The sequence below is a fragment of the Camellia sinensis genome, chromosome 3 (genome assembly GCF_055761805.1).
Source record: "Camellia sinensis isolate YWXY chromosome 3, ASM5576180v1, whole genome shotgun sequence".
Taxonomy (NCBI): Eukaryota; Viridiplantae; Streptophyta; class Magnoliopsida; order Ericales; family Theaceae; genus Camellia; species Camellia sinensis.
The window spans coordinates 211,323,728-211,467,906 of NC_138963.1; the positions used below are offsets into that span (position 1 = coordinate 211,323,728).

The 144,179-nt window shown below is 36.3% G+C and overlaps 5 protein-coding genes, 1 long non-coding RNA gene and 1 pseudogene across 11 annotated transcripts; 3 read left to right on the top strand and 4 right to left on the bottom strand.

Annotated features, from left to right (window-relative positions):
* Positions 1 to 8,343: 8,343 nt before the first annotated feature.
* On the bottom strand, positions 8,344 to 17,300 carry LOC114294646 (DNA-directed RNA polymerase subunit beta (DUF616)). Its single transcript, XM_028238777.2, has 6 exons — positions 16,748 to 17,300; positions 10,955 to 11,172; positions 10,520 to 10,696; positions 10,279 to 10,434; positions 9,499 to 9,775; positions 8,344 to 8,866 (listed from the first exon to the last, which is right to left on the bottom strand). The coding sequence occupies exons 1-6, from the start codon at positions 17,097 to 17,099 to the stop codon at positions 8,634 to 8,636; spliced, it is 1,413 nt and encodes a 470-aa protein (XP_028094578.2). The 5' UTR covers positions 17,100 to 17,300; the 3' UTR covers positions 8,344 to 8,633.
* Positions 17,301 to 35,757: 18,457 nt separating this feature from the next.
* On the top strand, positions 35,758 to 36,501 carry LOC145822204 (glucan endo-1,3-beta-glucosidase pseudogene; annotated as a pseudogene).
* A 1,866-nt stretch (positions 36,502 to 38,367) lies between these two features.
* Positions 38,368 to 43,056, bottom strand: LOC114292614 (putative E3 ubiquitin-protein ligase ARI2). Its single transcript, XM_028236610.2, has 7 exons — positions 42,660 to 43,056; positions 42,091 to 42,123; positions 41,701 to 41,977; positions 40,362 to 40,842; positions 39,356 to 39,898; positions 38,853 to 38,975; positions 38,368 to 38,768 (listed from the first exon to the last, which is right to left on the bottom strand). Exons 1-6 carry the CDS (start codon positions 42,789 to 42,791, stop codon positions 38,870 to 38,872), a joined length of 1,572 nt encoding a protein of 523 aa, XP_028092411.2. The 5' UTR covers positions 42,792 to 43,056; the 3' UTR covers positions 38,368 to 38,768; positions 38,853 to 38,869.
* A 7,567-nt stretch (positions 43,057 to 50,623) lies between these two features.
* On the top strand, positions 50,624 to 51,167 carry LOC145821266 (uncharacterized). Its single transcript, XR_014363291.1, has 3 exons — positions 50,624 to 50,685; positions 50,725 to 50,943; positions 51,047 to 51,167. It is a non-coding gene; the product is annotated as an uncharacterized LOC145821266 (long non-coding RNA).
* A 1,352-nt stretch (positions 51,168 to 52,519) lies between these two features.
* Positions 52,520 to 57,153, bottom strand: LOC114292109 (uncharacterized). The gene is made up of 3 exons (XM_082922135.1): positions 56,663 to 57,153; positions 53,736 to 55,662; positions 52,520 to 53,374 (listed from the first exon to the last, which is right to left on the bottom strand). Exons 2-3 carry the CDS (start codon positions 53,987 to 53,989, stop codon positions 52,732 to 52,734), a joined length of 897 nt encoding a protein of 298 aa, XP_082778261.1. The 5' UTR covers positions 53,990 to 55,662; positions 56,663 to 57,153; the 3' UTR covers positions 52,520 to 52,731.
* A 2,943-nt stretch (positions 57,154 to 60,096) lies between these two features.
* On the bottom strand, positions 60,097 to 66,542 carry LOC114292615 (MATE efflux family protein). The gene is made up of 9 exons (XM_028236611.2): positions 66,160 to 66,542; positions 64,420 to 64,615; positions 62,179 to 62,524; positions 61,956 to 62,042; positions 61,435 to 61,491; positions 61,110 to 61,348; positions 60,842 to 60,960; positions 60,664 to 60,750; positions 60,097 to 60,541 (listed from the first exon to the last, which is right to left on the bottom strand). The coding sequence occupies exons 1-9, from the start codon at positions 66,418 to 66,420 to the stop codon at positions 60,485 to 60,487; spliced, it is 1,449 nt and encodes a 482-aa protein (XP_028092412.2). The 5' UTR covers positions 66,421 to 66,542; the 3' UTR covers positions 60,097 to 60,484.
* A 48,004-nt stretch (positions 66,543 to 114,546) lies between these two features.
* On the top strand, positions 114,547 to 117,537 carry 5PTASE11 (inositol polyphosphate 5-phosphatase 11). Of its 6 annotated transcripts, none has more exons than XM_028264789.2 (8): positions 114,547 to 114,834; positions 114,977 to 115,133; positions 115,558 to 115,688; positions 116,146 to 116,222; positions 116,301 to 116,426; positions 116,538 to 116,725; positions 116,916 to 117,053; positions 117,145 to 117,537. In XM_028264789.2, exons 1-8 carry the CDS (start codon positions 114,794 to 114,796, stop codon positions 117,298 to 117,300), a joined length of 1,014 nt encoding a protein of 337 aa, XP_028120590.2. In that variant the 5' UTR covers positions 114,547 to 114,793; the 3' UTR covers positions 117,301 to 117,537. The 6 variants fall into 6 exon arrangements, with proteins under 6 accessions (XP_028120590.2, XP_028120592.2, XP_028120593.2 ...); XM_028264791.2 differs by having other exon boundaries at positions 114,588 to 114,834; positions 116,916 to 117,045; XM_028264792.2 differs by having other exon boundaries at positions 114,588 to 114,834; positions 116,916 to 117,033.
* The last annotated feature ends 26,642 nt before the right edge of the window (positions 117,538 to 144,179 follow it).

A 144,179-nucleotide genomic window follows, 5' to 3' on the forward strand; every position in this document is an offset into this window, starting at 1 on the left:
TAGCGCGCAGAGCAAAAAATTATTCCCACAGACGGCGCCAACTGATGATACAGCGTATTCCAGATGGAACGGGTCGGACTGATCCACGCTTCCTAAACTGGAAACTGAGGTACCAAGCCCACGGAGAGACCTGCACAAAAGTTCAACGGGGAACTGGGAGTCCCCCAGCGAACCCTCCGACGAACAAGTTAGAAAGAGAGATAGAGTGTAGAGATAGATTAATGATAGAAAGCTTTACCTTCTTCTTGTCTTCGACGTCTACTTATATCCTCTGGTAATCATTTCGTTGTCCCTTTCGACCTGTTATTTTGGCCGAAAGTCTATGCTCTAGCTTGCCTTATTCATGGTGAGGCCGTTCTGTCTCGACGGGGAGGCGTTATCGCAATAAATGCTGTAAGGGACTTCATTAATGGCTGATGTGCAGTGCAATAACTTTGCAGGATCTTTGTCTGCTTATGTGGCTTGTCTTTTTCTTGCCATGTGTTTAGATGTCATTGGCCCTTAATGCCATGTTGGGCTCCAGCACGTTGAGCTTTAGTATTTGAATTATGTATTGGGACCTAAGTGGGGGGGTTATATCCTTTGTGGGCTTACCCGTGTCAATTTTTAATATTATTTAAATAAAAAATATTATTTATATTATTTAATATATAAATAATATATTTATACTATTATTTATATATATTTATATATTTATTTATTATATAAATAATATATTTATTATATAATTTAAATAAAGATAAACGAGCTGAGCTTAAAGAGCCAAACTTATTTGAACTTGAGATCGGTTTATTTACTAAACAAGCTTAATATTTGAGTTTAAACTCGACTCGTTTACTAAATGAACCGAGCCGAGCTAAACCACACTTTATACTTGTAAACGGCTCAATTTTTTTTGTAGCCTTAATTACAATCTATACTATATATTAAGCAAAAGGGGGTTTTTAACCCCCAGAGCCTGTGGGAACTTCAATATCCCAATCTGAATTTTCTAAATTTTTTATTTAAAAAAAAAAACTCAGCATTTATTGATTTGGTCAAAATCCCCTTGTTAACATTTATTAACTTTTTTCAATCCACATGTCTTTCCACATGTCTGCATATTGATTTGGTCAAAATCTCTGATCAATATTTAAAATCCTCTCATACAAATAATTATAGATACAATCCGTGTATAATTACTGCAGTACCATTTTCAATTTCTCCTATACACTATCTTGTTAACATTTATTAACTTTTTTCAATCCACATGTCTTTCCACATGCTTGCATATTGATTTGGTTAAAATCTCTGATCAATATTTAAAATCCTCTCATACAAATAATTATAGATACAATCCGTGTATAATTACTGCAGTACCATTTTTAATTTTTCCTATACACTATGGTTAGTGATAAGATTGTTAAATTATTTTTATAAAAAATATTAAAAAACATAATTTATATATTAAAAAATATAAAATAAATATAAATATTTATAATTATTACGTGCATAACACGAGTGATAGACTAGTTAATTATTTGGCCAATATCCCCACAAACCGCCGCTGAGCACGTTATGTTATTATCACGGCAATGACCCAACAGAATCGCCACTAAACACATTGTGTTAATGTCAATATTCGAAACTTTTCACATATTGATTTCTTTGCACAGTTTCAATTCTAGCCCAAGCCATTCACTATATTAGTAGTTGTATTTTTTTCTCTATTATTTATATATTCTATCAACTCGATATTATTTTGATATGCCATTTTTGCTCAGTACATCATATATCCTGACTACTATATTTATTTATTTTATTAATCCATTGTTTTTTTTGTTATCGTCTATTATTATTTTTTATATATTCCCATATTTTTATATATTAATTGATATTTTTTTTCTCATTTAAAATGATATTTTATTTTCTACTTCCACGATACACGAATCTAAATGATTTGTCAAGAATGACCAAACTTAGTTTGATTAAGACTCAAACGGATGGAGTAAGCTTAAATATGAAAATTATTCCTAATGAATGAGTCATAACGAGAGAACAGTGGCAAAAAGAGAGACACACCTTGGGATAATTCTCTACAAATTAAAAAAGACAAATGTCGTATTTACATTACATAATACATAACTAAAATAAATGTAGATTTATCAAATGCAACAGAGCTTCTTGCTTGTTTGATTAGAGAGAAAGTGCGCAAAAATATAAGAGAAATAAGAAGAATAAAGGAAAATCAAAGGAAGATTGGGAGAAAGGATAATTCAATGCGTATAATGAGGTTGAAGATTGGGAGAGAGGTTAATTCAATGTGTTTAATCGTTTGTTTTTGTTTTTTTATTTTGTTTTGTTTTATTTTATTTTGGGGGGGATTATAAAAGATGAAAAGGGATTCAAAATAGATAAATTTTTGGTGGGGGAAACCTTGATATCATATATTAAATTGACAATCAAGTATTTTCTAAATGTTTAAAATGGAACGAAACATGTTATGGTTAGGAAAATAAGTTTAGAAATGGGATTTTTATTGATAAGTCTAATTTAGAAGTGTTTTAACCCAAGAAGTCCATGAAGGAATTTTTTAACCCATTTAGTCCCATGTATCTATAGTTTTATTCCATAAAGTCCATTTTCTTGATTTACATTATTTTCTTGGACACTTATGCCCTTATATTCAATTTTGATATCTTTATAAATATTTTTTGAACGATTAGCAATTTAATGATGTGAACATTCATATTTTAAAATTCACATTAGTAGGAATGTAAAATTGGCCCGTGGGCGGCCCGAAACCCGCCTGCAAGCCGGGGCGGGCTCGGTCCGTTGACAATGTGAATATTCACATTGACATATTAACATTCACATTAATAGGAGTGTAAAATTGGCCCGCATCTCGTGGCGGCGCGAAACCCGCTCGCGGCCCATGGGCGGCTCGGGGCGGGCCCGATCCGGCCCATTGACAATATAAATATTCACATTGACATGTTAACATTTACATTGATAAGAGTATAAAATTGGCCCGCAGCCCATGGGCGGCCAAAAGCCCGCCCGTGGCCCGGGAAGGGTCCGGCCCGGCCCGTTGACAATGTGAATATTCACATTGACATGTTAACATTCACATTGATAGGAGTGTAAAATTAGCCCGCGCCTCGTGGCTGCCCGAAACCCGCCCACGGCCCGTGGGCGGCCCGGGACGGGCTCGGCCTGGCCTGTTGGCAATGTGAATATTCAGATTGACATGTTAACATTCACATTGATAAGAGTATAAAATTAGCCAGCAGCCCAGGGAGGGCCCGACCCGGCCTCGCCCGTTGACAATGTGAATATTCACATTGACATGTTAACATTCACATTAATAGGAGTGTAAATTGGCCCCCGCCCCGTGGCGGGACGAAACCTGCCCGCGGCCCATGGACGGCCCGGGGCGGACCCGGTCCGGCTCGTTGACAATGTGAATATTCACATTGACATGTTAACATTCACATTGATAAGAGTATAAAATTGGCCTGCGGCCCATGGGCGGCCAAAAGCCCACCCGCGGCCGGGGACAGGCCAGGCCCGGCCCGGCCCGTTGACAATATGAATATTCACATTGACATGTTAACATTCACATTGATAAAAGTATAAAATTGGCCCGAAGCCCGAGGCGGGCTTGGCCCGACCCGTGACAATGTGAATATTCACATTGACATGTTAAAATTCACATTGATAGGAGTGTAAAATTAGCCTGCGCCCCATGGCTGTCCGAAACCCACCTACGGCTTGTGGGCGGCTTGGGACGGGCCAGGCTGTCACGACCCAAACCCGGCCCTATGGGTTTAGCACCGTAACCGGCCAGTAATCCGAGATTACCGAAGGCCTGCAGAACAGTAGAATAATAAAACAGAGTACAGGGCCTGGCGGAAGCCAATACAGTAAATAAATAATGTCCATTGAGCTGTGACAGTCTGCATACCAAAAAGATTTTTCATGCATTCATACATACAAACAGTACAGTCTATACAATAATTTACAGTCACACAGTACAGGGACCTAATCCCTTGATAACAGTACAGTAAACATTCAGTCTATACAGAACAGTAGACGGTACAGAAGGGGGAATTGTAAAACACCCCTAAGCCTTAACACGATAGGCTCGGAACCTCGCAGTGAGGCACATAGGCTGGCTTGACAAAACTGGAGTTTAACCCACGCTCCTAGCTCCGATCTGGTGGCTGAGCACCTACATATATATATAAACAGTGAGCTAAAGCCCAGTGAATAACATAATGCGTAAAGGGATTATGAATGAATGTCCTTACAGTAATGAAAACAATCCATTAAATTAGTATTTCAGTCAGTACAGTCATATGTGGTACATCCATTAGCATAACAGTACAGTAAACAGTAGGTCTTAAAAGACCGAACAGTAAATGATGACCATCAGTCAGTAACAGTAGTGGTTCCAACGAGGGAACCGACAGAGATCTCTGTAACAGTAACAGTCAGTAAACAGTAGGTGCTAGGGATGCCACAATACAGTTTAGAATATAGGACATACATTCATTCAGTTAACAGTAATCAATTCAGAAAACAGTACAGTTCAGTTGTTCAGAAGATATTCATTTTGAACATATCTTTACACAGTTGTTACTCACAAAGTTTGGGTTACAGTATGCTAGAGTGTGCCTCCCCAGTCGCCAACCCTACACAGTTAACAGATTGAACACACTAAGCTACACAGCTGGGAAAGATCATAATTTAATACCTAATGCCTCGGTGTGCTCTACATCTATATCCTCAACAAGATACCCTAAACTAGGTCTAAGAATGCCTAGAATGGGATGAGGGTGCAAAGATGTGATCAGAAAACAGTTTCAGAATTTTCAGAAAAACAGAGTCCCGCTCGAGCGCAGGTTTCCCCGCTCGAGCGGTCATGCAACAAAGGTACACGCTCGAGCGTAAACTTTCCCGCTCGAGCGTACTGTAAAAGTACTAGATGGGTGAAATCTCCGCTCGACGCCCGCTCGAGCTTGAGACACATGACTCCGCTCGAGCGCCCAATCCTCTGCTCGAGCGGACTGTAAAACAGTGCAGAGATACTGGATGCTGGGATTCCACGCTCGAGCGGCACTTCCCCCGCTCGAGCGGAAGTGCAGAATCTGGGAATTCCAGATTGCACCTCCAAGCTCAAACTCACATTCAAATACATCAAAACCAATCCTCTTGGGCCCATTTTCTAGAAAACATTTATAAACACATAGAATAACATGGTTCAAAGCTCAATTTGAGAAATCAAAGCCCAAGGGTGTTTAATTCACACTTAATTTCAACCATTTTTCAAGCACAAGACGAACATGCAAACATGCACGAATTCAAACCATTTTGAAGCTCCAATTTGATGCTCTAAGGGGCCAATTGATCCAAAAACAAGTTGAAAACATGGACCATTACAAAATTATGGACATGCATGCACCATTTTGCCATGAACTCAACTCCAAATTCAACCAAGAACACATGCAAGCATAAATTATGCTCTATATCAACATGTATGAACTAAAACATGACTTAGCTCTACAATTTAACATGGACCATGCAAGAATTAGTTCAAACACAAGAATGAGAAGGTGAAATTCATACCTAAGTTCCTTGAATGCAAGTCTAGGGGTTCAATTTAGCAATCCACACTTCAATTAGCAAGCAATACACCAAGCAATTCAAGCCAATTCAAAAAAATGAACTCCATTCTCTCCTCAAGTCTCTCTCTAGTCGGCAAGGCAAGGAAGAAGGCTGAGGTAAACGTTTTTTGGCTCAAGTGTAATGAACTCAAAAGTGTATAGGTAATGGCCCACTCAAGGGCAAGGTTGTAATTAAGGCCAACTCTGATTTTATTAATATTTAATCTAATTTAATCATACCTAATCAGTTTTCAAATAATTATACCATAAAATCACATTAATTGTGACGATCATAGGACACCAATCAATTCCCGATTCGGCCGCCGATAAGGCCTTCAATTAGCAGTTAAACACAAAACGCAAACAGATCAAATAATCAATCAACAGATAAAATGCAATTCAAATAGATGTACTCATTCAATCCAGTTCCAGTTTTCAGTCAGTCAGTTCAGTACTTTAATCAGTTCAATTATCAGTCACAATCAGTTCAGTTTAACGGTAATCAATGTTTAACGGTAAGCAGTGGTGAGGGTTATTACACAGGCCCGGCGTGTTGACAATGTGAATATTCACATTGACATGTTAACATTCATATTGATAGGAGTGTAAAATTGGCCCGCAGCCCGTGGGCGGCCCGAAGCCAGATCACAGCCCGAGGCGGGCTTGGCTCGACCCGTGACAATGTGAATATTTACATTGACATGTTAACATTAACATTGACAGGAGTGTAAAATTTGTCCGCTGCCCGAAGCTCGCCCGCGGCCCGGGGTAAGCCTGGGTCGCCTATGGGACGCGAGTCAATTTTACACTCTTATCAATGTGAATGTTAACATGTCAATGTGAATATTCACATTGTCAACAGGCCGGGCCGGGCCCGCCTCGGGCCGCCCATAGGCCGTGGGCGGGTTTCGGGCAGCCACGGGACACGGGTTAATGTTACACTCTTATCAATGTGAATGTTAACATGTCAATGTGAATATTCACGTTGTCAACGGGCCGGGCCGGGCCCGCCCCGGCCGGAGGCCGGGCTTCAGGCTGCCCACGGGTCACGGGCCAATTTTACACTATTATCAATGTTAATGTTAATATGTCAATGTGAATATTCACATTGTCAATAGGCCAGGCCGGGCCCGCCCTGGGCAGCGAGCGGGCTTCGGGTCGCCCACTGGCCAATTTTACACTCCTATCAATGTGAATGTTAATATATCAATGTGAATATTCACATTGTCAACGGGCCGGGCTCGCCCCGGGCCACCCACGGGCTTTGGGCCGCCCATGGGACGCGAGTCAATTTTACACTCTTATCAATGTGAATGTTAACATGTCAATGTGAATATTCACATTGTCAACAAGTCGAGCCGTGCCTGCCCCGGGCCGCCCACGGGCCGTGGGCTAGTTTCGGGCAGTCACGGGACACGGACTAATTTTATACTCTTATCAATGTGAATGTTAACATGTTAATGTGAATATTCACATTATCAACGGGTCGGGCCGGGCCCGCCCAGGGTAGCCCACGAGCCGCGGGCGGGTTTCGGGCCGGTCACAGGCCGCGAGCTAATTTTACACTCCTATCAATGTGAATGTTAACATGTCAATGTGAATATTCACATTGTCAACAGCCCGGGCCCGGGCTCGGGCTTCGGGCTGCCCATGGGTCACGGGCTAATTTTACACTTTTATCAATGTTAATGTTAATATGTCAATGTGAATATTTACATTATGAACGGGCCGGCCCGGGCCGGCCCCGGGCGGCGGGCTGGCTGGCTTCGGACCGCCCACGGGCCACGGGCCAATTTTACACTCCTATCAATGTGAATGTTAACTTGTCAATGTGAATATTTACATTATCAACGGGCCGGGCCGGGCCTATTTTTTTGGCCTGTGGGTCAGCTCGGCCCGACTCGAATTTTTCCGGGCACCCACGAGGATCGACATGGGGCGGGCCCCTACACATTGACGATCTGAACATTCACATTGACAGTGTGAACATTTATATTAGAGGTGTTTTAGTAATTATGTCACTCATAGGACTTATTGAAATATAAGAAAATAATGTGAACTAAATAGAACATAAGTAGATGAAAAAGGTATTTTGGTCTTCTTATCTCAAATTGGACCTAATGGAATAGTCAAAAAGAATATGGGTTGGATGGAATAAAACTCTTAGAAAATAGATTTATCAAAAAAGTTCCCTTTAGAAATGGTTGGAATGGATAATGGCCCTGTTTGGTACAGCTTAATTTCAGCTTGTTTCAACTTTCAGCTTAATTTCAGCTATTTTGATGTGTTTGGTTTAGCTTAACAATACAGCTTATAACTTTTTGTAAGTCAAAAATCAATTTATTCTTTGAGTGAGGCAGGAGAAACTTAATTTATAAGTCAGAAATCAACTTATGTTCATAATTATAAGCTATAAGCTGTTAAGGTATAAGGTATAAGCACTTTCCCACAGCTCTACCAAACAGGGCTAATATTAAAATTGCCTAAAACTCGACCCACAGCTCTTTCAACCTAGATTTGGCACTGGTCATTGGCTAGCCAATAGTTTTCAAGGTTAGAATATTAGCTCTAGCTATGGTGACATTTTGAAAATGCACGTTATCCATGATAATTAAACTATCCTGGTATCTATTTTACTCATGATTTCTCGAAATTTTTTTCAAGTGATTAGGCATGAAACATGAAAAGCAAAATATTTGCAAATATGTTCATATTACCAAGATTTTATATGGCTTGAATTAGGAGACAAGTTTGCGTTTCGTTTTGAATTGAAAATTACTTTACAAATTAACAAATCTTACAAACTACTGTGTCATGTAATAATAAAATTTTGAGAACTGAAACAATTCTCCCTTCAATAGTAAATGACACGAGGAAGGAAGTTCACAGCACTTCCAAATAAATTGAGGAACGATTGCAGTCTCTTTCACCTCTAAGACACATTTTTCACACTCACAGAAGTAGACAGCAATCGAACACCTAGAGTCAGCTTGTTAGAGGCTTAGCTTTGCGTATATGGCCCATGCTATTAACAAGATCCTTGCGGGTGCAAACAGGGAACATGTTGATGTTCTTCAACACTCCCAATCGCCAGAGAACGTACGGAAAGCTCAGCTGATCCCGAGAAGTGAAACGAACCACTTCATTGAACCAAAGGCACATGAACAAATTGGTCAATGGTGTATGCTCCCTCACGATTACAGAAGCTTCAGATAGAGCTGCAAAGAACAATTCATATAAAAAAATAAAAAAAAACGAGCATACAAACAAAAATTCGTTTAACTAAGCTGCTAGAGCTGCACAGGCCAATATATCAAGGATAACCCTCCCATGGATTAAATCACCGTGTTTCTAAACACAGTTCAAATATGCCTAATCTCAACAGTTGTGGCTTTCTCCCCCACATCCAAACCTGTTACCAACTAAATGAATGTTTAAACAGATAAATGGAGGTACACCACAGTGTAGGGAGGCAAGGCAAGGCAATCAATAATAGCAAACAATAACAAGGCAGAAAAAAATTAATTAGTAACTTGTCTTCTGGGATTATTAGTGAATTAGAAGACAATTTCACTCCACCTAAGTGTATTTGTTCCACCTTAGTGTTTGAACATTGTATTTAAACATAATTGCAAAGCATGATTTAAATTTATGACCTTGAGGTTATGGTTTCAAGTCTCAGGGCAGCCACTTTGTGCACTATGCCAAAGGTTAGGTGTGTACCCAATCTTTCCCCTCCCAAACACACATTAATGTGTACTATTTGGGCGTTGTTGTTGTTGTTGTTGTATTAACTACTGTTCGTTATCATTTTATGCTCCTAGAGAACAAGTGGTGTGTAAAAGCTTACCTTTCTTTCCATTGAACCTTTTGTCCTCAGGAAGGCCATCATGGCGATACTGACTCAACTGCACCTCAACTTCTTCTGGGGTGGCTTTGTTTTTTTTGACAACAGCCTTTGCCTCATCATACACACTACTCCTAGCTCCATGTTCCGAAATTGCAAGTACAGAATTTGAACGCCAAAGAAGGGTTTCTAAAACACCCAAAGGGTCCCTTCTGAATTGGGACTTTGAGTCTACCCAAATAGAATATCTCCCATGAGGAAACAGGCGATGACTCAGCATCTGACAACAGCAAAAATGAACAAATTATTGCTATATGACCTAACCTATTCAGTTTAAAATGATTATCATCAAGTTTACACCAATTGTCAAACAAGAAAGAAAGGCACCAGACACCACAGTACTGTCGCCGAAATTGAGGTCTGGGGAGCATCACCTTTCAATTTGCTCTGAGGTACTCCCATAATACCAGTCCTATAAATTTCTAGGTGAAAAGTCTCCACAGGTTGTGTGAGTACATTGTAGCAAGCTTTTCAGTCCAAATCTTGTGCAAAGAGATTAATAGTAAGAATGATCTTCATCAAGAAATAACAAACAAGAGCTTGGATTTCTCAAATAAATGAAGCTGTTGTTTGTTATTTCTTGATAAAGGTCATTCTATTGTTATTAATCTCTTGGCACAGTTACACGAAACATTACTTAATTTACGTCTAATAAATTTGAGAAAATTGGAGAGATAAAAGACATGAAGGACATCACACTGATTGGATGTATAACTTTGCTACCTTAGGAATTTTACCATTCAACCTTTGGTCTCTGAAAGGGAGATTCTTAACAATAACAATGCGCCATTTCCCAATATATTGGTTCTCACCAATTCTATGTCCCTCTGCCTCTTGTGCAGCTAGAGTGATTTCATCCCAAAATGCCACGTAGCAAACCTGCATCCATTCAGTATTCTAAGCATAAAAAATAGCAGTGAAACCTAAAAAGGCAATAAACAAGAATTCTTCCTAGGAAAAAAACCTTTCTAAGTGATGCCTCTGACATTCCAATTGGTTGATACAAATCGTCACCACCACCAAATGCACAAGTAGAGACTGCAACTTTACAAGTTTGCAGGTAATTTTTGTCCTCATCAGAAATTTTGAACCCTCCATTCTCACTGTAGAAACCACAGTGTACAATAGCTGTTTCATCCACCTGCAACATTCATTTATATATAGCGACCAATGTCAAACGAAAAATGGATAAGCAACAACAGCCAGGGAAGACCAATCCCTAAAAAGTAAAAGAGGCAATAGACTAAAGGCAACTTAGGCAAGAAAGATGCAAATATCTAAAGTTCATGAATAGTATACTCTAGTTACAGCAAATTGAAAGTAATTGATCTTATGCTGTATTTGAACACGGACTAGATAGTGTAAACCATGTTAAAGATCTCAAGATGCAGCTTATAACCTTATAACTTTTCTCTCTTTGCTCTAGAGTTTGGTTTCCTGTAAATAAATTAAATCTTGTAGCTTCCGTATGCTGTTGAAAAAGGATAATGTTCCCTTCTACATAAGGTGTATCATTCGCTGATATGTATACCACTTTTTTAATAGGATTAACAGGTTGTTTATCCATGGGAATATCCAAGTGCTCAAGTTCTTCGGGAGGTAGGAGCTTCAAGCAACCTGATACGATCCACAAAAGCTTGTCATGAATTGAACTGCCTTTAAACATCCGTAAGATGTGAGATGAAGGAAATGCAGAAATGAAGACAATATTAGCAATGAATCATATTTCAATTTCAACAAAAATTCAGTAGTTTAGAACTTGCAAATCCCAACATATGATGAAATACTTTATAACATCAAATCGCTGCAAACAAATGAAAAACACTTAATTAGGTTCGTCTGCCACTGATATTAATGGCATGTATATCAACCGTTCATTCCTGATCTTTGTAACTTCATCTCCCCCAGGCCTTCAATTCCAGAAGTTGACTCTTGTAATTGAGACTCCCATCTATGACTCACTACTCTATTTTTACCAAACTCTTATTTGTAAATAAACACATGCATATATCTCACTTTACCTTCCACACTTTATTCATACATTTCATTCACGTCACTAAGCAGATTATGGAGTCAACTCGAAAACACAAAATGATAATGCAACAATTTTTGTTCAATTCTGTCCAAACCCTTTTGTCCCAAAGCACCAAGATTCTACCCGCAGTGCCCACAGCACCTAAAGCCACCTAATCAACAAACATGTTATACCACATACTTCTAACCAAACCAAACCAAACCAAGCCTTAAGTCCCATCAAAAGGGGTCGGCTACATGAATCCTTCTTCTCCACGCGGCTCTATCAAAGGCCATTTCATTAGTCAAATTAAGTAGATTCATATCTCTATTTATAACGCTAGTCAACGTTAATCTAGGTCTACCCCGTCCCCTAACACTTCCATCTACCGTTACAGCATCGCATCTCTTCATTACTGCCTATATTGGTCTCCGTTGAATATGACCAAACTATCTCAAACGATTCTCTCTCAACTTATCTTCTATCGATGCTACTTCTACCCATTCCTGAATACACTCATCCCTAATCCTGTCTTGTCTAGTCTTACCACACATCCACCTTAGCATCCTCATCTCAGCCACACTCATCTTATCTACATGTTGTTTCTTGGTTGCCCAACACTCCGTCCCATACAACATAGCTGATCTAATAGCCGTTCTATAAAACTTACCTTTTAGTCTAGTGGGTATTCGTTTATCGCACAATACCCCAGACACACTTCTCCACTTACACCATCCCGCCTTAATCCTATGGGCCACATCTGCATCAATCTTTCCCGCTGTTGTGATAATCGACCCTAAATAACGAAAATATTCACTCTTAGGCAGTTCTTGGTTCTCAATCTTCATTTCTCCTTTGCTTTCTTTGTTATTGTTACTGTTACTAAATTTACACTCCATGTACTCTGTCTTAGTTTTGCTTATCCGGAATCCTTTAAATTCAAGAGCTTTTCTCCAAATCTCCAACTTTGTGTTAACTCCTTCTCTAGTCTCATCCACTAACACAATATCGTCTGCAAAAAGCATATACCATGGCACGTCATCCTGAATATTTATCGTCAACTCGTCCATAACTAAAGCAAAAAGATAAGGACTTAAGGTAGATCCTTCGCGTAACCCTACAGTGATAGAAAATTCATTTGTCTCTTCAGCTGGCGATTTAATAGTGGTCACCACCCCTTCATACATGTCCCTAATCACGTCAATGTAGCCTTTTGTCACTCCTTTCTTCTCTAACACCCACCATATTATATCTCGGGGCACTCTGTCATATGCTTTCTCAAGGTCGATAAACACTATATGAATGTCTCTTTTATTTTCTTTATACTTTTCTATTACTCTCCTCAAAAGATAGATCGCTTCCATTGTTGACTTACCAGGCATAAACCCAAATTGATTCTTTGACACCTCTGTTATGTCTCGCAATCGGCGTTTCATCACCCTCTCCCACACTTTCATTATATGACACATTAGCTTGATTCCACTATAGTTGTTACAATTCTAGACATCACCTTTATTCTTATAGATTGGCACTAAAATACTCTTCCTCCACTCATCTGGCATGTTCCTAGTCAACAAAATTTTGCTAAACAACCTAGTCAACCAAGCAACTCCCTTTTTATCCAAACACTTCCAAGCTTCAATAGGGATATCATCGGGTCCTAAAGCCTTATTTGATTTCATCTTCTTAAGTGCAATCTCCACTTTAAAGTTCCTAATCCTAGGATAGAACCTATAGTCTTGGTTTATCGTATTACTGGCTATTTCTTCCCCTATTGTCGTACTTCCATGTTCCTCATTTAACAGTTTCTCAAAATAATTCTTCCATCTTTCCTTAATCTCATCATCCTTCACCAATACCTTAGAATCCTCACTCTTAATGCACTTTACTTGATTAAAATCTCTTATTTTCTTCTCCCATATCTTAGCAAATTTATATACCCTCTTCTCTTCCTCCTTACTATCTAGTCTAGTATATAGGTCATCATAAGCTTTCAACTTAGTCTCTCTCACTACTTTCTTGACCTCCTTATTAGCCAATCTATAGCTCTTAAGGTTTTCCTCAGTTCTATCCTTCTGCCACTTTTTAAAGCACTCTTTTTTTGCCTTAACTACCGCTTGAACCTCTTCCCTCCACCACCAAGTTTCCCTAGAGTTGGGTCCCGTTCCTTTCGACTCTCCAAGCACTTCCCTTGAGATTCTCCTCATACAATTGGCCATCGAATTCCACATAGTGTTAGCATCACCTTCTAAGTCCCAAGTACCTTCCTTATCCATTCGATTCTTAAATATTTCTAGTTTATCTCCTTTTAGGTCCCACCATCTCGTCCTACGACGCCCACCATCCTTCCTAGCTTGGGATTGCCCTCTAAAACATAAATCTAGTACTAAAATCCTATGTTGAGAGACCAGACTTTCTCCAGGAATCACCTTACAATCATTGCATTTTAGGCAGTCCACTTTTTTCACTAAGAAGTAATCTATTTGGCTCTTAACTAATCTACTCTTAAAAGTTATCAAATGCTCCTCCCTCTTCTTATACATAGTATTGGCCACCACCAGGTCAGAAGCCAACGCAAAATCTAAGATTCTCTCTCCAGCTTCATTTCTGTCACCACATACTTCTAACTAGATTTTTTTTTTTTGATAAATCACATACTTCTAACTACTTCATTGGTCATCTGTTCAAATTGCTTTATTTTATTTTATTTTATTGAAGTAGACACACCAAATCAACCCTCCAATCCATAAACAGAGTTTTAATGATCTTCCTGTGGTCTGGTTTTTTAAGCAATCACAAACCCATAACACCTTTTGCTCCGGTAAAAGCAAGGAACACCTAATACCTCTCTTACTTCCAACAAGTATGAATTGGAGCCCTAGATCAGACTTGTCAACACAGAAATCAAAAGTTTTCCAGCCTTACTGGACAATTTTCCAGAAAGGACCAGTCATCAGCAGTGACTTGTCATCGCCGAGATTCAGTGAGAACTCTGGTTTCCTAACTACATAATTCATATATGATTAGCATTAAGGAATCAAACGCATACTAAAATTTATCAGCACTGTATACTGGCAATGAATGCCAAATGGATTATTCACCACTTGACTTAGCATTTTGGCAGTAGGTTACATCTGCATTAGAACATAAATTGAAAAGGCTATAGGGGAGATCTCTTAGGTGTTGAAGATGTAAATAATAATGTCAACCCACTCTCTAACTGTTTAAGCATTTAGTTTAGATGAATTGGTGGTCAACAACACAACATGTCTCAGAGTAGGCAGGCAATAGATCTTGTGTTTAAACCTCACCACCTATCCGATAATTAAAATGGATCCCATGTTCAAACCTCACCTTCTCCCTGACAATTAAAATACCTCACTATGGAGGACTGACCACATGCGAGGGAGCGTGTTGAGGATATAAATAATAATTGGCCCGTTTGGCATAGCTTCTAACAAACTAAAGCTAATAATAAAAAAACTAAAACCACCTCTGTCCTACTTTTTTTATTTTAGGGGAATTTACTGATAAGTCCCATATACCAAGTTCAAAACTCAGCTAATCCCAAAACAAAATACTTGCACCAATTAGTCCAATACATTTTTAATTGTTACCAAAAAATTCTTTTTTTTTTTTTAATTTACAGACACTGTTCACAATTTACTACCGTAGGACTTCCGTCAAACGGTCGCCGGAAACTCGTCGGAATGTTCAACATCGCCGGGAAGTCGCCGGAGTTTCGCCGGAAGTTCGCCAGAGTGTTAAGAACGTTAATGGAAGTCGCCAGAATGTTCAGAACGTTCACTGGACGTTAAGAATATCACTGGAGACTCACCGGAATGTCTACAATATTGCCGGAAAAAAAAAGAATAAATGGATAAATTATAGCAAAAAAAACATAGCAAAATGTGCTAAATATTGATAAACTAAAAGGAAAAAAAATGAAACGACAAAAAACAGCAACAATGGGGAAAACATATGTTATTTTTCAATTTTTGTAAGGTTCAAGCAAATAATTTCTAAATAGTGATCAAACTGAAAAGTAAGTTTTGAAACTGTAAAATGTTACAGTTTCAAAACAAAAATCTATTAAGCATTTATCCTTATTAATCAAATTGAAAAACATGTTATGAAACTGTAAAATTTTATAGTTTTATACCATGATTCATTCCAACACCAAAAAAATTTGAAACTGTAAAATTTTACAGTTTTCACCGCCTGTAACTAAAACTCGAAAACTACTTGTTCAGAATTCGAAAATTTTCTCCATTAGAACAGAAAAACAGAAGTGTATAGCAGAGAAAAAAAAAAAAAGAGATCGAAGGAGAAAGGCGCATGTAGAGAGAGGATCAGATCTAAGTACATCCACTCATCTTCTTCGTTGGAAATATATCATTTTCTTTGTCGGAAATATATTATTTTCGTTGTCGGTGAGAGTGAAGTCACGAGTTGATTTCGATGGTTGGCGGTTATCAGTGAACCCCGATCAATGGAGAAAGACATGATCACCGGTTGTCGTCCATGACAAAGATGATGAGAGAAAAATGTAGAAAAAAAAAAACGAGAGAGGAAGGGAAGCAAAAAAGAGAGAGAGAGGAAAGGACTTTTGGGTGTACTCAAAAAGTTATGGGATTAAATGGTGGCCACATGTTCCACATGGGACCTGTGGGTAATTTCCCCTTTATTTTATTATTAGCACTGGGTGTCCAAATCAAAGCCCAACTAATCCCCGCAGATGCACAGGCCCTGGGCAATGAGTTTCTCGCAGGTCCACCACCGTTTAAAAAAGAAAAAGATGTAAGTAGCTCAATAAGGTGCACTAAACAACCATAATGTTCTGATAAGCCTTAAAAACCAGTTACCTTTATTTTGTTCAATTGGTGTCCCATTAATTTTGCTAACATAATAAGTAATTATTAGGTCACAAAAAAATTATAATACATATACTACAACAGAGACAATCACTGCCAAATCAACTGAGCACATGAGTCAATACAAACGAAATTCTAGAAGTTTTGTTTCTACATACCAATCAAGCACTTAGCAACTGAAACTAAGAATCAAACCAGTCATTTCAAAGCCATTGCTCAAGTGCATAACTTAAATCATGCTCTTTGCTGATAAACAAACAAGTAGATTAATACACAAATTTTCAAGATTCTGAGAGGAACTTACGTTGTCTGACGCCACCGATCACCCGAGTAGTCGGATCGAGGCGATTCAAGTTGGCTTCCGATTTCTTTTCCACAACAGGTTTTGGTTCCTTCTGAGAAGCGAGTTTCGAGACGAGCACTGGACTCGGTTTTCGGCCAATTCTGGAGGCCTCGAACATGAGGAGTCCAGCGGCGGGAAGGAAGAGCAAGACGGGCCACCATCTCAATAGCTTCCTGAGTAATCGCTGAGCCAACTCGTTCTTGCCTCGGAAGACCGATTTCTTGCGCTTTCTACGGACTCGGACTCTCATCTTTCCGGCGAGATCGTCGGAATCTTCATCGGAGACCGAAATCGATATACTGTTGTTGAACATTGATGGACGGCTGTGATGTCGCCGATCGAACACAGAGACGGAGAGAGAGACGAGCGAAATGGCACTTTCACAGTGACGCCCTCATGTGGGTGAGTACCCTGAAATTACTCGTTTTGAAGAAAAAAACGACGACGTTGCTTCCTCATATCCACCACGCCTTTCTCAATAATTTGGAGATGATGTTGCACTGTTGTGCGGTAAAATAGGTCATTTCGGAATTCATTTCATAATTTAAATCGTTTATATTTTAAAATATATTAATTAAAATATATTTATAAAAAATTAATTTAATTAGATATTATTTATTCATTCATTCATTTATATTTGTATTTATTTTAATATTTTAAATCACAATTATTATATATTTTTATAAATATAAATTTGAGTAGATGAATGGGCAAACGATATCCAATTAACTTAATTTTTTTCAATTCTACTTGATATATTCTATAATGTGAACGGTATAAATTATCAAAATAAATCCTGAAATGAACCATTTTACCGCACAATAGATGCTGTTGCGCAGCAGCATCCCAATTCCCTTTCTCAACTAGTGAATTGAAAAAGATTTCAGAAAACCATTTTCAAAAAAATTTATTTTTTTATTTTTTTTGTATTTCAATGTTTTCAATAATTTTTTTAATATTTTAAATAATTTTTAAATTTTTTTAAACTCACTTAACATAAATGCATTTAAAAAATATAGTATTAGTAAAAAAAATATACTAAATACCAAAAAATAGAAGAAAAAAATACGAAAATTCAATACATTTTTTTTAAATATATTTTTGTGTATTTATTAATTATTATTTAAATACATCTAAATAAGTTGTATCTAAAAAAGTAAAAAAATTACTTAATTTTTTTTTAAAAAAACACTAAAAATAAAAAACTCAATTTTTTAGAAAACTAAAACCAAACAAACTTCTTTTTATAAATATAAATTAAATTAAAATAATTGTCATATAAAATCAAAATATTATATTAAAATTATGAATAAATTACTAAAAAGTCCAAACTAAGGAGGTATTGGGTACAGTAAATATTTTTTTATTGGTGAATAGATATTTTTTTATTGGTGAGAGATTCACCCATTGTGAAATAGGGTCATGTTGTAGTGTGCACCCCTAAAGGGTTGCACACCGTGTGCACCTTCATTATTGGTCATTGGATTACACAAATACATTCGGACCATTGAATTCTTTAATTTTGAAAAATTAGACCACCGGAGAGCAACCGGTTGACCATCTCTCTACTTCTTCCAACAGGGTATTCTCTCTCTCTACTTTCACTCTTTCGTTTCTCTCCCTCCCTCTCCCTCTACTACTCCCTCCTTCGAGTGATCTCTTCCCCTGCTCCTCTCTCTCTTCTCTCTCTACTGTGCTTATTCGTCTGTCTTTCTCTAGTTCGACTGACTGCAGATTCTAAGTGGCTGTTCGGTTTAAAACTCTAATCTAACCCAGTGAGCTTCTATTTGGTTTGTAAGAAAACGAAGGAATTTTTTTTGAAGAGCAATCAACAAGGTATGCCTCCCTCTGATTATTTCTGAAACCCTAAACCCTCTTTTAAAACTCTCTTCTTCCCCATTTTTTACTCTCTGTGTATATTTCTGAAATCCTCCCTCTTCTAAAACTATAATCTCTGATTTTTACCCTATTTTCTGTCTATAGTGCTATCTGAATTTCTATTCCAGTCTTTCTTGGCTCACACTGATTCGAAATTTGCAGTGAAGCAAGGCTTGGTAATGATTTTGTTCTATTTTGCTGTTTATATATCTCGGTTGACATTCTTAATGAAATAATCCATTTTTACATTAATTAATATAGTATTTTGTAACCATATTGTTGGTTCCATGACTTGTTCTTGAGTTGTTGCAAAATATTTCGTAAGAAATTTTGGCATTAAAATTATAGGTCTAATTTTGTTATTTGAATTTTGATTGCATTTAAGATGTTTGTAAAAATGCCTAGTTTGTTAGCAATTTAAACAAATGTATTTTGGAACTATATTTTCATTGCATTTAGATGTTGAAAACTTGTGATTGACTTTAACATGTTCTCCGAAGATTTATCCCAAAATATATTGAGTGATATTCACATGAAGCAACTATAACTTGTGGTTGGGACCTCCCAATTTGTAAGTGTTTTTGGTAATGTTTAGTACTTGTTGTTCTAGTTGAATTAAATAGCCATCTCAAGTAAATCATTTGTTTAATTGGTTTTTAAAAACATACATACACACACATATATATATATATATATATAAGCGAACGTAGTTCACATAGAATAGAAATACTTCTAAAAATGCTAATCAAATAGTGCTTGAACTTCACTTGTATCCTTGTTTAAGCATGAGCAGTTGACAAGATAATGGGAAAAAGACTCCAACCAACAAAAAAGTGTGAAAAGCTAAAAAGAATTGAAGTATATTATTTTAATCTTAGCTAAAATGCAGTCAACATGCTTATGTTTAATAAAATGAATTTCCTCTATTATACTATTTTAATTTTAATTTTTAATCCACATGAAGCTTATGTTTAATAAAATAAATTTCCTCCGCATACTTTTTTCAAAGTGTATTGATGCTAAGATAATCCATGAATTACTATCTTCCCTCTAAGCGTGGAGGCTTTCCTAACAACCATGAAAGATTAGTGTCGAACTTTAGGTTTGAAGTAGTGGAAAGTGTGAAAAAGGGAAAATTTTGAATTTTTTTTTTCCCTTGTTGTTTAGCATGATAAAAGTCCTTAACGGGTCGTGTTGTAGTGTGCAACCCTTTAAGGGTTGCACACCATATGCACCTTTATTATTGGCCATCGGATTACATAAGTTGATCCTGACCATTGAATTATTTAATTTTGAAAAATTGGACACTGGAGCAACCGGTTGACCATCTATATTCTCTCTTCTTCCATAGTGTATTCTCTCTACTTTCACTTTCATCTCTCTCTCTGTCGCCCCCCATCTTTCTCTCTCTGCTACACCTTCCTTCCATCTCTTCCCCTGCTCCTCTCGCTCTCTTCTCTCTCTGCTGCGCTCATTCCTCTTTCTTTCTCTGGCTCGACTGAATGCAGGCCGAAATGGTTGTTCGGTTTAAAACCCTAATCTAACCCGGTGAGCCTTTGTTTGGTTTCTAAGAAAATAAAGAATTTTTTTTGGAAGAGCAATCAACAAGGTATGCCTCCCTCTGATTATTTCTAAAACCCTTCCTCTTCTAAAACTCTCTTCTTCTCCATTTTTTACGTTGTTTTCTCTCTCTGAATTTGTATTCCAGTCTCCCCTGGCTCACATTGATTCGAAATTTGTACTAATGAAGCAAGGCTTTGTGAGGATTTTATTCTATTTTGCTATTTATATATCTCGGTTGACATTTATAATGAAATAATCCTTTTTTACATTAATTGATATAGTGTTTTGTAGCTGTTTTGTTGCTTCCATGACTTGTTCTTGATTTGTTGCAAAATATTTCATCTTATTTTGGCATTAAAATTATAGCGCTAATTATGTTATTTGAATGTTGATTGCATTTAAGATGTTTGTAAAAATGCCTAGTTTGTTAGCAATTTAAACAAAAGTATTTTGGAACTATATTTTCATTACATTTAGATGTTGAAAACTTGTGATTGATTTAACATGTTCTCCGAAGATTTATCCCAAAACATATTTAGTGATATTCACATGAAGCAGCTATAACTTATGGTTGGGAGCTCCCAATTTGTAAGTTAAGGCAAATAGTTATTCCAAGTGCTTTTGGTAATGTGTAGTACTTATTGTTCTACTTGAATTAAATAGCCATTTGAATTAAATCTTTTGTTTGATTGGTTTTTATATATATATATATATATGTATTGAAAAGCAAACGTAGTTCACATACAATAGAATAGAAAATACTTCCAAAAATGCTAATCAAAATAGTGTTTGAACTTCACTTGTATCCTTCTTTAAGCATGAGCAGTTGACAAGATAATGAGAAAGTGACTCTAACTAACAAAACAACTTTGAAAAGCTAAAAAGAATTGAAGTATATGATTTTAAATTTTGGCTAAAAGGTAGTCGACGTGAAGCTTATGCTCAATAAAATGAATTTCCACATCATTTTTCGAAAGTATATTGATGCTAAGAGAATCCTTGACTTATTATTTTCCCTCTAAGCGTGGAGGCTTTCCTAGCAACCATGAAAGATTAGTGCGAAACTTTAGAATTGAAGTAGTGGGTAGTGTGAGAAAGGGAAAATTTTGAATTTTTCTTCCCATGTTTGTTTGCATGATAAATTTATCATGATAATGTTAGAAAATGTAAGATTGTCAAATTTTGTATACAATCCATAGCAACATGGTAAGTTGCTTTTCAATTTATTGTAAAATATACATAAATATTTCTTGTAAAAAACAAAGAATGTTTTTTTCACTATTTTGTCACTTTTGATTTCCTATCTAAGCATGTAGCTTTTTACACTTGGTTAATTTTGACCTAACGAATTGTGCTTTGTTTTTTGAGTAAGGTTCTTATGATAAGGGATGTGCATAGTAGCATTTCTTTTATATATGTATATTATATACTTGTAAAATTTATCTTATAAATGCAATATTTTTTGGGACAAGTATCTTAGATGATTGATTTTAGTTGGATTGTTTATATACATATGCCTAAGAGGAGGGACGAATATCATCAGGATAGTGTAATTTAGTAATTTCAATTTGGGGAACTACATCCCAAGGACATTAGGGCTACAATTAATAAATCAATGAGAAATTTTTTTATAATTACAACTAAAATGAGAAGATGAATGAGAAGATGAAAAGTAAATATAAAGAGGTGGCAATCGCCTATTTGATTTACCAAAATATCTTTCTCTTCTTCCTTTTTCCTTTCCTTTGCTTTGGAAATTTGGTCACTGAGTCCCATACAACCAATTTCCTCCCTATTTGACCAACCCCAACACCTTGCCTGCCACCACCAACCCCTCACCCACCTGTCCCTTCCTTCCTCCACCACTTGAAACCCCTCCCCACCCATTTCCATCACTTCCTCACGCTACTCTTGTCTACCTCTACTACACAAGCCCCTTCCAACCCCACCCAACCTAACACCCTAATCAACCCAAACCCAAGCCATCAGAACCCCCCAAACTCCTCTAGTCCCTCCTTAATATTTTGGCCTGATAATTACATGATATGTATGGAGTGGGAGAATTATATGTACCTACGAAATTAGTTCGAGCAAGGCCTGCCACTTTAGTGACCAAAAACAAAAAAAAAAAAACAAAAAAAAAGAAGGAAAAATCATGAAGGAATATGTATCAAACTTTTAAAAACAAAGAATAAAAGAGAGAATATTTGTGTTATGTATTTCTATAAATTATTAAATGGTTGAACCAACAAGTAAAACGATAAAGAATGTGAGCTTTGTCAAGATTGATTATTTGGTATCTAAATGTTTTGACTTGTGCATAAAAATCCATACCAAAATTGCTTGAGACTTAGAGCTTATGTGCCCCACTTTGACGTAAGTTTCCACACTAATGGCTAGACTCAAGAGTTATATCCATTCACGTTTTGAAAAATCCATGAGAAAAAAGAATCCGTTTCAATATGCTACTGTAACAACCCTTATACTGTTTACGATTAAGGACTGATTGATTACCGATAATCACCGATTACTGCTAAACGGAACTGATAACTGACTGATAATCGAACTGAATGAAATACTGAACTGACTGACTGAAATTGAAACTGAATTGACTGAGTATATGTTAGTTTAATTGCATTTTATCTGTTGACAGTATGATTATCTGTTCATGTTCATATGTTTAAACTGCTAATTGAAGGCCTTATCGGCGGCCGAATTAGAAACCGATTGATGTTCCGTGACCCTCATAATCAATGTGATTTTATGGTATATTTATCTGAAAATTGATTAGGTATGATTAAATTAGATTAAATTAAGCTAATTAAAGAGTTTGCCATATTTACCATTTTGCCACATGAGTGGCCCACTCAATACACATACTTGAGCCTTGTATGTACACACTTGAAGAACATTCCCAACAGCCCTATCTCTTGTTCTAGCCGACCTTGAGGAAGAGAGAGTGAGAGTTTGTGTAGTTCTTGGGATTTGGCTTAAACAACTTGGAGAATTGAAGGTTGATTGTTGCTTTGTGATCCTACACTAGTAATTGAGGCTCTAGGTAAGAGAACTCAACCTTTATTGATGTGTTTGAGCTAGTTCTTGCATGATTCATGTTAATTTGTAGAGCTAAGCCATGATTTGGTTCATTAATGATGGATTGAAGATCATTTCTTGCATGCATGTTGGTATTGTTGCATTTTGAGGTTGATTATATGGACATTAGTGCATGCATGCTCATATTGTTGTTATAGACCATGTTTCCAACTGGTTTGAAAAGAAATGAGCTCATTTGAGCAAGCTTTGGAGCTTTAATTTGGTTTAAAACTCATGCATGACATGTTTGAATGTTGTTCTTGAAAATGGGTTTGAATGTGGTTTTAATTGACTCACCTTTGGGGCTTGAATTCATAAATTGAGCTTTGAAACTTGTTATACATTGAATTTAATGATGTTTTCCAGAATTTGGGCCCAAGAGGTCGAGTTTGGAGTGGTTGAATGCTTGGTTTGAGCTTGGGAGGCAGATCTGGAAATTCCAGATTTGGCTTCCTCGCTCAAGCGAGGGATTCCCCGCTCGAGCGAGCACCTTTGTCCAGGGCTCCGTTCGAGCGACCATCGAGCGACGATCGCGCGTAAAATTTCAGCATCCAGTACTTTTACTGTTTTGCATACCGCTCGAGCGAAGGATTCCTCGCTCGAGCGAAGCCTTTGATTTTGGACTTACGCTCGAGCGTAGAAAGTCTCGCTCGAGCGAAGCCCCTATTTCCAGCAAAGTTTGCAAAATGTTTTCTAAGTGTATTTTTGCATCCTCATTCCATCCTAGGCATTCTTAGGCCTAGTTTAAGGCATCTTGATGAGGATATCATTGTAGAACACACCAAGGCAAATTAGGGATTAAGTTATGAGATTTCCCAACTGTGTAGCTTAGTGTGTTCAACCTGTGAACTGTGTAGGGTTGGCAACTGGGGGAGACACGCTCTAGCATACTGTAGCCCAGAACTCTGTGAGTAACAATTGTGTAAAGATATGTTCAACTGATTATCTTTTGAATACTGAACTGAACTGTTTACTGAACTGGTATTATTTACTGAATGAATGTATGTCCTTTATTTCTGAACTGTACTGTGGCATCCTTAGTACCTACGGTTTACTGTTACTGTTACTGTTACAGAGATCTCTGTCGGTTCCCTCGTGGAACCACTACTGTTTACTGACTGATGGCCATCATTACTGTTCGGTCTTTTAAGACCTACTGTTACTGTTATGCTAATGGATGTACCACATATGACTGTTTACTGTACTGAACAACTGAATGACTGATTGAAATGAACTGTTTTCATACTGTAAGGACATTCATTCTTAACCCCTTTACGCTTTATGTTATTCACTGGGCTTTAGCTCACTGCTCATATATATATGTAGGTGTACAGGTACCAGACCGCAGCTAGAGGCGTCAGGGTTACTCCAGTTTTGTCAAGCCAGCCTTTGTGCCTCACTGTGAGGTTCCGAGTTGCCATGCTATGGCTTGGGGGTGTTTTGTCTGTTTTTCCCCCTTCTGTACTGTTTTACTGTTTTGTATAGACCGTACTGTTTTGTACAGACGGAATGTTTTCTGTACTGTTCTGTAGGGTTGAGTCCCTAGTTTGAATGGATGTGAATATTGTACATACTGTTCTGTACTGTTTATGTGAGAATGTATGAAAAGCCTTTTTGCATACAGACTGTCACAGCTCAATGGACACTATTTATTTACTGTATTGGCTTCCGCCAGGCCCTGTACTCTGTTTTACTGTATTACTGTTCTGCAGGCCTTCGGTAATCTCGGATTACTGGTCGGTTACGGTACTAAACCCATAGGGCCGGGTTTGGGTCGTGACAGCTACCCTTTAAAGGTTGCATATAATATTCTCCCTACCTATTGGCTCTTTTTATTTATTTATTTTAATTGCTCGAAGGGTTGGTTTTGGTACGTTACTCTAAGTCTTTACGTGATGGTTATTGATAATTCAAACAAATGTATTAAAAGTTTCATCTCTTGTATTGCTTATGTGGTTTGTTAATGTGAAAGCATATATGCAAAATGATATTTGTTTGCTTGTAAATGATAGCATGGCACTAGCGGGTGTGCTAATTTTTTTATTTCCTTTTAATTGACAACAGGATATTGGCAGATGTGCTAATTTATTTGTTTTCTTTTAGTTGATAATAGGGCATTACCAGGTGTGATACTTTTTTGTTTGCAATTGATGATAGTTAAGGATTGGAGATGCTCTAAAGTGTACTATTATTGTCAGTCATACTCTATTGAGGTGTGAATTTATTGGGTTTTATGCCATGCTTGGGACTTTTACACCATGTTGTGAGTCCCAAACATGGTGTAAAATTCTATAAAATTAAATCTCACATAACTAGAATTACCATATCAAAAAATATATATTTAGAATTAAATTACAAAAAAATTACTTTTGTGAAAATAATAAGGATATGGAGTGAATAAGGATATGAAGTGAATGAGGATATCGCAAGTATACTCTATTGTCTTGATGTGCATATTTTTATATAATTGAAGGTGTGGTCATAATGTGGTTTAAAGTGTAGTCTTGCATGTGTGTTTTTTAGTTATTTGAATGAAGTGTGTTCTTTGATCTAGTTTATACCCATTGGAAAAAAAAATAAAATAAAAAAATTCTAGCGTTGCCATTAATTATACATTGTTTTGAAATGTGAAACACATGGGTGGCAATTACACTCTATTTTCAAGTGTGTCTGGTTATTAGGCATTACATTTTTAGTTTGAGTTTTGAAATATTAATAGTTTCATTCATATGCAATTTGTAATATCCTTAGTAGTTAGTTGCCATTTGTAGGAAGCTGCATTGGTTGCATTGTCATTGATTACCGTGATCCAAGGAGGACATGATAATGTTCGTACAGGTGTCAATCATAGTAAAATTGAAAATATCTGTTTGGATTTGGTTCTTGTGGCTGCGTTGTCATTGCTTGAACAAACGCCAATGTGGAAACTTTGGAGACTTTGACTCTAAATAATGGAAACTTTGACTCTAAATAAAAAAAAAAATTGAGTTGCTTTTGCAATGTTTGATTGAGTGCAACATATTCTCAAGAAAATATAAGCAACAAAATAGTAAGTAGATTTTGATGATCAACATTATGAAAGAAACCTGCACTGCGTACGTAGATGGTTCTTAAAAAATAATAATTTAGATTCTAAGAAGCATTCTGTAATTGTGACATATACTATGAACATAACCTTAAATTAGCAGCCACTTGCCAGTTTTAAACCAAAACAAAACACCAATTATGTGACTCATGTGAAAACCAAATTTGAAGAATTTGCAGTTAGGCACATGTATGTGAAGCTGTGTTTTGTCCCTTTGTTTTGTATAGTCGCCTTTTTTTATTAAAGGTACTAGCATGGCCTTTCTCCCGGAGCACTCTTCAAATAATAGGCATGATGACTCTTGTCAAATAGTTTTGATTTATGCGAAATGGTTTTGAAATGGATTTCTATGAAATGAAATGGGTCTCTTTCTATTAAATGATTCTATGAATTTTTTTTTCTAACTATATAGATGGGTTTTTATGAAATGGGTTTGATGGGTTTCCAATAAAATGAAGAGGTATGAATGAGGGATGTCTATTACAAATAAATTTTGTAAGGAAGTAGTGGTTCTTGAATGATAGGTTCACGTCTATTTCAGAGTCAAGGTTTTGGGAATTGATTCGTTAAGATCATAACTTTCAATTAAGGTTGGGACTCACCTTTTGCATCAAAATTCAAATTTAGCAAAAGGTAGAACGTTGGAGGTTTTAGAGTACTTGATTATCTTACTAATTTTATCAAGCATAATTAAGAGATGTATTTATGGGAATAGACTCATGCACTTGTGGTAAGTGTTTTAAAAATGGTAGACTTAGCAGGAAAACATGGCAATTTTTTCGGAGTTTTCCGTCCCGTTTGAGTCTTCTTATAGGTTTTGTTATTCCCTTTGTATTATGTCAGATAGTGGCTAGATTGGTTTATGAGGGTGCTTCATGGATTAAAGGGAAAACAATTAAATATTGTGCCATTGCACACTTACACGCCAAAAAAAAAAAAGAAGAAGATGTTTTTGGTTAGGCACTCTAGTTCTCTGGATTATCTCAGAATTTTGAACAACAGTTAGTCAAACTCCGAATTAGTTTTTGGTCAAGCACTATAGGGTTTTTGCCAAAATATGTAAAAACTTTATACTATTTTTGTCGATAGGGTTAACATTAATTAATTAATGTAGTATCTAGGAACCATAATTTTTCTTTTAGGGTTTTTGCTAAACTGGTAACAATTTTATATGTAGTTTCATTCATATACAATTTGTAATGTCCTTAGTTGTTAGTTGCCATTTGTAGGAAGCTGCATTGGTTGCATTGTCATTGATTATTGTGATACAGGGAGGACATGATAATGTTCATATAGGTGTCAATCATAGTACAATTGAAAAATGCTACTCTCCAAAAAACTGTTTGGTCCTTAGTTGTTAGTTGCCATTTGTAGGAAGCTGCATTGGTTGCATTGTCATTGATTATTGTGATACAGGGAGGACATGATAATGTTCATATAGGTGTCAATCATAGTACAATTGAAAAATGCTACTCTCCAAAAAACTGTTTGGTCCTTGTGGTTTGCACTGTCATTGCTTCAACTAACACCTATGTGGTCCTTGTGGTTTGCATTGTCATTGCTTCAACTAACACCAGTGTGGTTTGAACTCCATATTTTGCAAGCCTACCATCCTCTTAGTTTGTTTTTGTTTGTATTTTTATTTTTTTATTTTTTTGTTTATATGTTTCAACTGAAACGTTCGGTCTTACTTCAGAAAATGTTGTAAAAGGGGTTCCACGCTTTAGAACATTGTGAGGCATCTTGCTTTATCATTTTTCGTTATCAAGAATATAGCATAGCATTATAGAAGATTTGATTAAGAACAATAGGTTATTGGACTGGGCCGAGTAACTTCTCAGTTAGCTTGTTCAGAAGGGCTTTAATGAAATGTAATAATTCTTTGGTTGAATTAATTGTTTAACTGTTGAAACTAGTCTATGTTTTTTTTCCTTTAATTTGATTGATTAATGGAATGTTAAAATTGTTCTTTCACTACTAAAAAATAGACCTTTTGCAACGGTCTCGAACGTCGCAAAAGGTCCACATATCGACGCAAAAGACTTTTCGCAAAAGGTCCACATATCGTTCCACATCTTTTTCCTGTTGCAGTAAATGCTCCTCTGCGTTCTGTTACGAGTAATATAATTTCTTTCTTGTGTCAACATTCTGTGTATGTGGAGTGAGTGAAAATGTACAAGCAAGTTAAAACTGTTGATCTCATGAAACACCCCCTTGTAGGTGTTGTTATAGACGATTGTCGAGAATGACATGTATTATCTGTGTTTATTGCAAGTTTCTTTTTTCTAGTTACGTTTGTGTTTATTGCAAGTTCCTTTTTTCTAGTTACATCATTCACCGTTTCATATCCAGGTGAGGGATGTTCGTCTAATCATGGATCGGAATTGAAGACATTCGAAAGGAGTTGGGTAAGTGTGTTTCTGCTAAAAAGTATCTCATTTATATGCAGTGTCGTCGGAAAGTAACTGTTGATTCTTTTTAAAAATTAAACATAACTTTATTCTTAAATTCACTGGCATTGCGATAATGAATCCATGATGAAGGATGGTGGGATTACCTTGCACTCATGTTTAAACAATTCATGTTGCGTTCTCAAGCTTGATGAAATAAACCTAAGTTTCTCCTTTCTTTTCTGTTCTTTTCTTTTCTTTTCCCACTGTATACCATTACTGTTTTCATCCAATGACAAAACCAAACAATATTTGTGTTCTCCTTGTTCGATTCCTGCAATTTATAGTTGTTCTAACTCTGCACTGGAATTTCACATTAGATCCAGTTGAGTTTATTTGGTGGCATGGCAGTCATTCTTTAAGAATAAATATGGCACAATTCTTGTGAGTGTCTTGGTCATTGATCTGTCTTTGTTCTGGCATCAATATTGCTTGTGGGAGTTGGAAGATATATAGAGCTGTCAATTGGTGGTTTGCCCTGAGGTGTTTTCTCCACAATTCACTATTAAGTTTGTTGTTTCTTTATGTTAGAAGCCCATATCATGTTTACCTAGGCATATTATGTTGATTGATATAATCCTTTCCTGGTTGGAGAAAAAACTCCCTAGGAATTTATCTAGTTTAGTTGATTTAAGGTGATTTTACCTTTTTGGTTGATTGATAAAGAAGTTGGTTGAACTCTTTAATCTGCCTATGTGGTTAGAAGGTAGTACTTGGTCTTTTGCATGCTTCTATATCCCAACTCTGGAGGTCATGTCGTTAAATTCTTCCAGACCATTATGAAGGAAATTTGTACGAAAATGTTTACTGCTATCATGCTTTGCGGACTTATTAATCTGGCCCGACAAAGTTACCTTATTTTATTGACCTAATGTGATTTTTTTGGGTAGTTGTAACCCTTGGTTTTTGTCCTTCTATTCTGTCCGAGTCTCTTAATTTTTAATTTTTTTTTTGTGAATCACTGACATGTTTGATTATCTCAGTTTGTATTTTATCATGATTAGCTGACATGTTGTGTTTTGTGAGGTTTAGATACGAGAGAAGAAATTCAGCTCGGCATATATGCACTTTAAAGAGTTTTTGATTTCCTTCCTTCTATAGATACATGCTTTGTAAGTTATAATTGTATTTTTGTCTCATATGTTCTTGCAAACTTATTGTGAGTCCTTGGGTGATACTACAGGTATATTGAATTTTATGATGCAATGTCCATGCCAATGGCTATAGCTCTCTCTGGCCACCTACTTTTCGGACAACCTGTAATGGTTAAACCATTAGAAGCTGAAAAGAACCTTGTTCAAACTAATGCTTCTGGTGGTGGTTCAGTCGTGGGATCCTATGGTGCAGTTGATAGAAAACTGTATGTGGGAAATTTACACTTCGGCATTACAGTATTTCAGCTTAAATAGGTAATATGACTTCCACTACTGAATGTTTTCCATTTTAGCTTGTTTAAATATTACCATTGCTGTTAAGGAGGAAGAAGGTGTAAGATTTGATGGAAAATGCCATGTGTGGTGGATGGGAAATTAAATAAATAAACCTCAAAAATGAAAGAAAAAAATGAGCTCTTAGGAGCATCACTAATGGTGAGTGCTTATTAACAGAAGATGTAAAAATATAGTAATGTGCTGTATTTCCGCAGTAAGACAGAGTATCTTCAAAGACCAGGGGAATACCATCTATGTTCTCGAAGACAACAATAGTCAAGCAAGCTACTTTATAAAGATAACACAGGTTGAGTTGTGATGGTTGTACTAGATGATGTGTGATGTCTCACAGGGAGTTGTAGATAGGTCAGTGTTCTAGACATTCTGGTGGCCTGTAATGGACAGCAGATGCATCATTTGCCAAAGCCTTGTCAGTAATATTAGGGAAATATTTGGAAGTGGCCATTTATTGAGAAAGAGAGGTAGAGTTTGCTTAAGAATCCAGAGATGTAGGTGGAGGTGGTTGGCTTGTGGTGGGGGAAATGCTCAAGGAGTTCAGTGGGGAGGTTAGAAGCTGAAGGATGGGCTGCCAAAAATCTTTTTAGGAGGGTGAAGAAAGGGCAGCAGAGGACAGAATATGAGTGAAGGTAGATGAGGGATCTTGTAGGTGTACAATGTCTTTCATATGGAATGGTCAAGTGGGTAGGTTTGGCAGAATGGGTTTGTCGTTGCTGAAGAAGGTAGAGCTTTAAAAATGGGTAAACAATGTATGGAGGGCACCATAAGGAGCTAGGGCAATGATGCTTAGTGCTGCATGCTTTTTTTTTTTTTTAGTTACCATCACTGTTAGCTAAGAAGCATGAGCATGAACATGGACATGGGCCATATTATAATATTTAATGAGTTTTTTGGTTTGGGTTGACACTGCCCCTACCAGCCCCTTTGTCGGTCCATCTCTGCCCATCACCAAGGTGAGAGGTCTTTTGTCCTCTATGATGCTTGCTTGGTACTATTTGGCCTCCAATTTCCCTAGCCATAGAAGGCAAGTTTCCATGCCTCATAATTTTATGCAGACTTGACACATAGAACGATTGAACAAAACTATTCTCGAAGGTAAATTGAGCTTGTCATGCTGAGGGTGATAGGAGTACTTGCCAAGTGCTGGTAATAAATCAATGGCGTTGGTGGTTGGGGAGAGAAGTGCCATCTGTCTATGATGTGCATGAGATACTGCAAGATTGGTAGGAAACCGTTGTCGGAGTTAATGAAACATGCTATGAAGTGGGAGACCTAAGAGTAAATGGGATAGGTCTGGGAAAAGAGGAAGGCATGCACAGGGTTTTGATTCAGAACAATAAAAGGGGCAGTAACAGTGTTACAGGGTGTGGGCCTTCCGTGGGCTTTATGAAGAGCATAAGCAATTCGGATCTGCACAGGCCCAACATTAATTTAAATGTGATGTTGGACCAAACCAACTTCAAGGGATTAATTAGAGGTCTGAACCACATAAGAAGTGAATGGAAACAGGATGAAGCCCAAATCACAAAATATCAATGACCAGCCCAGCTATCCATTGAGGAGATTGTAGGCCCAATGGGATCAAATAAGCAACTGAGTCCATGGTTCAGGAAACTTGCAGTTTCTTGAACCATTACTAGTAATATTACTATTATTACTGTCAGTAACCACCAATGTGAAAAACAACAACCTAAGTGCCCAAATTGACAACCTAGACTCCATGGTTAAGGTTGCCTTAGCAGCTTAAAGACTTTACTATTATTTTTGGGGGGCACTTTCTTGTACTGAGAAAGTGGCACAATATGATGAAATTATCTAAGGAGAGGCTTGATAGAATTCTGTTTTGGATTAAGTTGTTTAACATTCCTTTAGAATATTGGAATAATGATGGGCTTAGTAGGATTGCTAGTGCTGGAATTTCATTTGCTAAAATATGAGTGGAAATAGGATTGGATTCTTCTCTTCCTACTGATTTTCTAATCAAATGTGAAGATCAGAGTGTTGAGATTGGGGTTCAATACCTGTGGACTCCATCCAAGTCCTCAAAATGTAAAGTCTTTGGGCATATGGAAGATAAATGCATCAAAAGAAGCATACTAGAGATGTTGAAACATACTAGTCTTTGGTCTAGTATGCTTTTTATGTTGGAGTCCAGCTCAAGATCAATCATATATATATATGTAGAAACACACATGCAAGGAATGAGAATTTTAAGGTGGTAGATCCACAAATTAAGGTTTGTTTGTGGGTACTTGGTTACCAAAAAGTAGGAATTTATAGAAGTTTTCCATGACATAAGAAGCATACTAGAGATGTTGAAATTAAGATTTCATTATATTTTTAGTTATCAAAGTATGAATTTTGTCATTTTGGTATTGGAGGTTTCAAAGTTATCAAAGTTATTTCATTATATTTTTAGTTATCAAAGTTATCAAATTAAGATTTCATTATATTGTTATTCATTCAGCAGATTCAACAGGTTCATATTCCAACCTTCACATATTAGGGTTTTGCATTCAAAAATTAGGCAATGATGTTTTAGAAAATGATGGTAAACTCTTAACACTAAATGATGTATTATATTTAGAAAATGAGGTTTTATTGTTTGCCTTATACATGGCCAGTGTGCATCTCTGACTCGACCTCATATCCATTAAACTTGTTCCCGTATTTCATATGTAGTTTCTACTGATGTGAAAATATTTATGCTAGGCATCCTTTTCTCTTTTGAGTGGCCAAAGCAAATATGCTTTAGATACATTAGAGCAACTATTTGCACAAAATAAAAGTAGCTTGGATGTCCAATCCTTATGGTAAACTCTTAACTTTTTGACAAAATAGCTTCATCAAGAAGGACATAATTATTTTGGGGATCCTTCTGCTTCGGCTGGTTACTTGGCAGTGGAGTTGCTTGGTATTTTTGGGATCCTATCCTCTGTTTTTCTATTTCAGTGCAGGTGTTGGTTTTGTTCTTTTGTTGTAGGCTGGGTTGAGGTGGGGGAGTTTGCTTGCTTTGTTTGTTTTCTTTGATGTTGGTTCCTCACCAACCATTGCTTTATTGATGTATGTGTTTGAGAGAAGACTTCTTCACTCCTCCGGTGGCCGGCGCCGACTTCCTGCCGGCCTTGGTGGTGGCAAATTTCTTCCTCGGACCTAGCCTCCGATGGACTTGCGTGCTATTTGCTTTGACGTCAGAGACCGATCACAATCCAACATGACCGAACCAGAACAACCCGACGTCCGAACAGGTAGAGCAGGCTCCGGTGGCCGTGACTTCTGGAACTTCGGCAGTGGTGGTGGTAAGGAAGGAGAAGAGAGAACTTTGGAAACCCTAGAGAGAGAGGAAATGAGGGGAGAGAGAGAGACAGAGAGAGAGACAGAGAAGTGTTTGGTCATTTTACATAAAAGTTGTCCTTGTGACTTAATATTTTAACGCCTAGACATTCAGATAAAGAAAATTTAAAGGGGTTGTTTGGGGCGTCTATTTTTTGACTTTTTAGATTAACAAGTTGAGAAAAAAAAATATTATTATTTGAAATAATTTTTTGACTTTTTATAAAAAAATATGTATTAAAAAATTGTGTAAATTAGTGCATAAAAGAAGATTGCGAGGAATAGGCGGTACGGTGAGATAATTGAGGATGGTGTGGGGGAGTGTACCTGAAATATGATTCTCTACTTTTTGGGCATTAAATTAGAGGTGCTGTTTGGTATGTGGGGGCCATCACGGGTCCCGTTTTGCTGATTAAAACCTTTCAATGTGTAGAACTCGTTGACTACTATATGCTTGTAAAAAATCACTTTGATCGGATATCGATAGCTATCTGATCAAATTAGTTTTTTTTTCAACCGTTAATTATAACACCATCTATTTTATAAATTTTAACTGATTTGATCATATATTTATCGATATTCAATCAACGTGATTTTTTACAAATATATAGTACTCGACGAGTTATACACATTGAACGGTTCAGATTATTAAAACGGGAGCCGTGATGGCCCATATGGGCTGAACATCATTGCGTTATTTGTACACCTAAAATTGTGCAATTTTTCTCAAAAGTCACCTCCCCTGTTAGACCCTAGAACTGTTTGAAATGTAATTTTGTGTTAAATTACTTTTTTAATAATTCTTTTTTGGTGAATAGTGATAATTTTTTAACTTTTGGAATATTTTTTTAATTTTTTATCTTTTTGAATACATGCCAAACTTGGCCTTAGTTTTATGACTCCAGCGCCAAAATTATTCACATTTTATAACTTAGGCCTCTTTTGGGAACATAGTTTTTAGTCACTTTTTTGAGTTTGTAGCAAAAATTAAAAGTTAACTTTTTATATTTAAAGACATTTGAGAAGTTTGTTTTTAGCCATTGGTGAAATTACAATTCTACCCCTCATGGGTCAAAACATGTTACATGAATAAAGTTGTAAATATTGTAAATTGAATGGGAGTAGTTTGGTTATTTCATTGTGATTTGATATCATAAACAAATATTAATTAAAAAAATCAAAAGTAACTTTTTACCGACTTTCCAAATCATTTGTCTAAAAAAATCAAAAATTTAGTTAAAAATCAAAAAGTCACTTTTTTTTTTTTTTTTTTTTTCAAAGCACTCCTTAATATTTTACAATTTGGACATTTAGATAAAAAAAAAATCTAAATTTGATTTTATCACTCGAGCGCCATAAAATTATTCACATTTTATGTGGTTTTGTAAATTTATTTATTTAGATAGAGAGAATTTCTTTCATAACTATATGTATGTATAAAATGAGATAAAATGTTAAAATAAATTTGATAACAAATAAATTTTTCTTAAATTAAAGGAAGTGTTATTCATATACTCCATTTTTTTTTAATAATTGAACTCTTTATTCATTTAGTAAGTAGTATTTCTGTTGTGCGATGTGTAAATTTCGACGTGGACAACAAAATGGGGAGTGCAATCTATCATCACCACAACAACAACCAAAAAAGAAAAAAAGAAAAGAAAAGTGGAGTGCAACTATAGATTTATCCAAATAAAATTATGTATTTGTGAGCCTATAAAATAAGGGACACAGACATTGATAATTTGGTGATGGATGAATCTCACAGTATCACCTAAGCATCTCTAACTCTTCATTATTTTTTTGTTTAATTAATTTTAAATTTGAATAAAAAATTTTATTTGATATTAACTATTTCAATTTTTTCATCAAAATCTTTTTAAAATTGGGAGATTTACCAATAAATCCCAAATTTTGAACTTATGAACCAGTTGGTCCCATTTTTATTCTACTAAACCGTTTAGTCCCATTCAATTGTGAGGGACGTAATTACCCTCATTTAACCGTTATTGATAAGGCTGGTAGGGAAAAATTGGGTGTGGTGCATGTGTGTCTCACGTGCATAATTAGTGAATGGATGTGTGGTGTGTTGCATGTGATACATTGTGAGGGTGTCACAGAATGGCAAAGCGCTGTAAGGGGTTTTTGTTTTGGGCTGGGTTGGTGTGTTTGGGGTTCACACAGGCAGACACACACACATTCACAACACACACTCAAGACCAAAAAACCATCGTCAGAGTCAAGATCTTCGATGCCAACCCCAACATCCTCCGCGCCTTCGCCAACTCCGACATCTCCGTCACCGTCACCGTCGCCAACTCCGACATCCCTGCCATCTCCAAGCTCTCCGCCGCCGTGTCCTGGGTGGCTAACAACATCCTCCACTTCTACCCCACCGCCAAAATCCCCCGCATCGCCGTCGGGAACGAAGTCATCGCCACCGCCGACAAAACCCTCATCGCCCACCTCCTCTTCGCCATGAAATCTCTTCACGCCGCCCTCAATCTCGCCGAAATATCCAGCATTCAGGTCTCCACACCTCTTTCACTAGGTATATTATCAATCTCGGACCGGGTCATATTTGCCCCAATCCTTGAATTTCATCACCAAACAAACACGCCCCTCATGGCCTGCCCATACCCGTTTTTCGGGTTCACATCGAATACTCTGGACTACGCTCTATTCAAGCCAAACGGCGGCGATTTTGACCACGCTACAGGGATGAACTACACGAACATGTTTGATGCACAGTTGGATGCGATTTACTCGGTAATGAAAAGGCTAGGGTACGATGACGTGGACGGCGGCGGCGGTGGTCACACACACACAGCACACACCAAACCCAGCTCTCTCTTCTCTCGCTAAGAGACACCCAGCGCATAACACACACTGTTACACGCACACACACAGTGCTGGCTTCAACACACCCACACACACACACACACAATGATACACACACACACAGCACACAGTACACACGGAATGAGCAACGTTCACAAAAAAGGAACTGATCCAGCAAACACAGTCCCACATTAAACCAAGGGCACTCTCGTCCGCACAGTTAAACAAAAATGGAAAAAAAAAAACAAAAAAGACCAAATCAACTCACCAACAGGACTGTTTGGTATAATAGAATAAATGTGTGACTATTTGGTATAACAGTTTGTAAAGTAAGATTTATTGGTAAATAATCCTTTAAAATTTATCTCTTATCCTAAATTTTATTTTATTTATTTTTATCAAATTTGATGAAACAAAATTATTTTCAATGCTTCATCTTTTTAAATTTTTATCAATTTAAAATTTGATAAAGACTTTGACGAGTTCTCAATTTGATGAAAAGCATGACTCTTTGATTTGATGAATATTTGATAAAAGGATTGAAAATATTTTTTGCACTTTTTCATCAAATTTAAAGGTAAAAAAATTGAAATGCTCTAACCAAGGTTTATCAACATAATGAATAAAGAGAGAAAAATACAATTTTTAATTGGTGTTCTAACTAAGGTTTTGGCCCAACGGTTGTGTAGCATCACGTGGTGTAAAGTTTGAGGTGAAAAAAAACAAAGATAGATATATCAACCAAACTACTGTTTTTTTTCTTTTGGCCTTACTCAACGTACCATTCTTTCTGGAATTGTTTTTTTCTCACTGAAATTCAACACAATTCGGGCTCTGGAAGTTAGCAACGATAATTCAAAATTGCATCTTTAAAACAACAACTAGTTGCACAGAGCAAAATGATGAACGGCTCCGTGTGGGTGTGGATCAGTAGATATGCTGGAGGCAATTTTCAGCCCTGTAAACACAGATAAATACACATTGAGATATTCCAATCGAGCTATTCAAAGATTATTGTTCAAAAAATGAATCAACAAAAATAAGGGATCTATTTGAAGAATCTAGGAAAGCTATGGTTTTGATGAAGGTGGTTTGGAACATTCTTGCAAAAGGAGATCATTTTCAACAAATATCATCTGTGAAGCCTACAGAGAGCAATTCAATTATCTGAAAAATAACACAAGCCTCAAAAAACAGAATAAAAATAGGGTTTCAGAGAGTATACCATTTTAGTGAAGATAGCAGAAGCAAGGTCAACAAATTGGTAATTGCATCCACAGCTGGGAAGAACTAGATGTTTGAGAATGTGATGCACCACCGATCCATCATGCTTCCCCCCTCCCAAAGCCGGTAATTATTTGTCCCAGAAAATCTATGCTTTCTTGGACAGATCATCTAGCCCAAGCTGTGTAAATGAACCTGCACATCTGGTTTTGAATATATCTCCCCCAATTTTCAGAAATTACATTCATTCATTCCACTAAGAAATAATCAACTACATAAAATTCAGTCAAACAGCAAAAACACGTGAAGCAAATACTTCTCACCAAACTGGACTACATATTCTTTTGAGCTAACAAATTGATTTGATTCCTCATCCTGATCACTTCTTTTCGAATTCAAAATAAATTATGGAACCTTAAGATATTCGGTATGAGCTTCAATTCAAGGCCAAGAACAGAACCAACTGACAACACAGTAAATAAAACAACTGCCTCACAAAAGGGAAAAAAAAATAAAAAATGGCCACGTCCAGTTCTTCAAAAGAGAGAAACAAACTTCCCCATAATTCATGTGTCTAATTCAATTTAACTAGAAGTTTCTACACTTTTCTGCAATATGCTCATGAGAGATCCATGTACACCATAAAATCTCAAAAAAATTAAAATATAACGGTAAAATCATAGAGTTAACTTATTCAGAAAGAAAAATTAAAAGCAAAGTAGGTTTGTGCTAAACAGCCAGTGAATCCTTCGCAACAATTACTCGACTGACTGGATAAAAAACAAAAGAACTGCCATTAAGTTTATTATGTACATTTACGCGAAATGAGGTTAAGACCCTAATAAATAACCTATTAACAATCAAAATACACTGGCAAGTTGAGAACAATAAGCCTGTCAGCAATACTTCCTATCCTAGCGTGTTAGCTGGAAATGCATCCGCCCTTGTATGAATGCTTGAATTCAAAGGTTAGCAAGTTATGTTAACCCTCTTCCCATGTACGCACGTGACAGTCGCTTTGAAAGATGCATCGCTCTTGCTTATCTTCAAATTCACTTGCAGATGAACTGTCAATTGATGTAGAAATGTAAGGGGGGAATATGGCATATTAGATTCGCAAGGTCAGCTCAAAGGAGTGTCAGTATCCATACCATTGTCAGCAGTCCTTTTAAGGAAGTTCTGATGCTTTCTCCACACCCATTGAGATATAAGGGGCTATAATGTGGATTGTCTGCTGGAGAGGACCCAATAAATCAATTTCAATGCATTCGTACCTGCAAATAGTCATTATCTGTAAGTGAACTTAACAAACTTACAGGTATGCCTGGAACACATGGAATAATTAAATTAAATTTTATTTCATTTTTTGAATTCAGTTTCTCACTGCATTTAATTTTAGTTCCTCCAAAAATTAATTTTAGTAACTCATTTCAAAATTTTAGAAATGCCCCAATCTCTGTGCTTTGACGTGATCAATTTGGTGATTTTGGCAGTAAAACCATTCACATGAAGGCATCATAAATCCAAATATCATGTTTCCACCTGGTTGGGGGGGGGGGGGGGGGGGGGTGGCATTGATCCAAGTCAAACTATTATTGCAAATCCATGGAGTTTGCAACTGCCCCATGAGAAAAGTAGGGATACTAAGACTCACAGTTTTCTGCAGAGGTTATCGATGACTTTAGATAGAGCAATGATCTTCATTCTTGTTTCCATAACTTGGTCTTCATCATACTCATCAAATGGATCTTCCAAAAACATAGAGAGTTTCTCCACATTTGCCTCAAGCTGTTGCTGTTGGTCCTCGAACAAGTTCTGTTTTATTTCCCTTTCCTTCTCTGTCAATTCATTTTTGAAGAGATCATCGCCAAACATGTAATACGCAAATGGGTAGGAATATGAGAGAACCCGCCTTGATCTGAAGAGTCTGTAAAGCCCATTTGTTACCCAGCTGAAATCGTTGGGTTCCCTTTCTTCCAATTTTGATATTTTCAACTGTATTTTTTCCTTCAGCTGAACTTCAGCTTTCAAAGAATCTGTATGAGCTTTGTACCGATTGTGATAGTGAAGATACCGCCACAAATACTTTTTCGGGCGGTCTACGTTTTCCTCTTGGTCTTCTGTATATCGCCCACAACTGTGACCAGCAATGCTGTCCCACGTGTGTGATGCACCTGTAGGTCGAGCACACAGCCAACTGAAAAAAGAGAAGAGAAACAAGAAAATCAAACAAGCAGCCATATGTAACAATAACTGCCTAGCAACTACACTAGTATTTTTTTTATATACAAAAATGAATATAAATTAATATTGCAGATATTAGGAGAATGGTTTCTTAGGCCATAATAAACTAAAGTAGAATATAGCAATGCAGTTGCTCTAGAAATACGTCTACCAAAAGAAGGGGAAGAAGAAACAATGAATAAAATCATGAACAAAAAATGAAATCAATTGTAAGCCATTTATATGAGTAATTTGAATGTACTTCAACCCCCAGATAATAATGCAGAACCAAAACATCACAAGAAGCAGCACAATAACAAATCAACCAGGTCAAAATTTGATATTTTGCTAAGGATTGGCAAGCAATAGACTTCTATGACACATACTGTACGAGAAATGCATGAAAAGAGAGAGAAGGAAAATACTCAAATTCTCACCAAAAATATTGCCCACAGATACAAGTTACTAGGTTGCATCCTCCATTCTTCTCCACCAGTTTGTGACAATAAGGGCAGGGTTTTGTGTGGACTGTAATCCAATTAACTGTCTCAGATTCATTCTGGCACTTGCAAATCCAAAGCTCCCACATCAGACATGAACAAGGTGAGTGCGCTTCTGATGAACAACTAAAACAGAATTGCATCCCGCAGGCACATTCAACCTCACAATATTTGTCGTGCTCAACACGGATTGCATTTCCACAATGGGGAACACTAGGGCACCATTTTACCCTACTATTATCATCGATGTAAGATTCTAGGAGAAAACGATCAAATTTCTCTGCCAGGTCAGGATGCCTTGCACAGACTAGATTTCTAATCTTTCCTTCATCACAGATTGCATTGCACTTGTGAGCCATGCACGTAATCCGTTTACTCTGACCTTCATTTATCTTGACAATAAAGTGCTCCGTCCAACCTTAAAAAAGAGAAGCAGTGAACCACTTAGATCCGGTTTTGAAATAAGTGAGGTAACATAATACCCCTAAAAATAAGAAAGGACAAAACTTGAGAAGGATGACGTCACGTTCAGTATAAACCTACTTACTGCAGTGTATGATTGATGCCTTAAAAAGGGCCTGTACACTACAAACTTCAAAAGGCTCAAAAGAAAGAGTATTGACCCACAACTTTAAGCCATCACTCTCTCCATGAGGCAGAGTTAGCAACCATGTCAGAATTACAGCTAGAAACCTAAGAGTGGTTTGGGATGACCTAAATAAGTGTAATTTTTGATTTTTTATGAAATATGGGTTGAGTATGGGTTGGGTATGAAGTGATGTGGTAGAGAGGTGATATGACTTAAATAAGATGATGTGACTTAAATATGATAGCGACTTTTTGACTTTTTTAAGAGATGACAAACAAGGCCTTAACCCTGCCCATCACTTCCATCCTTGGTCATTTGCTTAAGGACAATCTAGGTTCTCTTATACAATTTTTATTTATTTATTTATTTATTTTTTAATTCACAAGCAATATTTTTCTCACTTGATTAGATAATTTAGATTTACGAGTAGTATTTTAAGAGGTTGGGTTGTCCTTTTTATAATTTAAAAAAGAAGAGTATATTGAGCAACTGTAAATTGGCCAAATTAGTAATGAAACGCCATAAAACAGACAAAGGACAGAAGACTCATTCCTCTAAGTACATCTTAAGTCAAATAGTATAGCTTGTAGAATTATAGTTTTTATTAAAGATCGACTGTGATAGTTATGTCTACCAATAAGATTTATGCAATAAGAAGAGAAGAGAAACAAGTAGCAAAGTGCTCACAATCATTGCAAAAAAAATGGCCACAATCCATTGTTGTCGTCTCATTGACAGGTAGTTCGTCCATGCAAACGTCACACGTTAATTCAGATGAAGAATGCAGTAAGCTATTATCCTCACTCCTCACTATTACACCCGCTTCTGTACACAATTGATCTTTCCCCTTCTCTACAAACACCGCAAAAACCTTGTCAACGTCCCAACGATAATGAATAAGTAAGGTCCGCGCATGCTGTTCCTTCAGAGACAATAAGTCCATTACATTTTGCAAATCATCCCTCTGCATAAAAGAATACGAAAAATTTACATCCATGATACAAATACATAAGGATTAGGATACATTTAATTTGTTACAACATTTAAGCAATAAAATTTTTGAACAGAATGTCTCACCTGTGCAGCCAAAAGAGAATCTTTTGTGATTACCTGCAGAATTTGAAAGGTCACAAAACTATAATCCCTCTCTATGGCAGAACAATCAAAATAATTCATAAATCTCGTTAACTCTTCGATCAAAAAAATTTAACAAAAAAACAAAAAAACAAACTTGGGAACTAGATTACACGCATTGTTAAAACTCTAAATTTAGAACGACATTAATATATATATATATATATGTTAGACCCTGTTTGGGGATAGGTTATCTTTACTTTTCGTCTTCTTCTTTTTTTTTTTTTTTTTTTTGTGTAAAAAGCCAGAAAAAACAACTGAAATATAGACAAATCTCAAACCGCTCCTAAAATCAACAAAGAGAGCCCAAGGCCCATTATGAACAAAGAAATTGATGAAAATTTTAATCATAGTCAACCTTCATATTTGACCACAAAAAAGAAAGGAAAAAAATTCTCCATGATAAATCACCTACTACACTACACCCCCAAAATATCTGTTTGGTTTCCAAGAAAAGATCGACTTTTCCCAACATTACCAAACAGAGAGTATAGAAATCGAAATTCCATTACCTTGGAGGACGGACCTTTCTCGTCCGGACAAGGAAACTCAGTCTCAGGGTCTTCGAATCCAACCAAAGAGCCACCTTCATCGTCGTAATCGCCACAATAGTAATCATCGTCGGTGCTCGCATAATCCTCCATTAAATAAAATTTATACGTATATATGAATTATGTACAATACGATCAAAAGCTTCCGGCGGTGGAGATAAGAGGCGGCGCTGGATTTTCCGGCGAGATCGCGTCAAAAATGTAATCAGAGACAGAGAACTTGGCGAGGAAGCAAAAACCCAGAGAGAGAGAGAGAGAGAGGGCCAAAGGGATTGAAACTGATGAAGAGAGAGAGATACGAGGGTTTTGTTACGTAAATTAAAACTTTCAATGCTTGGGTTTATATATATACTATTTTAATTAACGTTAAATTAAAATGTGAGATTTAAATTTAGATATAATATTTTATTTTATTTATTTTTTTAATAAAAAAACAAAAAGTAATAGGGGTAAGCAGCGGATATACCGATTAGCCAAAACCGACCGAACCTAACTGATCCGTCGCATTTTGGACGGATGCGTGATGACGAGCGGACGGTTGCGGATTGATTTTCTCTAATCCGCCAATTTGGCGGACGGATGATGGAGTTGAGGTTCGTTTGGCCGCAACCAAACTGCCAAACCGCGAGCACCCTTAGTAATTTATAAGACTTTATATTTTTAATTTGTTTAAATATTTTGTTTGTGTTTTCAATTGAAAAAAAATTTAAATATTCTGTTGAAAAAAAGTTTTCAACTTGAATATATTTTTTGAATTGAAAAAAATAAACGTATTATTTATCTATATTTTTTGGTTTTTAAATCTAACTCTAAAAATAATAAATAGAAAATATTATATATGTTTGTTGATTTTTTGTTTTCAAAAACATATATAAATGTAACAATACAGAGACATACAATCTCTACTATTACTCTATTAATGGTTTTGGTCGTTTGAATTATTTTTATATTTTAAGAACCACATATTGTAATATTTTATGTGGATGAGGTATGTTGTAATTGTAATATGTGGATGAGGCATGCAATGATTCTGATATTCTAAAATTTCAAACTTTCTTTTTTTGGATGAGACATGAGGTAATTGTAATGTTTTTTTAAGTTATTGACTGTAATATATATATATATATATATATTTTTTGAGAAAGTGCACAAGTTGAACTATGTTGAAAATTTATAAAATTTCAAACCGTCAAACTGATTCGCATCCATCCGCTAAACTGCCAATCTGCTCAATCCACATCTGCCGAATTGATAGACAAATGAGGATTAATTTTTTTCAATCTGCCAATCTAACAGACGAATAACGAATTGAAAGTTTCGTGACCCAACCAACCCGCGCGTCACCCCTATAAGTACTATATTCCAAACAGGGCTAATGTATTACGGCGAGCCATTTGCATGCTTTTTCCTGTCGTCTTTAACGCGTTATCATTCTTCTATTAAAAATATAATAATTAAATAGTTAAATTATAAATATACCTCTTAAAATTTATTTAAAATACAAATTATTTTTTATAATTTAAAAAATTACAAATATCTTATTATTAGAATTTTTTATTTAACACAAAAAATTAAAAAGTGAAATTTCTAACTATTCACTTATATAATAATAAAATTATATGAATTATTATTAATTGAAATAAAGTTTTAATATTATTAAAAACTGTTAATTAACTTAATGATTTATTAATAAGGAGATATAATATAATTTTTAAAATTACAGGAGGTAATTTATAATTTAAGTAAATCTCAGGGGATGTATTTATAATTTATCCTAATTACATCTAACATGAGACATAATGAAAATTTAAATTATTAGGAGTTGGTTTTCCTTCTATCCGTGATTAGATTCGAGGATTTTGTTAAGCTCATGAGGGTTCACTATGAGTTCCATTATGATAATTTAAATCGTTAAATGTATAGAACTCATCGAGTACTATATGTCTGTAAAATATCACATTGATCGAATATCGATAGTTACGTGATCAAATCAGTTTTGTATAAAAAAATAGACAGTAAAAAAATAACGGTTGACAGAAATCTGATCCGATGAGATAGTTATCGATATCTGATCAACGTGACCTTGCGTAAGCCTATAGTACTCGACAAGTTCTACATATTGAACGGTTCGAATTATCGAAACGGGACCCATGGTAGGTTTTCACGGGTCTAACAATACCCTCTAATCCGATCACGGACTGATAGAAAGCCTAGCCCAAATTATATTTTGCCATCTATCTATGTTATAAAATTAATAAACTATTTTTTATGTGATAATAATTTTTACATAATTTTGTAGATTTAATTCTAACTGAAGCGCAATTTTATCTCCAAACTAGTAACCACCGAATTAGTAATCTCATTCTAATCAGAAAAACAAACATGGTCTTATAGTTGCCCCATTGTTTATCAATTTAAAAAATTAATTAACAATGCTTCTTTAAAAATCGACCTGAAATCAAAGGGTAAAATTATGAGAGCTTTTTTAGTAAATCCATTATCTAAGAGTGTTGTTCCAGGAAACCCATACTGTTTTATAATATTCCATTAGGTCCATTTTATACAAAAAGACCAAAAAAGCCCTAAAAAAACATGCGCCCCTCTCTCTCTCTCTCTTTGAATCTAATAACCGTTTCTCTTCCCCTCTCTATTCTTGCGCAAGAAATCACGCACAGTACCTTTACAGTCCAGAAATCCAAACCATATTCCACATCGCCTCGACGCCCCGAAGACTGTATTCCTTCCATCGTTGCATCGTCGCATCGTCTCATCATCTTCTCCCCATCCCTACGCCGAGAAGCCTGTCTTCGTTCGATCGTCACATCGTCTCATCATCTTCTTCGCCGTTCGTACGCCCAGAAAACTGTATACGTTTCTTCGTCGAATCGTCCCTTCGTCTCAACATCTTTGTCGTCGAAATGGGCAAAAAACGTAAGCATTCATTTATTCTGAACCCCTCAATCGTAATCCCTAAATTCTTTCATTTTTGCACTCAAAAACATTACACTTGCCATTACATTGTGTTCACAACTGTCAACAATCGAAAATGTTCTAGTTGTAGTTGTTGTTATTGAAAAATGTGAACATTGACATTGATTGGAAATGGTTTGATGATCGAATTATTCCAGATGTTACCTCGTTGTTGTTCAATGCTGTGCCCATTGACATGGTTTCAAAAATTTTTTGGCCAGTTCTTTTTCTGTTGCTGTTGGTAAAAGATATGAACATTCACATTGAGTTAAAATGTTTGCGTAATCAGGTACTAATGGTGTTGTTGTTGTATGCTGTGAAAATTCACAGGCATTGACACACTTTCGCCAATTCTGTTGTTGTTCTTGTTGTTGGAAGCTGTGAACATTCACATTGCCTGAACATTGTAGGACAATCAGATATTATTAGTTTATCTTGTCATAGGCAGTTAACATTCGCATTGCCTGAAAATTTTTGGACAGTCAGATATTTTTGTGCTTTTGTTCTACTGTGAACATTCACATTTATTGTTTAAATTTGCCTGAAAATTTAAACAATACAGATATTATTGGTGTTATTGTTCTATGCTATCAACATTCACATTTGCTGGAAATTTTAGGAGAGTCAGATGTCGGCGGTGTTAATGTTCTACCATGCGAACATTCACATTGCCTGAAAGTTTTAGATCAATAAGATATTATTGGTGCTTTTGGGCTAGGCTGTGAACATTCACATTGTCTGTAAAATTTGCCTGAAAATTTAAACAATACAGATATTATTGGTGTTCTTGTTCTACGCTGTCAACATTCACATTTCCTGAAAATTTTAGGAGAATCAGATGTTGGTGGTGTTAATGTTTTACTATGTGAACATTCACATTCACATTGTCTGAAAAATTGTAGTTGAGTCAGATATTATTGGTGTTGTTGTTCTATGCTATCAACATTCACATTTGCTGGAAATTTTAGGAGAGTCAGATGTCGGCGGTGTTAATGTTCTACCATGCGAACATTCACATTGCCTGAAAGTTTTAGATCAATAAGATATTATTGGTGCTTTTGGGCTAGGCTGTGAACATTCACACTGTCTGTAAAATTTGCCTGAAAATCTAGGACAGTCATATATTATTGGTGTTCTTGTTCTACGCTGTCAACATTCACATTCCCTGGAAATTTTAGGAGAATCAGATGTTGGTGGTGTCAATGTTTTACTATGTGAACATTCACATTGCATGAAATTGTTACTTCAATCAGATATTATTGGTGCTTTTGCTGTAGGATGTGCACATTCACATTGTCTGGAAAATTTTAGTTGAGTCAGATATTATTGGTGTTGTTGTTCTATGCTATCAACATTCACATTTGCTGGAAATTTTAGGAGAGTCAGATATCGGCGGTGTTAATGTTCTACCATGCGAACATTCACATTGCCTGAAAGTTTTAGATCAATAAGATATTATTGGTGCTTTTGGGCTAGGCTGTGAACATTCACATTGTCTGTAAAATTTGCCTGAAAATTTAGGACAGTCATATATTATTGGTGTTCTTGTTCTACGCTGTCAACATTCACATTTCTTGGAAATTTTAGGAGAGTCAGATGTTGATGGTGTTAATGTTTCACTATGTGAACATTCACATTGCATGAAATTGTTACTTCGATCAGATATTATTGGTGCTTTTGCTGTAGGATGTGAACATTCACATTGTCTGAAAAATTTTAGTTGAGTCAGATATTATTGGTGCTGTTGTTCTATGCTGTGCACATTCAAATTGCTTGAAAATTTTAAGAGAGTCAGATTTTATTTGTGCTGTTGGTATATGCTGTGAACATTCACATCCCCTGACGATTTTAGGACAATCAGATATTATTGGTCCTGCTCTTATATGCTGTGAACATTCACATTGCCTGAAAATTTTATACATGCTCTTCAACGATGTTCATGGTTGTATAAAAATGCATTGTTTACCACACACTGACACGATATGTTCATTGTGTTTGTCTTGACACAATCGAAATACACATTCATGTACGTATGTGAATGTTCACAACCACACACAAACTCTGGTGATTCACACCCACGCACACAACTGTGAACATGCACACCAGTGGAAATGCTGTGAATGTTCACATCTGTTCCACTATGCTAATCACATGAGCCTTCACTTAATTTTTTTTAAATGCTCCATTTTGCAGACGTCGCACACAAGAAAACCGGAAAGAGAAAAAGAGATGAGTCCCATGCAAAGGAAGAAACCCCAAAAACAAATACTTGCACCAATGTCGACAAGCGCCATGTGAACTACAGATCTAATATGACAGGACTAGTCAAATTAATGAAAACCACCAAGTTCACAGACGCACAGCTTCGCTGCCTTCGACAAACCCCTTTTTGGAATTTGTTTGATGCATTGAGAAACAATCAAATCGACCTGGATAAATGCATGAAGTATGATGATGTTGTTGTGCATGTACTACAAATGTACCAAGCTTCAGAAGATGCCTTCTACATTGGGCAGAAGAAGATGAAAATACACAGCAGCGACATCAAGCTGATTTTCGGTGTGGACTGTGGCAGCAAGCCAATGGACATAACATACGGTGCGAAACCAAAGACTGGCATTGTGAACAGAAGATGCAAAAACGTAAGCCGGTTGACTTCAAAATGGATACAAACCCTTTTGACCGAGGCATTGAAAGGAAAAAAGAAAGATGACAACGAAGAAGTTGCCCGACTAGTGTGCATGTATGCTTGCCAGAAGCTTTTTTTCTCAACAAGCGGAGAGACAATAGGATGGGGCTACTACGCACATATGGTCCCACTGGAAAGCATGCAAGAATATGATTGGGCCAAGCAAATTAGGACAATGTTGACATCGTTTATTTCCCAAAATGACAAAAATCCAGCAAAAGTCACCGGTTGTGTCATGTTATTGATGGTAAGTACCCATGTTTTCCAATAATAACATTGAAATGTCCTCCAGTGTTTTTCATCTAAGCCAACTGTCAACATTGGCATCTGCACCTCTGATGTGAATGTCCATAGGCAATTATATTTCACATATGTGAATGTTCACATCTGAACCACTGATGTGACCGATCACATCCACTCATAACATACTACTGTGCATGTTCACAACAGTGCCACAGCACTTATGTTTCTGTCATCATTCACATCAGTGATTCAAATGTGAACAGTGTGAATGTTCACATTCAATGATAATGTACCACTCTGAATGTTTACCACACTGCTCTGTACGCAATTATGTTTTCACTACTGTGAATGTTCACATCTGAAGCAGTGAATGTGACTGATCACATTGACTCATAACATAACTCTGTGAATGTTCACAACAGTGCCACATCGTTCACGATTCGCAGATGTGAATGTTCACATTCAATTATAATGTACTACTGGGATGTTCACAACAATGCCACTGTGATTAATGTTCACATAGGTTGCCATTACTCTGCAAATGCTAAATAACAATATGCGTTTCTTGTTTTATTGAAGTACTGGTTGTGTGAGCACACAACCATCCTCCAACCTCACAGACCCAATGCTTTTCCTCGCTGTGTGAAGTGGGATCTGACTACTTTGCAGAAGAAGATGAAAACCATCTCTTTAGCAGATTTGAGTTTTAATGAGGTAGGGCCTTCAACTAGTGATCAAAACATTCACATTATAACACCACCCAAATATATGCGTTAATTAACATAATTTTTTCATTTTCAGGTTAATGGCGGTGAACTCTTTGCAATCCCAACAGAATTACAAAAGTTCAAGCGTAAAACATTGAAGGTGGAGCCTGAATTTTATGAAACACGCAGAAAATCTCCCAACATTTCTGACATCAAGGGAGAACAACACAGTGGCAGCAACTCCCACTTTTCTGGGGATGGGGTAGACCTGAAGGACAGTGATGAGGACATTCACATTCCATTTAGCAGCCAACATTATGACAGAGCTATTGTAATACCAGACACAAACCAACCTGATATCATTGATGTCCTTATCCAAGAAAATCGGAAGGCTTGGGGCGTCATAAGGCAATGGGAAGCAAAGTACAAACACCTTCAATTTTCATGGGAGTTGAGGGCAAGAGTCATAGCTGATCTTGAACATAGATTGTTTAACCAGTCCAGCCTGCCCAACGTGAACATCGAAATGAAGAAGTCCATGGAGCAGAAGGATCAAGAAATCAAACGCTTAACGCAGCTGGTCATCGACTTAGAATGCGATAAAACAATTCTTCAGGATCTTTACGATGACCAGTCAGTCCACATTGTCACACAAGCTATGTCAGAAAGGCAACTCCCTAGCCCAATACAACACAATATCAGCCCACCTTCTAGGGTCAAGCGTATAAAGGGAAAAGATCGCAAAGAACATCGCCTGCCTGACTTCCAATACCCAGACTTACCTGGCCAAAAGCAGCCCCATCCAGTTGAAATGGTTGAAGATGAGGAGGAACACCCACCAGCGAAGCAGCCAAAAAAATTATCCTTCACGAAGAAGTTCAAAGTCTGGGCCAAGATGTCCAAACATGACAAACAAAAGGTCCAATCTTTACAAAAAAATGGAGGCGATGAGTAAGTGACTGTGGAAACATACAATGTTAACATTCACATTCCGTAATAGTCTATATTCCTAACTGTGTTCAGTTTTTTTGGGTTGTTGAGATATATGCAATGTGAATATTTACATTGGTTTGTTAATAATGCACAGGCTGCTGGTGTGGAAAGGAGATTCGAAGGCTACACATGTGTATTTTGATGACATTGTCAACCTTGTCAAGGAGGAATCAATACACAGCAATGTATGCCATTACAAATATAATTCAGTCTTCATGCATATGCACACACAGACACACACACACTCACATCCACAAAATCTATATAATATGACCCCATGTTTGTGCAGCTCATAGATGCATATGCTGAACTGTTGCATGAATAACAAGAGGTGGTCAACCCAACTTCCGATGAAGCCTCATTGATCTTCACGAGCATGTGTTTGGTAAAATCTATCATTCCATTACTTGTAAAATGTGTACAGAAAGTGATACGAGAGTACCATCCTCGCAAAAGGAGTAAACACATTGACGCACATGTCAGAAACTACCAAGGAGAGAGATACCTACTATTCCCATTGCATCATGAGTACCACTGGACGATAGCTGTGTATGATGCTAAAGAAAATTTGTGGAAGCATTACAACTCGTTGCGCCCAAGACCAGGCATACATGACCCGCATATCGACCAAGCACAGGAAATTGTAAGTGGCTACTTTTCAACACAAACATGACTTGTTCTCGTGCATTAAATGACTGTACACACACATATGTTTGTTGGTCCCTAATGTGAAATTCCATACACAGAGGAACTACATTGAGCATGTTGTGACCGTTATTGGCGAGTCATCACCGCTACACACTAAGTTAGCAGGCCAAAATCCAGCACAACCAACCAAAAGTGTTGATGTCTGTCCTCAACAAGGCGACGACTCGTAAGCCTTACTAATTTTTTTTCCAAATCCTCCACAACCATTATGCAAATATTCCTGTCAACTGCTAATCAAAACCATTTCACATTTACAGAGTGGACTGCGGACCTGCAGTATGTTACATCATGCGGGCGCACGTATATCATGAAGAAATTGTGGGCAGCCTCACTAGTGCAGAATGGTGTGGACTACGAGATTTGTTAGTGCATAGTTTTTTGAATCATAAGAAATCAGAGCTTCCTTAAAACCTATAGGTGGGGGGTGTCCACCTACGAACTAACCAACAGTCGATTTGAATGTTAATATGGAATACGTTGATATTTTGACACAGCAACTGATTGTAAAACAGTGATACAACATCTGTTAATAGGAAAAAGGCAGCTGCGAATTTTGAACTACTTTTGGTGTTGTTATGTTTTACATATGTGAATGTCCACAGTTGTTCCACTAATGTGAATGTTCACAGTCACGTACGATATGCAAAGTGCTGTGTTGTTGTGAGAAAAATTTCTGCGAATGTTTGAACCTGACTGTTGTTTAGTACACATACTTTGTGCAGGAGTGTACACTTGGTCTACGTGACATAATTACGGGTCACATACACGTGTGAATATTCACATTTGCACTAATGTTTACAGCTATGACTGTTCACAGTTTCAACACTGATGTGAATGTTCATAATCACTTATGATATTCATAATGCCGTGTTTTGATGAGCATATTTGATGCGATTTGTGGAACCAGTTTTCAATGTAACACACATACTTTGTGCAGGAATGTACACTTGGTCTACGTGACATAATTACGGATCACATACACATGTGTGAACATTCACATTTGTGGTTGCTCATAGCAATTGTAAACACTGATGTGAATGTTCACACTCACGTACGATATTCATAATGCCGTGTTGTGATGAGCATTCACTTATGATATTCAAATGCATATGCACTAATGTTTACATTCACTTACGATATTCATATGCACTAATGTTTACAGCTATGACTGTTCACAGTTTCAACACTGATGTGAATGTTCATAATCACTTATGATATTCATAATGCCGTGTTTTGATGAGCATATTTGATGCGGTTTGTGGAACCAGTTTTCAATGTAACACACATACCTTGTGCAGGAATGTACACATTGTTTGCATGACATCATTACGGGTAACATGAACAGGTGTGAATATTCACATTTCTTTACATTCATAACAGCTGTACATGTTCACACCATGTCAATCTTCATGACTGTGAAAGTTCACATCACATCTTGTATTCATGTCAACATTGACAACAATAAGGTAAAAACGTCCAACCCATGTGCAAGTTTTCACATAATATGATTCGTTTACGTAAGTGTGAATGTCCACATCATGTATTTATCATTACAACTTTAACAAAAAATCAGTTTCGTACAGAAAAAGAAAATGAAAAGGCACAAATGAAATACTAAGTTTGCCAAACCATTATTTTGCTTGCCAACACAACACAATCTTATTTGTGAAATGAATATAAGAATCCAATGTAAAACACAACGTTAAAATGAAAAATGTACATCCTATATCGGCTCCTTGCATGACTTCCGATTATGGCTCCCCAGCTTATCACATCTCCCGCACCTTATTTGTTTAAGTTTCTCACCCCTTGATGGGATCCTATTCTTTTTCGGCCTTCCGGGTGGTCTTTTCACAGTTGGCGGGTATATAGTGAAGTCCATGGGATCAAAAGGCGGCTTCTCCACCGATGGTATAGGGAATATGGCACCCGAATACGCTCCACGATATGTCTGTACATGAAAGTAATGTTCCACACAATCATTGAGATTGTGGCGGCTCTTCTGAATGGCAACAACAGCATGGTCGCATGGGAATCCGTTGATTTGCCATTTGAAGCACGAACATGTACGCCTCGCAACATCAACAGTGACAGATGGTATCGAATGAACTTCAAACACATTCTCATTGGCTTTGCTAACTTGCCAAGACCTGCTGTGATTGAACGAATCCATAAGCCTTGTTTCAAATGTAGGACAAATAAGCTCATTCCATTTGTTTGCTTGGTCACGCCGTGCAGACATTTGCCGCATCAACTGAGTACGAATTGTGTCCACCATTTGAGTGATAGGAAGATTACGCGCTTCTTTAATCCAGTTATTAAATGACTCCGCCGCATTGGAAGTCATCTCCCCATAACGCATGCCCCTGCACAATATCACAAACATTTTACACCCCGAAAGTTAACAGGTTTGAACACTCACGTTGACTGATGTGAACATTAACACCATTCGCAGTGGACATTAACATCAACTTACACGATGCACAGATGTGAACACTAACATCAACTTAAATGACAGAATGATGTGAATGTTAACAACAGTAAAATATGACAACTTGTTTGAACATTCACATCATTCAAATCAGTCATCGCTATCAGATGTGAACATTCACATCACTGACATTGAACATGAAACCCAATTGGAAGATTTTTACACATCGTAACTGATAATTCACATCGCTACCATTCTGACTTGCCCAATGGAACACTTTATGAAGCTGTTATTACCTGAAGTATGAATTTGCCCAGTGCTCAGGTGCCAAGTCCTTGAAAAAATCATGTGCTCGTTGTTTACCCTCCTCTTTTAATTTTGCAAGCTTTTCATGGAACCCTACCACAGTTGGCTCATAAGCACAATCACCCAAACTACTTACTAGGTGATCCCTGAAGCCATTATCAATTCCTTTCATCCGGTCTCTTAAATTGCTCTTCAAGTGTTGTAAGCAATAACCGTGATGAGCCGATGGGAACACCTTCGGCATAGCTTCTAACAGGCCAAGATTACGATCCGAAATAAAGGTAATCTGCCGGTTACCATCAACAACCTTCCCAAGTTCATGCAAGAACCACGACCAATTCGCCGTGGTCTCCGAATCAACAACCGCAAATGCAACAGGAAACAGACCTACAACACAACACCAATACACAACTGTTCACAGTATTCCAAAATGAATATAAAACAATATAAATGAAACAGGTCATGTGAATGTTCAGCAATTGATAATGTGAACATTCACATTAACGCCCATCAATAATTCATTTTTGATTGTTCAGCAACTGATAGTATGACCATTCACAGTACTGTTCATTAACGGATCAACTGACAGTAGTATACACTGATGTGAATGTGAATGTTCACATAACTATCATTAGCAGGCACAGATGTACAATACTGTGAATGGATCAGTGTAAAATAATGTGAATGTTCACATTACAGGCATCAGGAGACACAGATGTGAACATTCACATCAGTGCATACTAATGTCAATGTTCATAGTACTTATAATTTCTCCATCACTCATTTGTCCATACTATGCATGTCAATGTGAATATTGACATGAATATAGAGGTAAAAAAATTACTAACCATTGTTTCCGTCTTTTGCCGTTGCCGCCAGTAGCTGACCTTTGTACTTTCCTTTAAGGAATGTTCCATCCAAGAATAATAAAGGCCGACAAGAATTGAACCCAGAAATACACGCAGCGAATGACACAAAGAAACGACGAAACTGTTGACTACTCGCATCATAGTCAATATTGACATAACTCCCCGGATTGTACCGCATCACCGCATCCGAATACCACCGCAGCTGGTCAAACGATAATGAGTGATCTCCATGAATACTAGCCTTTGCTTTCTCCACAGCCAACCATACGACATGGTAACTCACATCTAGCCCATAATCCCTCTTCAAAATAGTAACAACATCATACGGCCGAGTCAACGGCTTGTCCCTCACAATTTCAGATATGGTACTCGACACCAAATCCGAACTAACTCGCGGATTCTTCGATGTTCAGACATCCGTACCACACGTATGCACATCACTAAAACTCTTGATGTAGAAAAAATCATTTGCTCGTTGTGCTCTACAATGTATAGCCCACAAGCAGCCCCTCTCCTCCCGCATCGCACACACAGCAGTAACTCTTGTTGTCTCGTTCTTCACATATGTAAACTGAAACCCACATTGGATGGCGTACTTACATAAAACGTCACGAAATTCTTGTGCACCTCCAACAAACCGTTGTCCCACATGCGTAATACCATTTGCCCAAGAGGCTGACAATAACACCTTCTCGTTATGGTGGCAAAATCTTCGTAATGCATCAACTTCTTCCTCAACCCCCACACGCACCAATCCCAAACTAGTCGACTGAACAATACCACTTTTCAACTCAACCACAACTTCTACATGTTGTACCCCCATTGATTTAGCAAGCAGTAACATGTTCTGAAATTCTTCCTCATTGTCCAAATCACACTTCCTAATCCCAGGTAGTTTACAGAACAGTGAAATAGAACCAGCAGACAACTCATCCCATTTCTCACACAAACACTCCACCAAACGAGAATAACACATTGCGCGGGCAACATTTATTACAGTTGTACTGCAACCATATGTACACACCAACAGCATAAAGGTATCCATCTCCTATAAAAACACAAAAACCACAACAATGAACATTAATATAAATCAATATGAAAATTCACTTTGTGCAGAAAATGGATGAGAACGCGTACAGCTGAAGTGCTAAATACATACTTCAGAATACGAAGATGTGAACATTCACATTGTTGTTAACAACATGTCAACATTAAGGAAACATCAAAGTAAAATGACAAAATCAACAATCTTGACATCATATTTGCTCAATGTGAACATTTACATTGAAACAGACACTGTAAATTATATGACACACACAGAGCCTCATTCAGCAAACATCAATTTCAAATGAGAACATCCACATTCTTCACATAATCCACATTAACAAATTGTTAACATCCACATTGACATATATACTGATAATCAAATCATCTACAGAGATCCTCATTACGCATGCGTCCAAGTAAAATGAGAACTACACATTTAATCAAAATCGACATCAAAAATCACATTGTGCAAATAATCAAAAAATACTACGTGTACAGTTCAGGTGTTAAATCCATAATTCACAAACACAAAGATGTGAACATTCACATTTATATTAACAAGATGCCAAAATTGCAAACATCAAAGTAAAAATGAGAACACCAACAAACTTCACATAATATTAACAAAATCTGAACATTTACGTTGAAACATACACTCTGAATTATATCACACACACAGAGCCTCATTAAGTAAACATCAATTTAAAATGAGAACATCCACATTCTTCACATAATCCACATTAACAAAATGTCAACATTCACATTGCCATATATACTGATAATCAAATCATATACACAGATCCTCATGACGCATATAACTAACTAAAATGAGAACTAACACTGTTCTTCACATAATATGAATGTACTCCCCTCCACAGGACGACGTAAGAAGCATATAATTGAAAAGCCAGCGCATCCAATTCACATCAATCCAAAAACAGAGCATCTGCTTCATCATGCAAATGAACTAAACATTTATTCACAATCAAATTGATACTAACCTTAACCATGCAATCCTACAATCCTCCAGAAAGTCGAACACAACTGATTCGAACTACTTAAAGCTCGGAAAATGTGACAGCCGAACAGCTACCTCTTCGTCATCTTCACTCGCAAACCACAGAACCAGAACCAGACTAGAACACCAACAATGAAACCCTAGCACCACCAATCCTTCGAACGAGTATGCAAAACATAAACGTATCTCTTGGAATTGGATTGATGAAGAGAAACGTAAAATGGAAACTGCCAAACTGAATCACCGAGGAAACAGCCACGTAAACAGGCACATAATATGTAAATGCGTATAACACTGTACACATACATATATATATGGGGGCAAAATAGTCCAGTAAAATATGTTAAATTAGGAAAATGGACCTTATGGAATAAAAAGAAAAGTTTATGGGACTAATCAGGTTATCATATTCTTCTGTGGACCTAATGGGTTATAACAACTCTAGAATGGATTTATCAATAAAAATCTCTAAAATTATTGTCTAATATAAAATGATTCCTTTTTTTATTTTTATTTTTTATTACTTGTACTACTTTACTCTTAAATTGTATTCAACTTTGTTAATGAATATTATTAATTGGATTCAATTAACATGGTACGAGAAATTAAAGAATAAATTTTAAACAATTAAAATTACAAAAATCAAATTAATAAAAAATAAATTACAAAGATCACAAATATAAAAATCAAATTAACAAAAATAAATTACAAAGATCACAAATATAAACAAATGTAAACTCTAACGAAGAGGAGAACAGAGGATAGTATCCACTCTTATGTTATTTTTATTTTTTTATTTAAAAAATCATAAGGAAAAAGTTGCGAACAATGTAGCCCGAATGCATGGGTTAAGATCATTTTTACAATCCTAACAGCTGATTTGGTTTAGATTTTTAAGATTTATTTTTTAAAAAGTTAATTTTTTTTTATTTTTCATATATTTTTTGTTTTCACTATTTTTTTTAATATTATAATAGTTTTTTCATTGTTTTTTTTATAAATTTTTAGATACACCTAACATAAGTACATTTAAAAAATATAATATTTGTGATTTTTTTTTAAAAAAATTCACTAAATACCAAAAATATATATATAAGAGAATTCAATATATTTTTCATATTATTGTGTATTTATGATTTTTTACAAATATTTTACGTTTTATATACATCTAAATAAGGTGCTTCTAAAAAAATAAAAAAATTATTTAAAATTTTAAAAATATTCACTAAAAACAAAAAATGCGAAAAACAAAAAACTTAAATTCTAATAAATTGAAACCAAACACACTGTCATTTTTTTAAACCAAAAAAGGGTTAGGGGTATAAATAAATTGAGTCAATCAAAGTAATAGGTTGTTTAAAAATTTTTTTGATAAATTTTAATAAATTTCAAAATATATTCAAGTTTCCACCTTTTTTTTTTTATAATATTATCTTTCAAGCTTATTCAAATGAGCTTTAATTAAAATGATTTTAAGTACATATATATTTTTATAGAGGAGAATTCCCTTTAGTCTAGATTTTGGATTAGATGGTGTTGTTTGGGCCTGTGAAGTCTATCATAGGTCTCGTTTTGACGATTCGAACCGTTTATTCTGTTGAGCATAGTGTGTATTTCATCTACAAAAAAATTTGGTCATACATTGTTCAACTTTTCACTAAAAAATAGATAACAATTGTATATTTTAAGATAAACCATACATTTTTTTAGTGAGAAACATAATAAATTGAATAAGTTATAATTATTGGACTAACCTAATTTTTGTGTAAACGAAATACACGAAGTGTCTGACAAAATAAACGGTTCGGATCATCGAAATGGGGGCCCGTGGTGGACCTTACGAGCCAAAACAACACCCTTTAGTCCAAAATCTGAACGGGAGAAAATCCACCTCCATTTTTTTGTAGTGTATATAAACTTATCGACTTGAGTGAATTTAACCCAATCCAAAAAAATTAAGGAACTTCAAAATGTACTTCTAATTTAGTTTATTTACTTAATAAATCAATTTCTAACAAATTCTTAACAAATTAAGTGCCTGTTTGGCGTCACCTAAAAAAGATAAAGAACTAAAAAGTCACTAAAAAAGTAAAAAAGTTTATACTATTCAAAATGTTTGGGTAGGAATATGAGGCTGAGTACTCAGATGGCAAAAAGACATTTTTGCCCTTCACTGACATGCACAGCTCACAGGTGTTTAAGGGAAAAAAAAGAGGGGGGGTCAAACACAAAACCAGTGCAGCTCAGTGCACTGTCTCGGGAAGTGACAACTTCACTGACATGCACGGAAAGCATGTCAGTGCTCAGAAGGGTAGGAAGGTAATTTTTATATTTTATACAATATTTTAATATACATTTTTTTCGTAAAAAATCAAAAAATTATCTTGAACAGCCATTTTTTTTTCTATTTTTTTAATTAAAAATTCAAAAAGTGCACTTATAGTTCTTCCCAAACAAATTCTAAATATGAATCGACCTGGAACAACATAGCTGATTTTACAGTTTTGGGCCTAAGAGTGCGGGTGTTTGAAGTAATAACGGGCTTGCTTTATACAAGCTAGGCTAAGTATACAGTGAAGTTAATGGGCCTAAATAATAGAATAGGCTCCAAATTTATGGCGAAGAGTCTTGAGTGATGCACACGAACTACCCGAAACAAGCCACAACACAATGGTTAAAGATTGTCAGCTCTGGGGTAGCCTACAACCAAATTTTGGAAAAAAAATACTATTGAATGACACTGGAACAAGCAACCAACACAAAAAGGTAAGACTTGTGCAAATTTGTTAATTGGTTCATCCATCATCATCCACTAGGTTTGTGTTTGTTGGTCTTTTTCTGCCTGTGCTTGATTAGCTTAAAAATGCTAAAAACTTCAAAAAAATGTCTGTGAAATACTTTTTATCTATAATTTCTTTGCACATAGCACATAAACTTTCAAATGAGAGTGGGTCTTACATGTGTGGGCCACACCTTCAAATGAGAGCTTCCTCTACTTTATTTATATGGACTAATAGTCATAGGACTATAATCTGAAAATGAGATAGATGGTATAGATTTAAAGTTGGTGTGACGTGGGTTATACTTATAATAATTGTACTATATAGATGTACTTTCCCAAATAATTTTCTAAGTACTTTTAACAAAACTACATGGATAGAAAGTACATAAGCTGTCACATAAAAATAGAACCCACACAACGGTTATAATCAACTTTTTGGTTAAAAGCTGCTTATAAGCAGTTTTTTTGTGAGAGAATAAGTGTGTTATAATCTGGGAAGTGGATTATAACCTACTTCCCAAAAGGGGTTTTAAGCCTCTAATTTGTACGGGGCAATGGAAATCATAAAATTTTTAGTAACACTTCAAACTTTAAAGGATTAACAATGATATGTTTTAATTATTTGGATAAAGAGATGAATCAAAATTACTCTTTAAACAGATTCAACTTTGCAAAGTTGCTCGTGTTACACCATTATGTTATTGAAAACAACTAAACTACTTCCAAATACCAAAAAAAAAGAAAAGAAAGGGTTGATAGTTAATCACTCCTAAGCACAACAAAATCATGGTGTTTGAATATCTGTTGAGTTCAGATTCTTATTGAAAGAGCATAGCCTCAATCAGTTGATACTGGCAAACTCATCATGTAATGATAAGATTCAATCACTTTGTTCCATCTCCATTATCAAACTATTTTGACAAAAATCAGAGAAATCAGAGTTGCCATTATCTGTCCCTTCACTGTTCCTCTCTCCTAGAAAAGATGGTTTCCTCTGACTTTAAGACTTGAATCCTATAGAAATCATTGATCCGCAACTGCACCTCCCCATCTCTTAACTCGGGTTTCTGCTTCCGCAGCCTGCATTTTTTTAATCATATGAATATTTAACATTCCAATTGAACCATCATCTTGATGAACAGAACATAAATTAAGTCAAGAAAAAAGGAAATGGAGAGTAAAGAAGGGAACGGAAAACGGACTTCTCTGTTCCAGTTTCTGATAGAAGTGACGCATATTAAGATAATCGTCTGCAAGCAAATACCTCCAATCATCCCGCCCCAAATTCCCTACATATCAGAGAAAAAAGTATATACTAAGCACAAATGATCGGAAGCAGTATTTTTCGAGCAAGAAAATTTTGATTGGTTTGTATCTTACCATGACTCCAAGACTAAATGTAAATCCCAGAATTATGCCAGCAGGCAATCCGACTAAGTAATAGCAACCAATGTTGATGTATGCCACAAGAGATTGCCATCCAGCTCCAACAGCAACCCCTAAAGAGACAGAATTGAGAAAGATGAAGCATTTTATTTTTTGAACCCTTGACATCAATGTTGAACAATTGCACCAAGTAAAAAAAACAAAAAAGATAGTCCCATTGAAAGAAGCAATACTGGTTGTGGTTAAATGTGGTTATTATTACCTGATAAGACTGGTTGAAGACTGTTTAAGAGAACAGTGAATCCAAGCAAGGTAGCAAGTTTGGTAGTTTCTTCAGCCACTGCATCACTGGTTGTGAAAAGATAAGGGAAATAATCTCTTGTTGCAAACACAATGGCCATGGCAACCACTCCTATTGACACTGATGTCACTGACACCACCAACACTGCAAATTTCGCTGTTCGTGCATTACCAGCCCCAAGTTCATTTGATACTCTCACACTGTAACAGCATACATATATACACAACCAAGGTAAGCACTTCATTTGATTGCTGACAAGGAAGATGAGAGATACAAGGGAGATTACCTTATGGCAGCATTAAACCCTAGTGCAATCATAGCATCCCATCCTTGAATGTTCATGCTGCACAAGTGTTTCAACAAAGTTAAAATAGCAAAAAATTATCCATTTCAATGCCATATTACACAAAGAATTAATATATGTACACTGTGTTTGTTTGGGATAAGGTCATGGGATTGGACTATCTATCATAATCAATCTCGAATTTCATGCTTGGATATAAAAGTGGGCCTCTGGATCGACAGTCTCCCTGAACTGAATATCTTAGAAACTATCGAGTCCCATAAGGGGGGGATGGAATACAAAATGAGAGGATTAAAGGGGGTCTGAATTAAGGGGTCAAAATACTAAAACACTAGAGAACTATAGTTATTATTATGCATGTAATCCATGTCTACTGATTCTAAAGAACTATATTAGTTCCGGAACTAATAGTCCTATTTAAGTCAATTCAACCAAACAAACATGGCATTTGTGCACTCCTTTTAAAAAAATTAGAGCTAAGGAGGTATGATATAATTCCATACCAAATAGAAATGGCATCAACTGGTATCAGAGGATTCGGCAAGCGACCTGTAATCACCACGAGTATCATCAAGTACCAGAACTCCAAGCTGCAAAATCAATCCACCCAATTACTTCAAAATCAAGAGGTGAATGTAACACACAATACCACATTAATGTGGTGATGATGATGATGATGAAAATGTTCAACAACTTGACAAACCAATAGAGGTACATATTTATTACCATAACATGACAGCAGAGGCCAAAGAAAGCTTCACAAAGCCCCACAAGTCTGCAAATGCAAGCCAAGTGAATCCACTCCAAGCACCATCAGATTTGGTGATGAAAATGTACATCAACTGTGCAATGACAATGAGCCACCACGAAGTGTTCAGAGTGATTGCTGCCCCTGTCAGACCCCATCCGAGCTTCAGTATTAAAAGCCAGCTAAAGAATGCATGTATCACCAGCACCACAGCTGATATCCAAGTCATTACAAGGACTTTCCTCTGCGCTTGCAAGAATTTCTGTATTGGAAAGTTCAATGCATATGCAAATAATTGTGGAAGCATCCATATAGCAAATTTTCCTGCACCAGAGAAATTCAATCTGAGGAATGGTCTAAAATTTTCACTTGCTACATGTTTCATAGCAATTGCATCATAAAAATAAAAAAATAAATTATTTCCATACCTTTCACTCTTTCTTTAGGGATTCATTGGCCCAAAAATCCTGTCTCCTTAGGAATGACAGAAAGAATAATGTTTGGGACCCTCTTTTGGGGGTCACCCCCTCACCCCCCTTTGCCACGTGGCAGTGGGTGATTGGTGGAGCAGGAAAAAAAAGAAAAAGAAAAAGAAAAAGAAAAGGTAACCAATGAGAGAAAGAGGGGGTCAAAGGGGGTGGGGGGAAAAGGGGGATGAATCATTACTCTGACAGAAAAACCCGAACCCGATCCGGAACTTGACTAGTGTAACACTAAAAATGTCTCAATTTGTGTATACATAATTTTCATTATTGTTTGATCATATAAATTGATTTTTGGGATTTTTTTTCTTTTCTATATATATATATAAAACTTTTTCTCAACAACATTTTATTATATATTCAAAATAACTCATTACGAAAGCTGGCTTACATGAATCCATGACCAGCCCAAGCTCAAGCCCATACAGATCTATTTTTTGGGCCAAAAAGTCATGGGCAGAGCTTCGTACGTTCGCCCAAGCCTGACCCATGCCAACCATGGAGAGAGAAGATCCATCACCATAATTTTTGTACAAGTGAAAGACGCCTCCACTCCACTTTTTTAAAACAAGACTTACTAAAAATTCACTTAAGTATATTTTAAAATTCATTAATTACTTAAAGTTTTAACAAATTCGACTCAGTCATATGCATTATAATCTGTGGTTTGATTTAAATTCATTTGAGATTGTTTAAAAAATGGGTATATTACATTGACACTCCCGCAATTTTTGTTTAATACAGATCTCATCTTCAAATTTGAAAAATTACATTTCCTTTTCTAAAATTTGTAATTTCATTACAAATTGCTCCATAGATTGCTGATTTCATGCCCTAAAATTTTTTAAATGACAATTTTATCATTTTTCCTATAATTTCTTATTCTTATCATCATGACTACATTTTACAACTTTCCGTCATTAAACTCTATTACAACATATTCTTATTGAGTAATGATATACAAACATAAATTTTATATAGAATTTTCAAACACAATGATATAGTTTAATGGTGATATTTCACTTTAAAACAGAACACCCATAAACATGATTTATATTTACAACAATAGCATTATCACAATATTTTTATGATATTTTTTGTATAAATTTTTATATAGGAATATAATTTTTCATTTTTATTTCCACATTATATCTAGATTAGATCAATTTAATCTAGATATATTTAAAAAGTATAAAATTTGTTAAAAAAACTTTAAAAAATATCTATTGAATGCAACAAAATAATATAATGTATTGAATTTTTATATTTTTGTATTTGGTGAATTTAAAAAAAAAAATCACAAAATATTATACTTAATTAAGTATATTTAGTTTAGGTGTATCTAAAAAATATAAAAATTCAGTAAAAATAAAAAAAACTTAATTTTTTATGTGAGTTAAACTAAAAAAAATGATTGTTATTTTTCTTTAAATGATATGAACAAAATATCTGTATTATTTTATTATTTTGTAAGTGTAAAGGTTAAGAGGCAAATATGTTATTTTAATCTAACATGATGATAAGTATAATTTTTCAAATGTAAAAAGGATCTATAATGAATAGATATGTCAAGGGTGTCAATATAATTTATCTTTAAAAAGTTAAACAAGTCATACTTAAATATACATCGGTGATATCTTTTAAGTTAAATTTGAAGTATATACTACTCTACTCCATATCACATTACAATATACTAAATAAACAAGAGAGAGAGAGAGAGAGAGAGAGAGATTCGACCTGCGGCTTCAGAAATCTCGGTGGTCTCTCCAATGGCCTCAAGAATGGGAGGAGAGAAGACATAGATGGGAACCAAAAAACAAGCAGTGGTCAACAAGATGACCCATGATCTTTGCATATACACCCCTAACATTCTCATCTGTCCTGCACCATATGCTTGCCCACATAGTGTCTCTAAAGCACTCCCCATTCCCAACTAAATCCAACCAAAAAAACATCATCAGTCATAAATAATTCTCAAAGCTGTCCACCCATTGTAAATATGTCACATAATTTTTTTTTTCCACCCTCATAAGCCACGACTTTAAACAACAATTCTTGATACACAAAAAAATGAAGGTCGGTATGAAAATAAATTCTATAAAGCGTATTTGTTCACGCATACAAAATTATCATATAGATATACCATTGAAAGTAATGCACTTGCAACATTCTTGAAATTATAAATTTAAGTAATTGATTTTTTTGTAAATACGTCAACACCCGAACAGGACAAAAAAGTATAAAAATTAGTTTTATAAAATAAGACACATATATGAGATAATGATTGGATCCACGTTTGTAGAGTAACTCACTCTTTATCTTATATTTATATTTTATTTTATGATTTTTTTTTTTTTTTTTTGTACTTCTAACACTATTTTAAAAAAATATTGAAAAGACGATATTTTATTCAATAATACTAGACATTAAAAATAAGTACATATTTATTTATTTTTTAATATATATATTTTTGGATACAATGTTATGCGTATTCTCACAATAATAATTAATTGTCATCATGTTATTAAGCAAAATGTTGACAAAAATATGATAGGTCTTCCAAATAAAAATAAATAAAAATGATAGTCCCTTTGTGTAAATTAATCACATCCAATGACGATACCTAAAAATTGCTCCGAAAAAAAAAATTGAAAAAAAAGCTTTATCAGCCAATTTATGCTACAGTGTATCTGGATCTTGAATGTGCACTTTTGGTACTTGAGGGTGCAATGCATATTAGTTCAAAAAAAGAAAGGCTGCAATGTACATAAATTAATCAATAATACTTAAAAATATATCAAGAAAAATAATCTTCGGGCTCGAGATGCTTTGTAATACATAAGTTAAATTTAAAGCATATAATAATTTGTTAGGATAAATTTTCTTTTTGCACATATCTTTTTTTTAAGAACAATGCTATACATTATTTTATTTTTTATTTTATTTTTTTACTTTTTAGACATAAAATAATGGGACACACATCAGATTCATTCACTTATATTTAGGAGTGAGAAAAAAGATATAAGAAAAAAAATTATGAGCATTGCTATTCAATTATAAAAATTAGATCCATTTTTCAAGCACAATAATCAATCAACCAATCATTTCATTTACAGATCATTGAGTCTAAAAAATATATTTGTATATCATTTTTCTTTCTAAAATTATTATGTACAAGAGGGACTAGTCTCATCAAGTCTGTGATCAATTTCTGTAGTTTTAATACAACTCTCTCACCTAATCTCAAATCCACGAGGAATCTATTTGGTTCATCGATTTCTGTCTTGCTAGTTTTTTTTCCTAGCCATATTACGAATTAGATTTAATTATTTAAAAATTATTCAAAGTTATTATATTATGATTCAAATTTATTCTATATACACACCTCACCTCATACTAGAAAAATCTGAGTAGTGTTGCCTGACTTCCAGAATGTTTTTTTTGTTTCCTTTTTTGGAAAAAATGTTAAAAGCTTACCATGACACCAAAAGCGAGACCGGCAATAACAGAGTTTTCGACAGAAACAGCAGCGAGATTGATCTCGCTGACGAGACCAGCGAAAGTCTGGGTGAGAGCGCCGAGCGAGTACTGACATAAGGCGGTCAAAATGGCCGGTCCAGCAAGATGCCAGAGCTTCTTGGACTCGACTCGGAACTGCTTTAAAAAGCTCAACGGTTTCTCTTCCTCCCCATGCTCCTGCCCGTTATTCAGCAGAAGTGGTGTCGTCACAGGCCCCATTATTCCGCACACTTCTTTGCTATCCCCCCTAATTGATTTCACTTCTTCTTCTTCTTCTTCTTCTATTATCTAAATTTATATCGAATTGGGTTTATTTGGGTTGTATTGGCGATCGGTGATTCTTCGGGATCAGGTCGGTATACAGAGATATAGCTGATCAAGGTCAAAAGTTTGAAAGGTTGTTAACTGTTTTTTGAGCGGCTTTGGACTGGTGATGACTGGTGAGTGAGTGAGTTGTGATAGTCACGAGCCATTTCATGGTTGGATTTTCTGTGAATCAGAATATGGTGTTTGCTATGACACCATATGGCTCCAAAAAAAAAAAAAAATGATGTGTGTGACTCTAACTGATTTTTCTGTTGTATAAAAACGTGTTTTTTTTGTTTCTTTTGTTACGTTATGTAGAAACTACTCTTAATGGCTAGAGGGTACACAGCAAGCCATGACACTGTAGTAATGTTTTAAAAGTTGAATTGGTGAACGAATTAAAAAAGAATTAAGTGAATAGGTTATCGATTTAACTATCAAATTGAATCGAAATCAAATCACCTTGTAAATTTTTCCACTGCAATGAATTATTTCTCCCAACCGACTAGGAGGAGAAGCCCAATTCGAGAAGAATCTAGTCGAATGTAGAAAATGCCTTGATTTTCTCATTAGGAGATTTTTCCGTTAAATAAAGCAAAGGTAATTTTAATTTCAATAGAAACTGATTCATAAAATAATTAATTTTGAATAAATTACAAATACACTTCATGAGGTTTGATTAAAATATAAATTATTTTTTGTGATTTTAAAAATTACATTCCAAATCACCTAAGATTTTTAATTTCATGACAAATTAGCCATTTTATTGATAAATCATAAAGTCAATTAACAGTTTTTAATGATATTAAAAATATATTTCAATTAATAATTTAGATAATTTTATTATTGTATAGGAGAGTAATTATGAAATTCAAATTTTTAGTTAATTCTGTTAAATAATTTTTTTTGACAATGAAATATTTGTAATTTTTCAAATCATAGGAAGTAATTTATACTTTAAGCAAATCTCAAAGGGTGTATTTGTAATTTATCAATTAATTTTTTTGTACTAATGTTAAATCCTAAATTTATTTTTAAGTTTCAAATAAAACAAATAAAATAAAAAAAATAATATATAAGTCCACTTTATAAACTTATTTTTTCGACGTGTTAAGGAGATGATTGATTAATAATTAAAAAATATTTAATTATCAACTAATTAAAAATAATATATAAGTCCATAACATTTTCCAATTAGATTGTCATGATTTTGGGTTTGAAAAACAGGAAAGGTTATGATTGCTCTAAAAATATGCTTGCAGTATATGTTGGAGTTATATAGCACGCGAGTGTTACCAAACGGCACCTAAGGCTGTTGAAGGGCAAAACAAAAGTGTTATCAAACTGCACCTAAGACTGTTTTGGGGGGGGGGGGGTGGTTGGTTTGATGGTAATAAAGCTTGTGGCATTTCTGAAATATGAGGGTGAAGAAGAAGATAACAATTGACCCATAGTTCTATCAAGACTTTCTTAATACTCACAAGTTTCTTCCCATTTTGACTTTAAAAACTATCTAATTACAGAGCATATCACAGATTCACATATAAGCCACAAAAGATCAAACCATTAACATTTCCCATTTGATTTAAACAGAGAAAATCAATAATATATTTAACTGAAAACAGGGCATTTATATATATATATATGGTTTAAGTGACATTATTCCTCAAGAATCAAGAGGAGGAATGCTTTGCAGAATCACCTTAACTAAATCCAAAAAAAAAACAAAACTAAACAAGCTAATCTCTTCAAGAATCAAATTCCTAATGTGACAAAAAACAAAAAAATTGACAGGTAGGAAAGCAACGTCGGTAGCAGCTAACTAATTACTCAGCCTGGCGTTGACAAGAAAGAATAGTAGTTGTATAATCACCATATATATATATATATATATTTAAATCTTAAAAGCAATTTGTTTATCTTTTCGAATTAAAGAAAAAAGTTAGTTCTACAGACCAAGTTAGTAAAGGGTTTGAATTTATGTGAACATAGAAACTAGTGGGAAGGGTGGAAAGGTAGATCAGTATAACTAACAGAAAGAGTGTACTATTGTGTGTACTGAGAGCTTTAATGACGAGTGGCAATACAGATTTTTTACCTGGTGGGTCATTCATGGTTGGACTGGAGTTCACAGTATATGGTGAACCTAAAATTTGAGAAAGAATTGTAATTTTAATTAACAGAGTATTCTTTCTTCAAGGGGACTACATAACACATGATGCCTAAAAATACATCACTATGTAAATGAATTTTCAACGTTTATTTGCGTTGATCCCACAAAACTCATAGTGTTTATTTCCCATTTGGGTGCTTTTTTAGTAAATTCATTATCTAAGAGTGTTGTTCCATAAAACTCATAGTGTTTTATAATATTCCATTAAGTCCATTTCATACAAAAAGACCAAAAAAGCCCTAAAAAAAACACGCGCCTCTCTCCCACTTTCTTTGAATCTAATAACCGTCTCTCTTCCCCTCTCTATTCTTGCGCAGGAAATCACGCACAGTACCTCTACAGTCCAGAAATCCAAAACCATATTCCACATCGCCTCAACGCCCAGAAGACTGTATTCATTCCATTGTTGCATCGTCGCATCGTCTCATCATCTTCTCCGTCGTCCCTACGCCGAGAAGACTGTCTTCGTTCCATCGTCACATCGTCTCATCATCTTCTTCGTCGTTCGTACGCCCAGAAAACTGTATACGTTCCTTCATCGCATCGTCCCTTCGTCTCAACATCTTTGTCGTCAAAATGGGCAAAAAACGTAAGCATTCTACTCATTTGTGTATTTAAACCCTAAACCTCTTTATCAACAACCAACATTGTGAACTTTTACAAATATCCCCTTTTCTTATGCATACAATATATAGGAGTCCATATTGTTCATACCCTAACATTTATTCTGAACCCCTCAATCGTAATTCCTAATTTTATTGATTTTTGCAGTCAAAAACATTACAGTTGCCCTTACATTGTGTTCACAACTGTGAACATTCGAAAATGTTTTGGTTGTAGTTGTTATTATTGAAAGCTGTGAACATTCACATTGATTGAAAATGGTTTGATAATCAAATTATTCCAGATGTTATTCGGTTGTTGTTCAATGCTGTGAACATTCACATGGTTTCAAAAATGTTTTGGCCAATTTTGTTTTGTTGCTGTTGATAAAAGATGTAAACATTCACATTGAGTTAAAATGTTTGGGTAATCAGGTATTAATGGTGTTGTTGTTGTATGCTGTGAAAATTCACATGCATTGACACTCTTTGGCCAATTCTGTTGTTGTTCTTGTTGTTGAAAGATGTGAACATTCACATTGCTTGAAAATTTTAGGACAATCAGATATTATTGGTTTATTTTGTTCTAGGCTGTGAACATTCGCATTGCTTGAAAATTTTAGGAGATTCAGATATTATTGGTGCTGTTGTTCTATGCTGTGAACATTCACATTGGCTGAAAATTTTAGGACAATCAGATATTATTGGTGCTGTTCTTCTATGCTGTGAACATTCACACTGCCTGAAAAATTTAGGACGATCAGATATTATTGGTGCTGTTGTTCTATGCTGTGAACATTCACATGGATTGAAAATATTGGGCCAATGAATAGGGATATTTAGATTCTTTTCCCACTATTGTGAATGTTTACCTTGTTGGTATTGTTGATTGTTAATGGTGATCCAATAAGTTGATCCATCATTTTATATGTTTGTGTTAACATCCACATGTTCTTCAATGGTGTTCATGGTTGTATAAAAATACATTGTTTTCCATACACTGACACAATATGTACATTGTGTTTGTGCTGACACAGTCAACATACACATTCATGTACAGATGTGAATGTTCACAACCACACACAAACTCTGGTGATTCACACCCACGCACACAACTGTGAACATGCACATCAGTGGAAATGCTGTGAATGTTCACATCTGTTCCACTATGCTAATCACATGAGCCTTCACTTAATTTTTTTTAAATGCTCTATTTTGCAGATGTCGCACAAAAGAAAACCGCAAAGAGAAAAAGAGATGAGTACCATGTGAAGGAAGAAACCCCACAAACAAATACTTGCACCAATGTCGACATGTGTCATGTGAACTACAGATCTAATATGACCAGACTGGTCAAATTAATGAAAACCACCAAGTTCACACAAGCACAACTTCGGTGCCTTCAACAAACACCTTTTTGGAATTTGTTTGATGCATTGAGAAACAATCAGATCGAAAATGCACGAAGTATGATGATGTTGTTGTGCATGTACTACATATGTGCAAAGCTTCAAAAGATGCCTTCTACATTGGGGAGAAGAAGATGAACATACACAACAGCGACATCAAGCTGATTTTTGGTGTGGACTGTGATAGCAAGCCGATGGACATATCATATGGTGTGAAACCAAAGACTGGCATTGTAAACAAAAGATGCAAAAACGTCAGCCGGTTGACTTCAAAATGGATACGCACCCTTTTGACCGAGGCATTGAAAGGCAAAAACAAAGATGACAACGAAGAAGTTACCCGACTAGTGTGCATGTATGCTTGCCGAAAGCTTTTTTTCTTAACAAGCGGAGAGACAATAGGATGGGGCTATTACGCACATATGGTCCCATTGGAAAGCATGCAAGAATATGATTGGGCCAAGCAAATTAGGACAACGTTGACATCGTCTATTTCCCAAAATAACAAAAATCCAGCAAAAGTCACCGGCTGTGTCATGTTATTGATGGTAAGTACCCATGTTGTCAAATAATAACATTCATATGTCCTCCAGTGTTGTTCATCTAAGCCAACTGTGAACATTGACATCTGTACCACTGATGTGAATGTCCATAGGCAATTATATTTCACAGATGTGAATGTTCACATCTGAATCACTGATGCGAATGTTCACATTCACTCATAATATACTACTGTGAATGTTCACAATAGTGCCACTGATGTGAATGTTCACATCTGAATCACTGATGTGAATGATCACATTCACTCATAACATACTACTGTGCATGTTCACAAAAGTGCCACATCACTTATGTTTCACAGATGTGAATGTTCATATCTGAACCACTGATGTGAATAATGACATTCACTCATAACATACTACTGTGAGTGTTCACAACAATGCCACATCACTTGCGTTTCACAGATGTGAATGTTCACATCTGAACCACTGATGTGAATGTTCACATTCAATGATAATGTACTACTGGGATGTTCACAACAGTGCCACTGTGATTAATATTCACATATGTTGCCATTACTATGCAAATGCTAAATAACAATATGTGTTTCTTGTTTTGTTGAAGTACTGTTTGTGTGAGCACACAACCATCCTACAATCTCACAAACCCAATGCTTTTCCTCGCTGTGTGAAGTGGGATCTGACTGCTTTACAGAAGAAGATGAAAACCACCTCTTTAGCTGATTTGGGTTTTAATAAGGTAGGGCCTTCAACTACTGATCAAATCATTCACATTATAACACCACCCAAATATATACATTAAGTAACATATTTTTTTCATTTTCAGGTTAATGCCAGTGAACTCTTTGCAATCCCAACAGAATTACAAAAGTTCAAGCGTAAAACATTGAAGGTGGAGCCTGAAATTTATGAACCAGCCATAACATCTCCCAACCTTTCTGACATCAAGGGAGAACAACACAATGGCAACAACTCCCACTTTTCTGGGGATGGGGTGGAGCTAAAGGACAGTAATGAGGACATTCACATTCCATTTTGCAGCCAACATTATGACAGAGCTATTGTAATACCAAACACAAACTAAAAGGTCCAAGCTTTACAAAAAAGTGGAGGCGATGAGTAAGTGACTGTACAAACATCTAATGTTAACATTCACATTCCGTAAAAGTCTATATTCATCACTGCGTTTAATTTTTTTAGTTTGTTTAGATCTGTGCAATGTAAATATTCACATTGGTTTGTTCATAATGCATAGGTTGCTGGTGTGGAAAGGAGATTCAAAGGCTACACATGTGTATTTTGATGACATTGTCAACCTTATCAAGGAGGAATCAATACACAGCAATGTATGCCATTACAAACATAATTCACTCTTCATGCATATGCACACACAGACACACACACACTCACAGCCACAAAATCTATATAATATGACCCCATGTTTGTGCAGCTCATAGATGCATATGCTGAACTGTTGCATGAACAACAAGAGGTGGTCAACCCAACTTCGGATGAAGCCTCATTCATCTTCACGAGCATGTGTTTGGTAAAATCTATCATTCCATTATTTGTAATGTGAATGTGAAACTTCACAGTCCATTAATTATTTGTCAAATGTGTACAGAAAGTGATACGAGAGTACCATCCTCACAAAAGGAGTAAACACATTGATGCACATGTCAAAAACTACCAAGGAGAGAGATACCTACTATTCCCATTGCATCATGAGTACCACTGGACGATAGTTGTGTATGATGCTAAAGACAATTTGTGGAGGCATTACAACTCATTGCGCCCAAGAACAAGCATACATGACCCGAATATTGACCAAGCACAGGAAGTTGTAAGTGGTTATTTTTGAACACAAACATGACTTGTTCTTATGCATTAAATGACTGTACACACACATATGTTTGTTGGTGCCTAATTTGAAATTCCATACATAGAGGAAGTACATTGAGCATGTTGTGAGCGTTATTGGCGAGTCATCACCGCTATACACTAAGTTAACAGGCCAAAATCCAGCACAACCAATCAAAAGTGTTGATGTCTGTCCTCAGCAAGGCGACGACTCGTAAGCCTCACTACATTTTTTTCAAATCCTCCATAACCATTATGCAAATATTCATGTCAACTGCTAATCAAAACCATTTCGCATTTACAAAGTGGACTGCGGACCTGCAGTATGTTACGTCATGAGGGCGCACATATACCATGAAGAAATTGTGGGCAGCCTCAGTAGTTCAGAATGGTGTGGACTACGAGATTTGTTAGTGCATAGTTTTTTGAATCATAAGAAATCAGAGCTTCATTAAAACCTATAGTTGGGGGGTGTCCACCTACAAACTAACCAACAGTTGATTTGAATGTTAATATGGAATGCGTTGATATTTTGACACAACAACTGATTGTAAAACAGTGATACAACATCTGTTAATGGGAAAAAGCCAGCTGCGAATTTTGAACTACTTTTGGTGTTGTTATGTTTTACAGATGTGAATGTTCACAGTTGCACCACTAATGTGAATGTTTACATTCACTTACGATATCCATACTGCTGTGTTGTTATGAGTGTAATTTCTGCGAATGTTTGAACCTGACTGTTCTATAATACACATACTTTGTGCAGGAGTGTACACTTGGTCTACATGACATCATTACGGATCACATACACATGTGTGAATATTCACATTTGTTCTTGCTCATAACAGTTGTAAATGTCATTCTTCTCTGCCAAATGTGAACATTCACTTATGATATTCATATGCACTAATGTTTACAGATGTGAATGTTCACAGTTGCAACACTGATGTGAATGTTCATACTCACTTATGATATTCATACTACTGTGTTGTGATGAGCATAATTTCTGCGATGGTTTGTGATTGTTCTATAGTACACATATTTTCTGCAGGAATATCTATGTCACATCATTACGGATCACATACACAAGTGTGAATATTCACATTTGTTCTTGTTCATAACAGTTGTGAATGTTTTATGATTCTCTGCCAAATGTGAACATTCACTTATGATATTCATATGCACTAATGTTTGACAGATGTGAATGTTCACAGTTGCAACACTGATGTGAATGTTCATACTCACTTATGATATTCATAATGCCGTGTTGTGATGAGCATAATTGATGCGATTTTTGGAACCCGATTTTTATGTAATACACATACTTTGTGCAGGAATGTACACATTGTTTGCATGACATCATTACAGGTAACATACACAGGTGTGAATATTCACATTTCTTTTCATTCATAACAGTTGTGCATGTTCACACCATGTCAATCTTTATGCATGTGAAAGTTCACATCACAGCTTATATTCATGTCAACATTGACAACAATAAAGTAAAAAAGTTCAACCCATGTGCAAGTTTTCACATAATATGATTCTTTTACGTAAGTGTGAATGTCCACATCATGTATTTATTATTACAACTTTAACAAAATATCAGTTTCATACACAAAAAGAAAATGAAAAAGCACAAATGAAATACTAAGTTTGCCAAACCATTATTTTGCTTGCCAACACAACACAATCTTATTTCAAAAATGAATATAAGAATCCAATGTAAAACACAACGTTGAAATGAAAATTGTACATCCTATATCGGCTTTTTGCATGACTTCCAATTATGGCTCCCCAGCTTATCACATCTCCCGTACCTTATTTGCTTCAATTTCTCACCCCTTTATGGGATCCTATTCTTTTTCGGCTTTCCGGGTGGTCTTTTCACAGTTGGCGGGTATATAGTGAAGTCCATGGAATCAAAAGACGGCTTCTCCATCGATGGTATAGGGAATATGGCACCCGAATACGCTGCACGATATGTCTGTACATGAAAGTAATGTTCCACACAATCATTGAGATTGTAGCGGCTCTTCTGAATGGCAACAACAGCATGGTCACATGGGAATCTGTTGATTTGCCATTTGAAGCACGAACATGTACGCCTCGCAACATCAATAGTAACAGATGGTATCGAATGAACTTCAAACACATTCTCATTGGCTTTGCTAACTTGCCAAGACCTCCTGTCATTGAACGAATCCATAAGCCTTGTTTCGAATGTAGGACAAATAAGCTCTTTCCATTTGTTTGCTTGGTCACGCCATGCACACATTTGCCGCATCAACTGAGTACGAATTGTGTCCACCATTTGAGTGATAGGAAGATTACGTGCTTCTTTAATCTAGTTATTAAATGACTCCGCCGCATTAGAAGTCATCTCCCCATAAGGCATGCCCCTGCACAATATCACAAACATTTTACAATACGAAATTTAACAGGTCTGAACATTCTCGTTGACTAATGTGAACATTAACATCATTCGCAGTGAATATTAACATCAACTTACACAATAGACAGATGTGAACATTAACATCAACTTAAATGATAGAATGATGTGATTGTTAACAACAGCAAAATATGACAACATATATGAACATTCACATCATTCAAATCAGTCATCATTATCAGATGTGAACATTCACATCATTGACATTGAACATGAAACACAATTGGAAGATTTTTACAATTCTTAACTGAACATTCACATCGCTACCATTCTGAACTTGACAAATGGAACACTTTATGAAACTATTATTACCTGAAGTATGAATTTGCCTAGTGCTCAGGTGCCAAGTCCTTGAAAAAACCATGTGCTCGTTGTTTACCCTCCTCTTTTAATTTTGCAAGCTTTTCATGGAACCCTACCACAGTTGGCTCATAAGCACAATCACCCAAACTACTTACTAGGTGATCCCTGAATCCATTATCAATTCCTTTCATCCGGTCTCTTAAATTGCTCTTCAAGTGTTGTAAGCAATAACCGTGATGAGTCGATGGGAACACCTTCGGCATAGCTTCTAACAGGCCAAGATTACGATCCGAAATAAAAGTAATCTGGCGCTTACCATCAACAACCTTCCCAAGTTCATGCAAGAACCACGACCAATTCGCCGTGGTCTCCGAATCAACAATTGCAAATGCAACAGGAAACAGACCTACAACACAACACCAATACACAACTGTTTACAATATTCTAAAGTGAATAGAAAACAATATAAACGAAACAGGTCATGTGAATGTTTATATCTACCTTGCCCTATTACTATTGTTATTTCTGGATTCAAGTTCATAAACATCAATGATGTGAACATTCACATTAACGACCATTAATAATTCATTTTTGATTGTTCAGTAATTGATAATGTGAACATTCACAGTACTATTCATTAATGGATCAACTGAGAGTAGTATACACTGATGTGAATGTGAATGTTCACATTACTGTCATTAGCAGACACAGATGTATAATAATGTGAATGGATCAGTGTATAATAATGTGAATGTTCACATTACTGTCATTAGCAGACACAGATGTGAACATTCACATCAGTGCATACTAATGTCGATGTGAACATTCACATTACTTATAATTTTTCAATCACTCAATTGTCCATACTATGCATGTCAATGTGAATACTGACATGAATATACAGGTAAAAAAAATACTAACCATTGTTTCCGTCTTTCACCGTTGCCGCAAGTAGCTGACCTTTGTACTTTCCTTTGAGGAATGTTCCATCCAAGAATAATAAAGGCCGACAAGAATTGAACCCAGAAATACACGCAGCGAATGACACAAAGAAACGACAAAACTGTTGACTACTCGCATCATAGTCAATATTGACATAACTCCCTAGATTGTACTGCATCACAGCATCCGAATACCACCGCAGCTGGTCAAACGATAATGAGTGATCTCCATGAATATCAGCCTTTGCTTTCTCCATAGCCAACCATACGACATAGTAACTCACATCTAGCCCATAATCCCTCTTCAAAATAGTCATAACATCACACGGCCGAGTCAACGACTTGTCCCTCACAATTTCAGATATGGTACTCGACACCAAATCCAAACTAACTCGCGGATTCTTCGATGTTCGGACATCTGTACCACAAGTATACACATCACTAAAACTCTTGATGTAGAAAAAATCATTTGCTCGTTGTGCTCTACAATGTGTAGCCTACAAGCAGCCCCTCTCCTCCCGCATCGCACACACAACAGTATTGTCTTGTTCTTCACGTATGTAAACTGAAACCCACATTGGATGGCATACTTACATAAAACGTCATGAAATTCTTGTGCACCTCCAACAAACCGTTGTCCCACATGCGTAATACCATTTGCCCAAGGGGCTAACAACAACACCTTCTACTTATGGTGGCAAAATCTCCGTAGTGCATCAATTTCTTCCTCAACCCCCCACACACCAATCCCAAACTACTTGACTGACCAATATCACTTTCAACTCAACCATAACTTCTACATGTTGTACCCCCATTGATTTAGCAAGCAGTAACATGTTCTGAAATTCTTCCTCATTGTCCAAATCACACTTACTAATCCCAGGTAGTTTACAGAACAATGAAATAGAACCAGCAGACAACTCATCCCATTTCTCACACAAACACTCCACCAAACGAGAATAACACATTGCGCGGGCAACATTTATTACAGTTGTACTGCAACCATATGTACACACCAACAGCATAAAGGAATCAATCTCCTGTAAAAACACAAAAACACAACAATGAACAGTAATAAAAATCGATATGAAAATTCACATTGTGCAAAAAATAGATGACTACGCGTACAGTTCAAGTGCTAAATCCATAATTCACAATACGAAGATGTGGACATTCACATTGATATTAACAACATGTCAACATTAAGCAAACATCAAAGTAAAATGAGAACATCAACAATCTTCACATAATATTAACAAGATGTGAACATTTACATTGACACATACACTCTGAATTATATGACACACACAGAGCCTCATTCAGCAAACATCAATTTTAAATGAGAACATCCACATTCTTCACATATTCCACATTAACAAAATGTGAACATTAACATTGATATATATACTGATAATCAAATCATCCATAGAGAGCCTCATTATGCATACATCAAAGTAAAATGAGAACTACACATTTAATCAAAATCAACATGAAAATTCACATTGTGCCAAAAAAAAAAAAAGACTACGTGTACAGTTCAAGTGCTAAATCCATAATTCGCAATACGAAGATGTGAACATTCACATTGATATTAACAAGATGCCAAAATTGCAAACATCAAAGTAAAAATGAGAACATCAACAATATTCACATAATATTAACAAATTGTGAACATTTACATTGACACATACACTCTGAATTATATCACACACACAGAGCCTCGTTAAGCAAACATCAATTTAAAATGAGAACATCCACATTCTTCACATATTCAACATTAACAAAATGTGAACATTCACATTGACATATATACTGATAATCAAATCATCCACAGAGATCCTCATTATGCATACATCCAAGTAAAATGAGAACTAACACTATTCTTCACATAATATGAATGAACTCCCTTCCACAGGATCACGTAAAAAGCATATAATTGAAAAACCAGAGCATCCAATTCATATCAATCCAAAAACAGAGCATCTGATCCATCATACGAATGAAACCATAAACTGAACATGTATTCATAACCAAATTGATACTAACCTTAATCATGCAATCCTACAATCGTCCAGAAAGTCGAAAACAACTAATTTGAACTACTTATAGTCCGGAAAATGTGACAGCCGAACACCTTCCTCTTCGTCGTCTTCACTCGCAAACCACAGAACCAGACTACAACAGCAAGAATGAAACCCTATCACAACCAATCCTTAGAACGAGCATGCAAAACATAAACGTATCTCTTGGAATTGGATTGATGATGAAAAGCGTAAAATAGAAATTGCCAAACTGAATCAGCGAGGAAACAGGCACGTAATACGTAAATATGTATTAACACTGTACATACATACATATATATATATATATATATATATGGGGGCAAAATAGTCCAGGTAAATATATTAAATTAGAAAAATGGACCTTATGGAATAAAAAGAAAAGTTTATGGGACTAATCAGGTTATAATATTCCTTTGTGAACCTAATGGGTTATAACAACTCTAGAATGGATTTATCAATAAAAAACCCAATCTTTTTTTAAATAGATGGTACAAATTTATTTGTGGGAGAGCCGCAAAATAATTTTTGGCAAATTGCCAGTAAAAGTTTTAGGTGAGATTTTGACCCTACTAGACACAAATCATATCTCTCTGATATAGGATAACATGTGCATTGCATGTGATAGTTAGTGGACGAAAAATTGTAGCCTATATCTAGAAGAGGATAATCACTTTGTAACGAACTTTTTGATATTGAATATTGATTGATTGAGATATTTCTCTCTAAATTTTCTCTCATTCTTGATTGGGCTCATCATCATTTGGTATCAGAGCAAAGATCTTGATCCTATTTTCTCAAATTTTGAGTAGTTCATCATCTAATTCTACACCATGATACTTACGTACCTGATTGGAAGCTTTATTGTTGTTGAGTTACGATCGATTGAACCTACTAATTTTTAAAGACCCATTAATTTCGCAGAATCCTAGATTTCAAAGTTCAAAATGTTTTCTTGAAGCCCTAATCGAAGACCTCAGGGGAATTGCCATTACGAAGCCTATTCTATCAGTATCGATTATATCTTTGAAGCCCTAGAATACAACAAGTTCAAGTTCGACATTTGGGGTTTCATAGTTCGAAGCTTTGGCCTATTCGAAGTCGTGATCTGGATTGGTAGTCAATTTTGCTCGACGCCACAGATCAAATCTCCATCTGGGCCTCTGGGATTCTTCACTGTTCATCCCTATTTGAGCATTAATTTTGAGTCGACTCTGCACATTCATGTGATTCATTGGTGACTTCTGTTCGAGGGGAAATTTTGGTCGAAGGGTTGGGCTTGTTCAGGAGGTTCGAATCAGGCATAGCTTATTCTTGGGTCCTGCGACTTCAATTCTGGTAAAAGCTTGGTTGCCGGGTAATGTCGACTCTCATGTTACAAACTGTTGAACCAATTTGGGTTATTCAACTTGTGGTGTGACACCCCAAATGTTGAATTAATATTATAAAACTTAACTTGTAATTATGGTAATTCAAAACAAACGTAAAATATGTTATGGTAACTCAAGGTATAATACAACTCACCTCAAGATAAATTCCTATTTCCCTTAGCTATGCCTTTCCTCATTTCTCTCACTGTTCATTTGCTTTCTTCTAAGTTCCCAATACATTTCCTATTTATAGGAGTTCCTGTTCAGTTTCTACCACTTAAATAATTTGTTTATTCAAATTAAGTTATGTTTAATGTTTTAGTTTAAATAACTATCTATGGTTAGTTTATGTCCCCTATGCTCTTGGTATAATATCTCTCACTTTGCTGTGTTCTTATAGCTGTTACCCCTTTCAGGTGATGAAATATAAGGAAGGATTAAGACCTCGTGTAGTGGACCACCACAGAACTTGTTCCCGGCATTTTTATTCTTATTTTTATTGTTTTTTCTTTTCTTACATTTTCTTCGTTTATTGTCAGTCACCAAATAGTAAAATAAAAACCGATGGGTGAATTTTTTTTTTTTTTTTTAGTTAATGAAGTTAATTATCATTTTAATTATTTTCTTATTTATATTTCGCTTTTACTGGTGCCACTTAATTTGTTCAATTAGAATTAGCAAGTTGTGATTTCAACCCTAAGCATCTGGGAGTTGGGTCATGACATGTGGGTAAGTGATTCTTGAAGTCTTTAATCCATTTGTGTTGAATTTCCTGTGTTATATCAATTATTGAATTTTTTAAATCTGTGTTGCATCAATCTAAGTTCAATTCTTGTCTTCAACATTTTGGGTCTTGCCTCATTACTTGAGTTGATTTAAATGAGAGTGAAGAGCAACGGATGGCTCGTTATGTGAGTGGTTTGAAGCCTTTGATCCAAGATGTTCTTGCCTTGCATACATTGTGTAATGTTTCCGAAGCCTATAATCGAGCCTTAGCCGTGGAAAGCAACAAAGTTGTCATGTCTCTCAAATAGGGCAATACTTCTAATGAGGGTTTTGAGGTGGTGCTAAGCCGAGTCCTTCTCCTTCTAGCTTTGCCAAAGCTAGTCCTCCTTCCAAGTTTATGGATAAAGGTGCTTCTTCCTCTCATGCTCCTCATTCCAATGGTGCTTCCGGAAACCAAAATCCACCTAAAGGTGGAACTTTCAAGTACTTCAAATGTGGAGAACCAAGCCATAGATCTTTCGATTGCCACAAGAATATGGGTACTAATCGGAACAAGGCACTTCTTATTGAAGAAGCTGAGGAACACGGTGACTATGAGAGTGCTCTAATTTATGACATTTCGGACAATATTGAAATTGGTGGAGATAGTGATAAAGAAAAGGGTCTTGCTCTTATGTTGAAGAAGACACTTCTATCGCCGAAACTAGAGAGCCAAGAAGATTGGTTGTGTACCAATATCTTCTTTACCACTTGCAATATTGGTGGGCATGTTTGTAACATGATCATTGATAGTGGAAATTATGAAATTGTGGTTTTTCAATAGGTTGTGGCCAAACTTAACCTTCCGGTGGAGGACTATCCACATCCTTATTCCCTATCTTGGTTCAAGAAAGGCAATGAGATCAAGGTGACCAAACGGTGTTTGATTGCGTTTTCTATCCGAAAGAAGTACTTTGATGAGATATGGTGTGATGTCGTGCCCATGGATGAGTGTCACATTTTACTTGGGCGTCTATGGCAATATAACTGATAATCTTTGCATGACGGCAAAAGGAAAACTTACACCGTTTTCAAGGATGAACGCCATTTTACCTTTGCTTCCAATGAAGGAGAAAGTTACTTCTAAACCATCTTCTAGTTCTACCACCTTGCTTGCCTCCAAGGAATATTTGGAAAAAACTCAGGATTTTGGGGTTATATTGGCCTTGGTTTCAATTGTGCACACGGATGCTACTAAGGAAAATGTTGATGCGACTACTCTTTTGGAAAAGTATGCCGATGTCTTTTCCCAAGAGTTTCCTCCCGATTTGCCTCTCATGCGTGACATCCAACATCATATTGATTTGGTACTCAGTTTGACACTTCCAAATAAACCAACCTATCGCATGTCACTAAAGGAGAAAAAGGAGTTACAATGGCAAATAGATGAGCTTTTGGTTAAAGGGTACATCCGGCCTAGCCTTAGTCCTTATGGTGTTTTGGCTCTTTTGACATCCAAGAAGGATGGGTCATGACGCATGTGTGTGGATAGTCGTGCCATAAATAAAATTACCATCAAGTATCGCTTTCTAATTCGAAGATTAGATGATATGTTGGGTTGCCTTGTTGGGTCAAAGGTGTTTTCTAAAATTGATCTTAGAAGCGGTTATCATCAAATCCATATTAAGCTGGGTGATGAGTGGAAAATGGCTTTTAAAACACCTTATGGGCTATTTGAGTGGCTTGTGATGCCATTTGGACTTACCAACGCTCCAAGCACTTTTATGAGAGTGATGACACAAATGTTGCAACCACTTTTGGGTGTTTGTGTAGTGGTTTATTTTGATGATATCTTGATATATAATCAAAACTTGGAAGAGCATTTGTGCCATCTTCGACCAGTCTTTAAGCTTTTGAGTTGAGAAAAGTTCTATGGCAACACTAAGAAGTGTACATTTGCCGTGGATCAAGTCATTTTCTTAGGTTATGATGTGTCTTCTCATGGGGTGCTTATGGACACACAGAAGGTCAAGGTGTTTGTCGATTGGCCTATTCCTTCTAGTATTCAAGAAATGCAGAGTTTTCATGGGTTAGCTACCTTCTATAGGAGGTTTATCAAGAACTTTAGTAGTCTCGCTGCTCCTTTAACTAATATTCACAAGTTTAAGACTTTTGAATAGAACAAAGAAGACACCGATAGCTTCCAACTTTTGAAGTAGGTACTTACCGAAACTTCAATTTTGGCACTACGGAACTTTGACAAAACCTTTGAACTTGATTGCGATGCCTCGGGATTGGACATTAGGGGCGTCCTTAGCTAAGAAGGGCAGCCAATTGCCTTCTTTAGTGAAAAGTTGAATGGGGCCAAGCTCAAGGATTCTATTTATGATTTAGAATTTTATGCCATTATCCAAGCCATCAAGCATTGGAGCTACTACTTACCTTGCTTATAAGGAGTTTGTGCTTAACACCGACTATGAGGTCCTCAAGTACATCAATTGTTAATCCCATCTCAATAAGAGACATGCTAAATGGGTTGCTTACTTGTAACAATTTACATTTTCTTTGCGACATAAATTGGGGGTTCTTAATAAAGTGGCCGACGGTTTGAGTAGGTGAATGATTCTTTTGGTTAAGATGAAGAATGAAGTTGTGGGTTTTGATGAGTTTCACACCTTCTATGCAAGTGATCCTTATTTTTTCAAGATTTTTGATGCTTTGCAAATGGGGGATAGGGCTACTTATCCAAGCTACATGATTAGCGATGGATTTCTTTTCGATGGCCTTAAGTTGTGTGTGCCTAGTTGTTCATTGAGGACGCATTTGTTGGTTGAGCATTACAAATTGGGACATTTTGGCAGAGGCAAGAAACTTGGGTTACTTCAAGATGCTTACTATTGGTTAGTCATAATGAAGGATGTGAGCAACTATGCGAAGCAGTGTCAAATTTGTTAAAGAGGCAAAGGAATTGTAACTAATGCGGGATTATATATGCCTTTACCGGTGCCGGATGCTCCTTGACAATGCTTTAGTATGGACTTTGTGTTAGGTTTACCTCCTACACAAATGAGGAGGATTCTATTATGGTGGTGGTTGACCGTTTCTCTAAGATGGCTAATATTTTACCTTGCAAGAAGACTATAGATGCTACAAATATTGCTAACCTCTTCTTCAAGGAAGTCTATAAGTTACATGGGGTGCCTACCTCTATTGCCAACATCATTGTAGATTAGTTCTTCATTATGGGATTTGATTGGATTGTATCTTATAGTTTTGGTTTCATTTCTAGTGCGTTAATTATGTTTTGTTGTCTTCACTTGAGGACAAGTTCTTTTGAGCAGGAGAGTATGATGTAGGATAACATGTGCATAGCATGTGATAGTTAGTGGAGGGAAAATTGTAGCGTATATGTAGAAGTGGATAACCACTTTATAAGAGCAACTCCAAGGGAAGAGGCATAATGGTTCTATTAGGTATTTTAGCTAATATTACCCTAATATTATCACTCTAATGGCTGGCTAAAGGGCTTCCTATTTTCCCTCATTCCTTCTCCTCTAGTTACAATTGGAGAGTGATTGAAGGCTTTCCATACTCTACAGTGAAGGTCTTTCCCGCGAAGTCGATCTTCTCCTTCAATGTTGTCTACAACTCCCTCCATCTGACCTCTTCTTCAAGGTATGGATCATTCTATCTCTCTGTCTTCCCCTTCTATGCAACTCATAAACCCTCTCTCTCTATCTTCAACTTTTCCCCTCCTATATCTGCAAAACCCAAAATTGAAACCTCTATCTGTGAATCTTTTTTACCCTTTTGATTTTTAGTTCCCCTTCTATGAACCCCATTTTTACCCATCTTTGCGAAATCCCCTTTCCAAACTCATCTTTGAACCCCCATCCATTCTTATTCGTCTATTCTCCTCTCCTTAAATCCCACTACTTCATCACAAAGCAAACCCACTCTCTCTCTCTCTCTAGAATTCCTCGTAAGGTATGTAAAACTCCTCTTCAATTCTTTTGATATCATATCTAAATTTTACTTTGTTCATTCTCTGCATGTTTTTTTGTTTGGTTTTAACATATATGTATCTGAGATTGGTAGTCTTGTATGCTACTGCTATAGTTGTTTAGATTTATGTATGTGAAAACAATGCTGATTTTAATGGTTTAATTTTTTTTTTCTAAATTCAATTATGTAAAGAAGCCAATTTGATGGGTTTTAGGAAAGATCAAATTGGGTTTGTTTTCATTTTAATTTTTTTAATTTTTTTTTATCTAGTTCTTTGATTTGCAGGTTATGTTTATGTGTTTTAATTGGGTTTTGAGTAAAATTTCTGTGAAATTTTGAGGTGGTGTTACCCTATCTCCTTGAATATAGATGATGTTTGGTTTGGTGGGGAGTGTGTAATAGATAGTTAGACAATTGTTATCTTTAGTTGAAGAGGCTGTCCTAATTGGTGAGTTTTATTTTCAATGATCAATGTTAGTTTTTGATGTGTTCTTGATAAGGATAGCAAATATGGAGATCATTAAAATGCAGGGAAACAATATGGTGAGGGTGTGCACCATATACACCTTAAAACTAAAAAAAAAATGGTATAACTTCAATTTTATGTTTTGTTGTTGTTTAATTTAAGCATTTTGAATTTATTGCCAAAAAGAACCTTGAATTAGATGAGATAAATAATGGAGGAGTGCATGTATGCAGCTCTTGGTTTTTATTCTGTGTTTGTTTTCTATGTTGATGAATGTATTAAGTAGATTGGTAGATAAGGCTCAAGGAGTTCCGAACAAGATTTTAATTTTCATGAATGGAGATTTATAAGAGTACGTTGCTCAATTTTTTGTGTGTGGAATCGAAGTTGGTTTTCTTTTGGAACTTTGGATGGTGTTGACATTCCTTGAAGCTTTTGTTGTTTCATGAATTATTAATGGTGAACAAAGTGAGATAGCGCTAATGGTTTGTGGGTGGTGATGTGGGCTTCTGTAGGCACCCTATTTTTGACCGTCCTCAAGACTTGGACGTCACCGTTTGAACACTCGGTGATTATCCATGTTCGTGTTCGTTTTGAGATCCCGAAGGACTCGGCTGCACGCCTTGCCTTAGGATCTCTCGACTTGACTGTTTTGTGCTTGGTTGTGGACCAAGAACTTGTTTGTTTTTGCACCTGAGGGTAGGAGGTGGCTTGTTAGCCATCCCCTAAAACCCACTAGCCGTGGCATGAAGCCACCGGCCTTGCTTTTTCTGCTACAGACCAAATATTTGGTCGGTTGGCATTTCTGTTGGGTGTATCGGCTCTTTGAGTGGTCGGCCGGCCATTTATTTGGCTGATAGTCTCTCTCTCTGGCCGATACCTCCTTTTTGTCTTTTTCAGGCATTGTGCATGCCAGCTGTGCTAGCTGGAGTGCACGGACCTGTCCTCCATATACGTGTATGGAGGAACTTGCACCCTTTTGGTCTAGCTTCTTGAGGAAGCTTGGACCTTTGTCTTAGCTTCCTCAAGAAGCTTGGACCCCTGTCTCAGCTTCCTCAAGAAGCCTTGGCCCCTTAGCCTTAGCTTCTTTAAGAAGTCTTGACCCCTTTTGTTTAGCTTCTCTTGGAAGCTTAGGCCTTTGCCTTGTCTATATAAGAGGGCCCTCCCTCTCCTTTGAGGAGGTGGAGCAAAAAAACTAGAGATATATGATGTATACAACTTTCTCTCTCTATATCTCCCTTTCTCTCTTCATTTGTGTGTGTTAGAGGGCCTAAAAGGGTGTTTTGTTCTTAGTTTTGCACTAAAGCACCTAGTATTACACCACACTTGGGTTATTGAGGTGTTGGGAGGTTGTTCTTAGAGCTTTTAAGCTGGTTTTGATCAGAAAAAGGGGCCTGAGGTTGCTATTCTTCAAGTGTTCTTCAAGGGTGAGCATAATTACTTTATATTCCCCATTCTTGCACTAGCTTTTAACCCATTTTGCATGCTGTTTTGAGCTTTGTGTATAACTGATAAAAGTTCTATTTTTGATGTTTAAGATGTTTCATTAAGGTCATTTTGGTGTTGGGGGTCGACCTCCCCCTCTTAGGCCTTGTTTGGCCCCTTTTGTGCCTTCTTTGTTGAGCTTTAGAACCTTTTGTGTATTGGCCTTCTCAGCACTGAAATCTAGAGGATTTTCAGTGGTGAAGAAGTGGTTTTGAGGTCTTGCATAGGGAAGGGACACCCCTCTCCCTTTTTGTCTCATTGGCTTGAGTTTTTGGCTCATAAGGGTAGCATGCATGCCTAACTTTGTTTGGTCTTATTTCAGAGGTTATTTGGCATTTATTTAGCATGTCTTACCTCTGTTCCATGTTGGTTCGTTGATCCCTTGCATGCATAATACACTTTCCTTGCATTCCTCCATTTTGTCTAGAAATGCATCATGCATTTAGGCCATCATGCTTGCATACTTTAGCTTGACTTCATGAAGCTTTTAGTTATGTTTTGCCATGCTTAAGAACTGTTTGGTACTGATTTGGTCATATTTTCCATGTTTGGTATAGCCACCATGTATTTTGGCTTGTGGGCCTTGAGTGTGTGAGTCATTAGCACGCATTAATTGGGTCGTTTCAGTGATTTGGAATCACTTCTCATACTATTTCAGTCCATAATTCATGCTTGTATGCTTGCATTCATCATCCCTTTCACGCTTTGAAGAGTTTTTCTTTTGTGCCTTGAAATGAGTCATTGTGCATGCCTCTTGGTTTAAGTCCTTCAACTGCCATATCAGTGGGTTTTGGGGCCCCTTTTTGCATGTCAAAACTCTATTTTGCATTGAATAATCCATGCCATGTGAGGTCATGATAGTTGTAGTGAAATGCTCCCTTTGGTGGCCTTGAATCCCCTTTGTTTTGGGCCAATTTCTTGGCATGCTTTGACCATGTTCCATGCATGTTCTAGTATTATTTTGGAATGTCCTAGGACTGTTTTTAGTCATTTTGGTCCTTTGGGGTTTGGTTGTCATAGCTATGGTTTGATCCCCCTTGTTGGCTTCAAGTTTGGGACCCTATTACATGCCTTACTTGCATGTTTTGTTTGAGTTGGCATCACTCCTCATGAGATTTCAGAGTTTATTATAATGCCATATCCTCATATTCATCGCATTTCACTCATGCTTGAAGGTTGTGCATTGTGCTCTAAGTAATGGACCAATTAGTAAGCTTGTTTGCTTTGCATTTTTGTTGCCTTCACCTATCATTTTGGCCACTGTTTTGGGATGGGCTGAGGTCTCCCAATTTTGGTTTAAGTCCATCTTTGTATATAATTGCATGTTTGACAAGTTGCATTTGTGTATTGTTGCATGTTTGCATGCTTAGTACATTGCATGATATCTAACTAGTTGCATCACATAGTCTCGTTGTATGCTTGACATGTTCATATTGCATTAGTTTGGCTTGCATGGTTAGGTAGTGTTATGTTGCATTAGCTTAGCATGCTCATATTGCATTGCATTAGTTGCATTACTTCGCATTGCATATAGCATACATACATAGCACTGTGTTTGGTTTGGGGTGTCAAACCAAACACGAGGAGTGAGGTGTGTTCGGACTCAAAGTGACGAAACACATCTCAATCCTCGGTCACCGATGCCCTTGATCTCAACATGATAAGGCGTGAGGCATTCATTTGTTTTGTTGCATGCATTTACATTGATTTGCAAGCTTGGTGCCTTTGGCCATCATGCATCGAAATGCATAAGTGGTGGCCCGAGTACTAAGGGCCGCACTCCCTTGAGTCCATAACATGATGGGGAGTGTGGCCATGCATACATTGCTTTGAAATTTCCTTGCCATGCACTGTCTGTCCACTGCTGCAGCAAAAACAGGATTCTGCAGGAATAAATGGCCGACCGGCCAATTTCAGTGCCGACCGACCATCAGAGTCCAGCCGGTGACCCAATTTATGGTCGATTATCATATTTACATGGTCGGTGGTGCTCTTCATTGGCCGGTGGCATTCCAAAATGATCAGAGAAGGGTTTAGAGGTGCCTCAAGAATTTTCACATCCCTCAGAGGTGCAGAACAGTGCAAACAGAGGCAATAGTGGCATGGTAACGGGTTTCCGAATAACGCAAATCAAGCATGCATCATCCACGCATTCCAAGGTAAAGCTGCGGCAGTCTCTTTAGTTTCATATTTAGGCTGTTTTTGTAATTAATTTGTTAATTAATTAGAAGTTTTGTAATAATTAACTAGCTAGGATAGTTGATTCATTATTTGGCCTGTATTATTCTTTCAGACCCTCCGAGCGAGGGCAGTGTAATAAGTGTGTGTGAGTGTGTGCATGTCTTCCAACCCCCACTTCTTTCTCCCTTTTATTTACTTGCTTTCAATGGTTAGTATCAGGGCATATTTAAATTAGCATATCTTATGCTATGCATGCGTGCATTCATTCATCTGTATTGCATGCACCGGGCTCGGCGCATCATACTAATTGCATGGTATTTCAATTCCAAGTTGAATATATGTTATCTGTTGTATTTCATATGCCATGTTTAGAATAGCCGAGCCTAGCTTAGTTGCATCTTGCGTGTGTTGCATTAGCCATCTTAACATGACCTAGGATCATGCATATGATTACTAACTAGTTTTTGTTTTGGCTCGGAGTACTCGATAAGCGTTTATGCTTTAGCATCCTTACAAGTGTGTGAGTGACTGCCATGATAGCATACTTACCATGAGGCTATGTGCTTATGTGATATAAACTGACTGAATGCCTTTGGGTGAAGGTTGGATTGCTTGAATTGGAACAATTCATCGAAATCCGTGTTTTAGCCTACTTGCGAGCAGCGAACCTCAAACTATTTTCCAAGCAAACGGATATGCAATGCTTTGTTCCAAATTAGGCGATCTAGTCTATACTTGTGTGTTGTGTGCATCACATAGTAAATTCTAGCTAATTAACCGGAATAAGAACGCATATGTTTTCAAAACAAGATATCATGTTTAGTAGAGACCGATCTTTGATCGGGCGAGCGGGGGTGCTCATAGCTGACCTTCCCCAATCATACCCAAGTTCCCGAGCCGAGACAACTTTGGTGATGACGGACATGTGGCCTTAGGAAAACGAGTAAGGATTTCCTAAATTTTTCCAAAATAAAATATTTAGGTGGCGACTCTGTATCTGGCAAAGCAGTCCATGTTTGGCACTTCTTTCTAAAAATCTGTTTTTCAAAACGATTTGCCGAATTTGGACTCTTTGGTGATTTATTAATCTCGCATCGCACATTGTGAGATCAGATTAAGAATTGTGACTATTTGAGTCCGAATTGTTGTGAGCCCAAATGAACAGAACACGGGATTTCCCTCCCGGGACGTTCGGGGACGTCTACAGCTTCCAACAAATATTTGGTATGAAGTCTTGGGATTCTAGCTTTAATTGTAGCAGAATTCTTCATTGGGGGCAGAATGTTAGCTCTTGTTATATATCATTAAAGAGTTGGTTGTAACTATCATTGAATCCTTTTTCATTGAATTTACATGATCTCCATTTATTTATCTAAAATTATCATTGAATCATTTTCAACAGAACAACTAGTGGTTTTAATTTTTTTCAAGAAGTTGTGTAGTCTTTTGAAGAATTTTTTTTATTAACTAATTTGCTTCTAACTGGGAAGCTTAGTCATTTCTCTAACCCAATATATGTTGTCATAATTTTCTTTACCTTATCTATAGATGAATCATCAACAAAATGGTGCATATTACACCAACCTGATGAATGATGGGACTGACTATGAATTTATGGATGAACCTCTTCATGGAGGGGATCGATCTTCCCCAATCTCTCCTCAAATAGAAACCACCAAAAAATTATAACAAGGTGGCAACTTCATTATAGAAGAAGATAGTATGTTCATATGGACATGGCTTAACATTAGCTTAGATCCAGTGTAAGGGAATGAACAAAAATCAAAGGCATATTGGCTAAGAGTGTGGGAGTATTTCCACCAGTTCAAAACGTTTTCATGTAATCGTAGTCAAACTTCTTTAATGAATCGTTGGGCAATGATTCAACTTGCCACGAATAAGTTCAGTCGGTGTTGCGCCCAAATTCAAAGATTGAATCAAAGTGGAAAGGCTAAAAAAGACAAGGTATTAATGCCATTGAGATTTTTATACTTATTATCGTTGGAATTGTCTGATCTCATGATAATTAGTGTTCTTTTATCTATTATTCAGATTCATGATGCGAAGAAATTATACAAATCGTTGTACAAATCGTCATTTCCATTTGAACATTGTTGGCATGAGTTAAGAGATCAACCAAAATGGCGAGATTAATATAGCAAGAAACAAAAAACAAAAAAAGTGGCAACTATCGGTGTTGGTTCTCCTTGTACACCGGATTAAATCAATTTAGAGGACAATGATGGCTCACATAATGACAATGTAGACTTGGAAAGACCACCGGGTAGAAAGATTGAAAATGAACGTTTGAATAAAAGAAAGAATAAAGATCGTGGAACTGAAGGAGGGACACTGTAATGACCCTGACCTCCGATTAATGCTAATTCATGATTAATTATGCCTAACAGTAATTTAGGAGGGATTTGGAATTTATTTGCATGTGTATTGCATTATTTATGTGTTTCTATCTGTTTGCCATAAAATGATCTGTTCATGTCTTTGACTTTAAACTGCGAATTGAAAGCCTTATCGGCGCCCGATTCCGAAATTGATTAATGTTTTATGTTAGTTAGATTTTATGTGATTTTATGGTAGGTTTAATTAAAATTTGATTTGGTACAATTAAACTCGATTAAATAATGTTGAGTTATATTAGTTGCTTTAATTACTAACTTGCCATTGAGTGGCCATTCCCATACACTTGTTAGGGACTTAATTAGCACATTCTTTACATTATTTCCTCAGTCATTTTTGAGACCAAAAATGTAGGAGAGAGAGAGTGAGGTAAGGAATTGGTATCAACAAGAGATTCACTTGGAGAATTAGAAAGAAGTGAAGGATTTTGCAAAATTGAGCTTGTAGACTTTGAATTCTAGACCCAAGGTTGGAAAATCACCTTCTTGTTTGTGCATTTAAGTTATACCTTGCATGATCCATGGTAAAATTGAAGATTAAAGTCAAGAATTGGTTTAAATGTTGAATTGAGTAGTAATTCATGCATGCATGCATACATTTCCATGTTTTGAGTTTGAATTCTAAGATTTCTTCCATGCATGTATTAATTTCACTCACATTGTGGCCATTTATCTGTTGTCCATCAAATTATCAAGTTTGATCATGTTTTGGAGGGTTTGGTTTCAAGGAGATTCTTGCATGTTACATTCAAGTTTTGTTCTTGAGATTTTATTTGAAATTGTGTTCAATTGACTCACCCTTGGGCTTTGATTTTACAAATTGATCTTTGAAACACCTTATACTATGAGTTTACAAGTGTTTTCCAGAAAATGGGCCCAAGAGGTCGAGTTTTCAAGTGTTGAATACTTGGTTTGAGCTTGGGAGGCAAATCTGGAAATTCCAGAATTTGGCTTCCTCACTCGAGCGAAGGATTCCACGCTTGAGCGACCATCGTTTGTTCAGAGCTATGCTCGAGCGTAAATTGCAAGCTCTCAGGTTTTTGGTGCACGCAGACGCACGCTCGAGCGACGAGACCTACGCTCGAGCGAAGAGTTGTGTCCCACGCTCGAACGAGTATCGAGCATAAAATTTCAACAACCAGTACTTTTGCATTTTTACAGACCGCTCGAGCGAAGGAGTCTACACTCGAGCGACCCCTCTGTTTTGACAAGCTCGCTCGAGCGAAGAAAGCCACGCTCGAGCGAGACCCCTGTTTTCTGCAAGTTTTGAAAAATATTTTTCAAGGCATCTTTGCATCCTCATTCCATCCTAGGCATTCCTAGGCCATGTTTTAGACCCCATAATGAGGATAGGAAATTAGAAACACACTAAGGGCCAATGAAATAAGTTTTGTGCAGTTAGATCGTGTGTTTCAAGTGTGCATCTGTTATATGTTATGTAGGTCACGTGCCACGTACCGTTTGACCAAGTTTACTCCGTCTGTCTATCTCAAGGCCCACTGTGAGTAATAACTCTGTAAAGTTATGTTTAACCTACGTCTTTTCTGACTGGTACGGTGTAATCTGTTTTCTGAAAAACTATCTTACGAATGATGAATGAATGTCCAATTTTTTTGAAAAGTATTTGTGGCACCCTTAGTTCACGTGGCCCTCGCCCGGGGGTAACAATATTGCGGCCAATCTGCATGTGGCCCTCGCCCAGGGGTAACAATACCGCGGCCAATCTGCACGTGGCCCTTGCCTGGGGGTAACAATACCATGGTTATTTGCGCGCAAGATATGGACCTTTGTGGTCGTTGGTACCAACTATACATGTGGGTCTCTGGACCAATCTGATCTGATAGCTAATGGGTGTACCACGTATGATCTTATGCAAAATTTGAATATGAAAATGTATATAAATATGTTTCTGTTTGAAGTCTGATTATGCTCTGATTTAAATGCTGGATTCTAACTTGTGCTGGACATCATTCATATAACCCCTTTACTCTGTTATTATTCACTGGACTTTCGCTCACAGTTTATATTATGTATGTAGGTGAGCCGGCACTTGACCAGGGCTAGAGTTGACGGCCTTCTGTACTGTTTTTTCAGCCAACCTTTGTGCCTCCCGGGGAGGTTCCGATCGAAGTTTAATGCCATGGCTGTTTTTGTATTTCATGCTAGTCTTAGTGTTTGCACTGTATAGTCAGATCTTGGGAAGTTCACTTTTGTAATTATTTTGTAAATATTGGTGTCCTTGACCGGCATGTTTATGTATATATAAATAAGTTTTAAAATTTTCTATCCCATGTACGTCGTCACAGCTCATTGGACTTTGTCTATTTTGTATTATTGCTTTCGCAGCCCCTTATTACTTGATAATCTGTTCAGAGGCCTTTGGTAATCCACGGATTATTGGCCGGTTACGGTGCTAAACTCATAGGGGCGGGTTTGGGTCGTGACTATTTTAATATTATTAGAGGAGTTAAAGGAAGATAGAAAGAAAATGAATGACAAGAAAATAGAGATGTATGAAAGGTCGTATCTTCAAGAGCAAAAAAAGATTGATAATGGGAAAAAGAGGACGCGAATGAAACAAGAAAAGATTGATAATGAGAAAGAGAAGATGTGAATGGAACAATTGAAGGAGGAAGAGCGAATAATGTCAATAGATACGAGTGCTCTGCCTCCATTACAAGCAGAATACGTTTATCGCCGCCAAATGAAAATTCTCCAAAAAAAGATTTAGTTGTTAGAATTATGTTTTTGACTTTATTTATTGTTGGATTTGATTCTCCATTGTAGGCAGAACTATGTTTTTTATGTAGTTTATGTTGGAACTAGTTATTATATGTTAAAACTATTTTGGAGCTACCTATTGTTGAATGCTTGAACTAGTAGTAATTTAATTACTGAGTGGAATTCTTGTTGAATGCTTGCTAAAGTACTCCATGGCCAAATATAATTGCTTGTTGTATGTTGGATTGAATTTCTACTTATTTACAAGACATTTCTATTACTTGATGAATTAAATACAAATTTTGTAAGTTGCTGATGTTTTGATTTTGGAAGTTGTTTGATATGTTTTATAAATTTGATTTTCCAGAAAATTGAAGTTGTTAGGCAGGAACTTGCAAAGCTTAAGAAGCAAAACACAACCTAATATTTATTTTCAGTAGTTTATCTCTCACCTTCATTCTTCTTTTAATTTCCATGGCTCGCAATAGTGTAATGAATATGATTATTGATGTCTCTAATTCTAATAGTGCATTGGAGATATTTGTAATAGCTGCTTCAAAAGAAGAGCAACTAAATAATGAGAGACGATTGGGATTACATTGTGGTTCCATTCAAGGTCATGCAGTTATTTATCGTAATCAAATTCAAGGCCACAAGAGACTTTATCAAAATTACTTCTCTGAAACCTCTACATATCCTCCCAATTTATTCAGGAGGAGGTTCCAAATGAGTCAATGTCTCTTTCTTCGTATTTTATCTATGGTGGAAGCATATGATCCTCATTTTGTCTAGAAACAAAATACTGTTGAAGTTCTTGGTCTGTCTTCCTTTCAAAAGATGATAGCTACTATGAGGATGCTCGCTTATGGCGTAGCGGCAGATTCTGTAGATGATTATGTGAGGATTGGAGAAAGCACTACAATAGAAAGTCTATAAAGGTTTGTTGAGGCAGTGGTTGCAATTTTTTCAAATGTGAACTTGAGGACACCAAACAAAGATGACATTGCTAAATTACTAGCAGTAGGAAAAAATAGTGCGTTTCTTGGAATGTTGAGGGGCATTGATTGTATGCATTAGAAGTGGAAGAATTGTCCTACTACATGGAAAGGTATGTATTGTGGTCACATCCATGAAGCAACTATTATTTTATAAGTGGTGGCTTCCTATGATCTATGGATATGGCATGCACTTTTTGGATTACCGGGATCTCATAATGATATCAATGTGCTAGAACGTTCTTCTGTATTTTCTCTCTTTGCTGAAGGGCGTGCTCTTCAAGTTAATTACTCAATCAATGGAAATGACTATACAATGGGATATTATATCTCTGACGGTATATATCTTCAATGGTTAACATTGGTTAAAACAATACCATCTCCACAAGGCAATAAGCAAATATATTTTGCTAAAGCTCAAGAGTCAACAAGAAAAGATGTCGAATGAGTATTTGGAGTGCTCCAAGCACGTATTGCAATTGTGCGAGGACTTATATAGTTTTGGAAAGTTGAAACCCTTAAAATTATTATGAAGGCATGTATAATATTGCATAACATGATCGTTGAGGATGAACGAAATGAGCAAAATATAGACTGTAATTATGATGCAATCAATGAAAGTCTCCCTCCAACAATGTCGCACGAACGCACACTCAAACTTTATGAATTCATTCAAAATCATCATCGCATCAGAGATAGACAAACTTATTCTAAACTCTAAACAGACCTAGTTGAGCATTTGTGGCATCTATATGGAGATTTGTAACAAATTGAATTAGAAATAATTTATTTATTTTGAAGTTTATTCATAACTTTGCTATTTATGATTTTTTTTTCTTATTTTATTCATTGACCTTTGTAAGGTTTTTGATTAATTAATTTGTGTTCTTTCGGTTCTTAATTTGATAAATTACAATTATTGAAAAACTTCCTTTCTATTGCTTTTTTTTTTTAAATTCTTTATTGTTTTCTTTTATTCTCCCCCTCCTTTCCCCTTCAAGATGGTTCCACAAAATTCATATATTGGTATATATTCACATATTATACATTTTATAAAAAATAAAATAAAATATTAGTTAAAAATTATTTTTTATAATATTTTTAAAACAAATATTAAAAAATATTATTTTCAAAAATATTATCGCAAATGTCACATTGGCAACCATATTAACATTTGGCGCGTGTGTGGCATTCTATGAAAAATATAGTAATATATATAGCATTTTTTTTATTTTCAAAATTGGTTAAGTTAATTTGAATGACTAGTTAAAATAAAGGGTATGATTGGAACACACAATAGCTAAACTAATTAGGTAAAATAAAGAGTGTACTTTTTTTATACTTTAGCTAGTGAAAAATAAAGAGTGTGGTTGGAGTTGCTCTAATGAACTTTTTAATATTGAATATTGATTGATTGAGATATTTCTCTCTCTAAATTCTCTCTCATTCTTGATTGGGCTCACCATCACTCCTTTTCTCCCATTCTTATTAGTTGGGTCAATATATTTTCATTCCTTCCTTACGAGTACATGAGAGTTTGTGTAAGTGGAAAATTGATGAAATCAGCTGTTGAATGGACAATTTTAAACTTCTTCCCAAATGTTTTATGCATTTCAAGAACAATCTGTTCTTAAAGCTCCTAGAGCCAATAAATGCCCTGTTTTTGGCAAGAATGTCAACTTGACTAATTATATGAATCAAATTTTGGGAAAAATGTATAGAAGTTGGTAGCTTGTAGTGATAAGCCTTCCATGTTTCAAGTTTTTTTTAGGTGCGAAGGAAAGTACCCAGTATATCTACAATCAGTAGATGCCTCATTTGGTCAGGGGGTCATTTTGATCTTGGATAGAGCGTCAACTCATTAGTTTCCTCTCGAGAGATATGTTTGATATAGGATCCAGTCCTTCGCAGCAAAAATCTTGAGTCTTCAATTGGTGCCTTGAATGGGAATTCTTGTGATGATCCTTTGATTGTCGGAAAAGTCTATAGCACATTTTGTTAAAAAATGTACGGTACATAGAAAGTCAATGGCTAAGATTAAGCCACATCATTAAAAGTGACCTGCTAAATAGGTCACTTTTTATAGTTATGAGCCAAAATCATATTTCTTCATAACTATAATCAGATTGATCATAACTTAGTTATAACCACATCTCATAACCAACACCATTTTGTTCATAACTAATATCACATATTTCATAACCATAATCACATATCTCATAACCACATTTCATAACTAACATCACATATCTCATAACTACTAGTCACATATCTCATAATCAACACCTTTTTTTTTTTTAATAACCAATATCACACATCTCATAATCACTAGTCACATATCTCATAACTAACACTCTTTTACTCATAACCACACCACTTTGATCACAACCAATATCACATATCTCATAACTATTACCTACATGAATCATAACCACATCTCATAACCAATCATTTTCAGTTATAACCAACATCACATATCTCATAACCATTAGTCACATGTCTCATAACTAACAATTCTTTTGCTCATAACCACACCACTTTGATCATGACCAAATTCTCATATCTCATAACTACTAACACATATAGCATAACCAAACACCCTTTGACACCGCTTTACTCATAACCAAAATCACATATCTTTTAATCACTAATCAAATATCTTATAACCATTACCCACATATCTCATAACCAACATCACACATATCATAACTACTAATCATGTATCTCATAACCATACTACTTTGATCATAACCAACATTACATATCTCATAACCATTAATCACATATCTCATAACCAAACATCCTTTGACTTATAACTACACCACTCTGCTCATAACCAAAATCACATATCTAATAATCACTAATCATATATTTCATAACCTTTACTCACTTATGTCATAACCACATCTCATAACCAACACCATTTGCCTTATAACCAACATCACATATATCATAACCACTAATCACATATCTCATAACCACTATTCACATATAGAGGTGTAAATTTGGCCCACGAGCTTGCGGCACACCCCAAGTCCAGTCGCACCTTAAGTGGGCCCAACTAGGCCTGGGCCTAAGCCTAACTTAAGACCCTGGGCTATGTGTTCTAGAGCCCGGCCTGACTCTGGTGTGTTATGGAGTGTGACCCATATCGTGAGCTCAACTTGAATTTTTTTTCCCCGTCTGGCCCGACCTAACCCCCAACGGCTCCCTGTCTCCCTGTTAGTGCAACGGTAAAAATTATTATTTTTTTTTTGAAATAGTCATATAACCGTTAATTCCACCAACATCCAATTTTATTTTATTTTTATTTATATATATATAAATTAACCTCTCCCTTCCAAGTCCTATAAATACCACCCCTCTCTCATTTTATTTCTCCCAAACAAATTTGTCTCTTAAACTCTCATTATCTCTGAACTCTCAACTCTCTTAATTAATTTTGAAGTGTCATCCCTAAGTGACAATTACAATTGATCACCTATCTCTATTTTAGATTTATTTTTAGTCATAGTATCTTCATTAAATATAATAGAAATAGTAATATACAAACGATATACATTTTAAAATATCTATACACACACACATATATAATTTAACTAAATTTTAATAAAAAATATGTTGAAAAAAATTATCTATGACGTGATTTTATTTTGTTCTACTAAATAAATTTTATCTCCAACTTTTCTTCTTTTTTTCCTCTACTCTATTTTCTTTTCCTTGATTTGTCCTAGTTGTGCCTGAGCTCTCTCTATTTCTTACTTAGACTTTTCTATTTCACTCAAATTATCGAATGACCATTGTTGATAGTTCTTCTTCGTCGGATTCTTTCTCTCTCTACTCCTGTGTCTCTGCAATAGATCCTTGAACTCGTCACTACTCTCTTTGTCTATTTCAACACTATTCATTTTGATGATATTTCTTTATCTAGTAGATGCATCTATCTCGAAACTCTAGCTCTTTTACATTAATATGTCACACATACACAAACCTTTGGCCGTAGTTATGATTTGAAAGGTTTTGTTATCATCAATTTGTACATGTGTTATAGAATTGTTGAAAAATGAATATTACGCATTTTGTCGTACTATTCTGTTATCTCAGTCCTTTTCATCCCTCAAGCGTCTCTTTCATTCTTTATTGTCATTGTAGATATCTCCGATGTTCCTTATCGGAAACGACAACACCTTTGACGTCATTTTCACAGGCGATAAGCCCATTCAGTCTCTCTTTCTCATATTCCCTTTCCTTTCGCTCTACTAGCTAATCTTTTCTAACTCTCATTTTCTGTTCCATGGCTTTAAGTCGTTGATTAAATTATTTAATGATTGTTATTACATTTTATTTTCTCTGTTTTATGAGAGATCCCAATTGGTGATTCTAAGATTTTTAGTGATTTGTTTAGTCATTTTATGATAATTGTTATGAAACTTCGTTGCTTGATTACAATATTTGTGGTTTATAAAAAATTTAGATATTTTTGCTACATCAATTAGTTGTGTTATTACACATTTTGTGATTGATGTTATGAATTTTTTTGGATTGGTTATGACATTTGTGATTTGTAAAAAATTTAATTATTTTTATTATGGCAATTAGTGGTGCAGTTACGCATTTTATAATTGATGTTATTAAATTTTGTGAGTTGGTTATGACATTTGTGGTTTTTAAAATTTTTAGATGTTTTTGTTACACCAAGTAATGGATAGTTACATAATTTTTGATTAATGTTACGAAGTTTTGGGAATTAGTTACAACATTTGTGATTTTCTATAATTTTAAACAATTTTGTTATGCCAATTAGTGATGGTGTTATGTATTTTTTGTTTTATATTACAAAACTTTGTGACTTGATTATGATATTTGTGGTTTCTAAAATTTTAAATATTTTTATTACGCCAATTAATGATGTGATTATACATTTTGTAGTTGATGAGTAAAATAGTCTTTTTTTATTAATTTTACTTAATAAAAATAGATAAAGGATTTATATTAAAAATAAATAAAAAACTTAAGTATAAATTGACAAAATTATAAATTAATAATTTATTTTATTATAAGACTTTATTCATAAATGTTTTAATTTTATTTTTTATAATGATTATTATATTATTTTGGCCCCATTTTCTCCAAAATTTGGGAAAAAATCCAAATTTTGTCAAAATCAAAATTCCCTCATTAATTGTTTTTGACAAAATCCCTAGACCCTTTTTTTAGCGCAAATGAGAGAGAGAGAGAGTAATTTCTGGACTTGGGGGAGTGCCGCGAGCTCGTGGGCCAAATTTACACCCCTATATATGAGTAGTAGTTATGAGATATGTGATTAGTGGTTATGATATATATGATGTAGGTTATGAGACAAATTGTGTTGGTTATGAGATGTGGTCATGACATAAGTGGGTAAAGGTTATGAAATATATGATTAGTGATTATTAGATATGTGATTTTGGTTATGAATAGATTAATGTAGTTATAAGTCAAACGGTGTTTGATTATGAGATATGTAATGTTGGTTATGATCAAAGTGGTATGGTTATGAGATATGTAATTAGTAGTTATGATATATATGTGATATTGGTCATGAGATATGTGGGTATTGGTTATGAGATATTTGATTAATGATTATAAGATATGTGATTTTGATTATGAGTAAAGTGGTGTCAAAGGGTGTTTGGTTATGCTATATGTGTTAGTGGCTATAAGATATGAGATATTGGTTAGGATCAAAGTGGTGGAGTTATGAGCAAAAGGGTTGTTAGTTATGAGATATGTAACTAGTGGTTATGAGATATGTGATGTTGGTTATGACTGAAAAGGGGTTGGTTATGAAATGTGATTATGATTTATGTGGATAATAGTTATGAGATATGTGATCAATGGTTATGATATATGTGATATTGGTTATGAACAAAGTGATGTAGTTATGAGCAAAATAGTGTTAGTTATGAGATATGTGACTAGTAGTTATGAGATATGTGATGTTGGTTATAAGATATGTGACTAGTGGTTATTAGATATGAGAGGGAAGCTTTTATGTGCACTAGAGCTGAGCTAGGCCAAGGCGCGGTAATGGGCCGTTCGGTGGGTCGCGGTAAAAAAGGCCCAGTGAAAGGACCTTGTGTTTAGCTTGGTCCAATTGTGGTTGTGGTTACCATGGACGGTATGGTAATATTTAGCTCGGTCATGGTATTCAGAACTGAGGTATTTGAGGCTTTTTGTGATGGACCTTACTCTCGTTAGCTCGGTCAAAGCTTACTGCGGTTAGCTCGATCTCAGCGGACCAAACCGAGGTACGAGCAATGAAGAGAAGTACCGAGCTAGTTGGAGCTCGGTCATTTCTGCCACTTAAGCATGGCTATGTTAGCTCGGTCGTTTTGTCATACTACCGAGGTAAAACCATCTCACTTGGTTTAAGCAGTGAGGGGGGTGTTGAAGGATAAGCATTATCTTTCAGGAGTGTGATTCCTAGGAGGACTCTACATGGAGAAATAAGAGTCCTACTAGGATTGGGCCACACGGAACCTATAAAAGCTCACAACATCACCTATGGAGAGGTAACACAACTTTGATTTTCAAATACACAGAGCTTTTATCTATTTGTCTATTTTGCTGACTTAGGCATCGGAGAGGTATCCGGCACACACCCGCCAGCTAGCTCACGTTTGTGTTTTCAGAGAGTAAAGCCTGACGTTTGGAGGAACGCAGACTTGGTCAACAGGATTATACGAGAAGAATTATTTCGTGCTCGTAAAATTGGCGACGTTTGTGGGAAAACCAGAAAGAACAAAACCTCTTGATCAAGTTTTTCCTCTCTAATTGGAAGTAATGGTGTACAATGAAGATTTGCCACAGTCCGCTATCGACGGACAAACCCTAGAGGGGTGTGGGAGGCGTGAAGGTTTGTCTTCTATCCCTCCCATGGCAGATTTAGAACCCCAGTAACAGAACCCCCCGAGGGATGCAAGGGGGAGGCGGGTTAACAGCTCCCGTCGCTCTCAAAGTCCAGAACGATAGAGGCGAAGGATCGACTCTCAAGTTTTGGAAGATCGCGTAAGGGAGCATTACGAGTTAATAAGGAAGATGACGGCAGACCTAGAGTCAATGAAGCGCCAGATAAAAGGAAAAGGGGTGGCGACAGGAGAGGGGCACAAAGATAACACGACCCCTCGCCACTCGGAAGATCGTGGTAGGCGTACCACACCATCGCAATCAGAGAGTAGGAGCCTCAGAACAGGGGACACTCAATCCAGGACTTCCAGGACTCGCTACTCCAGGTCTGAGAAAACGAGAACTGAAAGGTCATATACCGAGGGAAGCACCTATCGACCCTCGCACACACACCAGACGTCATCCAGGCACACGGAGTTGCCTAGATCATCTGACTTGCGAACTGTGCTTGAGGAAAGGACACGATGGAAGGAGGATGTTAGGGCACGCGACCCACACAGAGTCTCAGCCCTTCAGCGGTTGGCCCCTCGGACGCATGGTAGCGTCGAGGTAGGAATGCCAATACCGCGCCCTGCTTATGAACCAACAAACAAAGCGTTAGCAAGGCTTCAGAGCTCGCTGTTCGTTTCGGCAATCGAGAACGCGCCACTACCTTCGGGCTTCAACCAGCCCAAATTCACTACATATGAGGAAAAAACGGACCCCCACATGCACTTAAGCCACTTTTGCTAGGTTATGGCGGTTTATCGGCGAAACGAGGCTTTAATGTGCATCCTATTCCCATCCAGCCTTGGTGAACTAGGTTTAACTTGGTTCGAAAGGCTACCAGAGGGCAGCATTGCCCCATGGGCGCAGTTGGCAAAAGCGTTCGTAACTAGATTCAGGACGAACACCAAGACACCAGTGGAGATCGACCAGCTACTCTCTATTGACATGGGCGAAAATGAGTCGTTGAGGCCTACAACAGTCGTTACTGGGAGACCTTCAACCAGAGAGGAGATTGCCCTACAAATCTCGCCATCGCGCAATACAAAAGGGGTCTACTAGTCGGAAACAAGTTGAGGGACTCAATCACTATGGCGCCACCCCTCACAATGGAGGCCTTGATGGAGCGAGTGCACCAATATATTCGCATAGAGGAGGATGACGTCCGTGCTAAAACAAAATCTGGCACAGCAGCGATACCAGATAAAAAGACTATGGCAAAAGTCAATACGGTAGAACGCCCCCAGCAGGAACGGGTGAGGCAGACGTGCCAACAAAGAGGATCAAGACAAAAGGTGGCTAAGAGTTCGCACTGCCATTACCACGGTGTTCAAAAAACCAATCTACCGAATTCTCAGTGAGATACGAGACGAACCTTTCGTCCGATGGCCAGCTAAATTAGGAGAAGCACAGAAAGACTATGACGAGAGGTCCCGGTGCATCTTCCATGATGAAAAGGGGCACCGCACTGAAAATTGCACGCCGTTGAGGCAACATTTGGAGGAGTTAGTGGCGGCTGGGCATTTGGACCAGTACATAGAAGGAGGAACACAGCCAGCCCCCCAGAACCACAACGTCCCAAACGGGATGCCGGTTGACGCTCCACCTCAAGGCGTAATTAACGTGATACATGGGATATTTGAACCTGAGCAGATATGTGAGCTCAGGGGGATGATCAAAAAGGCTGAGCACTTAAAGGAGGTATTAAGTGCACAATCTGCCATCAAAAAAGGGAAAACAGAGGCCACAAATGTCATATCTTTTCGGACAAAGATTTGGCAAGGATATACTACCCTCACAATGATGCATTGGTTGTCACTCTCCGCGTCAAGGATTTCGACGTCAAACGGATTTTGATCGACCAAGGAAGCTCATGTGAGATAATGTACTACGAAACCTTCAAACAACTGAAACTGGAGGACAAAGACATAGCGCCCGCAACATCTCCCCTAATCGGATTCAACTCAATGCTAGAGTGGCCAGTGGGTAAGATAATCCTCGCAGTCAGAGCAGGAAGCATGATGAAACAGGTGGAATTTTGGGTATTGAAAGTCCCTTCCACTTACAATATAATCCTGGGAAGGACATGGTTGCACGCTATGCGATCGGTAGCGTCAACCTACCATCAAGTATTGCGGTTCCCCAACGAAGCCGGAGTAATTGAAGAGGTCTTGGGAGACCAAATTATGTCCAAATAGTGCTTCGTCGCAGTAAACGGCAGCCGCGCTGCCAAAAGGTATGTACAGATAGTGGAAGAACCTGAGAGCAATGAATCGTTTGCGGATGTTGGCAAAACCGCCGAACAGAAGGCAGTGGAAGACTTGGTACAGGTAAGGATAGATGAAAAAGACCCAGAAAAGTTCTTTTTGCTCGGCTCGTCATTGTCCAGCACTGAGAGAATAGAGGTTATGGAATTCTTAACCTCTAACATCCAAGTGTTCGCCTGGACACCGTATGACATGCCTGGCATTGACCCAAATTTCATCTGTCACTAACTGAACGTCCACCCAACTGCCAGACCAGTTATACAACGCACTCGCAGATCAGCACTCCACCATGCAGAGATAGTGGCGGAAGAAGTAGGCAACCTATTGGAGGCAGGAGCTATCAGAGAAATGCACTATCCCAGGTGGATCTCCAATACCGTAGTAGTGCCAAAGAAGAACGAAAAATGGCGCGTCTGCGTGGACTACAAAATAGTCAACAAGGCATGCCCAAAGGACAACTTTCCCCTACTACGGATAGACCAACTGGTAGACCTGACGGCAGGACACAATCGACTTAGCTTTCTTGATGCGTACAGAGATTACCATCAGATCACTATGTATGAACCAGACCAGGAGGTCACATCCTTTACAACGTGTAGAGGATTGTTCTGTTACAAGGTCATGCCCTTTGGCCTAAAGAACGCAGGGGCAACGTTCCAACGGATGATCACCAAGATGTTTGAACCATTGTTAGGCAGAACAATGGAAGCTTACATCGACGACATGGTGGTCAAGAACAAGGATGAGAAGGACCATCTCAGGTACCTAGATGAAATGTTCCAGATCCTAAAAAAGAACAAGTTGCGCCTAAATGCATCCAAATATGCGTTCGGCGTAGGATCAGGCAAATTCCTAGGCTTCCTGGTGATCAACTGAGGTATAGAGGCAGACCCCTCTCAGATCAAAGCAATCCAGGATCATGAGAGGCCCAACACAGTAAAAGAAGTACAACATCTCACTGGCCTAGCAGCTGCGTTCAACCGGTTCATAAGTCGGTCGTTAGATAGATGTCGACCATTCTTCCAAGCATTAAAGGCCAAGTTTGAGTGGGATGAAGAATGCGACCGCGCTCTAAAAAGATTGAAAGAGTACATGTCTTCTCCACCTTTACTAGTAACCCCAGTACCCGGAGAAGAGCTCTTTTTGTACCTAGCAGTTTCACAACACGCAGTCAGCGTAGTGTTGGTCAAAGCTGAAGGAATCCAACACCTGCTCATCTTTTACGTAAGCAAAACCTTATTGGGCGCAGAAACCAGGTACTTACCATTGGAAAAACTAGCCTTAGCTTTGATGATGGCCTCAAGGAAGCTGTCGCATTACTTCCACGCCCACTCCATAATCGTTCTAACAACTTTTCCGTTAAAAGCTTTGTTTGAGAGGGCGAACTTTTCTAAGCGAATCTTGAAGTGGGCGGTGGAATTGGGACAGTTCGATATCAAGTTTCAGCCCAGAACCGCAATAAAAGCCCAAGCTTTGGCAGACTTTGTGGTAGAGTTCACACCAGGAAGTCATCACATATGCCCTGTTGACTTGACTGGTACAATCGAAATGGGGACGGAAAGTGCTACAAGAAATGCGCAACCCCTAATACAGAATACTCAGCCACATCCCAAGGCATATCGGATTGAGGAAAGTGCAGAAGAGGCAAACCATGCTACACCAAGCAAAGACTCATCAACAAGTAAAAACTTGGTACAGCCAGATAGTAAGGGGCAAACAGTAGATGTGGAATTTGAAGAAGACATCAGCAATACTCACGACCCCAAGTCATCATCCGACCCTTCCACTTGCTGGAAGCTATTCGTAGGAGAGATGTGGAAGCTCTTCGTGGATGGAGCATCCAACAGGCACGGTGCAGGATTTGGCATAGTCCCCATCTCACCAGATGGCTTAATAGTGGAACAAGCAGTCAACCTAGGGTTCCCAACATCAAACAACGAGGCGGAGTATGAAGCGCTCTTAGCAGGCCTAAAATCAGCACTCTTCATGAAGGCCACCAAGCTAATGGTTTACATTGACTCCCAGCTGGTAGTAAACTAGATTTCAGGAGACTACGAGGCAAAAGATGAGAGGATGGCTAAGTACCAAGAGTTAGTCAGAAAGGAGATCATGAAGTTTGAGGCAGTACAGATAAAGCAGATTGGCCGTGAAGAAAACAGTAGAGCAGACGAACTAGCAGGCTTCGCTTCGATGACGGACACATCCATCCCACATCCATTATTGATCGACTTCCTACCAAGACCAAGCATTGAAGAACCTGAAGCAGCAGAGGTATGCTGTGCCAAACTAGACCCTTCATGGATGGATCCCATTATAGTGTTCTTAAAGGACGGCATTTTATCCGAAGAAAAGAAAGAGGCCAACAAAATAAGAGTTAAGTCACAGCGATTTTGGCTCTCACCATCAATGGCCTTGTACAAGAAATCCTTCGCAGGACCTTACCTGAAATGTGTCCATCGTAGAAAGGTCGAGGCATTCTTGTTCGAGATACACGAAGGCGTATGTGGAAGCCACCAAGGAGGAAGATCATTGGCCTACAGAGCAATTTCGCAGGGATATTGGTGGCCTTACATGCAAGCAGATTCAGAGAAGTATGTCAAGAAGTGCGAGAAATGTCAGAAGTTCGCACACCAAATACATTAATCAGCCAGAGAGCTTCTACCATTAACAAGCCCATGGCCCTTCGCAATGTGGGGCTTGGACATAGTAGGACCACTTCTAACGGCACCCGACAACAGAAAATTCTTTCTTGCAGCAACAGACTACTTCACAAAGTGGGTGGAGGCAGAAACACTCGCATCAATAAAGGAGAAAGATGTGAAGAAGTTCGTCTGGCAGAATATCATCACTCGGTTTGACATACCCAAGGCTCTAATATCTGACAACGACACTCAGTTCGATGGCTAAATTTTTAGAGGCTTTTGTGAAGAATACAAGATAGAATTCTACAACTCTACACCAGCATACCCCCAAGCAAATGGCCAGGCGGAAGCATCAAACAAAGTCGTCTTGGATGGATTGAAGAAAATGTTAGAGAAAGCGAAAGGCAAGTGGGCGGAGGAGCTCCCTCATGTTTTATGGGCTTATCGTACCACACCTCGGCAGTCTACTGGAGAAACACCTTTTTCGTTGGCCTATGGCATGGAAGCAGTAATCCCACTGAAAGTCGGCCTTCCCACAATTAGAAGTGAAAATTTTGATCCAGACTTAAATGAAGAAGCCATAGCATTGGAGCTTGACCTGGCAGAAGAAAGAAGAGAAAGAGCATTGGTTCACATTGCCTCATACTAGCAGGAGTTATCCAGAAAATATAACAAGACAGTACATCCAAAGCAATTCAAGATTGGAGATTGGGTGCTGCGCAAAGTAATGAGAAACACCCTGATACCTGGAGATGGCAAGTTAGGGTCCAATTGAGAAGGACCTTACAAAGTGGTTAGATTAGCAGGAAAAGGGGCATACCACTTGGAAGATAAAGATAGCAAGGCCATTCCCAGACCGTGGAACACTGCCAATCTCAAATTATTTTATTTTTAGCTTTTTTTTTAAACGTTCTTGTAGTTTTTCTTTTTTTCAATAAAACAAGTAGTTCTTTTTTCAGCATATATTGTTTTCTTCTCTAAAAATAGTTTTAGTGTACTAGGGGCAATAAAATCAAAGTTGGCCGGAATAACCAACTTTGATCTCTCTTTAGCCAAGATAAGGATCTAGGCTGAAAAAGTTGGCTGGAAAAACCAACACTTCTCCTAAGCCGAGGATAAGGATCTAGGCTGCAGGACGTTTGGCAGGAATAACCAAACACTTCGCTCTAGGTTGGCAGGAATAACCAACTTTGAGCTCTCTTCAGCCAAGATCAGGATCTAGGCTGAAGAGGTTAGCTGGAAAAACCAATACTTCTCCTAAGCCGAGGGTAAGGATCTAGGCTGAAAAGTGGTTGGATGAAATAACCAACTTTTAGCACTCTTCAGCCGAGATAAGGATGTAGACTGAAGAGTGGTTGGCTGGAATAACCAACTTTTAGCACTCTTCAGCCGAGTTAAGGATTTAGGCTGAAAAGTGGTTGGCTGGAATAACTTTTAGTAATCTTCAGCCGAAGTAAAAACCTAGGTTGAAGAGGTTGGCAGGTATGACCAGATAGGTCTCAAGGTTAAAACCGAGATAGGTATCTCTCGGCCAGAAAATGTTATACTTCATTCAGATTACAGTTGGAAAATAAATGCAAGCAAGGAGTAAACCGAAACAACAGTTGAAACAAAAGAAGATTTCATTGAAAATTCAAATCAAGTACAAAGATGGGGCCTTAGCCCGGCTACAGTTTCTTTCCAAAAGCAAAAAGAAGAAAATACAAGATCAAGCAAAGAAATCGTCAAGATCCGCGTCCAAATCAACTCGAAGTCCGGTCTCAACAGGTAGCTCGGTCACGTTGTCTACCAAGTCTTCCACCGGTGGCTCCACCCGAGCTGACTAAACAGCGGGATCATTGACGACAGCCGGGGCTTTGTTGGGCTCAGATTCTTCTTCTTCTTCCCATTCTTGAAGAAAATTTTTGTTGAATAGCTGTAGCATACTCCACCATGTAGCTCGGTATGTAATGTGGGGGAGGCTTTTGGAAGACCTCGATCTCTGGACCATGACCGAGCTGTGCCACAGTCACCTTCCATCTACATTTGAAGAAAATATCCTTTGTAGCTTCGTATTGCTTGATGTAGGTGGCTTCGCCCTCCTTATAACCGCGGTCTTCCGCGTCGTCTGCCTTCTTCTCCAGCTCGGCGATCTCAGCATTTTTCTTTAGCTCCCGCAGATATTTATCTTTTAGCACGGCTGCAGCCCTCTGCTTATCTGCTTCGGCCGAATTGACTAAGCCGGTGAACCGGGCTACTTCGGCTTGCAGCTCAGCCATCTTCTGTTGGAATTTTTTTAGCTCGGCCGATTTAGCATTGGCCTCTACCACGGCCTGTCTCGTGGTCTTTCGAAGCTCTAGCACGCGCTTGTGAGCGATGTGGTTCTTCTGTAAGGCCTGCAAAAGGAGAAAAATAATTTTGAGATGAACCGAGTGAAAATATATTGGAGTTTGGAGAAGGAAAATGAGAACTTACTAGCACCATTGATTTTGTTGCCGAGCAAATGGCCTTCAACTCGGTAAGGTGCTCGTGATGTTCCATATCAGCTGGAAGGCAGACGCTCTTGGCGAGATTAAAGGCCAGCGAATGGTCCTTTTCGGCTACTACTGAGTCAGAATCAGTGATAGCTCAATTTTTGTAGGTGACCTTGGGCACCCATTTTGAGGGGCTAGCCCGGTCTGAATGCTCGGGTTGTGGGCTTGGTGGTGTGGTTTGAGGAAGCATGGTTTCCTCCTTGTCAACAAGGCGTGGCTCGGTTATGGAAGTCCGAGCACGCTTGCTTAGCCTAGATGATGACGGCTGGGAGGTGGGAAGCGCTACCAAGGCTTCATTTGCTTGGCCGGCTGGAGGTAGGTTGGTTTCGGTGATAAGAGCTCTCACTGCTCTCTTTTTTGCCATCTCTTGTTCTGCGGACAACGGGATAAGATTGATTTATGGGAGGGTTGGATCAGGTTCAGGAGAGGGCTCCAAGAGGGAGTCTGTCACCCTGGTCTTCCTCCTGCTGTTGTATCTATAGGTCGGCTCGAAGTTGAGTAGCTCGGCCCAACTTCGATTTGGATATCTTAGTGCGGCGCGAAGGGCGTCAAGGTTGGGGTAGCTGTACTGGGACTTGAGAAAGTTCAAATCTGCATAAAGGAAAAAGACAACGGTTAGGCCGGTTAAAAATGAAATCAATGGTACAGAAAGCACAAAACTAAGCCGAGGTAATTATACTGGCAACTCCTTTGTTCTAGTTAATTCGGTCGCCTGGGATATGGGCCTCATGGTCTTCAAAATTCCTAGAAAGCCAGAAAAAATCGTCGTCTTTGACGTCCTTATCTGGGGTCTTCTTTACTATCTTTTCACGGCAGCGCCTTATTCTTAAATAATAAACCCAGCCGTCTTCGTTTTGGCCTAGAGAGTATTGGTGAAATATCTCGGCTAAACCGAGGTTGAGGCCAAGCCGGCGGTTTAGCTCGGCAATGCCATTTACTATTCTGTACAAATTTGTGGAAAACTGGGTTGGGCAAAGGTTTGTTTGTCTGAGGAATTCACAAAGAAGAGGTTGTACAGGGAATTGAAGTCCGGTTTCTACAATTGAAAGAAGGGTGAAGTGAACGAAGCCCGTCTTTCCCCAAGGTATGGTGTCTAGCTCGGCTAAACTAAGATGGACGTCATCGGGGATATGGTAGTCCCTTCGGAACTCGGCCATAGCCCCTGGTGAGTTTACTAGAAAGCTATATTTACCCATGTGTTCTTAAATTATGTATAAATTAGTTGAGTGCTGGTTCAGTGGTGAGATGACGCTAAGTAGTTCAGTTGAGCGTTCAAAGGAGTGCCTGGCCAACCTAAGTCTACAAAGTGAAAAAGAAAGGTGTTAAGCACAGATCGTTGGACCGTGCTAAAAGAAACAAAGGTAAAATACATGTTGCCTTAAGCTCGGCTATGTGGGATACTATCCATTCTTAGCTCGGTTTGAGCGAATGACTTTAGCCGGGTTGAAGCTTATGGAGCAGCCTCCTTAGTTCGGTTATAACTAAGTCAGGGAGCTTTTTTGGCCCCTAGTTATAGCTCGGTCGGCGGTTGAAGCTTAGCATGCAGCATTCTTAGTTCGGTTTTTATTAAGTGAGAGAGCTGGTTTGAGGCCAAGTGGTAGCCCAGTCTTTGGTTAAGGTTTTCTAGTTCGGTAGTACGCACGCTTAATACAGTTCCTTAGTAAGGCTAAGTGAAACTGAAGGGAAGACCTATTGGAACTTAATCTAGTTCGGCTGGGTGCACACCTTAAGTATAAACAGGCTCCTAGCTCGGTTGGAATTCTATTTTGGATTAAACACATCGTTCTTCAGATTATTCATGAATACAGTGGTTCTATTACATGGTTCTTTCCCAGAAAAATGGAAGCAAAAAAGGTATATGTGTTTTGAAAAGCATACGAGTATTATGCTACGTACTATGGAAACTAGACAAAACAAAAAGGAAATGGATTGAGTTACTTACAGTTTGAAATCGAGAGAATGAAGATCGAGATCGCAAGGAAAAGCTTTGCAGACGCAGTGATGAAGAAGAATGAAAGCTCAGAAAGTAGAGAGAGAAGAAGATGAATAGTGATAAGTTGGTTCGAAAAATAGAGTGAAAAAGGCGGGACTGTTCAAAATTCACGAGGTACGAAGTCGGCGTTGGCAGCTGTACTCAACCAGTAGGGGCCTGCCACGTGTCTATAGAATAGCAAGCGATTCAGATGACAGCGTGATTGAAGAGACGTTTTTTGACCGAACCAATCGGTAGCCCGATGGCATTTTATCTCGGTTGAAAGGCTAAAAGTTTTAGCTCGGCAAGAAATAGGTAATCCCAATCATGCTGCGCAGATGAAATTAAAGGGCAATTGAGAGGGAAGTTTTTATGTGCACTAGGGCCGAGCTAGGCCAATGCGCGGTAATGGGCCGTTCGGTGGGCCGCGGTAAAAAGGGCCCAGTGAAAGGACCTTGCGTTTAGCTCGGTCCAATTGTGGTTGTGGTTACCACGGATGGTATGGTAATATTTAGCTCGGTCATGGTATTTAGAACTGAGGTATTTGGGGCTTCTTGTGATGGACCTTACTTTCGTTAGCTCGGTCAAAGCTTACTGCGGTTAGCTCGGTCTCAGCGGACCAAACCGAGGTACGAGCAATGAAGAGAAGTACCGAGCTAGTTGGAGCTCGATCATTTATGCCGCTTAAGCATGGCTATGTTAGCTCGGTCGTTTTTTCATACTACCGAGGTAAAACCATCTCACTTGGTTTAAGCAGTGAGGGGAGTGTTGAAGGATAAGCATTATCTTTCAGAAGTGTGATTCCTATGAGGACTCTACATGGAGGAATAAGAGTCCTACTAGGATTGGGCCATACGAACCTATAAAAACTCACAACATCACCTATGGAGAGGTAACACAACTTTGATTCTCGAATACACAGAGCTTTTATCTATTTGTCTATTTTGCTGACTTAGGCATCGGAGAAGTATCCGACACACACCCGCCGACTAGTTCACGTTTGTGTTTTCAGGGAGTAAAGCGACGACGTTTGGAGGTGCGCAGACTTGGTCAACAGAATTATACGAGAAGAATTATTTCGTGGTCGTACAAGATATGTGATATTGGGACTCCCAAACTCCTCTGATTTCCTTTGCCTTCTTTTTGGTAACTGGTTACACCGGTTGTCAATTCAAAATTAAATTATTAAAATAATATAGTTATGTGATAGTTATGAGATGATATGGTATGCATATAACCAAGTTATAAGTTAATGTGATAATGATTATAATCTACATGATATTAGTTATAATATAAAATTACATATCCTTATAACGATGTATGGTATCCAAATGTACTATAAGATCACCCTTGACTGCCACAATCAGTTTCCACTTAAATCTCTCTCTCCATCCTTTTCTCAAAATTATTGTTAATCCTCTATATATTTGGTGAATGCTTGATATTGAAGAGGACACTTGTCCTTTTTTTTATCCGTGTTTGAATCTTAAATTTACGAATTTTTTGGAGAGGAAAAAAAAACAGAAAAGGAAAGCTAAATTTCTATGACGGTTCTGTTATTGCGTCACAAGGTTGGTTACCGATGGTACAAGAAACCACTAAAAATACCAAATTAGTGTTGATTGTTTTTTTCTTTTATGAACGTGTTGATTGTTGAACCACCAAACAAAAAGTCACGTAGAAGTTTATGTCTGGTTTTGAATTATTTTCATGTTTTTACCTATAAGATCATGACATGTGGAATAATATATAATAATGCATGGATAATCATAAATGAATAATAGAAAGTTATACCAAAAATTATTTAGCAGTGTTTGAAATTTGAGTTTGTAAAGAAATTTATGGAGGAAAAACAGAAAAGGGAAGGGATGTAAAACAAACTCAAGATCAATTAAAACACTGTTAATCAATGTTTTTAGAGCGTGATTAGAGGTAATTGGCTAAGTGGTTATAAAGAAGGCATTTAGGTATCAAAATGAGTGAGATTTCAAATTCGAATTTATAGAAGGAAAAAGCTTGGGACCCCTAATTTGAAGACTTCTAAGTGTGTGTGATTGGTCCATGTGTGTTTTTGGTTTTTTTTTTTTTGTCTCTCACATAGGATGATGTGGGGGTTGTGGAGGTGTAATTTTTGTGAGGGTCTCAATCATTACTCTTTATAAAAAGACATTGGCCTTCATTATAATCTAATTATTAACGTATTAATTGCTATCTTGATACGAAATAAACTTAAGGGACAAAATTTCACAACTAATAAGCTTAGTATGAGAATTTTCTCTCTCACAAATTTTTACCATTTCTCACAATTTCTCACTCAACTTATAAATTAAATATGAGAAAAAGTTCATTTTTTCATCAGTGGTGCTACATGCATCAATTAGTATACTAATTAGTGTACCAACATTAGCTATGATATTATTATTAACCTCACTCATTAATTATGTTATAAATATCAAAAATCTCTTAAATTATGACACATCATCAATTGATACACTAATTAGTACACTAATTGATGCATATAGTATTATTCTTTTTTCATCATTTCTTATCAATCCTTGCCAAATCATCATCACCCCATCCAAACCGAGAGCATTACTCAACCAAACCGAATAATAAGGCCTCGTTTGGTAATAGATGTTTTTAGTAACTTTTTGATTAATTTATGATGTAAAAAAATTAGTATGTTTGGGATGACTTTTCGATTTTTTACCAAAATATGTGCAAAAAATAGAGAGAAAATGAAATCTTTAACTTTTTAGTATAAATGGTTGGCTATTTAATTTTTTTAATATTTTTTTAGTTTTTAGGCTAAAACAGATCGTTTCTATACTAGGCTTAAATAACACATTTTGGTTCATTGAATACATGCAGTCAACATCACCAGATTCATATTTTCATTTCATTTAAGTTATAATGTAATGCTAACAGTTCACATTCACATTGTTCATTGTATATAAGTTATAAGTTTTAAGTTTTGGGAGTACAGATAAGAGACTAGTTGCTCTCAGTAGTTGTTTTCAAGTTTGATAGGTACAAGTAGTTTTCTACAATGTCAATAACACACAACCTAACCCGTCAAGAAATAGTAGAGATCAAATGGGAGATCTCTCTCAACAACGTTTTGACTTTTCCTTCATATCTTCACCGCCTAAACTCCAATTTTCCATACTTGTGAAATTTAAAAGTCGAAGTCAATGGGCTCTCTCTCTCTATCTCTAAAACATCTGTTTTTTTGTATATCAATATGATTAGCAAGGAAGTGAAGGCTCAAGTGAATCACAAATCAGAAGAATATGAGGAATCTCTGCACTATTTGTATCGGAACTAGTAAAGGGTATATCATATTATCATCATTCATGTTCTTTCTTCTTCAAATTTTCAGTTTTTAAAATTTTAAAACTAGTGTGTGCTTCTGATACTCGGTATTTTTTTTATTATTTCGCAGATATGACAATGGGTTTTGTTGGACTATGCAGAGCAAGATCAAAGTTGAAGAGAAAACCAAAAGGTTTCATGAAGAATGAAATCGGGATTCATGAAGGGATAAAGACTGTAGGGGTGGACAATTATTGTGACTTCTCCAGTAGTTCGGATCTCTGCATTTGCGTAGTCACTTGGAATATGAATGGACAGGTGACCTATTTCTTGCTCAGCAATGGATTTTTTTTTCATATCATCCTTCAAACAAATATGATTTTATATATGGGTAGATATGTATCGAGTTTTTGATCTTTTGATATCGATAAATTCCAATAGCGATGTCAATTTCACCTGCCCCGCCTCGCCCTGCCCTATCTCATGGGCCGCTTCATACTTGTTTTCCCATAGCCGTACTATTAGTACACAATTAATATGGTTCGGCAACTATAAAGTCAATGATTTAAAAAAAAAAAAATTGATGTGGCATCTAATTTTTTAATTCATATTGCTCAATACTTAAAGCTGTGACATAGCAATTGATACTTATTGGTCTCCTTATCCCATTTTTTAAACCTTGGAACTCAACTCATACTTACTAATTTTTGGTCCAATTTTGATTTTTTTGGGGGTGAAGCAGGTCTCATATGAAGACATAGAAGAACTGGTTGGGAGAGACAGGAAGTTTCATCTGCTGGTGGTCGGCCTCCAAGAGGCCCCTCGGAACAATATTTCCAGGCTGTTGCAGGCAGCTCTAGTTGAATCTCACATGTATGTATTACATATTGCAATTTTGTCTTAATCTACTTTCTTCGTTTCATCGCTGTCTGTCAATTCTTAATTTTTTTTTTGTTCTCTTAAATTTTAAAATTTTTTGTTGCTCAATTTTTATGGGTTGTCCATTTCATTGAAATTGAAGTACAAAACAAGAATAGTCGCCATCTTCTATGAAAATTTAGTGCTAAAAGAACAAGAATGTCGTTACGTATGTATGACACTTCACTGTTGTCTGTTCAAATACTATTTGCCCTATCTTGAACACCCTAAAAATTGCAAACTCATCACAACCATATGTGAAGGATATTGTTCTAGCTAGGAAGTTTTTTTTTAATATTTTTTAAGTCTATGTCACAATTTGGCATTTTAATATCTTTAAAAACACGTGGACTTCGCTTGTTATGTCAAATTAATTATTTTATTTTATTTTTCTTCTTTTCAAATTATGAAGCCTGTTAGGGAAAGCCATCATGCAATCTGTGCAGCTGTATGTGTTTGGACTAAAGAACTCAGAGTTGTTCATCAAAGGTGAGATTGGTTTTGAAAATTAATCTTGAAAATAATAATTGCTAACTCTTACGTTTAAATGCGGGAATTAATTTGTAGAATTGAAAATGGATAAATATGCTGCTGGAGGCTGTGGAGGATTAATTAGGCGAAAAAAAGGGGCGGTGGCTATTAGAATTAACTACAATGGAACCCTTATGGTCTTCATCTCTTGTCATCTTTCCGGTAACTCTCTCTCTCTCTCTCTGTGTCTCATATTACACTAGGGATTTGTTTTAAAAAAATTTATTATAATTTTTTTTTTTTTAAATTTTTTTTTTTTTTTTACACATGCAGCTCACACCCGCAACGTGGAAGAGAGAAATTCTCAATTCAGGAACATATCAGACTCCCTCTTCTCCAAAATTTGGAACCCTTTTTCAAGACCTGCCCAAATCACCATATGGCTAGGAGATCTCAACTACAGACTTCAGGGGATTAATACATTTCCAGCCAGAAGTCTAATTCAGGAAAACCTTCACAAAGTGAGTTATTTAACTCACTTTTCATATTATGCAATTTCCCATGGAACTCTACAGTAGTCTGCAGCTAGTCCTAATTGTGCAAACTAAAAACAAATTGCAAAGTTGAACCAGCTCCCATCACTTAATTAAATTTAGAAATATATGCTGCAAAATATATTTTTGATGTTTTGTTTTTCTGTGAACTCTGCAGCTACTCACCGGGAAAGATCAACTCTTACAAGAGGCTGAAAGAGGGCAGATTTTTAGCGGATATTGCGAGGGAACATTAGCATTCAAACCAACATATAAATATGACATCGGAAGTAACAGTTATGACACAAGTAACAAAGTATATATATATGTATCTGTTTTTTTTTTGGTCTTGATTTTTTTTTTTGGGGTGGTTATCCTTCATTGATATGTTTTTTTCTTATTGATAGGTAAGAGTACCATCATGGACAGATCGGATATTGTTCAAGATAGAAGACGTTGACAAGATCAATGCGACTCTACACTCCTATGAATCAATAGACACTATTCGCAGTTCCGATCATAAACCAGTTAAAGCACACCTCTGCTTACAAGTTAACAAGTAGTTCTCACTTATCCACGTCAAATCAAAGCACTTGTTTTAAGTGCTTTTGCGTCTTAAAAGTTGAACTCATTTTTTGTACAGATTAACACTATTGTGCCCTTGGTCGTTGAATGTAATACAAATTCTTAATTGACTGTATGATATTGGGCAATTGGCCTCTGCTAGGTGTGTAAACAATATGGACAGAAAATTTCACATTTTTTTGAAACAGTTAATTTAATTGTGGCCTTGTGTTTGATGGAGAGTTGGACCCTTTTTTTTTTTTGTGTGTGTGTAGTATTGATGGTTAGGTTCTAGCCCGGTATGGTCATGCTTGTCCTTTGTATCTGTTTTGAACTTTTATATATTTCATACGCTTTCCTTCCAATAAAGATGTACATGATCTAATGTAATTGAGAAAAATTGGTTGAAATTTATTAATTTTTAATTAAGTATAATTAATATTATTGATTCGAATTTCTGTACTTAAATGGAAGAAGATCAAAGGCTTTAAGTCTTGTTACAAATAAAACTTTCCCTCGGATTTATATTTTTTGTGAATAATTTTGAATGGAGTTATTTATTGTCTGTATGTACTATTTTATGCTGCATGGATATGCTTGTCCTTTTTAATAACTGTCTGCTCAATGATGTATAAATAGAAATTACATTGGAATGTGAGTTGTCTTTTTGATATTTTAGTTTTTTTAGTTTAGGTTAAAAAGTCTTGATTAGAATAATTTTTTTGGTTTTATTGACTTTTATAAGAGAAAAAATAAAATAATTATAATTTAAATATGATATTTTATTTTATTTTACCATTTTAAGACTATTTTTAACTCCAGATTGAAATGCGAAATGGCTGAAAGGAACAGAAATTACAGAAAGTGGTTCCTTTACCTTTTTAAAAAATTTGAAATTTGGCAGTAGATGACAACTCCCTTCTTTGAAACTTTAGAAAAGTCAAAAGGCCTAAAAATAAAAAAGGAAAAAAAGAAAAGAAACTTTGTGGGAACAGATAAATTAGTAATGATGTCTTTCACTCCATGCTTGTTGGAGGGAAAAATGATTAAAAAAAGTTTGTTTATTGTACACAGACTCAAAGCGGTGTAAGACTCAGTTTTATATGAGAGATATGTTTGATTTTGTCATTTATTTTTATATTCCTAAATTTATTCTATTTGTTAGTGTAAAATATGTTATCCTCACTAATATTATTGGTGCGTTATAATGAATCAAAAAGAAAACAGTTACCCAGGATCAATTCCCAACATTAGAAAGTAATCCAATGCAACATCAATAAATCTAAGCCACCGTTTGAGAAGTGGGTTAACTTTTTGACTTTTTTGACTATATTGATTTTTTTTATGAGAGAAGAGTGTAATGATTATGGGGTTGGATGAGATGTTTTGTCTGTTGTGGCTCATGAGCCTATTCTGTCTTTTATGGCTCATTGAGCCAAAAAAGCCCAATGAGCCCTTGCCAAACCAACCCTAAGTCACTAATTTGTTGGGCAGGAATGGGAGCGCAAAATCTATATACTATATATTAAGTAAAAAGAGATTTCTAATCCTTAAGGTCAGTGAGAGTTCTAATATTTTAATTTTTAATTTTTTTTAAAAAAAAATTAAGCTCAGCATTTATTAACGTCTCTCAATCCACAAGACTTTTTGACTTCTCTCATAATTACTGCAGTACTTTTTCTAAAACAAATAATTTGTATATTAAAAAAAATTTAAAACAAATATAAATATCTATATCTATATCTATCTATTTATTTATATTTGTCTCTAACCCACAAATTTTGTGGGAGTTTCAATATCTGAATCTTAATTTCTTAATTTTTTTGATTTTTTTTTTTTAAAAAAAACTTAGCACTTATTAAATTCTTCCAAGTCTCTTAACTTCTCCAATACACACTAAACCCTAAACCCTAAACATAAAACTGACAAAAAAAAAAATGTGATTGTAATATGATGTGATTGTAGTTTGTTCAATGGCTCTTTTTTTTAATATGATTGTTGTAGTTAGTTGAATGGTTTTTTTTTTTAATGTTATTTAATCTTTTTATTTACTATTTTAATTTTATTTTTAATATGATTGAAGTTAGATAAACATAAACACTCACAAAGAAAAAAAATGTGATTGTAGTTAGTTCAATGATTTTTTTTTTTTTTTTTTTTAATGTGATTGTAGTTAGTTAGAGGTGAGCATGGTCCGGATTGGACCGGATTGTGGTAAAACCAGGACCAATCCGTTATCTACGGTTCTTAAAAAATTAGAACCAATTCAATCTGTTTAAATCATGGAACCAATCCGAACCAATCTATTTAAACACGGATTAGATCGGTTTAGGACCACAGATTCATATAATTAAATAACAAAATATATATATATATATAACACTTTAATTTCATAAAAACATAAATATAGTGCTATATTAGTTCCACAATAGCAACATGTTTTTCTATAATAGCAATATACTGTTCTAGAATTTAAACAACCATAAGAAAACTGGTTTCATCATAAAAATTTAGACCATTATAAATTAAAACTAAAAACTAACAAACAAAAGTAATAAAAGAAGATATTATACGAGTTTAGCTTTGAATTTAGGTTTTACATAGAATAAGAGAAGATACTATGAGGGAGGATGTATAATAAAAATATATACTATTTGCATACAGTCCGGATCGCTTCCAATCTGGAACCGTGGGGTTTAATCCAAAACCAATCCGTGGACTATGAATTTTTAATTTTTCAATTCGGAACCGAACCACGGATTCAAAAAACCAATCCAAACCTATCGAATTGGACTGGACTGGATCGGATTATGAATTTTACGGATTCCTTGCTCAGCCCTATAGTTAGTCAATGGTTCTTTTTTTTCATTTATTTATTTATATATTTTATTATGGAAAAAATGTGATGTGATTGTAGTTTGTTCAATGATTCTTTTTTTTAATATGACTTAATCTTTTATTTACTGTTTTAATGGTTTTTCTTTACAATTATTTATGAAAAAAATATGATTGTAGTTAGATAGCATAAAAATATTTGTGATTTGATTTGATTTTTTTCTTATTTGATTTTTAAAGTACCAATTAATGATAATGATTAGATTGTATTTTGAAAAAAAAATTGTAATTGATTTTTTTAACTCATTGTGTTTTTTGAAAAAAAAAATTATTATGTTTTTTTAACTATCAATTCACTTAATTTGTTATTTGATTTTTAACTCACTGTGTTTTTTGAAAAACAAAATGGATTGTACTCATTAGGGTTACATAATGTACCAATTATTGATGATGATTAGATTGAATTTTGACCAAAAAAGATAAATTGTAATTGATCTTTTTAACTTACTATGTTTTTGAAAAATAAATTATTGTGTTTTTTAATTACCAATTGACTTAATTTGTGATTAATTTTTTTAATTATTGATGATGATTAGATAGCATTAAAAAAATTGTGATTTGTATGATTGAAATTATCTCATTTTGTTTATAATTTTATTTTTTAATATGATTGAAATTAGATAAACATAAAGACTCACAAAAAGAAAAATGTGATTGTAGTTTGTTCAATGGTTCTAAATAATCTTTTTTATTTACTATTTTAATGGTTATTTTTTTCAATTATTTTTTTTATTATGAGAAAAATGTCATTGTAGTTAGATAGCATTAAAAAAATTGTGATTTGTATGATTAAAGTTATCTCCTTTTGTTTATAATTTGATTTTTTAAATATGATTGAAGTTAACTCACAAAAAGAAAAATGTGATTGTAGTTTGTTCAATGGCTCTAAATAATCTATCTATACTATATATTAAACAAAATTCGGTTTTTAACCCCCAAGGCTTGTGGAAGTTTCAATATCCCAATCTGAATTTTCTAAATTTTTTATTTTTTATTTAAAAAAAACTTAGCATTTATTGATTTGGTCAAAATCCCCTAATTAGCATTTATTAACTTTTTTCAATCCACATGTCTTTCTACATGACTGCATTTATTGATTTGGTCAAAATCTCATCATACAAATAATTATAGATACAATCTGTGTATAATTACTGCAGTACCCTTTTCAACTTCTTTCATACACTATGGTTAGTGATAAGATTGTTAAATTATTTTTATAAAAAATCTTAAAAAACATAATTTATATATTAAAAAAAATCTAAAACAAATATAAATATCTATAATTATCCTGTGCATGGTACGAGTGATAGGTTAATATCTATACTATATATTAAGCAAAATGGAGTTTTTAACCCTAAGCCGTGTGGGAGTTCCAATCTCTCAATCTAAATTTTTTGATTTTTTGATTTAAAAAAAAAAAAACCTTAGCATTTATTAATTTCTCCCAACCGCCAAGTCTTACCCTTATAATAACACTTTGATGCATTAAGAACATGCATAAAAAAAATTCTTTGAAATCCAACACATATGAATTCCTTGAAAAGTCCCAACACATGTGATTATTATCTCTCATAATAACACTTTAATGCATTGAGAACAAGCATAAAAAAAAATTTCTTAAAAAGTCCAACACATATGATTATTATCAAAATATTAGACTTTAATATAATATAATAAAAAAAAAGACATTTAATTCATTGAAAAGTCTAACACATCTATACTTCTATACTATATATTAAGCAAAAGGGGATTTTTAACCCTAAGGCTTGTGGGAGCTTCAATATCTCAATCTGAATTTTCTAAATTGTTTATTTTTTATTTAAAAAAAATCAGCATTTATTGATTTGATCAAAATCCCCTTATCAGCATTTATTAAATTTTTTCAATTCACATGTCTTTCCACATGCTTGCATTTATTGATTTGGTCAAAATCCCCTGATCAGCATTTAAAATCCCCTCATACAAATAATTATAGATACAATTTGTGTATAGTTACTGCAGTACCCTTTTCAACTTTTCCCATACACTATGGTTAGTGATAAGATTATTAAATTATTTTTATAAAAAATCTTAAAAAAAATAATTTATATATTAAAAAAATCTAAAATAAATATAAATATCTATAATTATCCTGTGCATAGCACGAGTGATAGGCTAGTAGTCTCTAATTAAAATAGCTTGAGATTAAGAAGATTAGTGAGGTGGAAGAGAGAGAGAGTAGAGAGACATAGGGAAAGGAGTGTGGGCCTTACCTATATATGGATACTCTTCACATCATTAGAGCTGTATTAAAGCTCTCAAATTAGAGCTCTCAAACATTAGAGAGTAGAGAGATAGAGAGATGAGTGTGGGCCCCATCTTCGCATGGGTACTCTTCACATCATCAGAGCTATATTAGAGTTCTCAAATTAGAGCTCACAAACATTAGAGAGTACAGAGAGATAAAGAGATGAGTGTGGGCCTCATCTTCACATGGGTACTCTCCATATCATTAAAACTGTATTAGAGCTTTAGAGTTCCATTTAGAGTTTTAGTATTAGAGTTATGTATTATTATTGATTCATGTAAGGACTTGGGGTCATTGTTTGGCACAGCAGTGACTGTTGTGCCTCATTTTGAAATGCATTATGGGCTTATTTTTATGATCTGAACCGTTAATTTTGTAGGATTTGTTGAGTACTTCAAACTTACCAAAAATCATATTAATCGGATATTAATAACTATATGATCGAATTGCATATTTTTATACTATTTTTCAAAAGAAAAACTTCTTGTTTATTTTTTTGGCTATCAATCATACAGTTATTGGTATCCGATTAATATGATTTTTGGTAGACACGAAGTACTCAACAAACCTTACAACATGAATGGTTCAGATTATAAAAATAAATTCATAATACACCATAAAATGAGGCACAACAGTCACTGCTGTACCAAAGGCACAGCAGTGACCCCAATTCCTTTATGTAAACAAATCTCTAGTATTTAACACATTCACACATCAGTAGAAGCAAAAATAATGAAAAATTTCAGACCAGTTAAGTCTTAAAAATAATTACAAATAAATGATAAATTTTGTAAATATTAATAATTAAAATTATAAATATTTTTCCATGAATGTGTAATAACTTTATAAAATTACCATTGAATGGTAATTTTTTAAAAAAATTAAAGAGAACATCAATTCAGTATCTTATAATTTTTTTTAAATAAATTTAAATAGATTTGGGCAGAGCTATCAAATAACCTGAAAAATCGAAATAAAATTGTATATATAAATATATAAAATTATTTGTTAATTTATTTTTTTAATAATAAATAAAATTAATTAAAAATTTAATATTAATGAACAAAAACAAATACATCTTTTAAAAAGGGTTTTTTTTTTTTAAGATTCCTGATATTAAGATTTTATAAAATAATGGACATATAATATTTTAATAATAGTTAAGGTCCCTCAACATTTTCACATAGAAAATTAGACTTAGAAAAATTTTACTCGACTCAGAAAAATTTCAATTCACATAGAAATTTCTCAGTGATCATGCCAGAGAAATTTCAAAATTTCTCAGTGAAAATTGAAATCTCTCTGAGTCGGGTAAAATTTCTCTAAGTCCAATTTTCTTTGTGAAAATGTTGATGGACTATAGCTAATAAGAAAAATATCTTGGATCTCTTCTATTACACAAAGTTGGAGAGAGATGTTTCACTAATTTTTCTTAAAATGGGGTATTTAGTCTAACATCCCTCTCCAACTTTTAGTAATGGGAGAGGTCCATAATATTATTTTTTATGTAGCCTTGAGTTTGTATCTCTCTCTCTGTCTCTCTCTGTCTCTCTTTTGTTACACTGTAGAAAGAGAAACCCACCACACCATCCAATGATCCAACACTACAGGAAATAACACCTTTGGCGGCTAAAAATGCTGACTAAAAAAAATTTAATCACCAAAGGTATACACATTAGCTACTAAAAAAAATTTGGTCAACAAAGATATACACTTTCGCTACTAAAAAATATTTGGTCGGCAAAGGTACCGTCTGTGACTACTAAAAATAATTTAGTCGGCATTTATTGTCTTTTGGCGACTAATTATGTTTTGGTCGTTAAAAAGTGGATTTTGGGCGACTAAAAAAATAATTTGGCCTCCAATAACTGATCTTTTATTTCACTTTTGGCGACTAATTGTGTTTAGTCGTTGAAAATAGGATTTTAGGCAACAAAAACATAATTTGGTCCCTAATTGTACAATCTTTTATTTCACTTTTGGCAACTAATTGTGTTTAGTTATTGAAAATAGGATGTTGGGTGACTAAAAAATAATTTGGTCCTTAAATGGACAATCTTTAGCTACTAAAATTAATTTAGTTGGTATTTATTTCACTTTTAGCGACTAAAATTTAGTAGCCAATTGTAATTTAAAATTTTTGGTGGGAAGACTTCAATTTTTGGAGGAATTGATAAATTAATTGGTGACAAAAATGTGAGTATAGTCAGGAAACAATGCCTTATTAGCAATGACAGATTATTTCGTCGGGAACAAATAATTAAACTAGGGTTCATACCTCTTTCTAACTCTCCCAAGCCTCTTTCTTTCTCATTCGATCTATTACTCTCTTTAACTCCTCTGGCTCTGCCCTATTCTTCATATTTAATCTTTGTCGGTTCGTCTCCATTGCCGTCGGGTAAGAAGCATCGTCGTCGGCGCATAGGAGCATCATTGTCACAAAACCATCGATCTATTACCCTAAGTACGTCTCTCTTTCTTTCGCCCTCTCTCTATCTCCCTCTCTATATACCGACTGGGGATTCTTCATGGTTCATAAACTCAATTCTCTCTTTCTCTCTCATTCCCCTTCTCGAACCCTCTTATCATTTGTTTATGTCATAAAGCTTAGTGTCGTTGGTAAATGTTGAACCTTGTTAATTGTTATAACCTGTTTTTGCTAGTGTATATTATAGTATATATATATATATATATATATATGTTGGTATGCAACTAGGTCGATTTAGGTTTATCTGGGTTCGCTTTGCTGTGTACCTATGAATTATCTCTTTCCTTTCATCTCCAGAAAATTTCGTTCCCCTCCAAATCTCCAAACCTCTTTTGCACCAAAAGCGAAAGAGAGAGGGAGAGAAAATCTAATTATCATCACAATCTTGATCTTCATCATGGATTGAGAAAAGAAGCAAAATGGGTAAGGACGAGAAAGAGATGAGGGGAGAGATAAAGGAGACACTGGTAAACGAGGAGCACAAGATTTGGAAGATAAACACTCAATTCCTCTACGATTTAGTCATCACTTATGCTCTCGAATGGCCTTTCCTAACCGTCGAGTGGCTTCCAGATCTCCAAGAGCCTCTGAGAAAGAACTACTCTGTTCAGAAGATGATTTTAAGGACTCACATCTTTGAGAACGAGCCTAATTACCTCATGCTCGCTCAGGTTCAACTTCATCTTCAAGATGCCGACAATGATGCCAGGCATTATGATGACAACCGCTCCGATTTTGGAGGCTTTGGTTCTAGTAATGGCAAGGTAAACTGTCTCAATTTTAGCTCTCTTTTTTCTTTGAGGAGGGGGGAGGGCGGTGTTGTTATTAGGAATTTTACGAGTTTTGGGGTTTACTTGGAAATTTAATTTCTAGGTTTGGATTGTGAATTGGTAGTGAAGTTGGTGTTGGGATTTAAAAGATGAAAGCTTGGAGTGAAGTGTTTGACATTCTAAAAGGTGTGTTATTGGTATTCAGTTAGTTTAACAAAATTCCTTTTTGGGGTAAAAGATACAAGGAATGGAGATGATTAAGGGCTTTTATGGTTGTTCTTGAAATGGGAATTAGTCCATTTTAGAAATGGGAATTTTGAGTGTTTTAGGGCTTGGGTTTAGGGTTTAATTGGAAATTTAATTGTTAGGATTATTGGGTTTTGATTGTGAATTGGTAGTGAATTTGGTGTTGATATTCAAAAGGTGAAAGCTTGGAGTGAAGTGTTTGATACTCTGCAAGGTCTGTTATTGGTATTCAGTTAGTTTAAAAACATTCTTCTTTAGGATAAAAGATGGAAGGAATGAAGATAATTAGGGGCTTTTATGGTTGTCCTTGAAACGGGAATTAGTCCATTTTAGAAATGGTTCATATACAAAGAATATAATCAGAGTAACCATAGTACTAACATGCAAAAACTAGAATGAATGCACATTATGTTTCATGCAATTTTGTTGAAATTATGCATCTCCTGTTCTATGTGATATTTGATGAAACATGTTCATGAATGTGTTGTAGAAGATGTAGCATGGCATCTGAGGTACGAATATTTATTTGGTTCAGTTGGGGATGACCAATAGCTGCATATATGGGATCTCCGAACTCCATCAGCTGGCAAGCCAATTCAATCTACAATTGCTCATCAAAGTGAGGTAGGTGCCCACAATTCAGAAGTCTCTCGTAGCATTTAGATGTACATATATAGGTACATATACATGCACCCTTGTAGCTCTACATGCCATGTACTCATGAGTCGGGATGAACTTTACCTTGTATAAAATTTGCAATTCTTTCACTTGTTTTTTTTTTTTTTTTGATTGGCAAAGAAAACTTTATTGATGATGCACGTACAAAGTACAATGAAAGACATCAATAAAGAGGAGCTTGGAGCTAGAACAAGCTCCAACCTCCTAGTTGGTGAGAAACCAATAAACAAAGAAGAAAAACAACAACAACAACAACAACAACATGAAACCAGAAGCCAAGACTATGCAGCCCCGAAGACAGCTATGGAGCTGGAACAAGCTTCCAGCATCACCTATGTTCAAACAGCAGTATGAATACTGCAGGTATTAACATTATCAATCAGCATCATCTCTGATCATTTACATAGCAATGACAACAATTCTTTCACTTGTTGATGACTATTGTAGGGTGTCATATTTGAGTAACCCCACCATTGGATTAGAAGATTGTCATGCCATGTACATGATGGGTGTTGAATATCAAGTAGATCAGATAAGCATAGCTATCTGATCCATATTCATATTTCACTTGATAAAAATTTCAAGCAGATTTTGATTTATAGTTGGAATTATATCGAATAGCTCTGAATCTTTGATCCATTTGATATTTGGAAGTATAAAAGCATGAGATGAATTCTAAATACAATGGTGGGCTTGGCATAAATGGGGGTTCCTTTGTATTTGCAAAATCTAAAATTCCGAAGATATTGATTTGTGATTATGTATCAATTTTAAACAATAAATAACAATTCCAATCAAACAATCAATGACAAATCAACACAACGATTTTAACATGAAAAAATCACAATTGGAGTGTCTTCAATTGTGATAAAAAAATCACGGGCCAAAACTACAAAACAATCCACTAGGAAGACACAAAGAAATTACGCAAGTGTACTCTCAATTACTTAGTGAATCCACGCCCGAATCGAATCGATTCCCATGTGCCTCTTCCAGCCCCGTCTTTACCTCGTAATTGTCTTGCCTAATTTTGAATCCACAACGCCGATATTGAATCACGACAATGAGCCACTCTAGAATCTACCAAAGCTTTAGACCCAAATTCTCTAGAATCCACCGAAGAACAACTCTCTCTTTTGTGAATAAAACAAAACAAACAAACCCTTTGATATAATCCACTCAATTCATGATATAAACTCTCACAGATATTAAGGAAACAAGTAAAGAAGCTCTAGATGAAAAACCCTAATACTAAAGAAGAAGATCTGGAAGCCGTAACCCTAAAATCTAATAGAACTATATTTATAGAAAACAAGGCCGCGATGGTCACTCAAGTCTAGGAATGCTCGCTCGAGCGAGAAGACTAAAACACATCTTTTTCCAAGTGTCTTCGCTCAAGCCACCAAAGTATCACTCGAGCGAGAAATGCAACTTATCAGTAATTTTACAGTTAGCTCGATTCCCGACATAGTTAGCGAAGTGGCAAACATGATATGATTAACATCACAAACTCCTCTGTATAAGAACAATTCGGGTTGGATTCACATCTAAAACTCATAGCCTCACTAAAATAAAAGATTGAATAAAATTACAATTAAAAGGAGTTTTGTCAAACGGGGATTACCAAGAATAAAAACCTAACAGTATTGATTTGTCTTCCTGTATTTGGTATTGTTCTGGTTGTAGTTTTTTAAATGACTACTGCCCGAGTTTTGATTTAATTGCATTCAGAGTGTATAATTTTTATCCTTACCAACACTCTAGTTGGTGTTCAATCATTAATTACCTTATGAATGCTTATACTATGTTTGCCAGGGAATAAGTGGATAGGGATGTGAAGAGGGATTTATTTGCTTTCTCATATTTATTTGGAAGAATAAGAAACAGGAAAGGAAATAAGGAATGAGGACTTTTACCTATGAGCCCATATTATGTGGAAATGAGCAGAGGAAAGGCTGTTAATTTCTTGAAAAAGTTGTACTTAAAAAAATGCTTCTTCTTTTGTAAGGGCATAGTGGTAGAATCATACACCAACCTTGCTTTCCTTCCTACTAAAGTAAACAAAAAAAAAAAGAGATAGTTAGCTTCCTTTTTCTAGGGAGCAAGGATACCTTGCATTTTTGGCCTGGTACATATCTAAAATTTGGCTTGGTATAGATTACCTTCGGATGTGGTACAACTTGGTTTTTAGTGCGGTATAGATTACTGTTTTGTCATGGTATAGGTTACCTTTCGGATATTAAATTTACTTTAAAAAATGTTATGTATGGAGTGCGGTACAGATTACTGTATTCGCATGGTATAGATTACCTTTTGGATATTAAATTTGCTTAATCCTATGTTATCTATGGAATTATATTTTTGAGGTTGGATTATACTTGGTCGATATGAAATTTCTATTACATTTATAATTTGCCGTTAAATATTGAATTTTTTGGATGGTTGGAAGTTAATTTATGTGTACACGTTGTCGAATGGTTGCTAATATAATTAATATTCAAGGATTATTTTGTTTATATATACGGGGTACATGTTGCACTAAAAATGAAATAAATACAGATGGTTGAGGAATTAAGTTTAAAAAAAAAATATGTTTTTGGCAACTAAATATTTTGGTAGCCAAAAATGCAAGCAAAAGTTTTACTGACTAAATATTTAGTAGTAAGAAATGAACAAATGGCTTTTGGCGACCAAACAGTTACTAGCCAAAACAAATCATAATGAGAGAATAAACTATTGTCGACTAAATATTTTGATTACGAAAAACACGACATCCTTCGGTGACCAAACAATTTGGTCGCGAAAGAATGAAATGAAAAAGATCCACCCTTTTGGCGACTAAAATGTTTAGTCGTGAAAACTAATAACTACCAAACAATTTGGTCACGAAAGAATGAAATGAAAACTTCCACTCTTTTGGCAACTAAAATGATTAGTCTCCAATAACTGAATATCACTTCAGCGACTACTAAAAGTTCGGTAGCTTAAAGTATAGTATTAGCAACCAAAAAAATTTTAGTCGGCAATACTATCGCTGACAGTGTATTGGCGACTATCTAGGCGACAAAAAATAATAGTCGTTATTGACCTTTGGCGACTAAATACGGGGATTTGGCAACTAATAGTTTAGTCGCTGAATGTGCAATTTGTTGTAGTGCAAACATGTGGACTCATTGCTTTTACTGTCGAGTTTGCAAGACTAGAAGGTAATATCTATGAAGGTTCTATTTCTGCTAATACTACTGGGCTTAACAGTGTGGATAAAAATCACTCTAGTGATGCTCTACCTCTTGGAATCATCAGAAATACCAAAGAAGCTAAACCCATATGTGGTTCGAACTGTTCTTTACAAAAACCAATTGGGTGTTGATTCCATACACCTCCTCAATTTCTTCTCTTGGTACGAACACAAAATGGCTTCAATCAAAGATTTAGATACCATGTCGATTCTAGTCGTTAATCTCTGTAACTCTCACTGTTATAGAGATTCTAGTGGTGTAATTGAACGAATGATTAGCACTTGTTCTCCACCATCGTTGGTAGAACTCGAATCAATCTTGATCAGAGGAATTACTTTCGCGAGAGGGTTCTTTATTTTTTGATTTATGAGTAGCTCAATTTTCTCTGATTTATTCAAAACACAGAGAAAATTGTGAGCAAATTAGAGAAAATTGATTAAAACACAGAGAAATTTGTGAACAAATCAGAGAAATTTCAAATATAGAGAAAATTAAAGAAATTGAGCAAAACAGAGAAATTTAAAAACACAAACAATTTTATCTGAAATTTTTGTGTTTTAAAATTTCTCTGGATCGAAATTTCTCTGGAAAAATATTGAGGGACCTCAACTACTATAAAAATATTGTATGTCCTTTATTCTATAAAATCTTAATACCAGAGACCTTAAAAAAAATTCCCTAATTTGAATATGTGTATTTAATAACATATTATGTTTAGATCAATAATATTATGACACATCATTATGGCACATGTGAATATTGATTTTATTCTAATTGTAGTAACATAATTTTAAAAAGAATTTAAATTTAAATTTTTATTTTATAATTTAATAAAAGATGTATAAATTAAGGAATGAATATTGATCTTATTCTAGTAATATAATTTAAGGAATAATTTAAATTTAATATTTTGTTTTAAGAATATAAAATTAATTTATAGGCCAATCATATTGTGACACATATTAACAAAAATTAAATAAAATCAAAAACAAAAAAAAAAAAATTGCAACTTTCAACTTTAATAAGATGACAAAGTTTTGAAATTATAATAGTATATAGATTTTGTATAAGGTTTTGAAACTCTTCTAATAATCTCTTCTTAAAAGCATTTTTTTTTTTTTTGTAAAATATATAAATAATTTCAACGTCACTCTTATCACTCCTTAATACAAAAGTTATAAGCTAATTATGATATTTTTAAATTTGTATTTAAAACTTATAAATCATGCGATAGATCATTATAATTTAAAATTTATATTGTGTCAATTTTAAATTTAAATTAATAAATCACTTTCCATATTTAGTGACTCTCAAATTTGAATTTTGAAATGGATTATTATATTTTTCTTTTCTTTTTTTAGATTTGATATATTTTCTACTTGAAAATCATAGATAAAGGGATATTAATTTTTATTTTTATTTTTATTTTTACTTGAATAAGAGTTAGCCAATAAAAGATTCTTTTAATTTTTAAAAACTCAAAGAATCATGAAATTTAGATTAGGAATTTGGAATTTTTAAAAGTCTTATGGGTTAGAAACTACTTTTTACTCATATAATATAGATTGGCATAAAACTAAGTGTTACTTACACCTTAAACATATGAGAGTGTAAATGTATTTATAGAGAGGTGCAAATTAAAAGTTATAGGAGTACGAGTGTTACTTACACCTTTTTATATATTGATAAAAAAAAAAAATTCAACTTTCATAGGAGAAATTTTTATATACAGATAAGGTACATGCTATGTGATACCTTCTATTATTGTGATTGGCTTTGACAGTAAGATTCACTACATTTATGTTGAGTGTTTGAGAAATAATAATAAACATATACATTTATGATTAGTGAAAAATAATGCTAGCATTTTGATAACAAGTTAAAAAAGTCAACTTTTTAACTTTTTTAGTCAAAAAAATCAATTTTTTTGTCAAAAAAAACCACCAAAAAAATCAAAAAATTATTTTTTTTACCAACTTTCTAACACCACATGATACCCTATGACAAATTTCTCAGTTATCTCAATAAAATTCGCATAAAAGTTGCCATTTGGCTGAATAAATTTATGGATTTGACGTGTTCTGACTCCCAATTCGTGAATGCCGCCGACCCCATCTAAGCAGATCAAGTATTGCTTATCATTTTGGTATGGCTAATAACGTCTCTAATGTTTTCCTAAATATTTTATTAAATGCCTTATATAAATATAAAATTTACACCATGTAAATTTTATGTGAATCTCACACCTATATGAATTTCACACTTATATAAAATATTTGATAAAATATTTAATAAAATATTTAAGACATCTAAGATTTTTCTTTTGATATTCCACAATTCTACATAACTGTATGGACTATATTTATTATCTATAATATTTTCTTTACAGTAAATTTAAATTTATATTACATATTTTATTTTGTATCCTAAATTTTTCCTCTTCGACATCCCTAATTTTGAAGATATGTCAACACTACAAGAAATTAGTTCTTTAGAGACTAATATTTAGGGACTAATTAAATTTAGTCGCTAAAAATAATCTTTTGGAGACAAATTTAAACATATGATAATTTACTTATAAAATTGTAAAAATAACTATTAATATTCTCACTTAATATTTACATAATTTTTTTAGACTAATAAATTTGGTTGCACTAATATCTTATTAACATCTTTAGGGACCAAACATTTTTGTCATTATCAATTAAAAACAATTTGAGACCAATTATTTTCATCTTTTTAACAATTGAAAAGTCGGGACCTCATTCTTCACTTCAGCCCTAACTTGCTCATTCTCTCTCTCTCTCTCTCTCCGTAATCGATCTTCATACATAGTGGACCTGTAAGAGCTCCAAGGTAGATTGAGCTCCAGATTTGAAGATTAATAGTCATTTTTCAATTAACAATTGAAGATTGAGCTCAATCTTCAATTGTTAATCTTCAATCTCTCGCACCTCGGTTTGTTCAATCTTCAGCCCTAAAGTCGGGAGCTCCAAGGCAGATTGGGAGCTCAATCTTCTTCAAATTTTGGTCTCTCTCTCTCTCTCTCTCTTCGAAATCGATATCCATAATCGACATGTAAGAGCTCCAATCTTGATTTTACTGATGGATTTACATCAGTAATCGACTTGGATCTTCATTTCATTAATCGACCTGTAAGAGCTCCAATCTTCATTTTGATTGGAAGCACACATGTTGCAATCTTCATTTAAACTTTCAATTTCTTATGCAAGTTTATTTTATATGAAACCTGACCCTAATTCTTCATTTTACTGATGGATTTATGATACATCCTGCATCAGTAGGCACATTACCTCATTTTCCAAATCATTCACTAATTACTCTCTTTTTCTGTTGGAATGATCTATGGACTATTTTAGAGCCAGAGGCACAGAGCTAAGGTTGTTATTTCCGCAGACATGGTCATGAGTAGGACTGATGTTATGGTAATTGCCAAAAGATCAACTAAATAAGAGCTTTTAGGATTTTTTTTTAATTTATATATTTTGTTTCTTAATTTCCCTTTGGCAATAAAATTTTGGTGTGTGTTTTTGGTTTACATTCTATTCACTTGGATTTGCACTTGTTTTATGGCTATTTTTTCCTATATTTTGTGAGTGAAGACAATTTGGAGCATAATATAGAGAGCATATTGTGATTATTTACACAAACAATGCAGCATTCTTCATCATTGCCTATGTTCTGATTTTTAGGTTGCTATTTTAGTTGAATGGTATTCTTGTTTTTTCCTCCCTATTTTCTGTTTTGTTTCCTTCTTTGTTTGTTTGGATAAAAATTTGTTAGTGAAAAACCTGAGAATAACCATCAATTTGTAAAAGATAGATTATTTTAGTTGGATTCTGATTGTGGTTCTAGATTAGTTTGATTCTAGTGCTAAGATTAATTATTCCTGGAGGTTTTTCAAATTGTTAAAAATGTTTGTGGTGATCTCATTGAGCCAAATTTATTGATTGAAATGGGGGTGGGATGGGGGTTGGGGCTGTATTTGGTCGCATATGTTAACTGAAGTGATGTCATGGGCCTCCTCAATAAATTGGGAGTAATAATAATATAATATAACTTTCCATCTTATCTACTCTCCCATTTCCCATTTCTTACCATTATTTTATGAGCTCATTATCATCACAAAAGAAGAAGAAGAAGAAAAGATTATATTAAGAAAATCCTGATAATGGGAGGGACTCGGTTTATTGGTGTGTTTTTGTCAAGACTTCTTGTAAAAGAAGGTCACCAGGTATGAACCCTTCTCTTTACATTTTAATATTTACATGTACTGATTTTCTTTTCCTAATTGTTTTAACTTTCTTAACCATCTTTTCCACCTTATGGTATGTGTAGACGTCCCCGAACGCCCCGGGAGGGTGAGTCCCGTTCTGTTCGATATTGGGGTCACTACAGCTCAGGACTCTCAAATTGTCACAGTTCTAAGTCTGAACCAAAGAGTCCAAATCCGGCAAATCGTTTTGAGAAAAACATATTTTTGAAAGAAGTGCCAAACATGGACTGCTTTGCCAGATACAGAGTCACCACCTAAATATTTTATTTTGGGAAATTTAGGAAACCCTGACTCGTTTGCCTAAGGCCACGTGTCCGTCATCACCAAAGTTGCCTCGGCTCGGGAACTTGGGTACGATTGGGGAAGGTCACTTTGTGAGCACCCCCGCTCGCCCGATCAAAGATCGGCCTCTACTAACCATGATATCAAATTTTGAAAATATTGTGTGTTCTTATTCCGATTATTAGCCTAGATTATTATGTGATGCGCACAGCATACAAGTATAGACTGGGTCGCCTGAATTGGAACGAAACATTTCATGTTTGTTTTTGAAAGATGGTTTGCTACTCGCAAGTAGGCTTGAAATGCAGATTTTGCCACCCTCAGGTGGGCTTAGGAAAAGATGGTTTTGCCACTATCTAGTGGACTTAAAACTCACAGTCAATGATTTGTTCCAATCCAGATAATCCAACCTTCACCCACAGGCATTCAGGCAGATATATCACATAAGCAATTAGCCTCATGGTAAACATGCTATTCATAGCAGTCACTCACACGCATGTAAGGATGCTAAAGCACAAAACTTACCGAGTACTCCAAGTCAAAAAAGAAGCTAATTAGAAATCCATACATGATCCTAATTATATAGAAATGCCTAATGCAACACATGCAAAAATGCAACTATAGCAGGCTCGGCTATTCTAAACATGACATATGAAATGCTACAGCTAACATATATTCAACTTGGAATTGAAAATACAATACAGTTAGTATGATGCGCCGAGCCCGGTGCATGCAAAACAGATGAATGAATGCAAACATGCTATCATACTGTATGCTAATTGAAACATGCCCTAATCTAACCATCATAAGCGGGTAAATAAAAGGGAGAAAGACGTAGGGTTGGAAGACATACAACACGCACACGCACACCTATTACAGTTATGCCCTCGCACAGAGGGTCCGAAAGAATAGTACAGTCCGAATAATACAGTCCAAATATATACAAATTCCTAATTAATTTACAAATTAACTAAGAAAAATAAACTGGCATGCAAGCCAGGGACTGCCTTGACTCCGATGAACGATGCATGTCTGGGCTGCCTTGCGCGGAAATCCACTGGGATGCCCCGATTAGCCTCTGTTTTACGATTATTCTTGGAAAGCGCACCAAGCTCCGAAAGGTTGCTAATTCTTGATTTGCTGCAACAGAGAGCAGGAAAGGGGCACAGCAATGTATTTTCACAGATGTATGCATGCCTCGATCCTCGTGCCACCAATCACGCATCTCGATGCATGATGGCCGAGGAGTCGAGTTGCACGACTCAATATGAAATGAATGCACATATAAACACAACAAAACCTAAACTCCATCATGAATAATCCGAAGTATCGGTGACTGGGAATTGAGACACGTTCCGTCACTCGAAGTACGAAACGTCCCTCATTTCCCGTGCTCGGGCTAACTCCTATCCCAAGCACAATGCAATATGCAATATGCATGATATGCATGAAATGCAACTAAGATACAACCTAACATACACAATGCTATGAAATGACATACACGATGTACGAGGTAATATGGCATACACAATGCGCTAACATACGGCCTAGCATACGCAATGCTATGAAATAAAATGGCATACACAATGCAATATGGGCTTACACCAACATGAGTGGACCTCAGCCACACTCACATAAGAGGCCATGAGATGAAAATGAGACACTCGAGATGCGTGCACGCATGCACGCAAACCGAGGACCGACCCTAAGGCACCAAGTGCCACTCTACCGAGACATGGCAAGGCATGGAATATGGCATGCAAACATGCAAATTTCAGCGCTAAAATATGACCCGAAACAGCCCCGAATCATGAACACATGGCACCCGATGCATGAAAATGGTCCCGAAATGCAAGATTAAGCGCATGAAATGACTTGTAGCTACATCAAGCATGCATTATTTGATCATGACATGTGAAGACAGATTCAAGGCAGCCCCAAAACAAGCATGTTTACAGTTCTAAGCGAGGCCAAACAGCAAACACAAATAGGGCAAAACTAGCATGCAAAAATGGCCCATAATGTGAGATAAAGAAGCAACTCACAGCTTCTGACCCCAAACAGATGAGGGCCCTTCAACAATGTTAAATAGGGGCCAAAAATATGACCTTTTACAGTTTATGAAAAACCACAAAAACCAGCACAGGTATGGCTAAGCTCTCATGCAAAAAATGGGCCGAAAGGGGGACAAAGAAGCAAGTGGAGGTTGCTGGCCTCAAACACAAAGGGGCCCTTCAACAATGTTGAAGAGGGGCCAAAAATAATTCACTTTACAGTTGATGGTCGGACCCAAAACAGTATGCAAGAATGCTCAAAATGCTATGCAAAATAAGGCCAAAAGGAGAGATATAACAAAAAGTGTATAAAGGATGCCTCAAACAGTGAAATACCCTTAATGAAACATGATGATGGGGTCAAAATAAGGTCATTTTCAGTTCGGACCAAAGTCCAAAAACAGAAGCAAAAGAGGCTAACAAATCATGCAAAAATATGGCCAAAAGAGAGATATAATGGCAAGTAGCAAATGGAAGCCTCAAACAGCAATGAGCCCTTCAACAATATTGAAGAAGGGCTCAAAATAAGTAACTTTACAGTTTATGACATGCCCCAAAACAGTCTACACGTAGGCCAAAAATACTACACAAGGAATATGCATACAATAGGGATAATGAAGCAAGTGCAACAAGGAGGCCTCAAACAGTGAGAGGCCCTCAAACAAAAGTGAAAAGGAGCTCAAAATAAGCCTAACTCCAGTTAGGGTCAGAGCCCAAAACAGCAAGCAAGTATGGCTTAGAAAGGATGCAAGATATGGACCAAAAAGAAGGAAATAGAGCTTACCCTTGTAGACTAAACCTTGGCACCCTTTTGGCTTGAGTTACAGCACTCCTAGGCCTTGAAGAACAACCTCCAGCTGCTGGAATGGAGGATGGAAGGGTGGGGCTTGGTGGTGGTATGAAAAGGGGTATAGGACTTGAGAGGTTTTGGGCTTGGAGTGTATAGAAGGAGAGAGATACAACAAGAAGCTTGAGGGGGATTTTTTGTAACCCCAAACCAGCAGCTGGAGCTATTGATATATAGGCCAAAGAGGGGGAAAAAAGGGGGGGGGGGAAATGGAGGGAAAATTAGTCAAGTTTCCCTCCAAAAGTGCCAAACCCTCGGACATGGATGAAGTGTAAAACAAAATACATGGCTAGAATGTACTTGGGGCAAGGATTATGGCCGGCCAGCTCAAAAAGGGCAAAAAGGTCATTTCACCAGCTAGGTGGCCGGCCTGCTAGGTTTTCTGGCCGGCCAGCTACTTTCAGGACAAAAAAATGGACTACCGGAAAGAAAAGTGGCCGGTGGGTGGTAGGAAGGTCCAATGGTGGCCGTTCAAGTGTCCAAATTGAAGCCCCGGAAGTTAGATTTCCAATGGCACAAATCTTGCATTAAAATTCCTCCTGTGGAAAAAGTTATGCCCTTTTTGGTGAAGCCGCGCAGATTTCGGTCCAACCGGAGTGATGCCCTACTTCAATCAACTATATCTTCCCCGTCCGGAATTGGATTTCGGAGATTCTTGAGTGAAAAATGAAGCCCCGGAAGTATTATTTCCAACCGTGGTGGCCTCATAGCTTGATTCCAAGTATGCCAATGAATAGGCCCGATTCGGCGAGGGCTGTTCGACTCTTTCTTAACGGTTCATGCCCATTTTCTCCCCCAACTGGATTTCTTCCCTCTTCTCCCCTTTTCTTCAACTTTAAACCCCTAAGTAAGGTATTTTGAAAGATTTTTTCAAAGATTTCATCTCTCTTTCATTCTTTTCCACTTTGCCCTTGCTTGGTTTACCGAAAAGCGCAACATTTAACAAAATGCGAGCGTCAGAACATCGTAGGAACTTTATTTCAAAAACGTTTTTGAGAGAGAGGGTTTTAAGACTAAAATATTTTGATCAAGATTGTTTTGGTCCAGAATAGGGGTATGAAGTTGAGATTTGACTCTCTCTTTGCCGAAGAAATTGCACATTTCCCCTGCACACCTTTCTCCACCAAGTAAACCATCAGTCACGTCCAAGTCTTAAAGGTAGTCAAAAATGGGGTGTCTACAGTTGCCCCTCTTTGACAGAACTCGGAAGTCAAGAAGTGACGGGAGTGAATGTCAAAGCCTAGAGACGACCCATTTTTGACAAGGCCGAAGACTTGGACAAACAAACAAAATATAGATAAATAAATGGTTGTACCCGCAGGCTGCCTACGTATCCTTTTTGCGAGGAATCAAACCAGCGTAGTTCAGGGGCAGGACACAAAATGATATGCAGAAATATTTTGAAGATTGGACTTATACGCTACGGGAAGCCGGTTTGAAAATTAGACTTATACGCTACGCGAAGCCGGTTTGATAATTGGACTTATACGCTACGCGAAGCCGGTTTGAAAATTGGACTTACACGCTACGTGAAGCCGGACATCACTCATGATCATGCAAAGAGAGCTGTAATGAAGCAATTACGCGAAATAAATGCAACATTTTAAGCGAATGCTAGGCAAGCGAGTAAACTCGAGCCAAACTACACCTCGTGCAGAAAGGATGTAAGAAAATTATGGAATTCTCACTGCGAATACAGTGTGCATGTGTGATACATACACAGAGCGAACATGTGATTGATACACAAAAGGGTGAGCACAAAGTGTGATAGATATACTAAGTGAACAAGTATGATAGATACACAAAGCGAGAGTGTGTGATTGATACACAAAAAGGTGAGCACAAAGTGTGATAGATGTACTAAGTGAACAAGTATGATAGATACACAAAGCGAGAGTGTGTGATTGATACACAAAAAGGTGAGCACAAAGTGTGATAGATGCACTAAGTGAACAAGTATGATAGATACACAAAGCGGGAGTGTGTGATTGATACACAGAGCGAACGCGTGTGATTGATACACAAAGTAGGCATAGTGTGAGCGTGTGTGATTGATACACAAAGTGGGCAAAGTGAGTGTGTGATAGATACACTATTTGGGCAAAGTGTAATTGATATACAAAGGGTGAAGTGAGCAAAGTGTGATGGATACACTAAAGGTGAATACAAAGTGTGACAGATGCACTTAGTGAACTAAGTATGATTGATATACTAAATGTGAACACGAAGTGTGATAGATGCACTTAGTGAACAGAGTATGATTGATATACTGAAAATGAACACAAAGTGCGATAGATGCACTATGTGAGCAGAGTATGATTGATATACTAAATGTGAACACGAAGTGTGATAGATGCACTTAGTGAACAGGTATGATGGATATACTAAAAGCGAACACAAAGTGTGATAGATGCACTATGTGAACAGAGTGTGATTGATACACTAAAAGTGAACACAAAGTGTGATAGATGCACTATGTGAATAGAGTGTGATTGATACACTAAAAGTAAACACAAAGTGTGATAGATGCACTTAGTGAACAAGTATGATGGATATACTAAAAGGGAACATAAAGTGTGATAGATGCACTTAGTGAACAGAGTGTGATTGATACACTAAAAGCGAACACAAAGTGTGATAGATGCACTATGTGAAACAGGGTATGATTGATATACTAAATGTGAACACGAAGTGTGATAGATGCACTTAGTGAACAAGTATGATGGATATACTAAAAGCGAACACAAAGTGTGATAGATGCACTGTGTGAACAGAGTGTGATTGATACACTAAAAGTGAACACAAAGTGTGATAGATGCACTATGTGAATAGAGTGTGATTGATACACTAAAAGTGAACACAAAGTGTGATAGATGCACTTAGTGAACAAGTATGATGGATATACTAAAAGGGAACATAAAGTGTGATAGATGCACTTAGTGAACAGAGTGTGATTGATACACTAAAAGCGAACACAAAGTGTGATAGATGCACTATGTGAAACAGGGTATGATTGATATACTAAATGTGAACACGAAGTGTGATAGATGCACTTAGTGAACAAGTATGATGGATATACTAAAAGTGAACACAAAGTGTGATAGATGCACTATGTGAACAGAGTGTGATTGGTACACTAAAAGTGAACACAAAGTGTGATAGATGCACTTAGTGAACAAGTTTGATGGATATACTAAAAGCGAACACAAAGTATGATAGATGCACTATGTGAACAGAGTGTGATTGATACACTAAAAGTGAACACAAAGTGTGATAGATGCACTATATGAACAGAGTGTGATTGATACACTAAATGAATGAAGTGTGATTGATACACTAAAAACGAACACAAAGTGTGATAGATGCACTATGTGAACAGAGTGTGATTGATACACTAAAAGTGAAAAGAGTGATTGATACACTAGATGAATTAAGTGTGATTGATACACTAGATGAATGAAGTGTGATTGATACACTAAACAAATGAAGTGTGATTGATACACTAAATAAATGAAGTGTGATTGATACACTAAAAGTGATCTTAAAACGGAAATTCTTTGAATGAACCGTACATACAATATCGTGCGTTATTGAGGAAGAAACTTGATAGGTACAATGCATTACAATGCATGATGCTTAAGGAAAGCAATAAATGGACAAAGCGGCGCTTTAGAAAGCACCTCATGAGGTGAGTGGCGATGAACCACTCTACTCTGATGGGGATCTCCCCTCGTGATCTTCGAACACTTACCTTCAACTTACAGTACAAAGGCTCTGAAATGCTAACAAGGGTCCTTCACGTAGAACACTTGGGATGCCACTTTTCTTCCTGACCACATTCACAACTTTCCCTATTCTCCAACGGGGTGACAGACTAGGTTGGTTCAGTATCCAGAATTGAGGTGCATACATGCTATCTCAACCTATGGGGCTTCCATACAGATTTCAAGCCGGGGATACACCCCTGGGTATTTAAACCAGACTTTAGTCCTGGAAATCCCGAACCTTTATGTTCTAGGCATCAGCCATTCGAACTCTAGTTTCCACCGTCGCAACTGGTCTCTTAGGAACTCACTGCAAACACGGCCAAGATGTCCCTGGCACGAAACGGTCCTCAAGGAGAGCACTTCTGATTGCCTATTCTGGCTTGAAGCAGACTTGATCTTGAGCTTGAGGTAAAGGTACATTCATACTTCGGAGCATTGGCAAGACCTGAAGAGGTACACACGGAATGTAGTCCTGGAACTTACTGAAGTTGAAACAAACTCAGATACCCGACATTTTCCTCTTTTGCTTTTGCTTTGCAGTCCGGAACCATATATAGCTTCAGATAGGTCCTAGTTCTACTGTTCTCACATAACCTGGGTTGAATCCTGCGATTTTATGAAAGAACAAATTCTGTTTTGTACAAATGTGGAGAACGGCACGGCACTCGGAGCACAAAACGATTTTATTTTTGAATTTGAGAGATGAGTTTTCGACCAAGTATTGAGCCTACGACTGAACACAGCAAAACGAATCAACAAGGAAATAAAAGGCACACAACCTAGACACATCGAGTAACACTCGAAACGATTCAAAACAAGAATCGAGATAAAACAAAAAGACACGTCACTCAGACGTGCGCAGGGAGCTTGTTTCACCAGGTAGTGTTTCTCACCCTTTCTCATTTGTGGTTCTCACATCACTCGGCCCTCAAGCTCTGTTTTTTCTGAAAAAGCCCTCTTCTCACTTTTCCTCTCATCGCACATCTCTCTATTCTTCAATCTCTCATTTTTCATCCCTCTCCTGGGTAGTTGATGGATAAACAGCAAATTGTGGGCTTGTGTCCCTAGCATTCTGCTAGATTCTCTTTCTTCTGCTCACAGCTAGTGAATTCCTCGCACGGAAAGGTTGCGCTACAACTGGGTGTATAGCAAATCCGCAGCTAACATCAGTTGATGATGCTTTGCTGGGGAGTTCGGACGTGATAAGATTTGTCCAGATGATGGAGTGGAATATCTTGCCTCATTCTAGTTCGTGCTTCGCACTTTGCTTGATACCTCGTTGCTTGGAGGACGAGAGAGCTTTCAGCCCTTTGTTGTTAACTTCAGTTGTGCCCTATTCTGGTAGGTAGAGTGCCCTTCTTGGCAAGTATGTTGACAAAGGGGAAAAGACAGAACACCTGACTCAACTGTGCCTCTAGTTCATCATTTTGACCATTTTTTTGTTTTTGCTTTCTACTAAAACAGTTTTGACCAACATGAGAGTTAGATTAACACGCTTGTTCGATTTTCTGATTTAAAATCATGCAAGTTAGGCTATGAGCACTGAGAGTTTTCCTTTTTTGGGTCCAAGAAATGGTCCAGTTTTGAAAAATGGAGTACTTTTTGAGAAGATTAGTCAACCTCAGTAAAAATTCTCAAAAACTATTTTTGCAAACGACCACTGCTCAACGAGCATGGAACCTACTCTTGAGATGCACAACCTCGGATCCATAGCAATGGAAAATTGCCCCTTGTCTGAAGGACACTACATGGCAACGGAAAGTTGCCCCTTGTTTGAAATGACACTGCGGCGTTTTGAATGGCAACAGAAAGTTGCCCCTTGTTTGGATAGCACCGCTGCGCATTATAGTCAGTCCTCAAAGCGACGAACACAACTAGACTCTCAGATACAGAGAAGACAAAGATGACCAGAACCATCGCATGGACACAGTCGACTTGGAAGTATTTACGGCTGGACTTCAGAATGAAGTTGCCTACGTATCCCAAACATGGGAATCAAGCCTTACGTAGTTCGGGGTTAAGGTACACTCGGGTATTAATCTCTCCTTTTTTTAGGCTCTAACTTTTGCCAAGGCGCCCGTTGCGGGTTTTCGACCTTGCAAGCTTTGTTCTTCTTTCTTTCTCTTTTCAATTCTTTTCTTCTCTTTTTTTTTTTTGATATTCTTTTCTTTTCTTTTTTGATTTTCTTTTTTTTTGTTCTTTTCTTTGCATCTTTCTTTTTTTTGTTCTTTTGTTCTTTTCTCTTTTTGTTCCTTTTCCTTCTTTTCTTGCTCTAACTTTTGCCTGGGCCGCCCTTCCGGGTTTTCGGCCCAGCGAGCCTCTTAAGGGTAAAAGTATAGCTTTGTCCATATCAAATGGTTTTGAGATCCCGAAGTCATCTGAATCCAGGAGAATGGCTGTTGTTCACTGACGATGCAAGAGTCCATCCAATGGAGGGTGAATTTGCCCCTAGTGTCTGTGGATAGGAACTCGGTTGGCCTTCAACAATGCCTTCTTCTTTCCTCCCTTCTGGGGTTTGGCATTCTTGCCGATCTTCATCTTGGACTCTTCGAGCACATTTGAAATTCTTGCCCCTAGTTCGAGGGGTGCTCCTGATCTAGCTTTGCAAGCTTCTTTTGATGACATCTGATCTTCTTGACTTGACTTTGGGTGCCTCTTGTTCGAGGGCTGCTTCAAATCTGGCCACACAGGCCTTACATGGCGGTTGACCGTTGAACGTTCTGAATGGGTCCAAGGTTCAAAAACAAATGGATTGAATCTTGAGGCTGAGAGCGATCCTAGGCGGCACAATCTCAAGAGCGATTCCACACAAGTCTTCACAGGACTGCGCAAAACATTTTGTTTTTGAAAGTTTTTAAGAAAGCGACAAATCGCTCGCGCCAAAGATAGTGTGGAACCAATCTGGATCAAAGCTAGGGTCCTTCTCAGTACTCACACTAACAAGCATGATTTCATTCATTAAGGGCATAGCACGCCTCTCTTTCTCTTAGTTTGATCAAAGTTTTGCAAATCCCGAGAAATTCCTCCC

Excerpts from the sequence above, each read along its gene's own strand:
- LOC114294646 (XM_028238777.2), bottom strand. The coding sequence starts at position 17,099 with ATGTTCAACAACAGTATATCGATTTCGGTCTCCGATGAAGATTCCGAC. Across the intron at positions 10,435-10,519 it reads CAGAGGCATCACTTAGAAAG|GTTTGCTACGTGGCATTTTG; the intron begins GTTTTTTTCCTA and ends GAATGGATGCAG. Across the intron at positions 9,776-10,278 it reads TGAATGGTAAAATTCCTAAG|ATGCTGAGTCATCGCCTGTT; the intron begins GTAGCAAAGTTA and ends TGCTGTTGTCAG.
- LOC114292614 (XM_028236610.2), bottom strand. The coding sequence starts at position 42,791 with ATGGAGGATTATGCGAGCACCGACGATGATTACTATTGTGGCGATTAC. Across the intron at positions 42,124-42,659 it reads AGAAAGGTCCGTCCTCCAAG|GTAATCACAAAAGATTCTCT; the intron begins GTAATGGAATTT and ends CAAATTCTGCAG. Across the intron at positions 40,843-41,700 it reads CCATTTTTTTTGCAATGATT|GTTGGACGGAGCACTTTATT; the intron begins GTGAGCACTTTG and ends CTCTTTTTTAAG.
- LOC114292109 (XM_082922135.1), bottom strand. The coding sequence starts at position 53,989 with ATGCCGAAGGTGTTCCCATCGGCTCATCACGGTTATTGCTTACAACAC. Across the intron at positions 53,375-53,735 it reads TGGGCAAATTCATACTTCAG|GGGCATGCGTTATGGGGAGA; the intron begins GTAATAACAGCT and ends GATATTGTGCAG.
- LOC114292615 (XM_028236611.2), bottom strand. The coding sequence starts at position 66,420 with ATGGGGCCTGTGACGACACCACTTCTGCTGAATAACGGGCAGGAGCAT. Across the intron at positions 64,616-66,159 it reads GTCTCGCTTTTGGTGTCATG|TTGGGAATGGGGAGTGCTTT; the intron begins GTAAGCTTTTAA and ends GGTTGGATTTAG. Across the intron at positions 61,349-61,434 it reads GGGTTTAATGCTGCCATAAG|TGTGAGAGTATCAAATGAAC; the intron begins GTAATCTCCCTT and ends ATGCTGTTACAG.
- 5PTASE11 (XM_028264789.2), top strand. The coding sequence starts at position 114,794 with ATGAGGAATCTCTGCACTATTTGTATCGGAACTAGTAAAGG. Across the intron at positions 114,835-114,976 it reads TGTATCGGAACTAGTAAAGG|AGCAAGATCAAAGTTGAAGA; the intron begins GTATATCATATT and ends TGGACTATGCAG. Across the intron at positions 116,223-116,300 it reads CTCAGAGTTGTTCATCAAAG|AATTGAAAATGGATAAATAT; the intron begins GTGAGATTGGTT and ends ATTAATTTGTAG.